This window comes from Medicago truncatula, chromosome 6 (assembly GCF_003473485.1).
Source record: "Medicago truncatula cultivar Jemalong A17 chromosome 6, MtrunA17r5.0-ANR, whole genome shotgun sequence".
Classification (NCBI taxonomy): domain Eukaryota; kingdom Viridiplantae; phylum Streptophyta; class Magnoliopsida; order Fabales; family Fabaceae; genus Medicago; species Medicago truncatula.
In genome coordinates this window covers 17,849,258-17,962,138 of record NC_053047.1, presented here as the reverse complement: position 1 = coordinate 17,962,138, position 112,881 = coordinate 17,849,258, and the positions used below count along the sequence as shown (strand labels likewise).

General features: G+C 32.6%; 8 protein-coding genes and 1 long non-coding RNA gene across 10 annotated transcripts; 5 read left to right on the top strand and 4 right to left on the bottom strand.

Annotated features, from left to right (window-relative positions):
• Positions 1–4,003: 4,003 nt before the first annotated feature.
• On the bottom strand, positions 4,004–5,125 carry LOC25496425 (F-box/kelch-repeat protein At3g23880). The gene has a single exon (XM_013596748.2). It carries the CDS (start codon positions 5,123–5,125, stop codon positions 4,004–4,006), a length of 1,122 nt encoding a protein of 373 aa, XP_013452202.2.
• Positions 5,126–15,810: 10,685 nt separating this feature from the next.
• Positions 15,811–18,706, bottom strand: LOC25496423 (probable receptor-like protein kinase At5g24010). Its single transcript, XM_013596746.3, has one exon. The coding sequence runs from the start codon at positions 18,465–18,467 to the stop codon at positions 16,083–16,085; it is 2,385 nt and encodes a 794-aa protein (XP_013452200.1). The 5' UTR covers positions 18,468–18,706; the 3' UTR covers positions 15,811–16,082.
• A 7,492-nt stretch (positions 18,707–26,198) lies between these two features.
• LOC25496422 (uncharacterized) lies at positions 26,199–27,631 on the bottom strand. Its single transcript, XR_003012853.2, has 2 exons — positions 27,499–27,631; positions 26,199–27,023 (listed from the first exon to the last, which is right to left on the bottom strand). It is a non-coding gene; the product is annotated as an uncharacterized lncRNA (long non-coding RNA).
• Positions 27,632–31,914: 4,283 nt separating this feature from the next.
• LOC25496421 (probable RNA-binding protein 18) lies at positions 31,915–34,874 on the top strand. 2 transcript variants are annotated; one of them, XM_013596743.3, is made up of 5 exons: positions 31,915–32,071; positions 32,661–32,724; positions 33,574–33,647; positions 34,231–34,357; positions 34,485–34,874. In XM_013596743.3, exons 2-5 carry the CDS (start codon positions 32,722–32,724, stop codon positions 34,752–34,754), a joined length of 474 nt encoding a protein of 157 aa, XP_013452197.1. In that variant the 5' UTR covers positions 31,915–32,071; positions 32,661–32,721; the 3' UTR covers positions 34,755–34,874. The 2 variants fall into 2 exon arrangements, with proteins under 2 accessions (XP_013452197.1, XP_039683077.1); XM_039827143.1 differs by lacking the exons at positions 31,915–32,071; positions 32,661–32,724; positions 33,574–33,647 and having other exon boundaries at positions 34,225–34,357; positions 34,474–34,874.
• A 2,116-nt stretch (positions 34,875–36,990) lies between these two features.
• LOC25496420 (uncharacterized membrane protein YjcL) lies at positions 36,991–42,615 on the top strand. Its single transcript, XM_013596742.3, has 6 exons — positions 36,991–37,351; positions 38,288–38,514; positions 38,951–39,061; positions 40,047–40,202; positions 40,847–41,085; positions 42,110–42,615. Exons 1-6 carry the CDS (start codon positions 37,050–37,052, stop codon positions 42,431–42,433), a joined length of 1,359 nt encoding a protein of 452 aa, XP_013452196.1. The 5' UTR covers positions 36,991–37,049; the 3' UTR covers positions 42,434–42,615.
• Positions 42,616–63,972: 21,357 nt separating this feature from the next.
• On the bottom strand, positions 63,973–65,120 carry LOC25496415 (pentatricopeptide repeat-containing protein At1g61870, mitochondrial). Its single transcript, XM_013596737.3, has one exon. The coding sequence runs from the start codon at positions 65,118–65,120 to the stop codon at positions 64,026–64,028; it is 1,095 nt and encodes a 364-aa protein (XP_013452191.1). The 3' UTR covers positions 63,973–64,025.
• A 21,781-nt stretch (positions 65,121–86,901) lies between these two features.
• Positions 86,902–88,071, top strand: LOC25496414 (albumin-1). Its single transcript, XM_013596736.3, has 2 exons — positions 86,902–87,048; positions 87,325–88,071. The coding sequence occupies exons 1-2, from the start codon at positions 86,997–86,999 to the stop codon at positions 87,675–87,677; spliced, it is 405 nt and encodes a 134-aa protein (XP_013452190.1). The 5' UTR covers positions 86,902–86,996; the 3' UTR covers positions 87,678–88,071.
• Positions 88,072–98,548: 10,477 nt separating this feature from the next.
• Positions 98,549–99,972, top strand: LOC25496412 (albumin-1). Its single transcript, XM_013596734.3, has 2 exons — positions 98,549–98,684; positions 99,410–99,972. The coding sequence occupies exons 1-2, from the start codon at positions 98,633–98,635 to the stop codon at positions 99,769–99,771; spliced, it is 414 nt and encodes a 137-aa protein (XP_013452188.1). The 5' UTR covers positions 98,549–98,632; the 3' UTR covers positions 99,772–99,972.
• An 11,979-nt stretch (positions 99,973–111,951) lies between these two features.
• Positions 111,952–112,248, top strand: LOC25496411 (serine, glycine, tyrosine and glutamine-rich protein). Its single transcript, XM_013596733.1, has one exon. It carries the CDS (start codon positions 111,952–111,954, stop codon positions 112,246–112,248), a length of 297 nt encoding a protein of 98 aa, XP_013452187.1.
• Positions 112,249–112,881: the final 633 nt, after the last annotated feature.

Sequence of the window (112,881 nt, the reverse complement as noted above, 5' to 3'; positions counted from 1 at the left end):
CTTTGTAAACTCTTCCTGCCAGGGACGGATCCAGGATTTTTAAGTAGTGTAGACAAACATTTCATTTTTAAAAACATAATATACATTATAATTTTTATGAGAGGAATATACATTATAATTGTTCTTTATGGTTTTTTAGATTTTAAAAATATTGAATGATTTTCTCACTTTTAATTCTTCTCTGGTACGATTTCACATAAAATTCTTGATGAGACTCATAACTAAGAAAATTATTTTAACAGTTACCATTGCGACAGTTAATATGAAAGACAACTCTAAAAACAAATATAGCAATTAAAAAAATAAACACTTCCAAAGTACTTATGAAAACTCAAACAATAATCCTAAATAATAACTACCCTTCAATAACAAAAAAAAATAAATAATAACGACCCCTCTTGCTTCTCTCTTTGTGGTGCCTTTTGTATATATATAATATATACTCTTATATTGTTGGTAAGTTCTAGTCATGAAACTACACATGCACACAAAAGTTAGTTAATACAGAATAATCATATATTACCATACCAGTACAATAGATGAGTATTATTTTATTTTATTTTGAAAATGCAGGCCCACATGGAGCTATAGGTGGGTCCGTCCCTGGTTCTGGCACAGGTGTACTAGTCTGAGTTGTTTGTCGAGGCATAACTGCGAAGTCAATGAAAGAAGTGTGTCAAAATAAGGAAATATATATGTAAAAAGGAGAATGAAAGCAACATTGTTATATATATGTCACCTGCTAACACATCAATGTCTAGTCGTTCGACACGAACATGGCGTAAGTTTTTGGGTAATTGTGTAAACCAAACTTGGTCCAAGTTATCCTCGGTTTCACCGGTTTCAAAGCATTTTGAATGGCTTTATAGCCAAAATGGAACCAAGGAGGGTAGTTGGGTTCGAAAGACAAAGTGAAGTCTGCACTAGGTAATGCTGGGAATCTTACGTAGTAAAATGCTAAAGCCATTTTGTATCTGGCTAGTGCGTTGTTCATAGAAAAAGAAAATTTTATCTATGGGTGTGTTTATCAAGCATTTTCTGTTTTAGAACTAGTGCAGCCTCTTTCAAAGTTTTTTCGATATTTAATGGATTATACACAACTTCAAAATTTTTATGGAAAGCCTGATTTTCTTTGACGTGCTTACCTTTGTTTTTCTTCTCCTTGTTCTGCAAAGAAGGAAACGCATTGATCAATTTTGTCCGAAATACTGGCTCATCAATAAGGTTGTTGAAGTAGTATTTATTCCACCACAAAGAAAAGCTTTCGGTGCATTTGTGGGAAGCTTGAAAAGAGATAGGCACAAAGTCTGGGACGTGACCAACAAGAGACTGCATGCATTGTTGATATTGAGCCTCTGTTATCTTGTCCAAATATACGTGTGAAGATAGTATATACCTCAAGCTGCACCGAGGAATATCTCGAGACGCTTTTTCCAAGACAAAGTTTGAAGTCCTTCTGAACCATATATATGATCTTTGAGTGGATCTTTTTCGACATACTCAGAAAAATATCATTTCTGAAATTTCTTCGCAAAATATAATTAGTGAAACAAGATTCCGATATCGAATATTGGATAAAAACGACATTTCGCTTCTGAAGTTTGGTACACCTTGTCTTGATACATGAATGCCTCGCTTTATATATCAGATCTTATTACTGGACAGACTTTCATCAAAATTGTTACTTGCTAATTGTATATCAGAAAAAGCAATTTTCAAGACGAAATATCTACATGAACCGGAAGACAGATAAGTTGTCCCTTCTGACATTCTACTAAGCGAACTCCCTCTAAACACGCGTAAAGGCGTCCATCCTACACTTCCTACTGTCCTTTGTTAAGGTATCTTCTTCCTGCATTCACAACAAACTAGGAAAACATCATAAGTGAAAGTAAATCAACATTTCCTCCATCAGTTGGACCAACCAACACTAAAAACTTTTTCTTCATAGGAAGAAGGGAGAAAAAGAATAGCAAACTAAGTATCAAACACCAAGGGCGTTCCTATGAAATTAGAGGCTCAGTTCTCTTAGTAAAAATAGGCCCTTTTTAAAAGAGCAATCTTCTATTTAAATTGAAAAGAACAGCCGTATAATGATTATTAGCCACCGAATCAAAATTAGCAATTATTTTTATTAAGGGACACGTTTTTTTTTACTTAGAAATAGAAACATGGAACATTTTTTTCTTTCTTTCTTTGAATGGCGGGTGGATATTGGGCAGTAATACTCTTTTTTCTTGAGGCCCATCACTTTAGGAGGCCCAGTTCAATTGAACTGTTTGCTCTCCCCAAAAACAAAGCCACCGAAAAATTCCATGTTATGTTGAATTGCGAAGCAAAAATGGAATTATGATCCCTAATCCCTATTCATCTCTTGACTTGAGCAGTGAAATAAACGTTATCTGGTGCGATTTGTCGATTCACACCTTCTTTCTGCATCATTAAAGGGAGTTATTTTCAAACCATCAACGTTAATCCTATGAATAGTTTCTAAAACCAAAAGTACCAACAAATCTTGCTCCATAATCTACTACAAAATCTTCAGGAGCAGAAATCAAAAGTACCATTGATAGAACAAACAAAGAAAGTAGCTTTTGGTGAAAAATGAAAACCTTGTGATCTTGCAGTATGATACCAAGTAGATAATTTTGGAGATGGGTCTTGGTTGGTTAAGGAAATTGATTTGTCTGAAGATAGAAAAGTTGAACCTTGGTTAGTAGAAAGCAAATAGATTTGATTATCTATCATATCTTATCATGGTCAACTCATACCAAATCTTTAGCGAACTCTATCTCGCTAATTGCACGCTCTCTCTTTCAACTTCTCCATGAGGCATTATTACCACGTCATTACGCCTCTGATTGATCAGTTCGAACTCCCTTGGTTGCACATGCTTTAGATTCGACAGTAGGTTATTTCTGCTCCATAATTCCGCAATCTGCATCAGTACATGACCTGCTGCACCGTCGTCTTCCCGGGCTAAGACGTCAATAATCACAACAGATGTTGAAGAAAAAATCTGCGCTTGGTCTCGAATAATACCATCTTCTTTCTCCTTGAATCATCAAATTATTCACGGCCATATTATGAACCTCTAAGGGTTGAGGCGAATGAACCCATGCTGAACCTTCTCCAAGAATCCATAGATCTTTCATTACCTGAATCAGAGACCCATCACCTATACTCTCAATGTTTTGATGGAATTTTGTCAATTTGAATTTAAACATTAATTTCTCGAATAAGCTAACATTATGTAAACTGACAAAATTGTGAAAGTTATTGCAACAATTTTTAAGTAAAATCTTGTTATCCAGAAAGTTGTTCCAACTTATAAAAAACATATTTTCACACATGGACATGGTGGTGTCAGGATCAGTGGCGGTCGCACCGCCACTGGCGGTGGTGCAATCTTAACATTCATTTATCATTGTTGTAATTATGTAATGTTGTCCTCCGAAGGCCTAAATATTGATTTGCTACATAAAATAATTGAAATCCAAGAAAGAAAATAATCAAAATCATTTTCTTATACCGTGCAAGTTTAAGAATTTAAAACATCAACCAAGAATATAAAGCTTACCATAAAATTAATAATCACATCCACTTCTTAATGTGTTACTTCTTAATGCCTTGTTATATAAATCAGTTCGCAAAGGGATTTTATTATATAATCAAGCAAGAATCCAAAGAATATTTAATGAACACAATTGATATGAACATAACAGGCATAAACACTTCTGATCAACATCTCAAATCAACTGTTGAGAGTAAAGAAAATGCAAGAGATAGTCTTCACCGCAAAAGGGTCAAGAAGAAATTTCTCAAAGGGGTCATGATCAAGGAACTGTATCACTTTATAACTACCTAGTGTTCATCCTATCAAAATAATAAGAATAGAAGAGCAGTATAAGAAAAAATAATAGTTTTCTTGTAGCATAAGTTGGATGAGAAATCCAATATAATGCATTCATAAAGTTCAAGCCACCCACAACACCATCTCACATTAGAAACATGGCGATATCAAACTCTCAACGTAAACTTCAGCGTTATCGTCCTTTCCCAAATTGAATATTGCATTAGGACCATCGATGTTTTGAATCTTTGGAAACTTAAAAGTACCATTTTTGAAATCACAAACGGCCAAACATCCTCCGTATGTATATTCCATTAGAACTTGGTCTTCCTCGGAAATCCATAATGGGTAGGTGGTTTTTGCATTAGTGAAAGGATCGACTTCCATGTAAGGAACACGAAATAATTTAGTCCAAGACCCTTCGTTTCCGTACTCCTTCATCAGCCAAGCATCAAAAAATGTTTTTTTACATGCAAAGATACACAAACAATTTCTTGAGACACCCAAGATCACTTTATACACATCTTCCACTCCATAGTTAGGCTGCAAAAGTCTTTTATACGACTCGGTCACCAAATCAAAAGAATCAACACTATGAGTATAATCCTTCCTATATGGAATCCAATGAAGCGCCCCACTCGCGAATTGCAGCGATCTGTAATGAGCATTTGGAAGAGGGAACTCCACGTTAATCAATCTCCATGAGCTAGTACCCAATGTATGAACCATTACTGCTTTGGAAATTCCATCAACAGAATCAAAAATAACAACCACCTTGTAAAGGTTAAATATATGATCATATCCAAAGCCAAATATAGGATTATACTCGTAGTTGTCTCTTATAGGAGGGTATTTGAAAGAAGGCGATAATTGGAATTTTTTAATGGCAGGGTTCCACAAGATTACATCTTTTACTTTAGCCCTAGAGTCTTGTTTCCTAGCTAAACAAAGGATTCCATGGCAAGAGCCACCGTAAACAATTTTTTCTTTGTCGAAAGGATATTCTAATTCGGTGGGTTTAACTATGGAGTTAAAAATGGAGTAACGTGGGTAGAAAATGGAGTGAAGTGGGTAAGAGAATACCCTTGATTTTGAGTATGATTCATGTGAGTAGGTTATGATGAGGTGGTGGTGGTGCATGTTTGACATGGAAAGGTGTTTTCTAGCAAATTCCAAACTAGAAATGAGAGTATTAAAGGACTTACTTTGGCATCGAAGTTGAAAGAGGAGCTTGACTGGAAGCCTACACAGAATTTCTTCCACGAGATCCATCGGGAGCGATGGTGGTGGTTCGGAGGAGACAAAGAGTGATTTTAGGGTTATGATGAAGGTGAAAAATAGTGACTTGAGGATTCTGATGAAGGTGGCCAATGTTTGTTTCATCATTGAAAGAATCAGATGAAGCAGCCTTGATACCTAATAACAAAAATCAACGAAAGAATCACATGAAGCAGCCACGTTTGGATTCTTCTGTTTTTGTGTTGTTTGAGTTTATGCAATTATGTTAGTAACTATGTTGTAATTATGTTAGTAATTTGTAATTAATTTGTAATTACTCTCCTTCGTTTCCGCACCCGTTGTTAAATTAGTATAATCATATCAATGTCGTATTACTTAAATAAAAACATTTTTGTCATCAAATAAAATACTCCCTCCGTCCCAAATTGTATGACATTTTTAGCATTTCACACATATTAAGAAATGTAATTAATATTGTGTGAGAAAGAGATATTATGAGTTATTTTACAAAATTATCCTTAATAAATGATATGAGAAAGATAAATGAAAGAATTGAAAAAAGAAAGAGTAATAGATAGTTAAGGATATAATATGAAAAGTAACATTAATGTTTCATTGGTATTCTAAAGTGACATACAATTTGGGACAAATATTTTTTCTAAAGTGACATACAATTTAGGACGGATGGAGTATGTAACATACAATTTGGGATGGAGGGAGTATAATTGAATTTCCTAATTAATGATTTTAGTTTGATTAATAATTTGTTGTCAAAGTGAAAATGTGTTATATAATATTTTTGTCTCAAAAAAAAATTAATGCATAAGTCAGATAGGTGTTAGCTCAGCACAATGGCAGGCATGCCTTTGTATCTTCAAGAGACATTGTCAAAATTTCGCACAGAAAGGTTGTAAAATGACCATTAATACCACAATTATTAATAATAAAATTTAAGGAATACATTCTACATAATTTTAGTTATTTTATAATATGCATTTTTTTAATAAAAAAAATCTTTTTACATGTTGATATTTGCAAATATCTGAAATACTTTATTATTCATTAATACTTGTCTAGCGGATAATCATATGAACACTCGGTCCCTTAACTTAATTCTTTTTTCAAAATGATCATATAACTATAAAACGTCTAAATTTAGTCCATTATCTCCGTTTTCGTCAATTAAGTTAGTCCTTTCCGTTAGTTTTCTTTTTGCAACAACCGTTAACTTGTCCACGTGTCATTTAAAATAAGTGATCGATGGTTAGATTTGAAAAGCACAGGAGCATACAATGGATTCACAACATATGATAGTTCATATTTTTTTTTCCTTATTTCTCTTGAATTTTCCAAAAATAAAAATATAAAAATCACCAACAATCTTCATATCCAAACTTCATACCTAAAACAAACAAACAAAAAAATACAACAGCACATAACCCAGATATAATAATAAAAACACAACATAAAAATTATATGATTTAAATAAAATATATCTCTCTCTCTTCAGATCTCTTTTCTTCTCTTCTCGATGGCTTTCTCTTTTCCTCAATGCCCATATCTGCCAAAACCACTCTCAAATTATCGATTTCACGCTATTCCCTAGTTTTTTTAATAATTTATGGATTTTGATTTTGGTAAGGAGAATAGAGAGATTGCTGGAGAGGGCCGGGTTTTTTTTTATTTTGATATTTTTTTGGGTTTTTTATTTATGAGATTGATGAATATGGAAGTGATTAGGGAGTGAGTGATACTGCTAGGAATTATTGATTCTGCTGTAAAGATTGTTGTTGTTGTTGTTACTGTCGTTGATAGAGTTGTTGAAATTGATGAGGAAATATGACAATCGATTTGGATGAATGGGGCAAATTGAACAATCAGGTTGAGTAGCCATCAAGGTGTAGTATGTATAACCCCCTTGTGTTACTTTCAAAAGAAAAATTGTGCGTTGAAGCCATGTTGTTCATGTAAAAAATATTAGAATTAGACCTAAAACTAGTTGTTGTTGATGATGAAGAAATTGTTGTTGTTTGTTGGTGACGGTGATGATAAAAAAAAGAGAATTTACTTAAAGATTTTGATTATGTTGTTAGATGATGAATTTTAGTTGTTTCAGTTTGAGTTTTGAGTATAAATTTTTTCGTGTTGCTGGATTTGGTTTTGGTATGATATTGAAAGATGAAGAGGAAGGAAGATGAAGATTGTTAGTGATATTTAAATTTTATTTTTAGGAAATTCAAGTGAAATAGGGAAAGGCAATAGAACTTATCATATGTTGTGAGTCAATTGTATAATTGTGTGCTTTTTAAATTTGAACACAAGTTCAGGATAATTACAAGACGATGCCAACACAACTATGGGGAGGAGAAAATTGCAGGCCAAAACTCAAACATACTAAAGGACTAAGACACCAATTATGGATGCAAAGTTATTTTCCTAAACAAACTAAAGGATTAAGCCACCAACTAGAGGCGAAAACGTACAAGGGATTTTGAAATTGATACCCTTCGTCAACATACTTTTGCAGAGGAATTTTGAGACAAAAAGGTCATCTTTCACTTCATCACAAAATTCTTTAATAAAACCAAAATCAATGTCGTTCAGTCAAGGGCTTTTGAAACTATCACAAATGCCAAACTGCTTGTTTCACCTCATTCATACTAAAAGATTTTATCAAATACACGAGCTCAACATGGTTCAACAAACGAAAATGTAAATTCTTTGACCTAGGTTGATCAACTATACGATCTTTAATGTGATTTACAAACATGAGGTGTCTTGCTTTGCCGAATCACATGATTTTTCAACGAATTACATCAAAAACACATGAGAATTGCTTGGGTTAGGGAAAACTAGAATTACATGACTCAATATGAAAACATTACAGAATGTTCATTAAACCAACAATTATTTTAAAACTCCCCTAATTTGGATCAAATCATAACTAAAATGACTGAAAAATATGTTTAAAATAATGTATATGTGTTAGCCTGTATTTTATCTTGCGTATGTTCGACAGGTAAAAGAAGGTTCAAATCTGCAAAAATCTCTAAGTCCATGATTGGAGTGTCACGACCCAAGCACAAAATCGTGACCGGCGCACAAACTTATACATTTTAGTCCGGCAAGCCTAACGACCAAACTCGACAATTGACATAAATAATTTACAGATAACCATTTTTTTCATCAAAATAATATTTACAGAAGTTTGGACAGAGTATCCCTTGTATTTTTAACGTTTTCAAGATATGAATCCTGTCCATAAACCTGTCCCATCATCCAGAAGCTCAAAAGACAATTTTTATATAACTGTACAACTCAAAATGAGGCACTCTAACTCCATATAGCTGCAGATACATTGACTGAATATTTACATAAATAAAAGAGCCATCCATCAAGGAGGCCTACCAAAAAAAATGGAAATGATGGACTTCGGATCTACTTGCAGCTTCCTACTCAGCTGCTCGGGAATCTGGAAAAAAAAAATAGAAAAGAAAGAGTAAGCCACAAGGACTTAGTGAGGAGACAACAACCACCACCGACTAGAAGGAAAACACACAAGGGCACGATTATTTATTTTTCTCAAATCTAATTTTTAACTTACAAAGCTAGTACCTGTATAAAAATATGATAAACTCACAATCGAGTATACCATGTGTAACACCCCGTTACCCAAAAGTAAATAAATAACAATAATCATCAGAGTATTTCACCAAACGGGTATGCTACATTGCAATTTCAAAATTCTTAAATAGAAAATAAAACTATTTAATCAAACCACTTGATAAAATATGAAAACATAGCAGCGGAATAGTTTTCAAAATCCATAACCTCATGAACATCCAACAACAGTCTATGGCATTAAAGGCCTTAACATAATTCAACATCATAGTTCAAAGACAACAAAAGGCTCCACACCACAAGTTCCAAAATTTGATACATGGAAAGGAAAAGCAACAACATTAAAAATGATAAATCCCATCCCACGTATCAGAGCCCTAGACACGACTTTGAGCCACCACCTACTACTCAGGATCACCTGCAAGTTACCCATAGGAAGGGCAACATTTTCAAGCAGAAGGGGTGAGATTCACAACAATAAATATAGATATTAAAATCATCAAATGAATCTAACACCCTAAAACTTCAAATATAATAATCTTGCAAATATCAATATTTAATTCACAAGTCACAACAACATCACCATAATAATCCATTTAGCAAGTATGTATACAATGTACATATTACCAATAACATCAACAACACATCAAGATCACAATGAATATATATAAATAAATGTATATTCAACATCGACATCAACATCAGATAAACCTGAAACAACAACCAAGACTCATGCAAATGACATGACCACTGCTAAGACACCATCTTAGACTTCTTAATGAAATGCATTATGCATGTGGTACCAATCAGGACCGAAGCCCTCACCGCTTTTGAATGGTTAAAGCATTCATCAGGACCGAAGCCCTCACCGCTGTTGAGCAACTAGTACTCCAGGACCGAAGCCCTCACCGCTGTTTTATGCATATGCAATGGACCTACTTGTGTATATCTACATACAACTGACCATGCAATGCAACTCCAAGTGACTCCAATTAATACAACATGTATGGTTTAATAAATAATCATACATCATAGCCATCAGCAATAACAACAACCAGCAATTCATCAATCCATAATAATGCACAATTAAATAAAACTATGCTCAAATCCAACAATCTCAACCACTACAAATCATACAGGCAAGTTAGCATTCAGGAACTGTGCAACTCGCCTCGCGAGCACATCTGCTCGCCATGGCGAGTTCACGAAAACAGTAGCTCGCCGTGGCGAGTTCAAGGCGAACTCAAGGCGAGTGAAAATCAGGTACTCTCGGGAAAAGTGACATTTTCTCACTCAAACTCCAATTCTAAGCTCCCTATTCATCTTTTTAACCTAAAACTTTCACCATTCACCTTTATTATCATCTAGGTACCTTAAACCATCCCCAAAACATCTTATAACAACTTTTCAAAATTTAAGTTTTGTCTGGGCTTACTCGCCATGGCGAGTTGGACTTCTCGCGAGGCGAGCTATGAAGTTGCTCACTCGCCATGGCGAGCACAGCTACTCGCGAGGCGAGCGATGAACTTCTGTACGGGCAGAAATCTGGTTTTTCCCCAAAATCCCATTTTTCTTCCAATCACTCCCCAAATCAGTTTACAGATGCAAATTAACTTTCTGTATACACTTAGAACCTATTTCTAACATCAAATTCATGCTTACAACATCAAAACTCACAATTTCAACATAAAACCCAAAATCCCCAATTTTTACCAAAACCTGTTAAACTCAAAATCAGACTTTAAATTCTACACTATTGAAGTAAACCCCACCCTTACCTTAGTTCAGAATGAAAATGCACAGCAAAAATGGATTCACTTGGTTCTTCTCTCTTGTTCCTGGTTTCCTCTCCCTTGGCTTGGTTTCACGTAAAACAGTTTCTGATTCTTTCTTTTCCTAACTTCCCATTACTTAACTCCCTATATTTTCACTTAACTCCCCATTAACTTTAATAAATATTAAATAACTCCCCAAACTCCAAAATAATTATTATTTCATACTTATTCTAATTATTATTAAATAAACTATATAATAAAATAATACACCACATAAACACTCAAAATCACATATATATATATATATATATATATATATATATATATATATATATATATATATATATATATATATATATATACTCCGCATAAATCACCAAACATCATATATAAAAATATATATATTCCACATAATTCAAATTAATTAAATAAACAACTAGGGCGTTACACCATGAAAATTCGGAAAACATCGTAACTTTATCAAACCAAATAAAAGTATATTAAAATTCCAATGTCGTAAGGAAGTGAACCCAAATCCACAACTTTAAAGAAAATATAGAATCGCGTATAATGAAAAAGGAATCGAAATAATCAAATCCAAATAGAATATAAAATCAAATTCCATTTAAATTAAAGAAAGTATAAAATCCAATTTTTTGAAAATAATCAAGTGGGTGAATCGAGAACTAGCTCCATCTCGTTGATAGCCCGCTCCTCCTAATGGTGGCCTTTCCATAGGGGCGGCTCCATCTAACGGATAGCTCTTTTCTCTCGACTCAAAACAAAGTATAAAACATTTTCAATTAGGGAGTGAACCTCTCATTGATAGCCCTCTCCTCCTAATGGTGGCCTTTCCATTGGGGCGGCTCCATCTAACGGAGTAACTCTGCCTAATTGAAAACACATACTAGGTGCACCTAGGTCGTCATAATGATAATCGTTTTTCTCGAACACATAGGTTTAAAAACCATGATTCTGTAAAATATCAAACTTGTGTCAAACGTACACAATCAAATCCCAATTTGCAATCCTTTGCTTATAAGTCACAGATAACATCCAAATAGAGACCACAATAATATCAATGACTTTTAAAAAATGTGTCAAGAACGAGAAAAATATTCGAAGGGTGTGTTCCCCATTTTTGTAAATACTTTTAACATATAAAATCATAAAAATATCAATAATAACGATATTGAAAATAAGCGATAATGATCGTCATCCACTCACTGTTACGACGAATCAACTGAGCGTGCTCTCCAACCATCCCGGGAGAAGCATGTGAAGCATCCGGCATCGTATCTGAGCATTAATAATGTTTTCACATATATTAGAAACTCATTCCAGAACTTTAGTAGCACTAGATGACCATGAAATGCAAGTTGAATATGTATTATCGCATTATTGATAACATATAGGCTTCCAGAACTTATTAATTTATTCCCAACTTTTATTTTAGACAGAATATGACACAAATGCTTATTCTACAAGGAACGAATAGCAGAAGCAATATGCCTACATTGCTTAAATTATATATAACACCATTCAAAGTAAATGAAGGTCCATGTCATATTTATATGTTGAAATCTTATATACTTTACTCTCAAAAATTAATTCTAATTCACTAATCATGTCTAAATATGCACTAATTGAAATATAAGTTGATAAATATACCTTAAAGAGTCTCAATGAGCAACCTTCACAAAATGGGTATTTTTTCTTCTCAAAACCCTAACCCCAATCTCCAAAATCAAACCCAAATTAACTTGTAATATGAAATTGTTTTGCTTTGGTGAATAATTTTTCTCTTATGGGTGTTTGATTAGTGTGTGGAATTGGTTGATTATGGACAGGGCCGTCCCTAAGAATTCGGAGGCTCGACTCTTGGAATGAAAAGAGGTCAGTGATAAAATCAAAACGTATTTTTTTTAAAAAAAGCAATGTTCTATTTATATTTTTTAAAAGATAAATATAAGGTGTCGTATATATGCGGTACACCCAAATGTGAAAATGACTATCGTATACATGATGAACCCCCACCTAACACCAAAAGCAAGAGGACCTAATTCTAATAGACCTAAAAGGCTAAAACAAGGGGACAGAAAATGGCTGGGGGTATTAAAAAAAAAATTAGAGGGCAGTAGTACTAGTGGGTATTAAAAAAAAATTGAGGCCCATGACTGAGGGAGGCCCAGCTCTGTTGAGCTGTTTGCACCCCCTCAGGGCCGGGCCTGATTATGGAAAGGGAAGAAGCAAAATGGAAAGAAAAGTGAGAACAGAGGGAGCTACGGGAGGAAAAGAAAGAAATAAGGGAAGTGTTATGCTTTTCTTTTTTCCCACGTGTGTCTAGTAACTTCTATATTATTATTATTATTATTATTATTATTATTATTATTATTATTATTATTATATTAATATATGGGTTTTAATGAAACGGTGTTTCATGGAGTTGCTGAGTTCGACAGAAACTGAGAATTTTTTAAAGAAGCCACGGTTCGACAGGCCGTTAATTTAGTAAAGAAGTTGGTTTCAAAGTGTCCAGACACGTGGAAGGCATGCAATTTTCCTCGAAGACATGCAGTTTATAACAATTTAGGTCTTTGCAGTTATTTTCTCTATGTATACTAGCGAAAAGACAGACACTTCTTTCCGCTCTTTTATTGTGCTAACGTTTTAAAATTATGAACAATGTTTTTTTTTTTATGAAAATTTGATTTTGATTAAAACTAAAATTATAAATGTTTGTTGCTTTCAAGTTATAACAAACAAAACTAATAATGATTATCTATTTCAATGACACCAACAATATAACAAAAATATATAATCTAATTTTTTTTTAATGACACCAACAACAATCTTTATTATAGAAAAAGTTGTTAAATGTATAATTGGGATAATAAAAAAGTAAGTATAAATATACTCATATTGTTTGTTACACTTTTTAAATGATAAAAAAAAAATAGACATATATATTTACATATCGTGTTTGTTACATCCTTCTAATATATAAATATATTTTTATCTATTTGTTACAAGTGTTATTTGAATTGAAAATTGAGGGCATTTTTGGAAAGAGAAAAAGTCAGCCCAAAAGAGGTGAAAGGGGTTGTTTTCTTTATATATAGTATATATATAGTAGTTTTCCCTAAGGAAAAAGGGTCGCAAATCACTTATAGAATTCTAGCACTCAAAGTACCAGCGTCTAGAGAAAAGAGTCATACATAATGCTTGTAATCTGATTTGTCGAACCACATTTACATTAATGCAATGCAATTTACCTTTTCTTTAAATTTCTGCGTTTAAACTTCTAAGTCTTTTTACTTTCATTTTCTTTATTGATCTTTATCGAAAGACAGTTTCTCTTTAGATGACCTAGGATTTCTAGTTTGATCATGTTTGTAATAATTAAAACTAGTCCTATTGTTTACCAAAAATACAGGTAAACAATATGATCTATCATTGATGCTCCCTCTGTTTGCCTTCCTCCTGAACTGTTGAGTTCTGAATGAGAATTTGTGAATGAAAGCTCTTGTATTTATAGGCACGTTCTCAACTAGGTTTAAGTTGAAAAAAGTAGGCTTTTCCACAAACCCTCGTAGAAAAAAATATATATTTAGTTGTTTTTTCTCAGAACCGCACGCGCCCGGCACATCAGAAGATGCAAACTGCGCGTGACAGCTAAACAAAAAGCTTTTGCTCTATGTTTCATGCGCCTGTGGCACGGGCCTTGCACGTAGCTTTAGCCCTCAGTGTCATTTTGCCTTTTTCTTCGTCTTTTTGAGTGTTTTCTTCTTCTTAATTGGTCTTGGGATAAAATTCCCCCAACTTGTAATGTCTTCAAAGGCCTCTTGAATCTTCATTTCACGTCTTCTGTTTTCCATGAGGTGTCTTGATTTGCTGAATTACATGATTTTCACTAAAATACTTCAAAAACACCTATGAATTGTTTCATTTAGGGAAGAACTGGAATTAGATGATTCGATATAAAAATATTACAAAATATCCCCTAAACCATGAGCAACTTCTCTAAAATTCCTCTTTATTGACTCAAATTGTTATTAAAATGACTAAAAACTATGTTGAAAATATCGTAAGATGCATGGCATGTCAACACTTTCCCTCAGCAAATCTCACTCAATCACAATCCCATATTTGCACATTCAAATAATCCAACATTCTAAACTTATATTTTTAAAATATCTCACATGTGATTAAATCATCATTGTAACTTTTTAGGAAAAATACATGATCCTACCACTAAATATATGATCCTACAATTAAATATATGATCAAGAAGAAAAATCTTGTTTAAGAACAATCTTGCGCTAATCCAAACATTTTTAACAAACTAACAATCTCCTGTTAACAAAATTGTTAACAGGAAGAATGCTAAACTTCCTGTTAACAAAATTGTTGTTGCAAATGATATAGAACAAGCTCATATTATCAATGTAGCAGTTGGTAATAAGCCTGCTACAACCTTGATTCACAATGAAATTCATGAGGATACTTTTGATTCAGCTAATGATTTTGAGGAATGGGAATTTTCAGTTCAAGCTATCAATGAATCTGAAGTATACAACAATGCACAACTTGCAGCTGATCAGCATAAGAATAATGAAGATAGCATGAATTAATCTCACACTCCACAACTCATTTGAGTTACTTGAAAATGATTTTGAGCCTGTTATAGGGGAGGCTAAGTCGAGTGACAAGGACTCTACTCCCATTATATTGTGGATATGCAAATGGCTAAAAATCCAAATGTGGAGGAAAAGTCCCTAGGGAAGGAAAACTTGGTTCATAGCACTAACATAGAGGATCCTAGTAAATCGGTAAAAAGGGCCTCCAAACCTGTTGCTTTGAGCTCAAGCACTTCTCTCGATCAGAGTAGCATCATTGGGAGGATGTCATTCCCCGATGTTACTTCTGTGTCATTTGGGAATACTATGGACTCCATTTTTTATAAGAACATCATACTGCAGCCTATCATTTCACCCATCACCACTTATGATGAGATTTTGGAGCAGGTTCTGGGGAGATGAAGACTTTGATGCTAATGACAGCACAATTGACCCAAAAACTGACTCTGAAGTGAATAAAGCCAAGTTTCCAGATGCTGCTAAGTACCTGATCTCACCTTATGATGTGGTAAAGCAAACAAAAAGAGACAGACCCAAGAAGCAAAAGAGTCCAACAGACAAAAAAGGAGGATCAGAAAATGAGTGCATTCAAACCCGTGCTAAGAGTGACATATCTAAAGCTTATAAATCATGATGTGTATGCCTTGGTTTAGGCTTTATTGCATTTTTCTAGCTTTATCCAAAAAAAAAAAATCTAATAAAAGCACATTTACTGCCTGATGCAATTATTTTACCATGTGAAACACTACATCATTAAGAATGGAATGAGAACTTTGTTCAGTTTTGTTATAAAATACTCAAACAATAGAATGGAAGCTTTAATTTATTCCATTTTGCTTGTTTTAAAATATCCAAACATAGCCTAAGAGAGTTCCTATCTCTAGTTTCTTTCACTAGTCATTAGTTGAGAAAAAACTTTGCGCCTAGCCAAACAATAGAATGGATTTCAAGGAATTATGTTGTAGATGTTACATTCACTTCTGCATTAGTAATGGCATTCACTTCTTGACCACTTTCTTGAAGCTGAAGTGAATATTCCAAATTCCACAATACATCACCCATTGACGGCCTATCAACTCCGTATTCGGCCAAACATTTCTCTGCTGTTTCGCCAAATTTCTTCAATGACCTGTCTTTGATCTTTCCAACAAGATAAGGATCAATAATATTCTCCAACATACCCTTCTTCTGCCATTTAAGAGCCCATTCTGCTAAATTCACCTGTTCCCTATCAAGTTGTGGATCGACAGCAGGTCTAACACAAAGAACCTCGAAAAGTACAACTCCAAATGAATAAACATCCGATTTATCCGTTAGTTGTTGCATTCGAAAATACTCTGGATCAAGATAACCAAAACTACCTTTCACATTAGTACTCACATGAGTTTCATCAATACAAGGTCCGGATCTTGAAAGACCGAAATCAGCCACCTTAGCAACATGATCTTCGTCGAGCAAAATGTTGGTGGATTTAATGTCGCGGTGGATGACTCCTCGTGTAAAACCGGTGTGAAGATAGTGTAGACCTCGAGCTGCACCTATGCATATCTCGAGACGCTGCTTCCAAGACAAAGGTTGAAGTCCTTCTGAACCATATAGATGATCTTTGAGTGGACCTTTTTCAACATACTCATAGACAAGTATCATTTCGGAATTTTCTTCACAAAATCCAACTAACGAAACAAGATGGCGATGTCGAATATTGGATAAAATTGATATTTCTCTTTGGAATTCTGGTAGTCCTTGTCTTGATCCAGGCATGCCTCTCTTGACCGCAACTTTTACATTGTCTCTTAATACTCCTTTGTAAACCTTACCAAATCCACCAGAACCTATAACAAGACTTTCATCAAAATTGTTAGTTGCTAATTGTATATCAGAAAAAGATATTTTCAAGCCTAAATATCCACATGAACCGGGAGACGGATAAGCTGTCCCTTCCGACATTCTACTAAGAGAACTCCCTCCAAACATGCGTAAAGGCGTCCATCCAATACTTCCCACCGTCCTTATTTTCGGTTTCATCTTCCTGCGTCTGCAACAAACTAGAAAAACAGCTATAACTAAAAGTAAAACAACAATTCCTCCTACAATTGAACCAACCAATACCAACAACTTTTTCTTCCTAGGAGCAACATGTGAATCCGTAACATTCAACAACTTCATTATCTCTGCACCATTAAGTATCGCATTCATCCTCATTGAACTACTAAGATCAGAAGGGCCAACACTTATTTGAATAACACCCGAATCATCAGAATCAACAACAAAATCCACATAAACCGGAGATGCAAGCATATGGAATGTAAGGGATGACAAATCAACATCCTTATATGCAGAATATCCATTGATATACACATCAAAGTATAACAAATTAAGAGAAGGACTAACAATATCGCAGAAATGCAACCGAACAAGATGTCGAACACCAATAGAATCCACTGAAAAATTCCATGTTATGTTGAATTGTGAAGCTAAAATGGAATTATGATCCCTATTCATCTCCTGAGCAGTCATATAAACACTATCCGGCGCGATCTCTCTAGCCGCGCCCCCTTTCTGATAATCTGGTGTGTGAGTGCTCACTACAGCCTTAGCTGCATCCTTAAAAACCAGAAAATCCTTATCAGGAATCCATGTTCTCCAAAGGGTATCATTAAAAGGAGTTAATTTTTCACCTCCAACATTAATCCTATGAATAGTTTCTAAAACATTAGAAAGATTCTTGTATTCCCTAACACCAAAAGGACCAACAAACCTAGCTCCATAATCTACAACATAATCTTCAGGAGCAGAAAACACTTCAATACCATTGATAAAACCAAAACCAGAATCACTAACAGGTCTAAACACAATTTCAAGCAAATTTGACTCAAATTTCAAAATGAACTCTTTTATAACTGTATCATTACTAGGCTTGAGATTGAGCTTGAAATTACTCAGAACCAATTTCTCACCAACCAAGACATTAAACTTTGCATCTTTTAGATCAAAACCTTGAGCCTTAAAACACGAAAAATGAAAACGAACAAAGAAGGTACCATTTTGTTTCAAGGTGAATCTGTAGCTTCCCTTACTAGTGAAAATTCTTGCAGTGTGATACAAAGTAGCCAAATTTGGAGATGGGTTTTGGTTGGTTAAGGAAATTGATTTCTCTGCAGAGAGAAAATTTGAGCCTAGGTTGGTAGAATCATCACCTATGAAAAGCCTATTGAAAATGGTAGCATTGTTATTTGATCCACAGTTGAGAAGGTAGTTATCTGTAGGAGTGAAAGAAGATGATGAAAATGGAATGAAAATGAGAAAAATGAAATGTATAATCAGATTATGAGTGTCCATGGAAGAAGAAAAAAGCTATGGTTTTTGAAACTCACATCAAGAATAAGTAGAAACTAGAAACTGAAGTGTTTTTTTTTTGTTTGGTTGGTAAGTTAGAAACTGAAGATATTTTGCAGTGAAGAGTAATAAAAAGAGAAGAAAAGAAACAGTATTTGAACATGAATTTGGTTTGGTATACAAGTCAAAGGGATTGTTGACATTAACTTCATTATTATTAGTGGTAATGTTTACATGAGGTGTGTCTTCTCTTTTGATGCATCTAGAATTAGTTGTACTAGATTCAGGTCGGTATTATTGTTGCTGTTTGTTTGGTAGAGACATTTAGTGGATCTTTTTGGGAAGGATTAAAATATGTGAAAATGAAATAAATGTTTAATTATTATTTTTTTAGCAAAGAGGGCCAAAGCCCAAAAGAAAATAGCACACTACAAAGTCACTCTAACACTCCAAGACATGTAAGCTTCAGAAAAGTCGTTAAAGAGGAGATTCTAGAGCTATCTAGGTGGAACCTCAAAAATGTTCACATCATACAAACTTTGGTTAAGACTATAACTAGCTAGCCAATCAGCACATCAGATTAATTTTTATAATGTGAAATTTCATCTGTTAGATGTTGAGATTTATTAGTTTTTTTTTGTCAGGTAGTCTAATGGTTAGAATTTACCTTTTTTAAGGTGAATAAGTGGGGTGTCCAAGGTTCGAACCCGACCCATGCATATAACAATGCATATCCCTGCCAACTGAGTTATGAGACTGTTAGTTTTAGTTAAGGTAGTTATCGGTTAGTTATAATTACTTGGTTTGTTGTCTTTGCTAGAAGACACATTTTATGAAGGTGTCTTTTAGCAAGTTATTATATTAGCATTTGTTAAAAGACACCAACTAATTTTTATGAAGATGTCTTTTAGCAAAGTTATAACTAAAAAGTGGAAATCACACCTTAAAGTATGGATTGCTAAAAAACACCTTCATGGATGGCTTCTAGCATAACCGTTCTTTTATAATCTTCATGTATTAGTTACATTCCATTTTTCTTTTTTATTGTATTGTTTTTCTCAAGTTGAAAATACTTCCAACTTGTGGGAGTCGTCAGATGCTTTCTCATTCTCAATTATAAGAAAAGTTTACATTTTAGATCTTTCAATAACTAATTTATTTAGTTTTAATTAAAAATCAAATACATTAATTATTGAATGTTTACTTTTTTATAAGGAAAAGTTTACTTTTTCTCTATGTTTTATTTTCCATTTTCTTTCTTAAGGGAGGTTTTGTGTCAATTTTTAAACTATTCATCTTCATCTTTTTCTTTCTAATTTAATATAAATAAATGATTTTCACATGGATCTAATTTTTTTATATTTTTGTTCTCTCAATACAGTGTTGTTCGTCGTCTTGTGTGATGTTGTTTGATTTCTTATTTTGGTGCAATGTTCATTTGGTTCCTAATGAAAGATCGACATCACTCAATTAGTGATTCAATCAATGATTGGTCATCAACATTGCATAGGAGGCATGAGTATTCTGTTCACTTTGATTTTATTATATTATTTGTTGCACTTATTTTTGTCTACTACCAACTTGGATGTTGTGAATTTGTTCACATATTCATCTTTTACGTTTTTAGCGATGTAGAATATGTGGTTGTATTTGATGTACTCTATCAATTTAAATGAATATTTTTTTTTTCAAAAGTAAACATTATGTTGTCAATATTGAGGATTCATCTAAAAGTGAATAATGTCAATAATACTTTTTTTAAGCGAAAGTGAAATTATATATTAAAATAAAATGATGAATACAAAAATTGAGGGCAGATCTATGAAGAATAAACTTTATTAACATTTTACAACTTTACTAATCATTTTAGAATATTAATAATTTTTATTTTTATTTTTGTTACAAGAATATTAATAATATGAGACTAGATTAATAACATCACTACAATTTTAGAAGCAAAATTGACCATTTATTCAAAATAGTAATTATCTCATTACTCATATTGAAGTGATGTTGAGTAAAAAAAACATTTTGAGTAGCCAGTGTCTCAAGGATATTGGTTAAGCATTCAAAACAAATAAATTTTAGTGAAAAAGTTATGTAATCGCTACTTGATCAAAAGTAACATTTTATATTTTTAAAACAAAATTTTTATTTGTTGATTCCTTAATCAATATTCACCTGTTAGCAAGACAAAAAAGATTAATATATGTTTTTTTTTTCAATAGAAAAAATAAAGGAGGTTGGTGAGTCAAAATGACAGTCTTGTTATGTTTGCTCAAGACTTTTTTCTTTTTTGAGGAAATGTTTGCTAAAGACTATTGAAAAATCAAATGTTACAGCTAATTTTGTTCAATTTTCAGGAGTGGAAGTGGAAATGGTACTGATTTGCATCTAGTCTAATTAGCAATCATTAATGTCTTCCTAGATCAATAGTTTGGTTGGCCTCTTTCCTTTAAGTGGTTGAAAAATGAATATTACCAGAATTTTTTCTTATTAGCTGGCGGCTTTCCATCATGTCTAGCTTATCACAAATTCCCAATTTCTCAATATTGACAAAGTTCCACTCATCTTCCATTACCTAAAGTCAGAATGGACGGCTTTATCAATTAGTTTGATCTGAAGTTAGAAGAATTAAAGAACTTAATGTTGGAATATTTGTAAATGAGAAATTATTAATACCCCCTCCATTTCAAAATGAGTGTCATTTTAGTCAAAAAAATTGTTTTAAAATGAATATCACTTTACATTTCTAATACAACTTTAATATTTTTCTTCCAACTTTACCCTCAATAAATACTCCAACTTTTCTCTCTCACACAATTTTCAATGCAACTTGAAGTTTGTCTTGTTCTTATAAAGTAAGGTTATTTTAGTAAAATTGCTATGACATTCGACTACTTTATTCCATTCCTTAGTGTGCAATTGGCTAAAGCGACACTCATTTTAAAATGGAGGGAGTATAAGAATTAATTAGTATGGTGCCCGTGGGTAAATAAATCTGTCGAGATTTTTTTTTTTTTTTTGGTGTTATACAGCTAGTTTGTCTTTTAGAATGAGAGACTCTAAATTATCTCGAGGACGATACCAGTGAGTTTAATAAGTGGTATGGGCATCCTTCCTTGCCATAAAATCAGCACATTTAATCTGCTCCCTTGGAATGTGAACTAAATCGATAGTATCATGTTGCAAGGCATCTGAGATTTCTAGTAACATAGATGCATACATTTGCAAACTTACATTTGTCATATTGAGAATAAGGTCTATCGCTTCTAAACAATTACTCTCGCAAATGAAGTTTGTACAACCGATGTCATAACAAGTTGCAACCCAAGTTGAATAGCATGAAGTTCCGTCAAAAGTGCATCACCATCATTTGCAAAGTGAGTGAACCCCGCTATCCAGTTCCCATCATGGCCACGATGAACTCCACCAGTGTAACGCCCTAACTCTATTAAAGCAATTAAACATGCGAATAATTCATATATTCAAGAGATAGTCGCTACTTTCACCAAATCAAAGAAAATCAAAAACAAATCAACGGCTAATATGCATGTATATAAAACCTTATCAGTCGCAGCGGATATGAATCTCATACATCAACATACATGTCATGTGATCTCAAAACACATAAATATAAAGTCTCCAAGTCCGACACATGGACAAATCTCAAAGTATCAAAATAATCCAACAAAATCTAGAGCTACGACAAAACCCTAGATCAGAGCCACCCTACTCTAAGACCCGATAGTGGAGAAAGCTCCCACTATCCATCAAAATCAGGAACTCACTAAGCTACTCGTCCTGCACAACGTCTACTCACCCATACAGGCAAGTAGGCGGTTAAAACCACTGGGGGTGAGTATTACATCATTATAATTCAAATAACAATTATCTTGAATAATTCAATTAACATCATGCATTTGAATAATATTCACACATTGATACATACATCATATTCCAATATCTCACATCAATAACCATCAATCATATGAATAACTATCAATTCACAAATATTCATTCACATTCACCAATCACAATCATTATTAATAATCATCAACCACATTTCATCACCAATCACTTATATCACATAAGACTCATGTTATGATATGCACTTATTGACTCGTAAATGCATGTGGTACCGAATCTCCAAAAAGGTCGTCACCCAAATCCAGATCTCAAAAGATCTCTGCCAGGCCGAAGCCCTAAAATGAATAAAACATCATTTCATCTCAACTGTGATGCATGGACATGTATAAGGACTCGATAATGCGACAACAATCCACAATTTCAACCTCAATATATAGGACAACACCCAATTATATTGATTATCTCCACAACATTGCATTATCAAGCAAAACATGCCCACATACAAATAGATCATAGTATTCATCATCACATAATAACTTGATTATCAACAATCAACAATATCATTCACACAATTTCACTCCAGACAGGTTCCTGTCTCACTCCAGATCAGTGAGAACATCAGAGCTATAGTGGATAGTGCAATGGGGCATCTTGATGTGTTCTCAAATCCTCTCGTTGCCAACATTATGGAGGGCATCGGGTCGGAGTATTGCATGCTGCAAGAGGAGCCGCTTCCACAGAGGAGGACTAGGGGTCATAGTCCACATGAGTAGTTTTTTTTTAGTGTTTTCGTCACATTTGTATATATTTAGATGTTTTTATGACACTTTGGCGGATATGGATGTAATATATTTACATTTGCGTGATTTTATGACATTTTGGTTAATTTTTGATTTATTTTGCGTATTTAAGTTTTGAATGAATGTATGTATGCTTTAAAAGTTTCAAGTTGGTCCAAAATGTTACTCACCTTAGAATAAGTTAGTCTCTTCCATCACTTGACCGTTTAGAGATTCAGGTTAAGAATATGAGTGATGGAATTTAACTTTATTTAGAAAATCAATTTTAAAACCTTTTTTTTTTTGTTTTATTAAACTCAATATCATATCGCTAAAGAAGCTAACTTATTTTAAGGTGAGTAACGTTTTGGACCAATTTGAAACTTTTAAAACGTAAAAGACCAACTTGAAATTTTTAAAACATAAGGGACCAACTTGAAACCTAAAATAAACATACGGGATTAAACATGCAATTAAGCCATAAAAAAAATTAAAAAGTTTACATACTAGTTTACTTGTGATCGGTTAATTTGTATCCAGAGGCGAACACTAGTTTTACAAGTAATTTAGGTTAAATTACAAAATGGGTCTTTAAGTTTGAGGTTTGTAACATGTTGGTCCTTTAAGTTATTTTGGTAATACATAAGTCTTTTAAGTTTGAGGTTTGTAACATGTTGGTCCTTTAAGTTATTTCGGTCACACATAAGTCCTTTAAGTTTGTAAACGTTTTCAATTTAGTCATTCTGACACATCATCATTTTGGTTAACGGAAGGACTAAATTGAAAACACTTACAAACTTAAAGGACTTATGTGTGACCGAAATAACTTAAATGAATAGGACATTTTCGGTTTTCGTCCCTGTAAAATTTTCGGTTTGATTTGCATACTTGTAAAACTTTTTTTTTCCAGAAAACACCCCTCCCCCATATTTGCTTCCCATTATTTTATTAAAATTTTCGAATAAAAAATCTGAATTTTTTCTATATTTGTATACAGATTTTTTTTTTTTTTTTAATAAAAATCTGACCTCTTTTGTAATTTTGAAAATTAAATTCCAGAATTTTTAAAAATATTTTTAATTTTTAAAAAAATCTGATTATTTTTTTGAAAAAAAAATCTAATTTTTTTTCTATTTTAAATTTTTTTGGAAACAAATATGACTATTTTTTTGTTTTTTTATATTTCGGAAAAAATCTTAATATTTTTTGAATTTTTTAAAAATTAATTTTTGATTTTTTAAATTTTTGGAAAAAAAACTGAATATTTTTATGATTTTTTTTATTTTTTAAAATTTATTTTTAAATATTTTAAAAATAAAATCTGATGTGGATATATTTTTTACACGTGGCCAATTAAAAAAAATGTCAAATCAGCACCACGTAAGCAAATTTGCTGAGTTGGATGGGGGAGGAGTGTTTTCTGGAGAAAAAAAAAATTTACAACGATGCAATTCAAATCGAAAATTTTATAGGGGCGAAAATCGAAAATGACCTATATTACAGGGGTGAAAAGCACTATTAACCCAAACATTAATGCTTCACTAAATATTGCACCAAACCATTGAGAAAGCTATAACTTTGACAACAAGTGACTTGAAGCACGGACACAGACACCTGCACGACACGGGCACTGACACGCCGACACCGTTAATAATTTGATAAAATCACATAATTCAGTGTAATTATAAGTGTCAGACATAATACCAGGACACGCCTAATCCGAGGAGTGTTTGTGCTTCATAATTACCTATAGATCCAGTACTATTACAATAGCATAAAAGGGGGCAAGTTATTTTCATAAACAAAAAATTATAAATGATGTAGCAAAGTCCAATTGAACTCAACATATAAGAGTTTTTCCTTAAAACGTTTTAACCCACAACAAAAATTTGTTTTTTCGCATCTGGGTCGATAAAAAAAATCCGAGAAATCAATTTTCTAATTCAGATTCTGACCTCTGTATGGTTTGAAACATTAACAATGAAACGTCACATAAATGGCATTCATATTTCATCAACCTCACAAACACACAACTAGAACAATCGTAAAAGACATCAAAATCAAAAAGAAAATTTCAGAAAGATTTTCTTATAGGACTTGGCAATAAGACATTTCCATATAAAACCTATCATACATCTTGATTCTCAGCAGAATTTGTATTTACTATATCTAGCACCCTATGCCATAAGGAATAGGAATACAATATTTCAAAATCCTGAAGATAGCCTTGAGAACAATAAAACATAATTGCAAATAGATCTTATAGCACCAAACTGAAAGAAGACTATGACATCCTCCAATAACAATCATTGAAATTCCATCATATTCGCATGACATTCCTACCTAACCTACCTACTTTTATATCTGAAGTTAATACACAACCGAATTGGTTGAGGAAAAGGAAACCCCAGCGACCAAGCACTCCCACCTCCAAAAAAAAGCGGAGACCAAACAAACGCTAGGTTGTCGAAGACACGTCTGAAGAGGAGGCGCCCTCTAAGTTGACCATCCTACCCACTAATGGACTATGAGGAGGGGCAGGCGAACAGGAACCGACCGAGAACCCGAACCGCTTGACTGACCCCTTCATACATACTCGATTCATTAGGGTCGGGGATGGATTAAATAAAAAAGAGTAAAAAAAAGTGCAAAAAATCGCATAAGCGAAGCCAACAGACTGCAGTGCTGTGCAACGACTACGACTCGTGTCGGAGGAGTTTTTTCAAATCATAAGCATGTGCATAAGAGTAACCAAGAACTACATCAGATGACAGACAATAAAAAGCATGAAGATCACAAAACACAGCATAAAACACAAGTTTACTCGAAGCTTAGGCAAATAAAATCTCAAGTAATATTTGGTGCAAAAGGCAAGTTAATTCCTATGTTGTCAATCATATCTACACACTAAACAGCAAAAATACTATAGCTATATTGTGGATAGCGGAATGCGCGGAACCACAAAATTACCATAGTGGTATGGCAGATTGCAGGATGACCATTATTGTGAAGAATAAAACACAATAGAAGAACACACGCAAACCAACCCAAGTGGGTTAAATGCACGCTATTAAAGAGATGATCATACGGAATAATTATAATCAACTTTCAACTTTGCCATTTCCCATCAAAATAAGTTCTAAATGTAATCAAAAGGACATCCTAGCAAAATGACAAAATAAAGATCTAAAAGTAATCAAAATCATACTTCTACATATGTGGGTGCTCATCTTCACTTCTAAGTTCCACCATATCAAATATCATCTTGTTCATCACAATGAAGTACGAAAGGGCGCTGACCTGAGAGGACTCTCCTTGATCCCAACGTTTTTAGAACCTTAAAATGCTTTGAAAATTTATGATCTAAAAAATACTCAAAATCGGCATCTTTTAGATCGGTTGGCACACCATCATAAAACTTACCCATCACCACCAAAGGATTTGAAATTGTCTTCCTTAAGTTCACCAAATCACTCCGTAAATTATCTCTCTCTTTACGACAACTTGGTTCAGAAACCAAAAGAAAAGACACATCAATACGTTCTTTTATCAGATTACCTTCAACCAAGAGCCATCTCTTATTTGGTAAAGTTTTTGATATCGTAAAATTTCATTCCACGCAAACATGATTCCCCCACTTTTCTTGTCTTTGAAAAATGATTTTGGAACATCTACCCAGCTTAAATTGTCTTCCTTCTTCAAACATCCTTTGACCTTTTCCTCGGTGAGCCTTGAACGTCTTGAATCCACCAATCCCATCACAACTGGATTACACCTAAGAACAAACGGGCGTATGCACTCTGATGGTTCTAACTGACTTTCCCCTGGTCCTAACCCAATCAACCTCAACCTGTTTCCAAACCGAGTAATCCGAGTGACATTCAAACCTAAAATATTCATAATAATTCCTCTGCACATTAAGAAACACCAAGAGTTAAAATGATAATTTGTAATCAAAGGAACACTAAACATGAAATCAACTCAATTCAAGCAAACGTGAACAAAAACTCTAAACAAAATTGAGTAAAAAGGTTTAAAAATAAAAACACTTATTCAAACTCAAAACACAGAAACAACACAGTTTTCATGAACAAAGCATAGCATATATCGATAAAAATCAAAACTTTGGAAACACCCAAATGAAAGAAATCAAATAAAACAGAAAAATAAATCAAGGGTGATTCTAAAAACCCATTAAAAAAAAATTAAAAACAAAAAAACAAAATTTTCAACAAACCCGTATGAATTAAGGTAAAGGTAACAACAACCCAGATGATGATTTTGGTTGAAAATGATGAAAAGATGAAAGAAAAAGTAACACCCTAGATTAAATAGAAAGTAAAATCCTAAATCACAGTACAAAGATGGTGATGAACAAAACTTACTTGAACTGAAGCTAGGGCACACAGCAACGAGAGAATCGATTTTGCCAGATAAAGAGTGATTGTGTGAATACAAGACGAAGAGGGAGAGAATTGCTGTTCTCACATTTGCTTTTGCTGATAAACACGAGTAAATTACTCAAACGTCTATACAATCAAAATTTTGAAAAATTGGCTGCAGTTAACTGCCGAGGAAAACTTCGGCAATTAACTGCCGAGAAATTTTAAATCTGAAATTAAATAAGAAAATACACCTAAATTTTCCTTAATTAAATTTAATTCTTGAATTAAACATAATTATTTTTATGATTTCATTCATATGATTTTGTTGCCATAAATGTGGAAATATGAGAGATGAATAATATCTGCAATAGGTAGTTAATGGACCTATAATGATCATTCAATAAAAAAAAATGCAACAAAAACCTTTCAAATGATAGAATAATTATATTTGTAATTATTAGTAATTAATATCATTGATGTCTGTCATTATTCATAGGTTTGACTAACCTATTATTACTTTATACTAATATTTCAGATATTATTACTTTAATTAACATGAAAAATGCAACAACAAAAAATAAAAATGTTCGCCATCGATAATTAATTGACCTAAAATGGTGATTCAATAAAAAAAAATGCAACAACAAAAAACATTATAAATAAAAATAGCATTTAAGTCCTCAAAAAACATTTCAATAAGTGTAAAAATTAAGCATTTGAATATTGTTTTGCAAATTACTTAAATAAAAAAAAATCTTTGTGCACAATTATTTTAATGTAGAAAATATAACAACATATTATACCTTAAAAAAAATGTTGTGCACAATTATTTTAACGATTTTTTTTATTATTTTTATTTAAGTAATGTGCAAAACAATATTCAAATGATTAATTTTTACATTGATTTATATGATATTCTTATTAAGATATATACGCATAAATATAATACTGCAATTGTTTGAAACATACCAAAATAATGATTGAAACATTCAAAATCAATAAATATTATTAATGACAATTTATGGTTTTTGTTAAAAAAAAAAAAAAACAGGTTTGAGGTTTCCTCGGCAGTTAACTGCCGAAGTTTTCAGTAGTATTCCTCGGGAGTTTACTGCCGAAGTTTTCCTCGGTAGTTAACTGCAGCCAGTTCCTTAATTCGGCAGTTAACTGTCGAGGGGCATTTGGGTAAATTAATAGTGTTTCTCAGCAAATGGCAATGTGTAAACAGCAATACTCGAAGAGTGAAAAGGTTAAAGGATATTTGAGGCTCATGGGTTGGGCTGGGAACAACCAATGGATGTTTAAAAATGGACTATTACTTTTCCCACCTTAAAATGTAAAATTTATACTCTCCTCTTTTTACAAGATGTTTGAATTACAACCGTGTCTCTTAATAATTAAATATGCACTACATTTCAATCTATTTTATCATAAATAAATATTTTTATCATATATACCAATTTTGAACCATCAATTAAGAAAAATAAATTCATTTCTTTATAATTTAAATGTCAATGATAATTAAGTTTAAATATTTTGCTATTAATTTTAAAATTTAGAGTATAAAATTAAATTTTAAATAACCATACTTTATTGTCTTTAGTAATTTTCACATATATTTTTTTTTTTTTTAGGTTTTCTTATGTTTTATGATAGGTTTTTAAAACTATATGTTAATGAAATATGAATAAAAAATAATATAAAATGTGTCTTCAAATTTTGATTATATTAAAACACACAAGCAATACTACTTCTTTCCGAAGTGTGTTTGATTATTATTGTTTTGCTAGATTATTAGAAATAAAAAAAATTATTGAGGGAGTAAAGTGTAGATTTTAACATAAGAGGAGAGAAGAATGTAATTCAAGTTTTTCCTAGAGGAGGGAGGTAAAATATTTTATAATATATTTTGAATAAGAGGGAAGTATATATTTTAACATAAGAGGAAAAATGAGTGTAGTTCAAACATATTTGAGAGAACGGGAGTGTAATTTACTCAATAAACAATCATCTAAAATTTCATTTAAAAATCTAAAGATTACACTTATGATGTAAGTTGACTTAAAAATAGATATAAAAAATGGTGGTGAATTTTTTTTAGAGATTTTTAATCCTTAATTTTTATGAAAACTCCCTAAAAGTAGGTATCAAATAACAAATGAGTAAATAGACAATTACTTCTTCGAAATTGTAAGTTTTGTCAATTACCCCTTGACATTAACAAAACTTCAATTACCCTTCTGAAATTGGACAACGTTAATCAATTTACCCCCTCCGTCAAATTCTTCTGTTAATCAATATGGCATTTTGCAAATATCTCGTTGAAATTTTTACACTTACGTGCAAAATGACCACTAAACTTAAAAATGTATATATATATATATATATATATATATTTTCTTATCCTTAACTTAAAACTATTCATGAAATGCACAAGGTATATCACTGATTTAATTTGAAGTACTTTTTGATCCTGGCATAGTAAAATTTAAACATGGATACACCTTTACTTATGCATTTTACAAACAAAGTAGAGAAGTTTTTTGCACATATATATAATCAGACCAGGAACATAATTTTGGGATATTGATCATATGGGCATTCTAAGCAGAAAGGGGAGTTGAAAAACTTATACTCCTGAGTTGCACCGACACTCGTGATGGAAATAGTGTTGATAACAAACATTTGTTTGGTGTCTGACATCAACATAACACATGGAGTTACATTCAACTACTTCAATTTTTATTGAATTATTACCAGTGTCTATGAGTCAATGTCGTGAAAGTTGTATGTGTCAGTGCTTGATTCCTATACAACTATCACATAGACAACAAATGATCATCATTCAATTTTCAATTACAAGATCACAAGCTGCAAGAAAAAAAATAATTTCAATCGAAACCACACATTCACCAAAAATAAATATAAAATAAATTACTTGAATTTTACTCATTGATAATAAAAATAAAAATAAGGCTTAAATACAATTTTACCCCCCTATTTTGATTGAATCTGAATTTTATCCCCCCTATTTTAAAACTCAGAATTTTACCTCCTCTATTTTTATTGATTCTGGATTTTGCCTCCCCTATTTTAGAACTTGGAATTTTACACCCCCCCCCCCCCCCCCCCCCCCCCCCCTATTTTATTTTTTTTAGGATTTTGCCCCCTCCCCCTATTTTATCCACATAATTAATTATTTGTATTAAATGTTTTTTAATGAAAAAATAAAAATAAAACCAAAAAAATACTAAAAAAAATGAATAAAAAATACAAGAAAAAAATGCATAAAACTGGTATGATCTCTAAAAATAAAATAAAATACTAGTATGAAAATACATGAAAATAGCAAATATTTAGAGGTGCAAACTAGTTTTTTCATGTATTCTTAATTGATTTTTTTCTTGTAATTTCATTGTTTTTCTATTTTTTAATTTTTTTTTTGTGTTTTCTTGTTTTCCTTATATTTTTTTACCAAATTAATATTTTTTAATCGTTTCTTTATTTTTCTAGTATTTTTTGGTTCTTTATTTTAAAATAGGGGTAAAATTCTGAAAAACGTAAAATAGAGGGGGTAAAATTCTGAGTTTTAAAATAAGGGGGGCAAAATCCCGATTCAATCAAAATAGAGGGGGTAAAATTCCGAGTTTTAAAATAGGAGGGGTAAAATTCAGATTCAATTAAAATAGGGGGGTAAAATTGCATTTAAGCCTAAAAATAAAAATTGGAGAATAATTCAGAAACTTATGCAATTTCAGAAGGTAATTGAAGTTTTGTTAATTTTTTTTTTGAAAAAAAAATCATATTCATTCATTCAAATCGAGAGATTACATCATTCAACACCGCTAAAAACGTAAATGATGAATCTGCGAACAAACTCACAACATCCAAGTTAATAGCATATAACGGCATAATGCCTACAAAAATATATGATGAAATTAAAGTGACTGGAATATCCATTGCCTCCGGATCTGCAACGTTGACACCCAAATCTTTGAATCAAATGATCATCGCACGAAGACGGAAAATCAAACAACGCCGCACAAGACGACGTACAACAAATCACCACACTTAGATTATGAAATTACAAAGAAAAAAAAAACTTAGATCTATGTGAAAATCACTTATTTAGATTGAAATAAACAGAAAAAGATGAAGATTGGTGATTTCAGATCAAGAATCGATCCAAAACCACCCTCAATGAAGAAATTGTAAGAGAAAATCTAGAGAGAGAAAATAGGGTCGGTTTATTGGAGAGGGAGGATTTAACACTAGTGTTAGTGATTTTTTTGAAGTTTGTTAACTAAGAGGTATGTAATTGACAAAACTTATAATTTCGAGTGTGATTGTATATTTATTCAATGACAAATCTCAACCGTTGAAATATCAAAGACAAAAAAGTTGAACTTATCCTTGTTTTGTTTTCTCTTGTTTCTTTGCATCTGTTTCCTACAATACAACCGACGCGAGACAAACACAGACACACAGAACAGAACAGAACAGAGTAAAACCCTAATTCCTTTTTTTGCATCTGTTTCCTACAATACAACCGACGCTTCAATTCTTCAATACGGTAATTGTTTCTGAATTATTCGTGTAGTTTCCGATCCTGTTTAATTGTATCGGGTTTAAATGAAATTGGATTTTTTTTTTAAAATTTTATTTTGGGTGTGATAGTGTTCTTGAAATTAAAAACCCATTTTGCAAAATTGAAAATTTGATCACTTTCAATTTTTTTTTTTTTTTTTTATCAATAAGTAAAAGTCAAGTAGTTTGTTTTATTTTTATTTTTGGTGAATGTGGTTTCGATTGAAATTATTATTTTTATTTTGCAGCTTGTGATCTTGTTATTGAAATTTGAATGATGATCTTCTGTTGTCAATGTGATAGTTGTATAGAAATCAAGCACCGACACATACACATATATATAATTCAAAAAATTTAAGTGGTTGAATGTAACTACTTGTGTCATGTCGGTGTCAGACACCAACACGTGTTAGGTATCACACACTTTCAATCATAAGTGTCAGTGCAACTTAGGATTGCACACACTACAGAGTGATACTTCATTTATTGGCTCTATCTATGTAACCTTTTTGTGAACATGCTGTTTTGAATAAGATGTAAAGACTTGATTTTTATGGTTGATCTTTCATTTGCAGGGTGATGCTTATTTGATGCTTCAGAGTTTGACTTGAAGTTTCACTAGCCTGGTTTTCTGTCATGGTATGTTCAATCTCTTTAGCTTGGTGCTGTCAAATAGCAGCTTGAGCAGTGCTATAGTGTAGCGTAATTTGAACAAATCGTTATTGTTCCACAATGCACTATGTTAGGATAAAGATTAAAGAGTTAACCATCAAATTGGTCCCTGTCTTTGTAACCAATTCTCAAATTAGTCTATGTCTTTGTCAAAAGTTTCTCAATTAGATCTCTGTCTTTATGTTTTGTGCCATGACGAGGGACCTAATTGAGATACTTTTGACAAAGACGAGGCTAGTTTGAAATATTAATAGAGTCAGGGACTAATTTGAGTATTCTTACAAAGATAGGGACCAATATGAAAATTTCTTACAAAGACAGGAACCAATTTGGTGGTTCACTCGTAGGGGAAACTACAAAGTGTTGGCGGCTATTTTCACACTATGGCGTTGAGCGAAGCAAAATTTGAACAAACTGTTTCTTTCCGAAATCCGCAATTGACAGCATTGCTTTAACTATGTATTTGTTTTCTACGGTGTTTTAAATTTTTAGTCTTAGGAATTTTGTCATCCTTCTCTTTACGACTGGTAAAGAGATCCCGTTTAATACTATGAATAGTATACTTGTCTGAGTGTGCATATCTTTGTATTGCTGTGAAAAACATCTATTGGCTGGAAAATGTTTGCAAAAAGAATGACGATATACCATCATTAACCATTACAAAAACATCACAAGAGTAAATTTCATCCCATAGATAAATTCATATTTTGAAATTGATAGCATTAACTTAACATGTTATCTAAATTGATCCCGTGGATATTGATATTTCTCATCTCAATGTCTTGTGAACTTATTTTTATGTATTACTGAATGCAGGATCTTAATGGTTCTGTTGATGATAAGTGTGAAAATAGACTCTACGTTGGCAATCTTGATCTCAGAATTACAGAGTAAGACTCGCTAACTCCTCAACATGGCTTAATTTTTTTTTTTTTTTTTGGCAAAAGCTAACATTTCTTCTGAAGGCTTGTTAAGGACTTAAAGATGGAAAGTGTGCATTGAAAAGTATAGGCTTTTTAAGTTACTTATGTATTAAGTAATGTTTTTTAAATTAACACTTTCTGTTTCTCGATTTCTTAAAGCATGTTTGGATTTCAATTGAAACAGCTCGAATACTCAAACTTATGTTTGAGTTGATCAGCCAAGAGAGATTCAAACATAGGTTTGAGTTCCTCATAATAGATATCCAAACATGCGGTAACCATTGCCATGACAAATGGTAGCAGGAATCAAGTTTTTGAAGCGCGGTAACAATTGCAGTTGATCAGCTTGTTAAAAAAAAAAAAACAATTGCAGTTGATCGTGATCCTTGCTATTGTGAGAATGACAATCAAATGCAACTGGTTTGACCTCAATCATGGTCACGAACAAATACATAAAAAAACCTAGATTTTGTGGCACACCTGTTAGGTCTCTTTTCCTTGTATCATATGCATATTCTTATCGTTTTTCGCTGTTTCCATCATCTTCCAGAGCTACTCTGCTCAAAATGTTTTCTCCTTATGGAAAGATCATGTCCGAGGACTTCTTGTGGCACACCCGTGGCCCAAAACGTGGGGAGCCACGCGGTTTTGCTTTTATCCAGTATAGCACAAAAGAGGTACGTTTTTTTTTTTTCCGTTGATAGAAACAAATGAGGTATGTTTACAGTTGATACTTGATAGCATACTTTTGTTGATTTCACATTCAAGCAATTTCTGATTTCCATTCTTAAAGTGAGAATGCAGGAAGCAATATTGGCCAAGGAGAAAATGCACGGGAGGTTAGCTTGCAGCCGGCCATTGGTTGTTCGTCTTGCGGGTGAGAGGTACGCCCTGGAAAAGGCAGATAGCTCTACAAAAGCAGTAAGTGAAGGGCACAAGTTACATCTCACTGGTGGTGGCATAGGACAGACGAGTCGAAGTGCAAAAATAGCTGCAATAAAGAACAAGTTGAAGTCTTTAGAGGAGGATAACTCTAAGACTAAGAAACAGAAGCTGAGTGACAATGTATCTTGAATCAATAATGTTATAGTAAAATCTGTATAATCAGAGGAATATTCTGTGGCTTATAAATTGAATGTGATTCAGTTGTTTGTAACACTGTTAAATTAAATTGCAGTTTATATATTTCATTGAGCTATAGTTTTTTTTTTCTTTCTTTCTCCAATTTAGATCTAAAGCCAAAATTGTAACTGATATGTTTGAGGTGGAAACTGGAAGATTCTGAGGTGGAAACTGGAAGTATTTGAGTTTCACTTTGCCTATGTTTTTGGATTATGCAATCTATACTATATTGTAAATAAACTAATCTTAAGCTAGAACTGTAATGATGTGACACTCTTAGAAGAACTTACTCTCTTATTCTACCTAAGCTAGAATGGTGATGATATGACACTGATTTTTTTTTCTTAACTCAGTTGACAACTATTAAAATTATCTGGTGGAATGTTGCGACCCATGTTTGAATTCATAATTATCTACGTGTGAGTTTTTAAATGGTTAATGACAATTCGAATATTTTCAAAAAAATATGTTTGATTAGTTAGTAGTGGGACATTGAAACAGGTGCTCTTTCATTGAATTGAACTTGGTCTGTTGAGGGACCCGTTACCTACAAAGAAAAATTTGGCTAACTGTGAGATTATCTCTATGGAGGCGTGGTTGTGTATAGCTGGGTGTGGGCATGTTAATGACTTGAATCATTTGTTTTTGTCTTGTCAGTATTTTGGTGCGCTGTGGCCTTTGATGCGGGCATGGCTCGGTGTTGCAGACACCGAGAGTCAGGTTATTTCAGACCATTTTTTGCAATTTATTCATTATGTAGGTGTTCTGACCTCTCGGCGTTCGTTTTTTCATCTTATTTAGCTCCTGTGTGTTTGGGTTTTGTGGAAGGATCGGAATGACAGGAATAAACATAGCTCTCTATCGCATATGTTAGATAAAGTAAAATCATATTCTTTGTGGTGGTTGAAAGTTAGTAAATAGTAATGTTGTATTTAGTTTCGGAACTTATAATTGGTGGTCAAACCCACTCATATGTCTGGGTATTGGCTAATATTATATAACATAATGGTACACAAGTGCTATTTTAACTTGACTGTGTTCTTTATTGTGATTTATTTTGGCACACCTTAACAAAACCATTTTTAGTTTAACAAAATAACGTCAACGTTTCATAAACTTCAAGAGCCTTGTTTTCCTTAATTATAATAGACTCCGGTCCTGCGTTAGTTTGACAATCATAAATTCATAATAACGTACTACTATGTTGCTTCATTTACCCCTTTAAAAAAATGTTACTTTATTTATTTATTTATCCGTTTTATCTTTTTCTAGCTGAATAAAGCATTAATCTATGTTTGTTTTTGTGTTTTATTTTATTTATTTATATGTTTGTTTAGGGGATTTATTTATACGTTATACTACATCTATTTTATTCTTATTTTAATTTTATTATACTTATATTATCTAAATGATGTATTTTAAATTTTTAACTTGAAAAAATTTGTATTTTTAAGAGTAAATTTGTAAAGAACGTATCAAACTAAAATTGATTGTTCTCGTGAGTCTAACTTAGTTGGTCGGGACAATACATAATATATGCAAGGTCTGAGGTTTAAACCTGGCCGTCCAAAACAAATTAATGGTAGGGACAATGCTTTTAAGTTTTTTTTAGTACTAGTGTAGATCAATATTTAATTTTAGTCCATTATTTTTTTCTTACAAATTATGGAACTTATTGATCCTGATTTCTTATGAGACAAAGTTGGATAAAAATAAATGTACATCATTATTTTGATTAATTACCAAAAAAATTATCAATATTTTAATTAAATTTATTTATGTCACCTAAATTTTCCAATTTATTTATGTCACTTTAATATTCTTTGACCTAAATTTTCCAATTTATCCATGTTGACTTAGATTCTCACATCCTTTTTCTGAAATTTTTTGTTTCACATATATTCCACCTCTCCTTAAGTAAAATAAAAAATTATTTTCACCGAATCAAGTAACTGTATTCAAATGATGGATAAACTTTTTTTAGTATGATTTCGTTCGTTAAAAATCAAATTCGTTTCTTAGGCAAAACACTTCTTGATTCAACTTTATTTACCTTCTTAGTCGAACTTCTGATTACCAAAGTCTGAGAACGAGACCGAAAACCCAAATATTTTTTCCATTGTCACGTGCAATGCACATGTTAATATACATGATCCTTTTGTTTCTCTTTGAAAATGCAGTCATCATCATCATATAAATACATGATTCAGATTTCGTTCAACTTCCATCATCATTTCATAATCACCAATGTATCTCCTCAAACACCCACCTGTCACTGTTCTCTCTCCACCACAACCAATCCCATCACGCCACGTATCACTCCGACATTCTCTCCCTACTAGATTCTCCAACATCCTCAATTCATGTCCAAACCTCGTACTTCAACCTCAACACACGACCATGACAATTACCTCGTATCTGTCAAAGGAACCTCGTATAACTCGAAGTGTTGTTGCAGTGAAGTCACAGCTGAGATATCCTATCATATCATCTGATGATCATTGGGGTGTTTGGTCTGCTATCTTCAGCATTGGTGCTTTTGGGATTTGGTAATTTTATTCATTCATTTCTCTCTTTTATCTATTCATTTTGTGTAATTTGGTCTCATTGATTTTCCTAATTCCATTTCTTTATTGTTTGTTGAGAAATAGGATAATAATGTTTCATACATATTCTGTTTTTTTAGCTTATTACTTATAACTTATGTTTGTAATAAGTTCATTTGACTAAAAAAATACCTGTTTGGTAAGGGTCACTTTCTCATGAGCTTATAGGGGTTTGTGATAAACTAATTCAAGTAGCTTATGCCTCACTGTTTTTTATCTCAATTTTACCCCTGCAATCTCAATTGGAAAAAATAAATATTAATTAAATGCACATTTTTTGATATCATTTTATATTTATAAGCAACTACAACCTCTGTTAAACAAAAGCTACTTCAACTATTAATTTTATCAAACAGTGCAACTTCAATAAGATAGCTTGTTTGCTATCACCTATAAGCCAGCTTATAAGTCATTCGCTATAAGATAGTTTATCAGCTATCCACTATTTTTTCCCAAACAAAACATAAGGGTATGATTCAATTAGTTTTAAACTGCGCATTGGGGCGTCAAGTAACTTTTAAATTTGTTCAACTTTTAAATTTGTTTTCTAGTTTGATTAATATAATTCCAAGATTATATGTTTGAATGGTTTAACCCGCTTGGATTAGCCCGGTGGTATTAACTGGGACCTGAGAGTATGCTCCTCTTCAAGGTTTCAGGTTCGATTCTCTCTGATGTTAATTTGGGTGGGCTAAAGACTTATATTTGAAACAAGTGAATCAAAAATTATTGAAGAACAAAAGCTAACACACAATAAACTAATTTAAGGACCAAATGTGCAGTTATTCTTATTTTTATAAGTAAAAATTATGATATGTTATCATTGATATGCATGTATATATAGTAGATGAACTTTTATACATTGTTGTGAAATACAAGGTCGGAGAAGACTAAAATTGGGAGCATGGTGAGTGCTGCTTTAGTGAGCACATTAGTCGGACTAGCTGCAAGTAATCTTGGAATTCTTCCACATGATGCACCGGCATATTCAATTGTCTTGGAGTTTCTGTTACCTCTTACTATTCCATTGCTATTGTTTGGAGCAAATTTGCAACAAGTAGTTCGTTCAACTGGAATGCTTCTGGTAGCTTTCTTACTTGGGTCAGGTGATTCTATTTATCTAAACAAAAATGGCAGAATTACGATTGAAAGCGTGTCTGGCTATGAACCACGGATACGACCACGGATACCGGACACGACATAGACAGTGATACGCCGACACAACTAAGATTTTGAGAAAATCACATAATTTAGTGTAACTATATGTGTCAGTGTCGTGTCGGACACGACACGTGTCTGACACAGGGACACGCCTAATCCGAGGAGTGTCCGTGCTTCATAGGTGGCTGGTGTCCAACATGCGTTGATGTCCGACATCGACACATGCAGATACATTTAATTATTTCATTATCGTAACTTATGAGTGATGTTGTGTCAGCGTTCAGTTTTTTTGTGTTCGTTAGTGCTTCATAGCTTATGAATGCACTCTACGAGAATATTCAATTTGTCTTGTGAAACTGAATCTGATGTTATGGATTGTAGTTGCTACTGTAATTGGCACTCTAGTGGCATTTCTTTTAGTGCCTATGAGATCTCTTGGTCCTGACAACTGGAAAATAGCAGCAGCTCTCATGGGAAGCTATATTGGTGGATGTAAGTGCCTAAACAAATTCTTCATGCTTGATTGTGGCATGTTTGCTTCTACACATAATGCATGTTTGGATGAATTGTAGTTGTTATGATGACCATAAATAATCAACTTCAATCAAACAGTCCTTCTGATTGTTTGATTTTATCTTCCGCATATTTATAGAACTAATGAACTATTGTATATCTATAACCGTAGTTCTAAACTACAGTTGAGGTCGTAGCAGCGGTTACACTGTGAACGTTGACATTGTGGCAAAATTCAGCAAATGAGGTCGATGCAGCAGCAATTACAGTTGCGATGATCTCTAAAATCTTTATACTGCAGTTGCAGAACACAATTTATAACGATATCTGTAGGACTGTAACTTTAAATCAGATTTAAACTCCAGATACTTATAGGGGTTTCTCCATAGATTACAAGCCCATAATAACCGATATGTTTTTGACAAAACACTAGCAAGGTTAATCAAAAGACAATATATGACGTGAACTTCCTTCAATAAAGTATTTGCTTCAAAATCAGGGTATCTAAACTCTCTACAGTCGAGAAAACATGCAGCCATGGCAACTTGACTGTTGCATGATATGACGATTCGTTCTTGAATGATTTCACCAAATTGAATTTTAAATACATCTCAAAATATAAGTAGTTTGATCTTCATCTGACAGCAGAGATCCACAACCGATTGACCAAAGAGAATTCAATTCTGTAATTAGGTTAGTATATTGGAGTCGACTACGCACATGCTTGCTTCTTAGTCCCAAAATAAGTTAACCAAACTCATACTAAGATAGGGATGAAGCATTTATATACCACTTGAATACTCGATGCCATTAAAAACTTGACTTTGTACATATTTTCTTGCAACTATATGGGTGGCTAGGTAGGGTTTCTTGGTATATTATTTAAAAAATGTTCATTGATTTTTATAATGGTAGATTAAACTTTAACGAGTTTCCTTTGACCCTTTCATGTCGATTGTTGTAGCTGTTAATTATGTTGCCATTTCAGAGGCGCTTGGTTTGTCAGCATCAGTTTTAGCCGCAGGAGTGGCAGCAGACAATGTTATCACTGCTCTTTATTTTATGGTGTTGTTTGCATTGGCTTCTAAAATACCTGCAGAGACTGCACCACCAACCACTGGTACAGTTTTCTTCTAATATAACTGTTTTTTGTTGCCTTTTCTGTGCTTGAACCAGAATTTGTGGAATGAATGTTTTCTTTCATTTGAAAGAATTAATAGTTTTTTTTACTGGATAGATAAAATGAATAGTTTTGATTTAATATTTGGTCATATTATATTGGTTGTGGTCGTATCGCGATCTTTGATATTGGGGAGAATCATGATTAGATGCAATCTCAACTGCAGATCAAAAACTGTTAGTTGTGGCCTAGATTTCGTTCACAGATATTTTAATTTGGGCGTGTGTGGGTTCCATAAGTTGTTATACTTATAGTGAATGCACTAACATCAATATGTGTTGATTGAAAATTTATTTATTTGTGTATACAGAAAGTAAGATATTTATCATGATTATGGTTCTAAAATGCAGTCGTAGTTGCGGTTACGATGCAAATTTCGATTTTGAGGTAAAATGTGAGCAATTGCAGTTGCAGAGATCTCTAAAACCTTTGTACCACGGCGACAAATACAGTTTTAAACTGAAACTTAGAACTATGATCATGATGAAGTTATTCATCTTTCTTCACTATGTAAATTTTATAAAAATTATGTTTTCATCTTGAATGGAAATTTTTTTGCTTGATTTTCTGAATAATCTTTGCAGATAAAGAAATGCATATGAAGTTCGAAAATCAGGAGATGCCAGTGTTGCAGACAGCTACTGCAGTTGCTACATCATTTTTAATATGTAGAGCTGCAACATACTTCACAAAATTATACGGTATACAAGGAGGAACTCTTCCAGGAGTGACTGCAATCATCGTCGTTTTAGCCACTCTTGCACCAAAGCTGATTAGTCCCCTTATACCTGCTGGTCATACTGTTGCCTTGGTCTTGATGCAGGTAACAACAAACTATTTTGGTTCTATATGTGTGAAGCGTTGTCACTATAATATTTGTAAGCATTGAAAATTACAAAATCATCCCTATGTGTGTGTTTTATGAACCAAATTAACTAATCAAAAGACACAATTAGGACCAAATTATCTAATGAAAGTAATATCTGAGGACCAAATTGACAAACGAAAGTCATATTGAAGGGCCAAAGTTGTAAAATATGTAAATTCTTTAGGTTGACAATAATAACTGTCGATGCTTTGGCGAATATGTTTTACTTTGTTGTTTGTTTTACTTTTTGTAATTTTTTAGTGTAGTACGGGAGTACTGAACTTTTAAGTACATTTAACAGACTCGTTTAAGCTTCGCGAGGTCTGTGTAAATTTAACAGACTCTTGAAAAGACTATGTTGTTAGCATTTATGTTAACATTTTCACCAAATTGGACTTGGATTATGTAAAGGCCTCCGGGCGAATTGAAATTTGATTAGGTTATTATGTAACCAATTTTCAATATGGAAATAAAAGAAAAATAGAACAAACAGAAAGTGAGATACAATTCGGTACTTTATAATTTATTTTAGCAGAAACTGTACAAACCTCTCTTGATTATGCACCCCTCTAACTTATAACTGCGTGTCAAAGTTACAAATTTACAAGACATTTGCAATAGTTAACATGTTGAACCCTTGATTGCTGCAGTATCAAGATTCACAACAGTAACCACAATTTAGAATTATGATCAAATCTATATAGCAGCTAATGACTATACTTGAGACAAATGTTTGGTTTACTTTTTGTGCAAAATGCTTTCCTACTTTTCTTGCTTTTCACATCATATTGCTTGAGAATTTCTTTCTACGAAGTTACACCTACTAATTGATATGATACAACAACAACTAGGCCTTATCACACTAGATAGATTACGTTGATCAAACGACACCATATGTACTGATTGATATGATACTCTTGTAAAAATTTAAGAATCATGTGACCTAAGATGTTTAATATACGATCTATTTCGTACGCAGGTATTTTTTGTGGTGGTTGGAGCTAGTGGAAGTATACTGAATGTTATCCAAACTGCCCCAAGTATATTCATGTTTGCACTGGTTCAAGTAACTATCCATATTCTTATTGTTCTTGGATTAGGCAAGTTATTTAAGCTTGATTTGAAGCTATTACTTTTAGCATCAAACGCGAATATTGGCGGCCCTACAACAGCTTGTGGAATGGCTAAGGCTAAAGGCTGGGAATCTTTAGTTGTTCCTGGAATTCTTACTGGCATTTTTGGTGTTTCAATTGCAACCTTTTTAGGTATTGGTTTTGGATTAATGGTTCTAAAACACTTGTAGAAATTATCATTTTTGATGTTTAGATATATACACAATACACCTTATTGGAAGTTATGTTTTTAACACAGTTTTATGGTGCCTTTTGACAAAATTTCTCATGAACTCGATGTAACTTTTTTTGTACTCCATCTACTACCTCAACAATTGCATGATTACGAGCTCATGAACACTCGTTTGTAGAACATTCAAATGATATGTGGTTCTTTTAAAATGAAATATTGTGCGTGTTAATTTTCCTGTTCTCCAAGAATTCATAGAACGTGTGTACAATAGAATGCGCATAAATTGAAAGAGTGAATTGATGATTTTAACCTCTCGAAAATTCCAAAAGCAACGCGCAACAACCATCGTTGCTCTAGCCGTCACATTGCGAACCTTATTACTGCGGTAAAAGATGGGAAGATACAGCTTATGGGGCTACAATTGTGGTTGTGATGTCATTGCAAAGATCTCTAAAACCTTTATGTGTGCCTAATGTGTGATTTGAGATAATAATGATGAGTGTTTTATGCCTGGAAATAGTTGTTAGATGTATTGTGATGTTTAAATAACAATTTTCATGACACTGCAAATGCCAAATAACCATGTAATCTCTAACTTTACCACATGATCTAGCCATAACATAAGAATTAAGAAAGAAACAGAAAAAAAAAATTATTCTCAGCAAATAAATTGCAAAAGGTGAAACACACGTCATGCAATTAATTCATTCACTTCTAAATATCAACAACATTAAATCATTAGGTTAAAACCCTACACTCATAAATGGAGTTATGAGGAGAATGTTACTGATAGAATATACGCCAAATTTGCTCAAAAAAAAAAAACAAAAATATTCTTAATCCGGTCGAAAATTCTTAGCTACATACGAGTTTGGTTGGGTACCGTACCAAATTTGATTTTAAAATAAATTAGTAACCAAAATTAGATAAACGGTACATACCCAATCAAACTCCATATGTATCAAAGTGTTCACCACTTAGGATTTATTCTAAGTATGACACCAGGAACGATATCTTCCGAATCATGGACATCTGGACTTGAGAACAAGAAACTCCATATGTATTAAAGTGTTCACCACTTAGGGTTTATTCTAAGTATGACACCAGGAACGATATCTTCCGAATCATGGACATCTGGACTTGAGAACAAGAAACTCCATATGTATTAAAGTGTTCACCACTTAGGGTTTATTCTAAGTATGACACCAGGAACGATATCTTCCGAATCATGGACATTTGGATTGGAGAACAAGATAGATTGATCATCACACTTCTCCGCTATACTATAATAGGTTTCCCCTTCTTTAACCATCTAAAATTCATCACATGGTGGTTCATCTGATAAAAATTTACTCTCTTTTGCATCATTAACTCCTATAAGCAGTGTCGCTGCCATTACCACTATGGTAAAACACCGTAAAACTGATGCTCCCCCACACGCCATCGTTTTCATTGTTATTGCCATATAACTTTGCTGAAGAAGGACAGAAAAGAAGAGAAGATAAAATAGTAATTGTATGTGAAAGTATATCTATGGAGCTTGTTTTTTTAATTCACGTAACAAAATAGATAGCAAAAGAGGAGAAAGACAAGAATATAGGGTTAGGGTTTCAAGAAAGTTTGATTGAAAATAAGGGTTACAAAGATAATAATACAGCAGCGAGTTAGACAACTACTAAAAAAAAATTCAGCACAACAAAATAAACCTAATAATAAACTATTATTATCTATCACTTTCAACATGATCTCCTCGTACAATAAAAATATTATCTAAAAGAGGGGCACTCACAAGTCATTCTTTTCATTTTATTTATTAAGGTAACGCGGGTTAATTATGAACGGTGTTTATATGAAATTTTGAATCTGATTAGAATTATAAAATAAAAATATTTGTCATTTTTAAATTGTAACAAACCCAAAAAATTATGATTATCTTTTATAATGACAACAATTATTTAACAAATATAATATAAATACTTATCTTTTTTAATACCACCAGCATTATAACATTAATATAGTAAAATTTTATCAAGGGTAAAATTCTGTCCAAAATCCTTATCCCCTTTATATATTGTATAGATAATATTGTTCATTTTGTAGTGGGATGTTTCTTATTTTAATGGGACTTAATTATATTAATTAAAATTCAAAATAATATTATTAAAGGATAAAACAATACTTAAAATAGTTTAAATGAAGGGTAGAATATGTAATGAGAAACCAACCCAAACCCATGATTTTATTTATAGGCTAAAATATAGTTTTAGTTCCTGTGAAAAAAAAAATTGTTTTTGGTCCCTGCAAAATTTTTTGTTTTTGAAAATAGTCCCTGACCCCACTTTTGTGATGATTTGCATACGTGGCACATTATAACTGAACCAATTTTATAGTATTTGGTCCCTGCAAAATATTTTGTTTTTAAAAAAGGTCCCTGCAAAATTTTTTGTTTTTGAAAATAGTCCCTCCAGGGACTATTTAAAAAAAAAAAATTTGCAGGGACCAAAAACAATTTTTTTTACAGGGACTAAAACCATATTTTAGCCTTATTTATATATAGCACATATTTAAGAGTTTAATTTGTATGTATCGTTTATGTAAAACTAATCAAAACATGAGAGAGAGGGAGAGGTAGAAAGAGGCGACAATCATAGGGTTTCACTAGGGCAGTCTCACCGGAGTTCATTATCGCCGATAGAGATTTCATCTAGGAGGGGAATAGGTCCACTAGGGTGATATATACAGGAGGGATATGGGTGGATGGTCAACGGTGAGATCACGATGCCGAAAAGTGATCACACCAGGAAACTTTGGGCAAGCCAGATTTTGGAAGGTTCAAGTAGCATGGAGGTGGTTTTTATGTACGTCTTGGTGGGGCTACCATGGTCTCGGAAGGCCCGTGATAGGTTTGGAGCTGAAGAAAGGGATGAGTGATGGACAAATTGGCAAGTGCACCAAATCGTAATAAGTAATAAAGTAGTTAGTTATTGTCTCCACAAGGATCTGTGAATATATGCCTTGACATGAATATATTTGGTTATAATGGTTGACAACATAAGTCCTAGGAGAACAAAGATGCAAAACGAGATTATACATATCATACATATATAAGATCAATCAACATGTTTCAGTCTATATGGATAAGCGATACATTGACGCTCCACCAATATCGATTCTTAAGCTTCAAACAAATCGAACATCAAAAACACAAAAATGATGCGATGCGAATTTTAATTTCTCTTCATTATTTAAATTCAATATGTCTAATCAAATTAAAACATAAAGTAGTAAAAAAAAAAACAATTTGATTCCTAGTTTTGTAATTGAGAAATCATGATCATAAAGGCAACGAAAATTAAATTTTTTTGATTTCCTTTCCTTTGATTATTACGAAATTAACATGAATCAGTGATAGAATTTTTATCTCTTGAAGTGGAAAAAAATCGTAGAAAAGTAACGTAGAACAACTATCCTCTAGTTCCTGGTGGTAGCCAAGCAATCCAAGTTTCAGAGAGAACTACAATTTAGTTTGTGGTTTTAGGGTTTTGGTAAAGTGGTTTGTCATTGCTTTAGCACAATGGTTCTATTTATAGAACTTCTTGTGTGCTTTGTGTAAAACCCCGTTTTTCTAACATAAAAATTTCATATAAATAATCAAAGTAATTCACATAAACAGAATGTCACACTTCTTTTCTTAAAATCATAAACGGAATAATTAACTAATTATCCTTCAAAATTCAATAACATAATATTTAATACTTCGCGGCGGAATTTATTCAAACATCTAAAAAATAGTCTTTGGCACGAAGGCCTCATCTAAAACATCTCATAAAATTTCAATCTAAAAACATAGTCATAATCTTCATAAAGTAATACGTAAGGAATAGAAAAGCAATAACAAAGTTCCCAATCCCGTTATGTATTAGAGCACCTAAAGACACACGTGAGAGATAGACCACTCATGACAGCAACCTAACAAAAACTTATTCTCTATCACCTGCAAGTTACCCATACGAAGAGCAACATTTCCAAGCAGAAGGGGTGAGATTTCACATTCAATAATAATAAGCATATAATTCATCAAAAACATTTAACAACTTATACTTCATCAATTAATAACATTACTCTTCTTATAATACTTCATTAATAACTCAATCAACTTCTATTCATCATTAACTTCATATTCATCACATTATACACAACGTCGTATAGCAACATAAACACCACATCATAAACATCATTTTATAACATCATAAACATCATCATATAACAAGATAATCACATCATAAACAACATTTTATAACATCATATACTTCACATCATAAACATCATCATATAACAACATAATCACATCATAAACAACATCATAAACAACATAACAACATCATAATCAACATCATAATCACTTCATTAACGACACATGGGTAAATAACAATTTAACAACAACGACACGACTTCAACTCGACAATGCAACTTAGACATCTTACACATCTTGATCCATCTAGACAAAATGCAACTACGACCTCTTAATCATGCATGTGGTACCAACCAGGGCATCAAACTCCCAACGTATTGAGCGTAACTAGGCTCACAGGGTATCAAACCCTCAACTTACAGGGCATCAAGCCCTCAACATAATATATATAAATATACATTACATTGCATCAAGCCCTCAACTTAAATGAGTATACATGGACTCAACGTCTTACAACTTAAACAACTTAGACATCTCATATGGCTCCAATAATTTGGATCAACATCTTACAACTTAAACAACTTAGACCAACATATGCTACTTAATGATATAATAATCAATACAGCAGAGACAACAACATACAACAACTTCACAACATAGCATCATTAATAATAACAACTTGAATGGTATAACAACATTATTTTCTATATCATACATTTTCCACATAAATATATATAACTCAAATAATTCAAGAACAATATTCACATAATATATGTATTTCAAATTATCCAACAAAGATATTCACGTCAAACCAAATTAGATCCATCACAACATAGGTTAAATACTCTTAAACACCCTAATTGAACTCATAGTACTTCTAGTTTTGAGGTTTGAAATTATTCCTTAAGTTTTGGATTACCTTAGAAACGGTTATGCTGAATTTTCATAAGATTTCACTAAGACCTCCTTGAAGTATTTTCATCATATCTCAAGAACCAAAACTCATTTTCACGTCAAACCAAAGCCACTGGAAAGCTAACTCAATTATCTACAACTTTCATGTTTACACCAAAGGCCAATTCAAAACAGAAACGTGTGAACAAGATGCAAGAACATGAAACAGGATGTGCTGTCAGAGAGTAACTCGGGAAAAACCCACTTTTCACCCCAAAATCCCAATTTTAACTTCCCTATGCCCAAATTTGATCCCAAAGTTTGTCAAAACATTTATATACATCAAAAGAGTCTGAAAACCATATAAAACTTGATCCAAAACATTATTTTAGAAAATCACCAATTATCAATCTAATTCATCAGATTATCTATTCTTAAATCAACTAATCACAACTTCTAAACCTAATTCCCAAAACATCAAAACTAATAATAGCTACAAGCTAGTCCCACCCTTACCTTAAATTAGATGATCGGACTCTACAAGATTGCTCCTCTTCTCACAAGATTCTTCTCTTCTCTGACTTCTCTCTTCTCTTGGTTTTCTCCAAAAATAGGTTTCACGTAATCTTTCTTTTCTAATTCCAATTCTCTCCCCTTTTATATAAATCATTAACCTACTTATTTTCTCTTATTTCCAAATCTGGCCTCAAAGTCTCAATATTCTATTCTAATATATATATATATATATATATATATATATATATATATATATATATTTTCACCAAATAACAAATAATTTATACACGAGATAACATATATATTTCTACACCAAATAACAAATATATTTCTACACCACATAACATATATATTTCCACACCAAATAACAAATATATTTCTACACTACATAACATATATATAGATTCGACACGTGTTTGATCTCGACTCTTATATTTTTTGGTTTACATCAAGAACATTTATACTTTCTGTCAAACACAAATATAATATGCCCCGAGATTTACTGGTTGATCTCTCAAATTAACTGTTTTCTCGAAAACCAGCGTTTGTTTACCAAAAATTAGGGTAAACACGCACACACACAAAAATATACATCATTCAAATATTTTATTAAAAAGAAAAAATTGATTAATCTCATGCTATTTTTTTTTCTCGTCGAGTAATCTATTGGCTGAAACTCACACATTTTAAATATGGAGAAGTGGGGTTTAGGTTCAAAATCCAGCCCCTGAAGGTGAGAAAAACACAGGGGGGTTGAATTGTGTTAGCTTTTTCTTTTATTTCTCCTATCTGAAACAAACATGTCAGAAGCAGATAGAATTCTACTTTTGAAGAGATGTTCAAAACTAAATGCAGTCGATAAGAACATAGAGAAAGAGAGAAGAAAGACACAGGCAATTTATACAGGTTCCTTCCATAAACCGGAAGTCAGTCCTGTCCCCCTAGCACTTCCAAGGGGAGTTCACTATGTAATATCTGATTACAATTACTCACTGCTAAAACTAGCAAGAGACTTCAACTTGCTCAAGCACAACTGCAAGAGACTTCTAAATTCAAACATAATTACAATGAAAAATGGTTGAGGTTGAACACTTGATATACAATCAGTGGTGTTCACAATACAAATCAGATACAGACTCTAAAGACTCTAGAATTCCTAAGATATGAGCTTTGTTAAGAAATTCTAAGTGAACTTTGAAGTGAAGAGCAATTTCAACAGAGTTTTTGCTTAGCTGATGCGTATATTGTTCTTTTGAAACTCTGTGTCTTTAGTCCCTTATATAGAGGTTTAAGAGAGACGTTGAATTGCCAGCACATCCAAAATAGAGTCGTTTGAAGCTTTGATAATTCACCATTGATCCTTTGCCTGATATGGTTATTGTCCTATGAAGGATCAATTTCAAATGCGTTCCCAATGTGTATAAACATTGTTTGCAGGCAGAGCTGTTATTCTTGTCTTGTAGCAGAGACAAAAACATAGTAGTGCAGATAGTGGTTGTACACTTCGTACAAACGCACTATGTCAACGCTCCTTGAGGAATAAGCATCCGATGCTTTTCAAAATAGCCGCTGTTAACTTTCCAAGTCTTCTGCAATTTTTTGGCGAGCTTGAATCCTTGAAACAACTTTTGAAGCTTTAGGTTGATCTTCTGATGATCTGCAGCTTCTGGTGAACTTGCTTCTGATGAACTTACTTCAGAAGCACTTTGTCTTCAGGAGCACTTCAAACTTCAGACGCAGTTTTCTTCAGACGATTTAAGCTTCCCTTTTTGTTGATGTATATGCTCTTTATTTGTTCTTCCAAGACCAAAAAATAGATATCAAATTTTTGTCTATAGTCCTGTACACTTAAACAAATATTAGCGTGTCCAATTGACAATCTTAAATACTTTGTTATCATCAAAACTCTTAAGGATTATTATGGCTAAATACATTTTGTTCCAACAGCCCCGACATATACTATACAATGTCCCTACCGATTGATTAGTCTCTTACTACTTTTTTTTGGTCAAGTAGCCTATTGACTTAAGCTCGCACATTTTAAATATGGAGAAATGAGGTATCTAGAATTCGAACCCCTACCCTTACATATATACAATTTATTTTTTATGCAATTTGATCTCAACCATTTATTTCTGATTGGATCGTCATCAACACATCAAGAAATAGATGATCATATCCGCACACATCACCCTTCATCAGTATTAGAAGCAATATTTATTTGGTCAATGCAACTAATAAATTGGTGTAAAACATGATAACAACGAAGTTAACATACAAGGGCACCGACAATGTGAAGAATTAAAGCAATTGACTAAACAACAATCATGTCATTTATTGATAGTCAAACAACTTAATTTTCTCACCTTCAGCCAATTTATTCAATTATATATATATAGCTTGCAAACTTAAAAAAAAAAAAAAAAAACATGAAGGTTCAAGTGAATTTTTTTTTTATTTTTTGTACCCAAAAAAAAAAAAGTTCATTTTTCATTTTGACAAAAATACCATTCATCTTTATTATTTAAAAGTTAAAATTAATAGCTCGAGAGTTACTTTAATAATTTTCATTAAAATATTTGTTGACTTGTACTAATTTAGACCCACTTTTATTTTATTACAAATAGCTTCAGGGATAATGTAGTAACTTTTCCAAAAAAAATTAGGAAATGGTTGTTGAATGTTTTTTATTAAAAAATAAAATTACATAAAATTTACTAAACTATCCCTTAATTTAAATTAGTTTACACTAGTGGATGTATTGTTTTTTTTGTCCAAATAAAAATGTGCATTTTTGCTAATTTAGACATTCGTGTTTTGTGTTAGTCTAAGTTAGCAAACCTCCTCTAAAAAAAATTATCAAATAGCCTAATGACCATAAGTTCACCCCATCTAAGGAATAAGTGGAAAACTCTATCTTATTAAAAAAAGATAAGTTTTTCTATTCACACCTTATGTATTTTTGGTTATACCCAATTTTACTTTTCTTTGAAGGGACCCAAATTTACTTAAAAGTTTATAATAATATTAAAATTGCCCTTTTATATAAAAAAAAAATCTTTCCTTCAAAAAAATAAAAAAATAAAAAAATCTTAAAATCTTAATTTCATTTATTGTTACTCTAAAATTTCACTCTCTTTCAGCCACAAACAATCATGAATGTTCAATCAATCTTTATAAAGGATTAAAGAGTGAATCAAAACATATTTCATCCATACTCTATTGCATATAAGTAACTGAATTTCTTCTTCTTTTTCAATGATGCAAGAGTTTCATTTCTTTTTTCTTGTTGTTTAACATTGATATGTTATGCACTGCACAACGGCGATTATTTGATGGTGGCGTTACGTTGATCTACAATGTTGATGCTAACTTATATTCAGTTTAAGTAGGATCATGTAAACCTAGTTTCAATATCCTACTTACACTGAGTTTACATGTACATATTTAAAATACGATTACGTTGAATCATTAAACAAGGTTGAAGAGGTTAAAGCAAAATTTAACTTTTACTATGTACACTTAAACTCAGTTTACATTACATACTTAAACTAAGTTTACATGACTTACTTAAATTGAGTTTAAGTATGTACACTCAAAAAAGTATATTGTTACAAGTGGGGGTGAGAATAGGATAGGCCAGACCGTCTGTCAGGGGTCTATGGCCCGACCTACTTAAAGCGCAGTTCGGCCTAGCTCGTTTATTAAATATGTTAGACTCAAGCTTTTTAAAAAAACTTATTTATTTAAATAGGTCATGCTAAGACTTATAGAAAATCCTACTAAGTCTATTAGACCAACCCATATATGTGTAATAGTATATACTACATTATATAATACATATGTATCAACCTTTACAAAATACATTATATAATACACGAGTATTAACCTCTACAAAATGGATGTGCTAGCCTTACAAAATTTAATTGGATATACATACAACATATATGTTAATAAAGTGGGGGAAAATGGGTGTACATGCTTTACGAAATTTTATTTATCAATTAGTCTTTTGAAAAAATACATGTTTATTAGACTTTTTATTAATAGGTCAATTGTTATATTTAAAATTATTAGCACATTATTTCAAAAAAAAAATTGTTAGTACAAATTAGGCTTTGATATAGGCTAATATGTCAGGTCGGACTTTTAAAATGGCCAAGCCAGACTTAAAATAAAACCTTTGACAAGCTAATAGGTCAGACTTACGCTTTAGTTTTTTCAACTAGGCCTAACCTATTTAAGCAAAATCCGACTTGACTCGGCCTATTCCCACCCCTAGTTACAAGTGTCTATAATTACATGATGTCGGTAATCACAAACCAAGCATGGTGCAACCAGAATATGTTGTAAATCATTTACAGCAGTTCGAAAGTCTACGTGGTTTTCACAAAAGCATCCACTTAGTTTTTAATCTCATTTGGCTATCTTGCGTTTGGGACATTTGAAACAACTTCTAGATAAAATCAACATTCAATACTTTTGGTGGCTAAAAGCAAATCGTCACAATCTTGCTTTTACCTATCACTTATGGTGGCTAAACCCCTTTACATTGTTTGAGAATCTTTTTGTTACGAGGTTGTTTTTTACTATTTTGGTTATTTATTACTACTATACTCTTGATGTAACTTAATTTTTTCAGGATTTCCGGCAACTCCTTATGCTTAAAATTTCAAATCAATGATTTATAATATTTCATTTTAGCTTTTTCAAAAACAAAAATTATAATTACGTATGTCTCTATTATAAATACAAACAAGGTATGCTCTTTCTAGACACACACCATTCAGACATATCTACAATTTTACTGTGATCATGTCACTTAATTCAGTCTCAACAACTTTCATAGAGTTTACAATTGATGAGCTTGAGGGTCTTGTGGCGGCCTCCAAAACGCCGTTATACAAGTTTGTTTCGTGGAAGAACTTTGTCGAAAACTTACCGGAGGTTGTGGATTTCACTAAGGATGATGTTTGCTCTATTTGCATGGAAGACTTTGAAGAATCACACAATTCAGAAGTAGGAGGAAACAGTTTGTTTAGGGTTTCAAACAGACGAGTTCCTTGTGGTCATGTGTACCACTCAAACTGCATCGCTGAATGGCTCGATCGCTGCAACTCTTGCCCTCTTTGCCGCCACCATATCTCCCGTTAGAATGCTCATGCATTTATATGTTTGACATGTACTTTTATAAGCTTTAATAAGTTGTGCAATTTGTCAAAGGAATAAAATATTAACAATTATGTATTGAATGAAAATCATGGTATTGTGGTGCTGAAAATCAACGTATCATATAGTGCCGTGCATATCATTTTTAGTTTGTACCAACGAGGATTATCCTTGTATAAAATAGCACGGTTGTCAAGACCGTGCTACAACTCTCCCTAAAAAAAAAAGACCGTGCTACAACCCGTGAGATCGTATGATTGCACGCTTCATCGTTTGTTCACCAAGGCGGCGTAGTGGAAACCTCCCTAAAAATGATGTTTTCCGACCCTCTGAGTATCTGACGATGAAATCGATTGATTCCTTTTGTTCTAGGGTTGCGGGTTTCCGGGTCGAGTATGTGACCCAATTTCTTGAAACGACGACTTTCAATGGAATAATTAATAATGTCATTTATTCAAAACTTTGCTTACGTGTAAATTATGTCATTTAGGAGAAATTACTCTCGCCGACACTTAACATAATTTCGTGTAACAATTTCCTCCTTTATATTTTTTTCTTTATTTTTGTCCTTCTTTGATCATTTTTAAGATTCAAATCTTTGGTTTTATTTCAATTTGAGCTCTTAATGTTCAAATCTATGGTTCTTCACTCATGTTTTCATATGAGTTTTATATTCAATGCTTGAAAATCCATATAAAAATTAATCCAAAAAAAAAAAAACAAAAATGACGAAATTGTTATTTGAGAATAAATCAACGGACAACGAGTGTGAATTTTCTTTCTGTTTTATGAAATTTTGTTTTTTATTACACTCTCCTCCATGCTTGAATTACACTCCCCTCCACTCTTATGTTAAAATATAAACTCTTATCCCCTCTTATTCAAAACATATTAGAAAACATTTTACTCCTCTCCCCTAAGAGAAGCTTTAATTACATCCCCCTCCCCTCTTATGTAAAAATCTACACTTTACTCCCTCAACAAATATTTATATTTCTTATAATTTGGCAACAAAAAAAAATCTAAAACACTTTTAAAAAAATTGTATTGCGGATCTATTTTAATATAATCGATTATAATTTGAATACATATTTTTTGCTATTTTTTATTCACAATTTTATTAATATATAGTTTTAAACCCAATTGTAAAATATAAAACAACCCAAAATAAAATTAAAATATATGAAAATTTACTAAAGACAATAAAGTATGATTATTTAAAAGTTAATTTTATAGTCTATATTATAAACTTAATAGAAAAATATTTAAATATAGTTATCATTGAAATTTAAATTATAAAGAAATGAATTTATTTTTTTAAAACGGCGATTCAAACCTAGTATATATCATAAAAATATTTATTTATGTTAAAATATATTAAAGTGTAGTGCATATTTTAATTATTAATGGAGGGGGTTGTAATTCAAGCATCTTATAGGGGAGGGAAGTGTCACTACAAGAAATATGACATTTTGCCAGGGATTTTGACAGGGGTTTGGAACCCCTGGGAAATTTGCCAGGGAAAATGCCAAGGACAACACCTGGCATATAACACAAGGGTTTGCCCTCACAAAAACCCTCACTTATTGCAAAGTGGGAAATTAAAATTCAAGAATATGGTGCATGCAGGCTTGAAGTGACTAAAGTAGGTGGCTGTCAGGCAAAAATCGAGGGAATATGCTAGGGAAAACCCCTGGGATAGGAAAAAAGGTGATGAATCTCTGCTTTGTTTCCTGTTGATTTGACAAGGCTCTGAAAAGCCTGTCCGGTCCAGTTGAGACAGGGGCAATACCCCTTGTTTATTGCGTGAATCCCTGGCTTTTTTCCTGCTGTTCTGCTGCTATTTGATACCTAGCTATATGCTAGGATTTGACCAAGCATGCGAGGGGCATTCCCTCGGATAGTGTAACGCCCTAATTATTTATTTAATTAATTTTAAACTATGTGGAGTATATATATATTTATATATGATGGTTTAGTGATTTATGTGGAGTATATGCATATGCTTATATTTATATGTGTGATTTTGGGTGATTTATATGGTATATTATTTTATTATATGGTTTATTTAATAATAATTAAAATAAGTATGAAATATTAATTATTTTGGTGTTTGGGGAATTAATTGGAGTTATTAGGAATTTGGGGGAGTTAAGTGTAATTAGGAGGGAGTTACTCTTAAGTGGGAAGTTAAGAAAATAGAAAGTGGGAGTCAGAAACAGTTTTACGTGAAACCAAGCCAAGGAAGAGAAAACCAGGAGCAAGAGAGAAGAACCAGAGGAACCCTTTTTGCTGTGCATTTTTCATTCTGAATTAAGGTAAGGGTGGGGTTTACTTCAATGGTGTAGAATTTAAAGTCTGATTTTGAGTTTAACAGGTTTTGGTAAAAATTGGGGATTTTGGGTTTTATGATGAAATTGTAGTTTTGAAGTTGTAGGCATGAATTTGATGTTAGAAATAGGTTCTAAGTGCATACAGAAAGTTAATTTGCATCTGTAAACTGATTTGGGGAGTGATTGGAAGAAAAATGGGATTTTTGGGTAAAACCAGTTTTCTGCCCGTACAGAAGTTCATCGCTCGCCTCGCGAGTAGCTGTGCTCGCCATGGCGAGTGAGCAACTTCATAGCTCGCCTCGCGAGCAATCCAACTCGCCATGGCGAGTAGCCCAGATTAAAACCTGATTTTTGAAAAGTTGTTATAAGATGTTTTGGGGATGGTTTAAGGTACCTAGATGATTTTAATGATGAATGGTGGAAGTTTTAGGTTAGAAAGATGAATAGGGAGCTTAGAATTGGAGTTTGAGTGAGAAAATGTCACTTTTTCCCGAGAGCACCTGATTTTCACTCGCCTCGAGTTCGCCTTGAACTCGCCATGGCGAGCTAGCGTTTTTGTGAACTCGCCATGGCGAGCAGATGTGCTCGCGAGGCGAGCTAGTGCAGTTTTGCTTGCTTGATTGATAAGGTTTAAGTGTTGTTGTTTAAGCATAATTTTATTTAATTATGCATCATTCTGAATGGTTGAATCTCTGTTGGATGTTGATTGATGATGAGGAATGCATTGTATGTTTTAATTATTAATCATACATGTTGTATTAATTGGAGTCACATGGAGTTGCATTGCATGGTCAGTTGTATGTAGATATACACAAGTAGGTCCATTGCATATGCATAAAACAGCGGTGAGGGCTTCGGTCCTGGAGTACTAGTTGCTCAACAGCGGTGAGGGCTTCGGTCCTGATGAATGCTTTAACCATTCAAAAGCGGTGAGGGCTCCGGTCCTGATTGGTACCACATGCATAATTGCATTTCATTAAGAAGTCTAAGATGGTGTCTTAGCAGTGGTCATGTCATTTGCATGAGTCTTGGTTGTTGGTTTCAGTTGTTATCTGATAGATGATGTTGGTGTTGAATATGTGTTATATATATTTATATTCACTGTAACTATGGTGTATTGTTGATGTTGTTGTTGCTTGTGACTTATACATATATATGTTTACAAGATAATGTGTTGTTGATTAGGGTGTTAGATTCAATTGATGATTTTTAATATCTATATTTATTGTTGTGAATCTCACCCCTTCTGCTTGAAAACGTTGCCCTTCCTATGGGTAACTTGCAGGTGATCCTGAGTAGTTGGTGGTGGCTCATTGTCGTGTCTAGGGCTCTGATACGTGGGATGGGAACATTTATATTATTTTATTGTTGTTTTCCTCCTATGTATCAATTTTTGGAACTTAACGATGTGGCCCTTTGTTGGTTGACTTTTGTTGTTTAGGCTTAATGCCAGGATATTGTTGGAGATTTAAATTGTCGTGGTTGTTATTGAAATGCAAAACTTTCCGCTGCATAATTATTGAAGTTATGAATGATGTTGAATTAAATAGTTTTATTTTCTATTTAAGAATTTTGAATTTGCAATGTAGCATGCCCGTTTGTGGAATTACTCTGATGTTTATATGTTATTTTATTGCTTTTGGGTAACGGGGTGTTACAGATAGGCCGTGGCTTTTTTTGCTCCCTATATAAATCCATGCACCGATCATGTAATAGACTTCACAACACTTATAAAATTTTCTCCACATAAAACACAACACATTCACTCAACACATTCAACAAACTTCATTTATTTGGTAAAAAAATATTTCATTAATTATATGTTTTATCATGATATTAATTTTACTACTTATTAATGTTATTTATTTTATATGTTATTTGCAGCTGTGTTACTTATCTGCCTCCTATGGTTAGCTATTGGTCCAACTCTTGCTGTTTTTGGATTGCATTGCAGATCTGCTATTGTAAAGCTTCAACAAGTTAGTATTTTTTTTTCCCTCATAACACCATAACTGATATACATGCTGATGATATGCTCTAAAATATGCTAGCTGTCCAATAAATTGATTTTTTTTTCTTTTGAAAATCTGAAGAAAACAAATTTAATTATGATTTTTTTTTTCGTTTTTTCATATTATGCATGAATTTTGGTTTATTTTATTTGAATTTTTCAATGTTAATTGTTTAGAAATTGATGCTCAATATATGCATGTTGTTATGGGATATATGCATGTTTTATTATGATAAAATGAAATATATATGCATGCTGTTTTTTTTGTGATAAAAATAAATATATGGATGTTGCTAAATATATTGTTATTAGGTGGATTTTTATATATTATAGAATAGGGTTTATTTAGTAAAATAGTTTCTTTTATTTTTTTTCTAATTTAGGGAAACTCTATTTTAAATTTGTGTAGTAAAGCATAAATTACTACATAATCTGTTTTTTCTAATTTAGGGCAACTCTTTTTTTGATATTTAAAAAAAAAAAACTGTTTGTTAAACATAATCTGTTTTTAAAAGTTTATTATTTATTCAATTTTAAAAAGAGATTATAAATAAAAATATATATAAAAAAAGAATGGACTAAAAAGGTTTATTGTTGGAAAACTGTTTTATGATAAAAGAATAAAACAATGTAACAATGTTATGTAATAAAAATTAAAATATGTTTTAAGAATATAATAAAAATAAAGCTGTTTTTTTAACAAGTTAAAATATGTGTGGTTTTGCTTTATTTATTATGTGTGGTGTTGCTTTATTTATATGCATTTAATTGTGTTTTAAAAAATAATTTTAATTTGCTTAAAAAATATATATTTTATTAATTAAAATGATTTTTGAATCATTTATTTTATTTCAAAAATAAATTTTTAAAAATAAATTCGATTTTTTTAATTAATTTAAATACAATTTATTAATTAAAATTATTTTTAAAATATTTAATTAATTAATAAACAATTCGTTTTATAAATAAAACATTTAAAAATATATAAATACCGTTTGCCAGGGGTTAAACCCCTCGCATGTCCCTAATATTTTTCTGGATTGATTTGACCTTTCGTCAGAGCAATCAGAGCAGACTGCACATTGCAGGAAAAAGTGAGTGAATATGACAGGGATTATGACACGGACAAAGTCAGGCCATATGCCAGGGGTTCAGCCCCTCGTTTTATTCCCAGGGGTGTAACCCCTGGCAAAATGTTAGCGACGAGCGCTTTTGCCACTGCTTTCGCCCCCGGGAAATTCCCTCACAAACGTCCCTTTTCCCAGGGATTTTGTCCTTTTGACAAGGGGTTTGCCCCTGGCAAAAGGTAATGTTTCTTGTAGTGTGTAGATTTTACTTTTTAAGGAAAAGGAGTGTATATTTTAACATAAGAGGGAAGAGGAGTGTAATTTAAACATCTTTGAGGGGAGGGGAGCGTAATTTACTCTAAAAATAAAGATATAGATATTTGTGGCTTTAAAAATGTAACAAACCCTATGTATATTTTTCAATGACAACAACAATATAATATATATAATAAAATTCCTAACATTTTCAATGATATCAACAGGGGCGGATCGACCTGGATAGGTCCTGTTGTGGCAAGTGCCACACCACCCCAAGTTGAATTTTCATTTTCTTGTTCCACAAACCCAACTTAGTCTATAAGAGTAGAGTGTTCAAAACCGAATCAATTCTATAGAAAAATCACAAAAAAACGCATTTGATTTGGATGTATTCGAATCACTTTTTCACTTAGCTGCATGGTTTGCTTCGTTTTACGGTTTTTATTTTAGCAACCGAACCAAACCAAATCAAACCTCAACATAAGAGAAAACACTAACTAAATATATGTCTTCTACACTAATACTCATAGAAACTTAATGAAAACTTTTATAAATGACATATTTTCTTTTGTTAAGTTTCTTAAATTTTTATTTAAAAAATGTATTATGTCCAATTTGACCTTTTAAAGAATGATGAAATCTTAGTCTTTTACATTTCTTACATAATAGAATTACTTTTTGTCCATATTTTTAATTTGGCCTATGTTGTTTAGTGAAAATGAAATTTTAATGTTTGATGAAATTAAAAACATTGTCAGAAACATTGCTAGAAGTATGTCGTGTTTTAACTTTTTAACTTGATTTTAATAATGAAACAAAAAATTGTATTGTATGGTAAAAAACCGCACCAACTGAACCAAACCAAACCACATGTTTTTTTTTTATCTTGCATTTTATAGGAGGATCCTACTAATGAATTATCAGTAAGACAAACCAACATGAAGAATAAACATACGGTGATTAAGAAAATAGGGTGTTTTATTGATATGAATAGAAATAGTCAAATAGTAGAAGAGAGTTTCTCTAACTACTCCCATAGCAAAGCTCCCATAATTCAGAGAGGAATCATACTCTAACCCTAAATAGAAAACTTATTTCGTCATACTCTAAACTCCTAAGAATTCCCTTTTATATCCTAATGGGCCTCTTATTATTAAATCCTAATCATAACCAGCCACTTACTAATAATCTACTTAATCATAACTAACTACCTACTAATTAAGTAAAACACCCTCCCATACTAGGTCCTAACATTGCCACTGTCTTGAAAAATATACTTGTCCTCAAGTCCGAGCTTGGGAATTTGCCTCTATCATATACAAAGTTGATCAATCCATGAAAAATAAGTAAACAACTCCAGCAGTAGTCATACTTTGTAGCTGTCATAGGAGTATTGAGTTCTCCCGTACTTGTCCATGGTGCCTTTGTCATTGGCAACTCATGTTATGGTGCAAATGGACGGATGTCCGGTGGTACTGGTTTGAGGAATTATGGAAAGTTGATGCTGAAATTATGGAAAGTCCGTTTGAGGAATTTAAAGGAACTGTTTGTTTTAGAAATCAAGGAAATTGTTTGTTTTAGAAAACAAGGATATGGTAGGAATATTAAGGAAAACGTTGGAGGTATCAACTTGATTTTGAGGCGAGTCGATTTTTTTTTTTTTTGGTCAAGTAGCTTAGTGATTAGAATTCACTTTTTCAAGGTGAATAAGTGGGGTGTCCAGGATTCGAACCCCTGCCCCCTGCATATAATAATGCATGTCCCTACCAACTGAGTTATGTTCACGGGGACTTGGCGAGTCGATCTTGATTGGTTGTTTATTGAGGAAAATAGGGGTTCAGTTATTGTCTGATAAAATATAGGGGTTCGCTTATTTTATAAACAAAACAAGAACAAAAATTTTGGAGATTGATTTTGGAAGAACTATTGCGAGTGACGGGTTAAGGTATGGTTGTAGATGGTACTTTTTTGATTCAAGGTTTCTAAAAGGATATAGTTGTACGCTTTTGGTTTATGGAATAAAGGGAGGTGGTGACACTCAAATTCGGTAGGTCAGACCAATTTGATAGGAACCCATTGATCCTACCAATGAATTAATAGTAAGGCAAACCAACAAGAAGAATAAACATATGGTGATTAAAGAGAATATGGTGCTTTACTGGTACTAATGAAAATAGTAGAAGAGATAGTTTCTCAAACTACTCCCAGAGCAAAGCTCCAATATAACTTTGAGAGGAATCCTACTCTGATCCTAAACAGAAAACTTATTCTATCATACTTTAAACTTCTAAGAATTCCCCTTTATATACAAATAAAGAGAACATTCTAATATTTAACCCTAATGGGCCTCTTATTATTAAATCCTAATCCTAACGAGCCACTTACTAATAATCTACTTAAACCTAACTAACTAATTACGTAAAACTCCTTCCCATACTATCTCCTAACATTGGCAACAAAAAGAATAAACATATGGTGATTAAACAAAATAGGGTGATTTATTGATACGAATGAAAATAGTAAAATAGTAGAATAGAAAGTTTCTGTAACTACTCTGGCCCTAAAAAAAAAACTTATTTCGTCATACTCTAAACTCCTAAGAATTCCCCTTTATATACGAAAAACGATAACATTCTAGTATTTATCCTTAATGAGCCTCTTATTATTAAATCCTAATATAATCCTAATGAGCCACTTAATAATAATCTACTTAAACCTAACTAACTACCTACTAAGTACGTAAAACACCCTCCCATACTAGGTCCTAACACGGTTCATATAACTTTTAGCCTCAAAACTAAACCAAACTGCACCGCGAACACTCCAAAACAGAAGTACCCTCAAACACTTTCCCCTCACTTCACACTTAAGCAAACCCTTTTCATTGTTCTTTCTCTTAGTAAGCGCACAACACAAACAGAAGCAAGTACTTTTCATTCTTATTAAATTAAGTTTTATTTAATTATTTGACAAAAACATTGTGCCTCACCGATATTTTGAGTCCAATCTGCCCATGTATCAATATATATCATTCTTATAAAGGACTAGGTGTAAGTCAAGCGACTTACATCAAATCTCTGAAGGTGAGAAAAACACAAGAAGGGTGGGGGGGGGGGGGGGGGGGGGGGATTAATTGTGATTTCTTTTTCTTCTCCTAAACTGAAGTCACTATTCAGAACGTGATAGAGTTCAGCTTCTGAAGTGATGTTCAGAATCTAAATGCAGCAGATAAGTAAAGAGAGAGAGAAGAAAGACACATAGCAATTATATAGATTTCTTCCACAAACCGGAAGTAGTCATGTCTCCCTTGCACTTCCAAGGAGAGTTCACTACAATCAATATCTGATTACAATTGCTCACTGCTCAAAATAGCAAGAGACTTCAAACTACTAAAGCACAACTGCAAGAGATTTCATATGCTCAAGAACACAATCAAGAGACTTCCTATGCTCAAGCACAACTGCAAGAGACTTCTATTCAAACAGAATTACAAAGAAAAATGTTTGAGGTTTGAAGAAGAATATATTGAAAGAAAGGATAGAATGAATAAAAGAGAGAGTTCTTAAGCCTGCCTTACAAAGGGTGGAAATAAAATTTATAATCCAACTTTCGAAAAACCTTTAAGACTTTTGCATATAAAAATAAAATAGATCTTAAAACTTGTATGAATAACAGACTTAAATTAAATAGATTGAACGAAAAAATAGATATTCATCTTAAAATCCTTCGCAATTAGGGTTGACTTACCCATAGTAAGTAAAAACAAATTACAAAGGAAATAACACATATACTCTAGAGACTAAGGTTGACGAGAGACTCCTCTTTGATTCTCCTAACGTCTTCCTTCCTCTTGAACCTCTTCGTTTTGAATGAGAATTTTAAAATGAGAGGAGTTGGTAGTTAGTCCATAATACACTTAAAAGTTTTATTGCATACGATACTTTGGGATAAACGTCGATCTAGAACGTTTTCGCCGCAAATACTCATCAAAAATCTCTAAATTTTAAAGGAACGGTCTATTCATCCCCTATAGATCGAGGCCATTACGTCTAACAAACTATAAATTGCAAATAACCATGACATGTATCTCCTACGTCAACATTGATATTATTTGCTCAATAATTCAAAATAATACAGTAAAATGATTGACGCCTATATTTTTTTTTATGTCATTTCATATTTATAAGATAGTTTAACTGCTAATAACAAACAATATCCATTATTTTATTTTTTTACCAAACAAAGTCTGAATATGCTTAAACATAACCACTCTCAAAGAAAAATCATATTATCAACTTTTAAAAAAAAATCTTATTATAAAATAATGACTAAAATTGAGCAACCAAAACCAAAGTTATTCGATGCTACAAATTTATTAATTCGTGGCACTTTGCCAAATATGAGGATATTGTCTGAGTAGTTATTCAAAGAATCATATGCATAACTTGAATAGAGTGGAACACGCAAATGAGTCAATTGCTAGAATAAATTTACAATTAGGAATTGAAAGAACTATTGAAAAGTGGAAATTGGAAAAAGAAACAATGACATGGCACACATTAACAACGAATATCAAAATTATGGAGGAAAAACAACAGAAGAAGAAACAAACAATTAATTAATAGCTATGAAACACGGACATTCTTTGGATTAGGTGTGTTCCGATGTCGGACACGTGTTGTGTCTAATACTGACACGACAATGACACTTGTAATTACATTGAATTATGTGATTTTTTTCAAATTATTAGTTGTGTCAGCGTGTCAGTGTTCGTGTCCGTATCTGCGCTTCATAGAATAATAGTAATGATATAAAGCTGCAAAAGATATGAGGCACGTCATCTGTTTCCTCCTATGAAGCATTGCCGCTCCACAGATTAAATGTGTCACATTGTCAGACACCGACCCAACAATGACACATATAATTACACAAAATTATGTGATTTTCTTAAATTATTAGTTGTGTCCATATGTCAGTGTCGTGTCGGGTGTCCCTATCCGTATTCTTGCTTCCTAGGTTTCCTAAAAAAAAGACGATTGAGATAATGCATTTGAAAGAGGCAAATAAAATAAGCTTCATGATTCATCAATTCCTTAGAAAAGTTACCAAAATGACAAATAAAGCACACAACGACAGTATACAACAATCTTTTAAGATTCCTGAGGCAAACTCTCTTCAAGTTCACCCCACTTGTCCCCGTTTTCAGAAAACTTGTCCTTGATTTTCTCAACAAGCTTTTTAGCATCATCAACCTTCGAAACACAAACAAGCCCATTCACAAGTTTTTTCATTGTAGTAAGAGTAGGGACGCAACCTACACGAATCATATCCATAGCATCGTCGAAAGCATGTTCAAACTCCCCAATCTTGCACAGAGAATCAACTAGAAAATAAAAAGAATCACAGCGGGGAATCCCCACATCTGTTTTCATGTGATGAAAATATAATCTAGCAAGCCCAACGTCCCCTGCCTCACAGACCCCAGAAATTAAAGGATAAAAATCTTCGACAGACGGTTTTAACCCTGTCTGTGCCTTCAGCCCAATTACCCTCCTAGCCTCATCAAACATCTTCAACTTACATAAACCCTTTATCCTAACACTATAACTCATAGGATATGGAGTTAACCCATACCTATTTTCCATCAAATAAACCAACTTTTCAATCTCCTCAAATTTGTTCTCCTCAAGAAAACCAAGGAAAGCTTTATTAAAAGTCGTAGCATTAGGTTTGACACGATAGACACTCATATCAACAAAAATAGAGAAAATAGAAGTGGTTGAGCCAGTATCAACAAAATAACCCATAACCAAGTTATAAGTATCAGCATTAGGTTTAATAGAGTACATTTTCGGGAAATCTTTGTAAATTCGTGTTACCTCATGAGGATTATATGTAATGATTGCAGCTGTGAGCAACCCATTGAGCGACTTAACTGAGGGAGTGACGTTGAGTTTTTCATGGCTGAAGTTGAAAGCATTGAGAGCTTGGTCGAACATGCCGGCTTGACCATAGAAAGCGATAGCGCGAGAGATGAAACGTTCAGCTTTTCTATTTGTTTCAGCTTTGGTCTGGGGGAGAGGGAGAGGGGATTTCAGTGCCGAGGAGTTCTTCTGACTCCTCATAGGACAGTTGCGGTCGCGGTGGTAGACGAGACGGGGAGGGTCATCCAGTACTGAGGAGTAGTTTCGAGAGAGGAATGTTGAGTAGTGACGCAGTGAGCGGCGAAGAAGACGAGAAGCCATTGACGAAGAAAGTCGAACTTGACAGATTAGGGTTTTCGTTTGAAAACAAAAGCAATGATGGACGATGGAGTGTTGGAGTATGGTAGGAAGGAAGAAAAAGAATTAAAAGAAACTGGCGTGGCTATTTCTAATTAATGGCTCTCTTGATTTATTTATTTATATTTTTTGAGAGAAAAAGGAACAAAAACTATATCAATGTTTCCACATAGTCAAATTTGCCGTATATTTTCGAGCTTATTTGAAACAACTTATGCAAATAAATAAGTTTTTATGTATTATTTATCATTTTTTAAGGTTGTTTATGAATATACAACTTTCGTTAGTGACAACTTATAAATTAAAATAAAAAGTTATTTATTTACATAAACTATTTTTCATAAGCCCAAACCAAACCGGAATATCAATTTTTTTTTTTTTTGAGGATAAGGTTTTTTTTTTTTTTTGAGCAATTTGAGGATAAGGTTAGAAGATCAATTTTTTGTCACAACAATTAAATAAATAAAATATTAAAAAAATAACAATTAATATCCTTACCATTTTTTTAAATTTTTTTTCATTGAAATCTGAGTTTTTAGGTTTCAATGAAATCTGAGTTTTTAGGTTTGTATGAGTTTTAGATGACTTTTTTTTGGAGTTTTGAATATTTTTGATAAAAAAAAATGATAATTATGTTGACATTCTATAACATAAATAATTATATTGAAACCAAAAATATATATAAAGGACAAGAGTGTTACCTGACATTAGGTTAAGGGACACAAATTGTATAATTTTTTCAATAAAATATTAAAAACAATAACAATTTATGAAAACACTTGGAACATCTCAAGATTAAAAGTTAAAACTAGTGTGGTTTAGAACAATCATTTCAGTCGTAGGGAAAAAGCTAGCATTAAACAAACAATTTCATTCACATCTCCTTTCAGTCTCATGGAATTTGACAATAAACGTATAAGTGATCAATTTTTACTTTCAAAGATCAGCAGTATAATAGTTATTTAAACAGAAGCTTGAAGTCGTAACTCTCAAATCTTATGCAAAGATAGCCATAACATCATCATGTCAAAACCACTACAGGAGCTAGTTCATGATGAGCTTTACCTAACAAAAAGAAAGTATAGAAGAAATGTGATGGTCGGATTGTAGCAAATCGTTTACCAAGTAATAAAGTGATAAGTAGAGTATCGTATTCATCGGGATTGTCGTTTAGTCCAAACAATTTGCGTTACTTATTTGAGAACAAATAATTAAATAAAAGAGTTGGGGATTAAGAGATTTTCAATTTTTATTTCTTTGCAATAGAACAAGTTACCTGTTTGGTTGCAAAAATGTTAAGAGTGGAACTGTCAAAACGGGCTACCCGACCCAGCATCGGGCTAGCCCATGACGGGCTTGGGCTTGGGAAGGGCGGGCCAAAAAGGCCTGGGAGATAAACGGGCTCAAAAACATTTGTTCAAACCTAACCCTTTGCGGGCTTTCGGGCCAGCCCGGTTACTTAAAGTTTTTAATTAAAAAATTACATTAAAAAATATCAATCGACAAACTCAACATTTGACACAACTTTAGCTACTCTTAAAATATAAATCCAAATGAGAGTGAATCCTTCTTCTTCACCCTCTAAAATTAACCGTTGTTATAATTATTACTGAAAATATGAGTTATTGATTCCTATGTGTTCCATCATCTTTGTATTTTCCTGGTATTCATATATAAGGTTTATTTTCTCTTGATCTCATTGTCAGGGGCGGATCTGAGATTGAACTATTAGTGGGGCTATTTTTTTCTTTTTAAAGGAAGTAAGACTAAATTTTTTGGCACATAACAACATATGTATTAATCGTGATAAATCATCAATCATGTATTTTTCCATGTGTAGTGATGTTGTTCATATTTTAGTCAAATTTAAATTTTTAATTATAATTTAAATAACATTATAAAAATGATAAAATAGTTTATTTGAATGTTAAATTCAGAGTAAAAAATCTCAATCCAAAAATGGGTCTCCCCTTTATATATTTTTTTATAGATAAAAAAAATGGGTCTCACACGTTCGATTTCCATTGTGTTGGTTTATATTATTCTTCAAAAAAAATTATGAAAAAAAAGAAGATAAAGGTGTACATTTATTAAATAGCAACAACATGTATGACCTAGCAACGCAATCAAGCATCCCAATTTGAGTATACCTATCAAACACAGTGTACAAGCACTCCTCAATCTTAATCTTAATCCTCTTTGTCTCTGCCCCAACTTCACAAAAACTTATCCCAAATAGCTCCTCAACAAGTGAAATTGCTCCTTCTTCATTTACACCCAAAGGTTGATAATAGAAATATTCATCAAATGATATATGAAATGGTGACATCTTAAGGTGTCACCTCTTCGTAAATGCAGATAAAAGGTTGGCGTCAAACATCTTCATATTAGTCCACTGAAGTGCGCTCAGTCTATAACCTTCCAGCCAATCCTCTAAAAAAAAGGGGGAAGTTATTGAGAAAATCCAACCTCCAACTTTTCCGTGTGTGATTCTACCTTTAATTCCTTTTTGATATTGTGCATCAATACCACATTTCTGCATACACTTTGGCATTGGGTCTCTCTATGGAGGTGTATTTAACACTCTTTTCTGCTACTAGTTCTCTTTTAAGTTTTGCATTCGAGGCATTTTGCAGTTTCTTTTCATGTCTCTTAGTGCTTTGTTTTTTTTATGTGTGCATTTATTTCTCTAAATTTGTTTGTTATCAAGTGTTATTGTCAGTTTAGAGTTGTTCGTTTTTGTAATTTGTCCAAGTCACTCTTGTCACAACGTGTCTTCTAGTGTGTTTTCTAGTAACACGTATTTTGTTTAGATTGAATTTGTGCCACCATAATCCATTCAAATTACAGTTTCAGTCACTAGAGTGAACACTAACTCTGATATTTATTTATTTTAAGTTGTGACACCTTCAAGTTTAAGCTTCGACTATCGGAATGAGCGCTGATCCAATATTGTTGTGTTGGTTTAATGTGGTGACACCTTTCAATCAAGGCTTCAATGCTGGAGTGAGCACCAATCTAAAACTATTGTAGTTTAGGTTTTCTTATGATTGAGTTTGTTTGCTTCTTTTGTGTCGATGCAAGAAGATTATTGAAGTTGAAGTTGTATTTTAACCATGTTTCTCATATCGTTGCCTCCATTATTATGAAAATATGATAATATTAATATTTTAAAACACCTTGGGATAAAACTTTGATTCTTATATTAAAAAAAAGTCATTCCTATGAATAAATCTAATAAATTTGAAACAAACATCTTTTAGTACAAGTCATTTCATGTGTAAGGCAAGAGATGATTCATATTTTTTTTTGGAAAACCGTTGTTTAGGTGGTTTTCCGCTTCTGATAATCTTGCAATTTTTTTTTTCAAATCAGTTAACGAAGGCGCCACTTTCCTCCTTTTCAAATTGCGGCTTTTATGAACTCTGCCACTACTCTTCAAAACTCCTTCCCCTTTTTAAGACGGAACTCTGCCACAACCGTCTTAGAACTAACACTTGCTTTCTTTTTCTCATCCTCCAGAGTCACCTTAATCACAACTTGCTTTCAAATGTCAAAGTATATATATCCTTCACTTTATCCTCTTCTAAAAACCCCAAACTTACTGGTAAGCATGCACCACTTTCATGAGCTTGCTCAAAATGTCATAGTTGGTTTTTGCAGATAGGTGTCCAACTTCACGAGCTTCCGACCTTTTTGTTATAGTTTCTTGTTGTATACTGAGAAGTTTATTACTATCAAGTAAAGCATCCTGAGTGTTTAGATCTATCATACCTTTCTTCCTTGGGGTCGCATAAACAACATCATATATTCGATTGTTAAGGTTGGTAGAGCACTTCAGCTAAAAACACTAGAACTTGAAGGACTATGTGTATTGAATGGCATGAATGGATTTACGTGGTTTGCGGATGCAGACGCATTATTATGCAAATTTTCCATCATCAAAGTTGGCATACCATAAGGTTGTTCCCTAGACAGATTTTGCATATTTATGTACCTATTATCAAGTCTAGGTCTAACTTGAGGATGAGGAAATATAGGAACACTGGTAGACACGAGTACACCAGCGGTAAATAGCGGCACAAAGGTTCCCATTTCTGGTCGTGTCATTGTAGCGGTTGTTGTCGGAGCGGTTACTCCCATCTCCATCAAAACCGGCATAGCCATGGTTGCCCCCACGACTGTTGATACACTAGCACCCACTGTAGGGGCAGATGCATGTATAAATTGTGCTTGTGAAGAGGACTGCGATGATTGTGATGATGTAGAAACACCACTGCTAGTGGGTTATTCATTGTTTTCAAAGCTTTACCGCTTCTTAAATGCATGCACAAACAAGAGTTTTTTCTCAGAAAAAGTTCACCAAAAACAGTTCTTAATTTTCAGAAAATGGTTTTTACAAGAAAAGTTAAAAAAAAATATTTGCAAAAACGAAAGTTCTTTTCAAAATTTGCACAAATAGGGTTCCATTGGGCATGCCAATTTATTTATCGGTGTTTTTGGTAAACAAGAAGGTCTAGTTTTGGTTATTACAATCAGGATCAAACAAGAAATCCTACAACATGTTGTGCAAATTTTTTCCAGAATATGAGTGAGCGTTCATCAAATTCAGAGGTTGCTTTATGAACAAGACGAATCCGTGTGGCGTTTTTCGACAGAAAAGAGTATAAAACAAAAGGAAACGCAATAAATGCAAGTAAAAGACGAAAAGTTTAAAACGCAAAATCATATTACATACAGTCTGTATAATATTTTTCTCTCGCGCCGGTACTTCAAGTGTTTTAGAATTTCTATAAGTGATTTGTGACCCATTTTCCCTATGGAAACTACTATTTATACATGGTACAATAACTAGAAAAAGCCCACGATCACCACTTCTTCCATTAAGGAGCCACTTGTCTCCCACGTCTTTGTTGAGGAAACCACTGCACTTTAGATTCAAAATCTTCCTGCCTCGTTAGTAAATGCTTGGCTTCGACGAAATTGCATTCTTGGCATACATATTGTCGAACTCCGGAGCCTTTAGACCCTTTCACATGATAATTTCTCCCACTTTAAAGTCTTATGAGGCCTCTTGAATCTTCATTCTTAATCTTCCCGAAGTCTACAACGATCTTTAGATGTCTAATTTGCCAATTTGCATGATTTCTTCGTGACCTACAACAAAACCACCCTAGAATTTCTATGTTTCGGGAAGAATAGAATTACAGGCTCTAATATAAAAAACATTATTGTTTCCCGAGATAATAAGAAATTGTTTTGTTGGTAAAACCTATTGAAAATTATTGAAAAACATATTTTGAATAACGTAAGATGTCCTGTCATCAGTGGTGATGTTGAAAAGCTTAATTTTTGGTATCCTCTTGTTAATCAGGTTAAAAGTAGGGCATCTTGTTGGAAGAGTCACAATCTATCTTTGGGGGGGGGGGTCTAGAAATGTGTTATGTCCTTCATGCCGGTCTATTTTCTTTCCTTCTTCAAGGCTTCCGCATGTATCGTATCTTCCATTAAATATATTTTTAATGCAGTTTTTTGGGGGAGAGGTGAGAATATTAGGAAACTTTCTTGCATTAAATGGGATACTATTTACATGAAAAAAGAGAATCATGGTCTGGGGTTATGAGTTGAAGGAGTTTAATTTAGCTTTGCTTGAAAGATGATGTTGGAAGAAATGGTGAGTTTTTGGTATAGAGTGCTTTGCTCTCTATATGGGAAGGAAGGGGAGGTTTAGTTTTGGGGTAGGTTGAGGATCAGTTTGGTGGCAACACTTGAATAAGATTAGAGATGGTGTAGGATACGTGGATGGGCGTTAGTTGATTAAAAATATTGGCCGTGACGTGGGGGATGGGTCTTCCACTCTTTTGGTGGGATCCATTGTTGGATGGCTATTGTAGCTGAGCTTAATGTTATAGGGTGGAGAGTGAATGGAGAGGTATCAAATTGGCGGCGGAGGCTCTTTGTTTGGGTGGATGAGTTGGTGGAGGAGTATGTTAAGTTGCTAACTTCATTTGTTTTGGAGGTGGATGTACATGATAGGTGGGTTTGAAAGCTTCATTATTCCCATCATTATACGGTGCGTATAGCTTATCAAAATTTATTGGGTATCATGGTAACAACATTCATCATAATAATAATAATAATAATAATAATAATAATAATAATAATAATGATGATGATGATAACAATCAAATATTGTGGTTTAAAGTGGTGCCTTTTAAAATATCTTTGTTTACTTGGTGAATGTTTTTGACCTGTATCCCTACTAAGGATAACTTAGTGCAGCGGGGAGTCCTCTCTCAAAAAGGTCAAATTTGCACGGGAGGATGCAGTAGGAATGAGGACACCGATCATTTATTTGTTACCTGTGAATTTTATGGTAATCTGTGGTCAATGCTATCCGGGGTGCTACGTTTTTCAACCGTAGCTCACAGAAATTTGATTGATTAGATTAGTTTGGTGACCTAGGAAGCTTTTCGTATCAAATGTGTTTGGCATTTAACATTATTTATCTTTTAGTGGTGTGGACTATATGGAATGAGACAAATAGACGTATATTTCAACATAAGGAGGAATATTTAGAATTTTTAGGCAAAAAAATTAAGCCTCATTCTTTTTGGTGGTTGGAATCAAAATATTCTATTTTTGATTTCGACTATAATTTTTGGAGGCATAATCCTATTATTTATCTATCTGTTGTACCTTGGTTTTTATTTAGCTTGTTCTCTTAATTTTCAAACTATTATGTTACCTTTCTATCACTTTTAAAGTCTTCTAGTTTTCAAAACCATTATATTAACTATGTATCACTTTTAAAGTCTTCTCAAACACTTCTTATGCTGGAACACAATTTTGGTCTGTTAATATATTTCATTTTAGCACGTAAAAAAAAAATTGAATCTATACTATATATAAAGAAAATAGACTATTTTGGACTGACTTGTTCTTCTTTCAATAATACCCTTAAATAAATTAGACTATAAGAATGCTATTTTGTTGGTATCATTCGAAAAGATAAGAATTTGTTTGGTTTATTTTAAAGATCTTATATTTGTTATTTTGTTGGTATCATTGAAAATATATGTATAGTTTTTTACAATATAAAAGTGCAAAAAACTATTATCTATATCTATAATTTTAATCAAAACCAAACTAATTTTATTAATCAAAATTTCATAAAAGATAATGTGCATAATTTTTACGCATTAACACAATAAGAAGATTAGATAGACGGACACGAAATGTCTGTTTAAATGCTAGTAGATTATAGAATAAATGAAAGCTTTATTGCTATAAACATGTGTGTGTGTCTATATATATATATATATATATATATATATATATATATATATATATATATATATATATATATATATATATATCTTCCTTGCGTCGGAAGGAGTGGTTTAGCGATCATGTTAGTCACTCTGCTAGAGACGGCATATATACGCTCTTTTGGTCGGATGTGTGGGTTGGTGGAGTGTCATTTAGAGACAGATTTAGTAGTTTATTTGAGTTATCAGTGTTTGATATGTGTCTATTAGGGTGGGGGAATGAGGGTGTAACTTAGAGATGGAGGTGGAGGTTGTTTGCGTGGGAAGAAGAGTTGGTGGGGGAACTTAGGTTATTACTTCAAAATGTGACTTTGCAGGTCATCTTCCGCTTATACTGTTCGTAGTGCTTATAATCTCTTGCATTTTCAGCCTGATATTGATTCTGCGGTGGCAGTGTCTTCTCTTTGGCATAAAGATGTCCCTCTGAAGGTTGTGTTGTTTGCTTGGCGTGTGTTTCACAATAGGCTACCTATTAAGGACAACCTTCTTCGTCGTCAAGTTATTGACAATGATGCTCAGATGTGTGTTGAAGGGTGTGGTGCGATGGAAACTTCTTCTCACTTATTATTACATTGTAATTGTTTTGGGTCCGTTTGGCATTTTATCTTTCGGTAGCTTGGCATTTCTACGGTTATGCCTTTAGATGGAACAAATCATTTGAATCAATTTAGTTTTGTCGGCGGTGCCGCTAAGGCACGGCGTTCAATCTTTCAGGTTATTTGGTTTGCAACCGTATGGGAAATTTGGAAAGAAAGAAATAACATGTATTTAATGGCAAAGAATGATCGATTATGCAGGTGGTCATTAAGATTAAGTCTCTAGCATTCATGTGGTTGAACGCCAAATTTGCTTCTCTTCCCTTCAATTATCATGGTTGATGGCTTAGTCCGTTTATCATGCTGGGCATAGTTATTTCTTTTTTGTTTTGTTTTGTTTATGTTTAGCTTCTAGCTTATAAATATTGTTTGGACACTATTTGGACTCGTTTGTTTCTTCCTTGATACACTTTGTGTTAGGAAGAACTTTTTGATATAGTAATATATTACATTTTAGCTTTTTAAAAAAATATCCAAACGAATAATAATGCGGTAAGAAAACAAAATCCAAACGGATAATTATATAATATAATTATGATAATGTCGTGGTTGGTAAAATATGTCTATCTACAATGAATTGTTGTCGCTTTTATTTAAAAATAAAATAAAATAAATGAATTGTTGTCGTTGGTACGATGATGACTCTATAAATTGATGTAAGGAAGAAACATGCCATGATTTAATGACAACTTAATTCCAACTATAAAGTTTGATGCTCTAAAAAAACTATATAGTTTGATTTTTTTTTTTGGACAAATTTATCTTTTGCAAAAAGATTCTACTTCAATTTGAATATACACCTATATTATAGAAAATTAAAATCAACTTCTTACTTGAGCATTTTTCTGTTCAAATTCACTTTTAATATTTTTTTGGAAAATTCAAATTAAATTAAATTTATATGAATTATAAAACACCAAAAAATGAATTAATTTAAAACAAAATTATACTCCATCTAAAATTAAATATGAGCAAAAAAAGTAAGTAAATATTTGATAGACGTAGACTAAATTTTTAACCACATAGATTAGTATATGGCAAGTACAATAGAAACTTGCACATGTTAGTGTTGGAACAAAATTGAATTTAGACAATATCTTTAAAATTTTGATGATAACAAAATCTTAAAGAATAATTGAATATGCTAATATATGTTTAAGTGTGTAAGATCATAGATTAAAATTTAACAAAGTCTGAACATATATGATAGCAACAAAAGCATAAGAGAAGCTAAAAAGACTTGGTAGAAGATTTGAAGAAAGGTCAACTAGAAGTCAACATGTTGAATCAAAAGAGAAGAAGTCACCCTAAAGCTAGTGAAGACCAAACTCTGTGGCATCCAAACACTTAGGGACTCAGAAGACAAGTCATCTTTGTCTTCTTTTAAGAAGGGTCGCTTTCAGATAGTACAGTTTGTCTACTTCTGAACCACGTACTTAGTCAAATTCAAGGACATGAAACAGATATTTCTATTTGCAGAATTGAATTTCAAATGTATTTTCAAACAAAATTAATCATATCAGGCAACATTCCAATGTCTTTGATTTGATGCTTCTCAACGACTCTTAATGCATTGGAACCTCTCCAACGTCTCTCAAATTCTTTCCTATATAAGGAGTTGAAGACTTGAATAATGATAACAAGACTCTGCACGTTTAACTATGTCATTACTCTTGTCAAATTCAAAAGCGCATAGAACACTTAAGAATTTCTTACTAAGTTCATATCTTAGAAATTCTACGTCTTTATAGTCTATTCTTTCATGTAATTGGTTACACCTATGATTGCATATAAAGTACAAAAACACTCTTTTATTTGTAAACCCTTAGAAGTCTCTTTCAGTTGTGATTGATCATTTGGAAGTCTCTAGCTTGTGTGCTTGATCATTGGAAGACTTTTGGTTGTGTCATTGAGCAATTGTAATTAGTTGTTATTATAGTGAAAAATGTCTTGGAAATGCAAGGGGACTAGACTACTCCTGGATCAAAGGAGGGACCAATAATATAATTGAATTGTGTCTGCTTCTTTGTCTCTTTCTTTTATATTTGTGTTTGATTTACATCGTTGCACTCAGACTCTGAGTCAGACTCTAAACAACTTCATACTCTGACCAGTATTAACACTTAGAAAAGTTTGAAAAAACTAACACATTTCAGCCTCCCGATAATCTAAAGTTTTCTCACATTTGGTTAAAAAAAACCTTAATGTAATTATATAAAGATGAACAAGTTAAGAAACTAAAAGGAAATTAAAAATTACTCCCTCCGTATTTTAATCGAGTTAAATAGGTTTTTAGTCCTTATAAATATATTAACTATTTATTTTAGTCACCCTAAAATTTTTGTTAGACTTCTAGTTCTTCAAAAGTTTTCCATCACGGCTTTCGATTCTTACTTTTTAGTCAACTTATGTCTAACCTTCATATTTTTTAATGAAATTTTCCATAAATATGTAAATATTATGACTATCACTCCCAAAAAAAATTAACTAAACATAAATTAAATATTAATTTTTAAGCACCAAAAACATAAATATTAAATATTAATATTTAAGTCATGTTTTATTATAAAATCTTTTTTTTTCTTGAAATTTTTTATACAAAAATATGATTTCTACATATGATTTTAATTAAAAGGATGGACAAAATTAAGTGAAGATGAAAAACTTTTTGAGAACTAAAAGTCGAAGAAATTTTTTAGAGGAACTAAAACTTTAATATTGATCGATTATATTTCAAACTTTTAAAGTATTAAATGCATCATTTTCAAGAAAAAGCTTTTATATTTAGTTTATTAACTTGTGTGCCAAAAATACAATTTAACAATGCCCAATATTATATGTAGTAATAAGAAATTGTTGTTTTCTTGTTTTAAAAATCGGAACTACTACCAAAGGAATTACCGGGTTAAGTCACGACTTGGTCGCTTTCTTTAAGAATGAGTGGGGCGAGATCTCCTTTTACAGGGAGAGTTCGTAACAAAAAAAACGAGTGACTTGGGGATTAAGTCGGCTTAATTCTGAAGTAAACGCGTTTTGTTTCTTAATTGGATATATCCGGAAGCTTTTGAAAACGCGTTTTAGATCGGGTCGGATCGTAACAATTTATTTGTTACGCGTAGTGCTTTCAGATATAATGACTAAATTAATTAATTAATTAATTTAACATTTTCAAGTGATAAAATAATATACATCATTTTGACCCAAGCCCAACCCTAGCCCCGACCCGGCCGAACAGACGGCGGCGTCGCACGTGATATATATGTTTTTGTAAGCGCTCACCTGTTCGCAAAAGTGGGTAGTCCAAGGGCACATCCTTGGATGTCACTCTACCCTTATATAAACACTTGCTTGTTGGTGTGGCTCACCAATGTGGGACATTTTTAAGTCACACACACACTAGTTCTTACATTGTGTTTTTCTATCCAATTTTCTCACTAGATTCAACTAGTGTTCCAACAATCCCCAACTTTACTTTAAAATGGTTTCAAGAAATAACGTAAACGTTTTCATAAGATTTGCTAGTAAACAAAGGTGTCGCCAACAACTTGAACCTTTGGGTAGTGGAAGGTATTCTGATTTATCAAGAGTTGCTTACAATATTGAACTCTATCTCAGACATAGAATCCAGACACAATCCCTTTCTTAGGTGTATTCTAAAAGCCCGTGCATTTAAAGGACAGGCACATTTATGTTGGTTTTAACGAATGCTCTAGGAATTCTGCCTCGAAATTCCATAGGACCGACCTATGTTCCACAATCGGATAGGTGAGTCTATCAAGGGTATTCATGTAGCTATGTACCCCACTCAACATAGAGTATATATCTCATTAAGAGTTGTTATTAACTCATCATTCTTTCACTGCAAGATCATGCTTTCTATATCCTTTTTCTCATAGCATGTTCTATCACTTCATGACTTGTTATTACCCATTGAACCTAAATCTTGGGATCTCCAATCATGTAGATCGGGTTACCTTCACTCAGTGAGCTATAGGCATTAGTCCTATCCTACTGGATGTTTCTCAGACTTTCTCTCTATTCAGTCCTTTCGTCAAGGGAACAACTAAGTTTTCATTAGTACATACAAAATCAACTCTAACCGCTCCATTAGAGATACACTCTCTAATTGTGCTGTGTTTTCGCCTTATATGCCGTCTCTTATCATTGTAATAACGATTATTAATCTTTGCAATAGTTGCGGTACTATCGCAATGAATTAACACAGCAGGTAACAGTTTCTCCCATAAAGGGATCTCATCTATCAAGGATCTTAGCCAACTTGCTTCTTCGCTAGCCGTAGCTAGTGCTATCATCTCAGATTCCATTGTGGACTGTGTAACACCCTATTTTCCCAACTTAAAATTTTCAAACATATAATCAGAGTAAATCATCACATAAACGGGATATCACACTTCTTAAAACATAAAAGAGATAATTAACTAATTATCCTCATGAACATAATAGCAGCGGAATTAATTTAACATCATAAAAAGTCTTGGCACGCAGGCCTCATCAAAACACCTTATAAAATCAGTTCAAACAACTTAATCATAATTCAATAAGTCAATACGTAAAGGAATAGAAGCATGCAATCAAAGACCCCATCCCGTTAGGTATCAGAGCAACCTAAGACTCAGTGAGGAAAGGCCACTCACGACAGCAAACACAGCAACCTACTCTGGATCACCTGCAAGTTACTCATACGAAGAGCAACATTTCCAAGCAGAAGGGGTGAGATTTCACAAAACAATAATATTAAGCATATAATTCAACAATTATATTTAACAACATAAAAACATCTTATTATTCATCATAGATAATAATATATCATAAATCACTTCGTTAACAAATCATATAAGTAATCACAACTTCACAACTTATCATCATCGACTCAACAAATGTAACTAAGCAACTTAGACCTCTTATATACATGTGGTACCAATACAGGGCATCAAGCCCCCATCGCTATTTGAGTATTAATATACTTCCAGGGCATCAAGCCCCCATCGCTAATTGAGCTAAAACTCCAACGTGTTGAGTACAAAGCTTCAGGGCATCAAGCCCACAACAATGAAATGCTAATGCATGGACTCGACCTCTTAAGCATCTTAATTCGGCAACCTCTTATATAATCCAATAATTTGGAACATCATCATCTTCATCAACTTAGACCGACTCATGCAGCTTAGTTAAATAACAACAGCAACATAGGTAGTATACAAACACAGCATGACATAATAATATCAATTGCAAGTCAACATCATCTTAAATATTCAATTATACTTCAAGTAATGCACATAACATTATGTCATAACATAATCAACCTCAACACATCTTAAACAGCTTCACAGGTTATAATTAACATCCTCATTAAGTCTCAATGCTACCCCAAGGTTCAACTCTCAACAACTCGTGCAACAAAGATAGCAAACCCTAACAAGACACTCTGTTTCTGGGTCACTCACGAGACAAGAGCCTCTAATCGCCGTGGCGAGTTTAGGTCAGAATCCCACAAGTTTCATTCTACAATCTTTCCAGGTTCAATCGCATCCTACATTCTTTCCTAATCATTATTAGACATGTTCAGGCACTCAAAAGCATCTAAGGGTCAACTCAAAAGTCAAAATCACGAAATCTTGCATGCTCTCTGGTCAAGCTCGCTAGGCGAGTTCATCTGCTCGCTATGGCGAGCTACGACGTGCAACTCGTGAGGCGGGGAAAGGTTGCTCGCGAGGCGAGCGATGAAGTTCATCGCTCGCCGTGGCGAGGATCATGGCTCGGGAGGCGAGCGATGAATGTCGTTACAGGCAGAAGTGCAATTTTTCATAAAATTCATCAATTCTCATGGTTTTAAGCCTAACTTCGATTCCAGAATTCATCATAATCATTACCTAAGGTCTAGGAACAGTTTCTACATCAATCTAACAATTTTTCACCGTTTAATCATCAATTCTACCAATTTGACCTAATTTCCAATTCCTCTTAAATTCATCCTTATTCATGTTAAATGTAACCGTTGATTCACAGACTTAATAGAATTGCAAAGTTAGTCTCACCCTTACCTTATAGATGAAAATCGCAGCCCTAGGTCTCTCTTGCTCTTCTCTTGGCTTTTTCTCCCTTTTCTCCAAAATTGATCGTACGTACAACTGTTCTTCTAAACTAGGTTTCCCTATTTATACCTCCTCCAACTATCTTATCTTATTTCTCTTTCTCCCCCAAAACTCTCTAAAATCTCAAAACAACTCTTAAACTCAATATTTATTTTATTTTCAAATCTTATTTTATTAAACAATAAAATAAGTCACAACTCCTCATAAAATCACATGTCATCACCTCAATCATATAAATCATATAAATCACACATATATTATATAAATATAATATAAACTCATCTTAATAACTTCTAGACTCAATTAAATAATTAAATAATTCGAAACAGACATTACAAACTGAGCCAGAATGGTTTGCTTATTAGATTTTCAAGAAACAGCTCCTCCAGCTATGCTAAATATATATCCGATGGTTACTTTCGCATCATCCGACAAGGTGTTCCAATCTGCATCAATGTACCCTTCAAGTACAACAGGATATTTTCGATAATGCAATCCCAAAGTCATAGTCCCTTTCAGGTACCTCATGACTCTCTCAATTGCATGCCAGTGCTCCTTGCTTGGCCTACTTGTAAATTTGCATAAGAGTCCCACGACATAGGCAATGTCGGTCTAGTACAATCAGTGGCATATCTGAGACTGCCAATGATGCTCGCATACTCAGTTTGTCTATTACCATCTCCAGTTTTCTTAAAAAGTTTTACACTTGGATCATAAGGTGTGCTTGCAGGTTTACAATCAAAATAATTATATTTCTTTAAAATCTTTTCAACATAGTGAGACTGATCCAAGGATATTCCCTTATCTGATCTAGTAATCTTGATATCAAGAATTACATCAGCTTCTCCTAGGTCTTTCATATCAAAGTTGTTACTCAACAGTGATTTCACAGAGTTTATGGCAGGAATGTTTGACCCAAATATGAGCAAGTCTTCTAGATAGAGACATATGATTGTGCAAATGTTTTTATCATACTTGTAATAAATACACTTGTTTTAGACCATACAAAGATTTGTCTAACTTACACAACTTTCTTTCCTGTCCATTAACTACAAAGCCTTCAGGTTGTTTCATATATATTTCTTCTTCCAGCTCACCATTCAAAAAAGCAGTTTTCACATCCATTTGGTGTACAATTAAATTATAAACAGCAGCTAAGGAAATTGGTACCCTTATGGATGTGATTCGAGTAACCGGTGAGTAGATATCGAAAAAATCTATATTTTCTCTTTGTTTGAAACCTTTGGCTACAAGGCGAGCCTTGTATTTATCAACAGTTCCATCAGGTTTCAGTTTCTTTTTCAAAATCCTTTTACAACCTATTGGTTTGCATCCTGGAGGAAATTCAGTCAAATGCCATGTTTCGTTAGACTGTAGAGAATCCATTTCATCATCTATGGCTTCTTCCCATAAGTCAGCATCCAAGGAAGACAATGCTTCCTTAAGATTTGATGGATCCTCTTCTAATGTATTGACCACATATTCAGGTCCATACTCTTTAGCAGTTCTTGCTCTTTTACTTCTTCGAAGTTATGTAACATTTGTTATGATGTTTTCATCACTATCTCTGATTACTGGAGTGTGATCAGGTGTAGTGTTCATATTTGTGCCCCCACTATTGCCCCGACTATCTCTTGATAGAAAGGGAAATTTCGTTTCATAGAAATTAGCGTCATTTCATTCTATGATCATTTTAGCTTTAAGGTCATAAAAGCTATATGCTTTACTGTTTAAGGCATACCCAATGAATACACATTCATAGGCTCTACTTGTTAGTTTGACTCTTTTAGGGTTAGGAATCCTAACATTGGCTAAACCACCCGATGTTCAAATATAAGACAAGTTTGGTTGTCTTTTCTTAAAAATTTCATAGGGAGAAAATTTGTTCTTAGTTTTGGGCAGTCTGTTTAGCACATAGCTAACAGTCAATAAAATTTCCCCCACCAATGAGGCGCTGCACCAGAATTAAGCATGATAGCACCTACTAATTCGGTAAAGGTTCGATTTTTTCTTTCCGCTTTACCGTTCATCTAAGGAGAGTAAGGTGCAGTTGTTTCATGAATTATTTTGTGCTGTTTATAATACTCATTGTATGTGTGTGATAAATATTCAGTGCCTCTGTCACTATGAAAACGCTTGATTCTTTTATTGAATTGATTTTCAATTTCATTAACAAATATTTTAAACATATCAAGCGCTTCACTTTTATTTTTCATTAAATACACATAAGTGTAATCAGAGCAGTCATCAATAAATGTTATAAAATATCTTTGTGTGTTTCTAGTCAAGTTACCATCAAGTTCGCATATGTCAGAATGTATTAAGTCAAATGGTTCAGTTTCTCTTGTTACTGATTTATGTGATTCTTTTGTTATTTTTGCTTGACTACAAAATTGATATTTTTGAAAATTATTAGATGGTAACTTTGGAATTAAACTAATGAGTCAATAATTAGTAGTTTTAATATAATATTTAGTTACCATCAAGTTCACATACTACAATTGCAAGTTATTATATTTCAGGAACAAAATATTCTAAAGATTGAGTCTTAGAGCAAAAGAAATGAGAATTGGAGCTGATTCGTGCAAAAAATATAAAAGATCTTATACAAAAATATCTGGTGCAAAGAATTTGAAGATCTTGTACATTAATATCAAAGTGGCGCGCCCCATTATACCCTTTTGCTGCTTTTGCTTCATAGACAAGCTGCCTATTTTGACCTAAAAGCCGGTGGTTTCTTCTGGAACATTCTAGTGAATAGTTGCTTAGGTTTTAAGTCGACATAAGACTATAAATAGAGTAGCTAGCTATCACAACAATTTATCTTTTGTTCTTGGAATAAAAGTTCACCTTTATTTTATTGTTATTTACTTTCTTCTTCTTCTTCTTCTTCTTCTTCTTCTTCTTCTTCTTCTTCTCTTCTATGTCTACAATGAACGTTAGTGAGTAGACTCTTCTTGTCTTGAGATTGTTGGATAAGTCTAATGCCATAATCCTAATCAAACCAAGCTTTAAATCCTAATTTTATGTAACCCTAATTTCTAATCTAAATTCACCATTTTAACATGAATTAACCATTATTAAACTGTAGAAGCGAAAGTGGAGGGTTTGATAATTGTTAATCCATCATCTCAAATATCAATTCATAAAACGAAAGTGGAGTTTTCATATTCGAACAAGTGAATTTAGACAAGGATTGCAAAGGCAGTGAAATAGTCTTTGCAATCTTTGAGACATATAAGTTTCAAACTTCAAGAATTCTAATAGTAATCAAGTCAGTGAAATAGGCTTGGTTGCTAGAGGAACCAAAATCTAATAGTAATCAAGTTAACCAAATAGGCTTGATTGCTAGAGGAACATAACAGAAACTTGTCTTTAGAAGTTAGGTCTAACATAAGGTTCTAGGTTTAATAGTTTGGTTTGTGAAGGGTTTGTCATTATGACGAACCAATAATCCCAATGCACCTTTTTATTATTATTGTTATTTACATTCGGTTAAAAATCCAAACTTTAATGTCAAACTTTTATCTAATCATTATTTAAAGTTAATTGAATTCATAACTCTCTGTCGGAACGATACTCATCTTTTTACTACTTCGGTAAGACCGTGCACTTGCGGTTTTATCCCATCATAATCCTAGACCGCTCATATTAGAAATGATTTGTTTGTTAACATGACAAAGTCGTGCATGCCAAATATTAAAATCACACAACATATAAGCAGAAGAAGAAATTTTATTCATAATATTCAGTTTAAACATGCCATTAGTGGCGTACCCTTTCCTGACAAAAACCCCATCCTTAGTAATAGAGCACATATCATATGCTATAATCTATACAAAATTAGCCTTATTTAAAAGAAATCCAGAAACTAAATTCTTCCTAATCTTTGGAGTGTGCATCACATCCTTCAAAATTAGAGTCTTCCCGGAGGTGAACTTCAGCTCCACTTCTCCAATTCCAGCAACTTCAGTGGTGTGAGAATCTCCCAGCAACTTCTTCTGATCATCAACAGTAGTGTATGTCTTGAACATAGCACGGTTAAAGCAAACATGGCGAGAGGCGCCAGTGTCTATCTACCAACCATGTTGATTTGAGTTATCATAGCTGTGTACGGATGCTCCTCATTTGTTGTCAAGTGAGCTTGAGCTTGAGCCGGTCTAGTGGATTTGTTCCTACATTTTTGAGCCATATGACCTGGTTGACCGCAATTGAAGCAATGGAACGGTGCAGCAGGGTCATTCTTATTTGCAGGGCGGTTCTGATTCTTAAATTGTTTGTCGTTAGGCTTCCGAACAGGACCTACATATTTCTTTTTAGTGTTGTTGTTCGAGACAACAAACACCTCTTCATTCAATTCATGTTTCCTTGGCTCTTCTTCAATTCGAAGTTGAGTAATCAGACTTTCAAGAGAAAACTCTTTAGTTTTATACCTAAGGGTATTCTTGAAGGGGGTAGTTTATCAATTATCACAGCAATTTGAAATCATTCGGGTAATTGAATCTCTCCAACAAAGATCTGTTGAGCTATATTTTGAAGCTCCTGAGATTGTTCTTCGACAGACTTGTCGTCGTTCATCTTATAGTTCAGATACCGGCTCACAAAAAACAAAAAAAAAATCGAGCCAACCTCTTCAATGTTTTATTTATTTTGAAGAGCATCCCAAACATCCTTAATTGTCCTGTGGATAAGGTGCAGATCATACAGATGATCCGCAAGACAGTTCAAAATGAAATTTTTGCATAAATAATCATTTTCTTTCCAAAGGAGTATATATATATTTGCCTGTTTCACATTTTCAGCATTTCAGAAGTAAGCCTTTCCAACTCAGCATTTTTAGTAGGAAACCACTCACGACGACAAGTTCAAAATGAAATTTTTGCATAAATAATCATTTTATTTCCAGAGGAGTATATCTATCTTTGCCTGTTTCACCTTTTCAGCATTTCAGCAGTAAGCCTTTCCAACTCATCATTTTTAGTAGGATCAGAAGCATATGTATCCATAGTTGTCTTACCGTTACTATTTGATCCCATAGGAATCGAAAGATCTGGTATCATGGGTATGTCCTCCTTAAAGACGTGGACAACTTTTTTCGTAGTTAGAAAAAACAGCATCTTAGTTTGCCAACGCTTAAAGTGACTGCCGTGAAACTTAAACGGTTTGTTGAAATCGATAGTTGTTCCAGACGCGGTAATTTCGTTGGTAGTCATGTTGTTTTTCAGAAACGTCTTAAAATTGTTGTTTTCGTGTTTAAAAAATTGGAACCACTACGAAAGGAATTACCGGGTTGAGTCACGAGCATGTCGCTTTCTTTAAGACGTTTCGCGGCACTACCCGTATTTGTGTAAGGTAGACTAACAACCGCATCGCCTTTAGGATAAAACAGCCCAAATCACTGTTACAACTATGTACTGCACAATATGTAATCGCTCGAGAATATACACCTCAAAATATGGATTAATCGTTTGATTAAAACCACTCAATATGGTACGTAACCACTCGAATCGAAACCGGAGAGACAGAAAGGAGTAGAAGCAGAAGAAACTCGTTAACACAAGTCGAAGGGAGAAGGGAGGAAAAGCACAGGAAGCATCAACTATGAATTTCGGTGTTAAGAATGAGTGGGGTGAGCTCTCCTTTTATAGGGAGAGTTTGTAACAAAAAAAAAACGAGTGACTTGGGGATTAAGTCGGCTTAATCCTGAAGTAAACGCGTTTTGTTTCTTAATCGGATATATCCGGAAGCTTCTGGATACGCGTAGCGCTTTCAGATAATAACTAAATTAATTAATTAATTAATTCAACATTTTAAAGTGATAAAAAAAATATACATCATTTTGACCCAAGCCCGGCCCGGACGGACAGTGGCGTCGTCGCGCGCGTGATATATTTGTTTTTGTAAGCGCTCACCCGTTTGCAAAAGTGGGTACGCGAAGGGCACACCCTTGGAGGTCACTCTACCCTTATATAAACACTTGCTAGTTGATATGGCTCACCAATGTGAAACATTTTTAAGTCACACACACTAGTTCTTACATTCTATTTTTCTATCCAATTTTCTCACTAGATTCAACTAATGTTCCATTTGAAATGATAGGAATACTTTCTTTCTAGCATTTTATCTAACACTCCACATAATGTATATCTTACCACTTTATGTTTGATCTATTTAAAAAGGGGATTTGCTACAATTGACCCACTCATTTTCATTAAGGTCTATTTTAGCAACCAACACCTTTTCACTTGGACACAAATGCCCATATTTTTGTTTTTTGAGAAAACTAATACTAAAGGATACATATGTAATTTCCATTTAAATGTTATATTTTCTTTTTATTTTTAAAAGATATACACAGGTCCCACCATTCTCTTTCTTCCTTCTCTTTTGTTATTCTTCTTCTCTCACCACGGTTCGATGAATTGATGATGTATTTCTACTATGCTTTGCTTCCCTTCACTTGAAATCATATACAAGAATTCTTTAATTGAAGAAAAGGTATTACATTGTGTATCATTGAATTAGATTTTAGCCTTATAAAAAAAACAAAAAAAGGACGCGATGGATAAAAAAATCATCAACTCTGGAAGTTTGTTTTAAGATTCAAGTTCGATACAATTCAATTGAATCAAAATTCAATAAAAACACAACTATACAACCTCTTTTTTCAACACTATATTGGTAGAGGATTGCAAGTGCCACGTGAATAAAAATCTAAGTGATTTGTGATAATGAATCATAATCATTACCTATGTTTGGTGAAAAGAAATTGATCCAGATAACAACTATGTAAATTCAAGAGATTGCAGTCTGCAGATGAATCGTAAACTCAGGTAAAATGGTGAGAGAAGAAGAATAGCAAAAGAGAAGGAAAGAAAGAGAATGGTGGGACCTGTGTATATCTCGTAGAAATAAAAAGAAAATATAACATTTAAATGGAAATTACATCTGTATCCTTTAGTATTAGTTTTCTCAAAAAACAAAAATATGGGTATTTGTGTCCAAGTAAAAAGGTGCTGGTTGCTAAAATAGACCTTCATAAAAATGAATAGGTCTATTGTAGCAAACCCCTTTAAAAAAAATATGATATCTATGTAGATTTCACTTAATAAACAATTAGGTGTTGAGTATGTCTATAACACTCTTATATCAGTAGAAAGAAAACGTTTTTTTTTTTTGAGGTATTATAGAGGAAACATTAATGGTGGTGGTTGCCACCCAAGCCAATACTAATATATACAAGGATGTTAATATAGGAGAAAACTTAGGTACAATTTCTTAGGTGTTCGTATAGTTCTTAACTAAATTCATCATGATTTCTTCAAATTCATAATTTTATCAAAGTTTGTTGTTATATTCAAAAAATATGTATTTTTAATTAAGAACCATACGAAAAATACCTAAGAAATTGTAGATAAGTTTTCTTCATTAATATATACAGGGACAGGGACAGTGGTTGCCACACTAGCCCTCCTTAAATATATGATAATTTTAAGTAAATCATGAGAATTATATTAGTGAGTGGTTGCACACTAATGTAATTATATTAGTTATAAAACCTCCCTATTACTATATAGTAGAAAAAATTGAAATATAATACATAGTAATTTTTTTGTTTTGTTTTGAAATATACTACATAGTAGTTATACAGTAATGTATTACAATATTATATTGCAATATGTTAGCGCTACTACGAGAATGACACTATAAATTTCTGCACCCAAGAATGAACTAATGCAACAAGAATCTAAGCTCTCATAACAAACATTGTAGCTGTTGGTTCTTTCTTTCCATCAAGCAATGACTTATGCTAAGCTGGCTACTTTGGCTGTGTTCTTCCTTGCAACATTGAGTATGTATTTTAACCATCTTTATCACCATTACCGTACATTAATTTTCAGAACTAAGAAATTAATTAGAATATACTCCCAACGAATAGACTAATAGAATGCATTGTCCATACCAACTGAGTTAAGCTCACGAGGACAAATATGAAATCTCTCTAATCCAATTACTAAATTTAGTAACGAGAGTGATAAATATCAATTATCTTCTCTAGAATTGATCTCTAATTTTTTTTCTTCTGATAATTGCATGTTGCAACATTAATTTGCTTCTCTATTCGCAGTAATATTCCCGATGAAGAAGGTAGAAGCCGACCGTTGTGCTATGGCTGTTTGTTCAGATTCACTTAAAACATGTGGTAGCGTATATTGTGTTTGTATCCCCAATGAATATAGATGCTTACCTGCATCATACAAAGATCTTGTGAAAATACCTGGAAAAAATCCAAACTATTGTCAGTCTCATGTGGAATGCAAGGAGAAGGGACGTGGTAGCTTTTGCGCTCGTTATCCTAGTCCTAATGTCGATTATGGTTGGTGTGTTGCCTCTATATCAGAGGCAGAAGACTTCTTCTTCAAGCTTGCCTCTAAATCTACCGTCACAAAAGACTTCTTGAAGATGTTTGAGATAGCTTAATATTGATAAGTCCATAAAATCTACATCCACGATATGATGCATCTTCTACCTTAAATAAATATTAATCTTTGTTTCCAATCGATGAGTTGGATTTCTTAGATATAATTGATGCATGTAAATTGGTGTGGAATTTTAATATATTGTTTTCAGTGTTCGTTTCGTGAAGGAGTCTGATTTAGGTGGTAATGTTTATTTTGGTGGGTGTTGTCCGCATGGGTGTTGAAGGTAGGGTTTGGCTAGATCTTGTGTTCAATGGTGTCTTTTATGATGTTTATTTTCGGGTGTTCCGCCTATATACGACGCCTTTAGATTGTATTCTCTGAATCACCGGTCTCTGTTCATCTTAAGCAGCGATCTGGTTTTTAAATAAAATTTGCCGTTAAATAAAAAAAAATCAATTACACGCTCTCTAATTCTTTCCATATATAATTTTTGGTTTTGATTCTTCAATTTTTATAATTCTTTATGATATGTTGTAAGACATTGAAACAGTTATATGCAAATAAGGCAATTTATTTGTACGATTACAAAGCATGATAGACGTCATGGAAATTAGAATGATTGAAATGAAAATTAAATGGGCGCAAGAGTAGTTATATAGAGCTAGATAACGATTCCTAACAACTTGAATTTCCTAGTCATCTCAATTAGCTTTAACAGGGTGGAAGGAGTTTTAAACTCTGTTAGATATCATAAATACATCAGCTAAATATGACATGAACAAAGTTTAACAACCATGCATGGTAGAAGCCATCAAAGTCTTGAATCAAAAGATTAACCATTTAAGTAGAAGCTAAAATAATCGAAGTCATTTGTTTCTTATAAATTACTGCATTACTAATATTTCCACACTACCAAATCAACAAAAACTTTAAAAACATTTTTTTTCTTTCTATTTTGTAAGAAGTAATTCTTTGTTAGGGTTTAGTGTGTGAAACCTCGGCGGCATCTTTATAGTACATAAACGGAGGCAACCTTTCTCTTCCTTTTGCTCCGGGCAAGCCTCCCGGTCATGAGGCCACTGTAACTACCACCAGAAGTACGGCCAAACCTCCCATTTAGAGGCCACACCTTCCAAAATCTTTCTTCCTTTGTTTCTTCTCATCTCTATTACGCGCTGTTATTATGTTTGGTGTCGCCAGAAAGTGTGAACTTGGCTCTGTTTTGGCTTCGGTTTGGGAACTGTTCAAAGTCTACTTTCCTCTCCCATTATCCCGTTCAAACGCCACTAACTTTCGGAGTATTGGAATTTTGGTGTCCGTTTATTTATTCTCCAGAAATCGTGAGTTTTTCCCCGGTTTAGTTTCCGCGATGTCGGATTCTATGGAAACGGGTAGTGTTCTAACTAATAAGGAGAACACTGTCCGATGCAGTGAGGTTGTTATCCTTTCAGTGCTTGGATGATGGGGATAGTGTACCTAAAAGCACTTTGACGCTCGTGTTTTATCAAGAAATGGGAGTTAAGGGTTAAAAAATATTGTCACTCGGCGGCTATGGATGTGAGATTCTTACCGTTGAGCATTACAATTTGCAATGATTTGAGGCAATTATAATTTCAGGGTTTGAATTGTTGATTTGTATTTCTGCGAGCACCCCCACTGCAGGGAGGGGGTGTGAATTGACCAATTGGTCTAATGTTGATTTAGATGTGTATTGGGCCTTGGACTGCTGTGAGCATCGGCTTTTGAGCAGTCCATAACAATAGCCCCCCAAGTCGTCATTCTTGGAATAAGAGTGATGACTTCAAGATACTTGATGTTCTAGCTAGGGCAGTTATCATGCTTGTGGGAGTTTTATGTTGTATGTGACTCAGAGGAATCTTTAATTCGAGTGGAACTGATTTTTGGGAGAGCATGGTGCTCGTATGGTACTTGTGGTTTGTATGAAATATTCAAGGTGGATGTGTTTGGATCCTTGACAGTTACAGTTCAATCTATAGCATGCTGAACATTCATATTCTTCCTTTGTAGTATGTTACAATTGGCAATTGATCCTTTAATTACTACACCTTAGTTGTATCTAAACCTTATCACCCCATGTTCCTTCATTCAAATTCCTTTCACCATAAGTAAAACAGGAAAGAAATAAAAGTCAGAAAATTTTCCCTCATTAGGAAATGTTCAAAATTAGAATAGCTTTTCAATCATCAAAATCATCCTTAAAAACTAGAAAATTCCTTCATTTTGTTTCTCCTAGATGAAATTAATTAATTGGTTTCATGACACGTTGGAAGCTAGTAAAAAGTAGGGGTGGCAAATGAATGGTTTGGATGGATATGGATTTTAAATAGAATCCCTTTTCTTCTAGCTAGACGGTTCTTGAATTGCTTTTTAAATCATCCTTGTAAACAAAATCAATCATCATAATCACCCATAAAAACGAGCAACGATCTTTACCGTTTATGAAAATAAATGAAGCATGTCATTTAAAACAAGATACACACAAAAACTAGGGTGTGGGTCCCACCACTATATGAGCCCCACTATAGTTAATTATTTTTTATTTTTTTTAAGATTTTATGCATCTTTATCTCTCCAAATAGAATAAATATAGAAGGTCATGGAGAGGATCTTAACTTGTTTTGAGTTCAATTTTAATTAAATGTGTTAGGAAGGGTAATATATAAAAGAGGAATTCTAACCGGTGCCCTCGGAACATTGGTTAAATACTAAAAACGTAAATTATATAGTAGTTATTGCATTGAAAGTTGTGTGATCAATCATTAAAAAGTCAAAAAAGTTTTTTTTAGTAATAACTTCCTATTTTTGTATTTTTAACTAGTGACTCGGGGCACCATGACCCTATATAAAAATAATGTGTAAATGATTAACAAAATTTATGACACTTCTTAGTATGTGTTATAATGCTAAAATTGTTATGAATAATATTAATATGGATGTGTATATCCATTGTCTCTAGACCTTCTATATCACTTAAGCGTTACACCCTCCGTCCCAAATTGTATGTTGTTTCAGGGAGAAAAAAATTATCCTAAATTATATGTCGCTTTACAATATCAGTGCAACATTAATGTTATTTTTCCTATTATAACTTTAACTATTTATTACTCTCTCTTCTTTTAATTCTTTCATTTATGTTTCCCATATAATTTATTAAGGACAAGTTTGTAAAACAACTAATAATATCTATTTTCCACACAATATTAATTGTATTTCTTAATATGTGTGAAATGTCCAAAATGTCATATAATTTGGGACGGAGAGAGCACGACTAAATGACTTTATTAATTCTTATTGATATTTAGTCTCATGACTCTTCATGTAATTGTAAGTTACAACTTTTGTATCATATAAATAGGACCTACATTGCCATGTAAAGAACACACTTGAGAAGCAATACAATATGCTCTCTTGTTCTCCCTTTATATTTTTCTCTCTACTTTTCTATGTTGTAATATATTATAATTGTTATACTTTAGATTAATTTCATAACATGTTATCAGCAAGAAACTTTAACCAATTGAGTTTCGAAAACTTGGAGCATATCCTATTGTGCACACGAAAAACTTTCAGGTAAGTTTTATGATTATGTGAGCATTAGTATTAATCTTTTTGACAATTGCCACAGTAAACTATAAATACATACTATTGTTTCTTTTTCTTTTTTAGGGTTCGAAAATCATCATATATTAGATTCCTCTTCAAAACATGTGCATATTTAAACATGAGTTCCTCCATAAAAGAGACTTTTTTTTTTATTTGTTGATCTTGATTGCTTGGGATTCAGAAAAATAAAAGAGAACTTTCAAAAAGAGAACCTTCAAGGATTATATTTGAATTCTAACACTAACATGAGTTCCTCCTGATCTTGATTGCTTGAAGGATTACATTTAAATCATATCCGTTCCATTGCCATGCTGGCTCTAAAAAGGAATAGATTTATTTTTCTGAAATTTCAAAAAGAATTCATCAAAATGGCATAGGTATGAAGAAAAGATTTATTTTATTTTTTTATTCATTTTAAACTCCGGAAGAATTTAACTTTGAACTATCCCTGAAGAATTGTACAAACAATGAAGATTTTATGACATAGTTCTTGAAGAACCATGTTTTCTCTTAATATTAAAGCATCCTGAACGGATTGCTCAAAGAATGAATATTTCTTTTATCATTATTTACAGAGATTTGAGATACAGTTCCAGAAGAACTAATAATTTAACATCAAGAATTTGCGAAAGATTGGAAAATGAGAATATTGTGATTTTTCTTTGTTGTTCTCGATAGATGTTTGCGATGGGTTCTTGAAGAACTAGATCTTTGTTAATATCTATTGAATATACATTTTTATCATGCTAATATTTATATTTTTAATATAATATTTTATTTAGTTAATACATTAACATGTTTGATATTCTTAATAAATTTTGAATAATTTAACATCGATTATCCCTGAAGGATTGCACAAATTAATTGTTCTTAATCATTATGAAGATCATGTGTATTATAATTCTTGAAGAAGAACTAAATATTGCAAGAAATCAAATTTTTATCATTGTTTATGAAGGTTTATGATATATATACTTGTTTAAGAACTAAATATTTAATATCAAACATCCTCGAAAGATAGTAAAAATCATGATCTTCCTTGTTATTGATAGATTTATGGTTGAAAATAAGATATATTTTACCTTTCTATAAATTTTAAAGTGAAAGTATTATAGAGTGAAACGTTGAGAATGTAATCTAATTCTCGAAGAATTAATTTGTTTTCTTTTTAAGTTCCCTGAAGAATTGCTCTAATAATGAATTTTCTTGACCATTGTTTATAAAGATTTTGAATATAGCTCCTAAAGAACTAAAATTTAATATTAAATTGTACATGTGATTTTACTTGATTATTGTTCATAGAGGTTTGTTGAGTTCTTGACCACAATTCAAATATATAAGATCTATTTGATCTTAGTATAAATTCTATCAAAAGAATTAAAGGAAAAGGGAAAAAAAATTATTTATACCTCTTGAACGTGCTCCTGAAGTAGCGAAACTGAGAAAATTTTGAATGATAAATCACATTTGCGATTGAACGTAAGAGTACACTCATTGATTGAAATGATGAAGTCTCACATGATAAATTGAACTTTATTTTTAGATTGTATCATCCCTACTATTTGTTTCGCATAATTTGTGTTCCTCCTGTGTTTTATTTTTTTGAGTAGAATGCTCCACATAATATCTTTTCTAATGAAATAGTAGGTATTGTGATTATGAATTTGATATTATTGCTACTTTTGAAACAATTAAGATTTACGAACTATATTGTTTTGAAACGGGATTCTTGTTAGTTGACATAATAACAATAAATTAGATTTATATTATTGATTCATTCTAAATAGTATGCATAAACTATTTGAGGTTTCGACACCAAGTATTGCTCCTAGAACTTGGATTCACTAAGGAGCACAATAATTTTATGTATATTTTGTTAGATATTGTTTGTAAATGAAAGATTTATTTTGTAAAAGACTATAAAAATGTTTAGATGAGTGATACAAAGAAACTAATTTTATTATTATGAAATTTATCCAAAGTATTGCAAGATATTGAAGGCTCCATAAGAGCAAATATATTGTTATATGGAGTAATAGAATTATGTACTGAGAATGCATTATATGATACCTAGAAGAGCATTATATGAAACTAATTTCTTAGAAATTTATTACGTTTCAAGGATATCATTCTAAATTGATATCATATTGAAGAAAAACAAATGTTAAATATCTCCATATTACGAGATATACTCTGGAGAAAATAAGTGTAGTAAAAAAAATTCTTTGATTTATAATACACTTATATTAGTGCGATGGAAGCACATATTATTGTAAACCAGAAGTTTACAAATTGTTGGCAAGACCGGTGAGTTATCCCGGATCTATTATGATGCAAAAACTAGTTAAAACATGGAGATTATTATGCCAACAAATTTATCTAAGATTTTATTTTGTGAACTTTTTCAGAGAGCATTTGATAAGTATCATTTGTCAATTGATATTGAACAACTAGTAGCATATGCTCGTAAAAATGGACTTGAAGATCCATTCTTTAGACGTCTAAAGTTAATTGTATAATTGATACTTATGAGACCACACCTTATAAACTCTAGTTTGGTTACGAGACCATGTCTTATAAACTCTATTTTGGGAATAAATAATCTTGCATGTTGAGATATTGATTTGCATCAAGCCAACACATTACTATATATAAGTCTTCCTCTTAATCTATCATTGGTTTTAGGTTAACAACCTAATTTTTTTCATCTAAGTTGATTTTGAATGTGTTGTGTATATCACAATTGCTCCAATATAATGCACTAAGATAAATCTTGAAAGAATATTGGAAAAATATATTTGATATGAATCTCCATCTATCATTAATTATGCTGAGCAAACTTATTTACAGCTCAGTAGGCTGATTATCAATTGATTGATTGATTTTCTCAATATTAAGGGGAGATAATAAGCAGCTGAAAATGTAAATCTGAAGTTCAAATAAATTATTTGAAAGGAAATATTATTGTCTCATCTTGATCCTCAAGATATAACTCATTTGCAAAGTTAAACAAATCAAATACCGGTTGCTAATGCTCCAAATGAAATAGATGTCCTTGTCGGATAATCTAATATGCAAATGAGTCTCAACCTGCCTGAAGCATGGTAGATCAATCAATTCCAAATATAAAAAGCCTAAAATAAGAAAATGAGCTTAAAGGAATGATAACGCAAACGAGGATATAGAAACTCTAAAAGAGTTTGACTTTTCAGTTCCAGAAGAACTAATCAGATACCTAAAAGTAATGAAATATTAATAAATTATGTCATGAATGTAAAATCTCAATGGAATGAGATGAAACCAAAATGAAGTCAATGTTGACGTGTTTTTGTATATAATATAACGCTATATGTGGTAAGTAATAATGATGATAAGGGTTTAAAGTCTATTAAAATTATAGATAATGAAAATATTTACAAATAAAAATAGACAATTCTATTGAAATCAAACTCACTTCACAAAGTAGACCTTGTTTGGACTCGTAGTCTGAACACGTGAAGGTGTAAAGTTAAATGGATATATATGATTTTTCGCGCGAAAAGGGAATTAGAATGGATATATAGAGAGTTTGATATGTTCACTTGAAGTGAATAGGTATATGTCTACCATTTATTTTTAAGAGACATATATTCTTTAAAGAAATATTCACTTGAAGTGAATTCAAGAACTTTTTCATACTTGATTAAGTTCAGTAGCACATGAAAGGCTCAAATTATATGAAAGATGTGTTACAATTTATTTGTATGGTTCACTTGATAGTGATGGTTATATGAAACTCCCCGAAGGATTTCATTTGCGTAAGCCATACCATCAAAACTATTGAAGAGATGACATCATTTGTCCATTTTAAGAATATGGAAATGAATTTCTTATAATTGATTTTATGATAATCATATAAATATTATTAAAACTCCTGAAGAGATTCTAAAATTTGTTACATAAACGTTAATATGAACAAATCTAGTTGATTATGTAATATAATGATTGTGATGTCACTTGATGTGAGTAAAGATCACGTCCTCAAGAAAATAATGAACAATTTGAATTGGTCAGAAACAACAATATCATCCGATCAATTGAAAATGTTAGCACTACATCAAGGAAGTAGAGAATGCTCTTTATTAAGGATTATGATTTCACATATACGAGAAACTTGTGGTTTTCTACTTTTATAAGGAGACTCTTTCTACAACTCAATATGAAGACAATATCTCAAGAATTGCTAATTTGGAGAAGAGCATGGAGATATACCATATCTTTCTACATAGTCACCGTCAAGTAAAGGTTTTGGATAACCAACATAAAAGATTATTTGACTTTCATCCTCTCATATATAATTGTCTTACTGAGGGGGAGACACAAACGTGTTCTGTACTCTTTATCCCTTAATCATGGTTTTATCCCATAAGGTTTTCCTGGTAAGGTTTTTAACGAAGCAGATTATGACACAAAAGGATGTTTTACTCTTTTTCCTTCATTAGATTTTTTTTCCCATCGCGTTTTTCTCTAGTAAGGTTTTAATGAGGCATATCCTTCATGGACATCCAAGGGGGAGTGTTATGAATAATATTAATATATCCCTTAAGCACTATGACCAAATGGCTTTATTAATTCTTATTGAAATTTAGTCTTATGACTCTTCATGTAATTGTAAGTTACAACTTTTGTATCCTATAAATAGATATAGGACCTACATTGCCATGTAAAGAACACACTTGAGAAGCAATACAATATACTCTCTTTTTCTCCTTTTATATTTTTCTCTCTACTTTTCTATATTGTAATATATTGTAATTCGAATACTTTAGATTAATTTCATAACAAAAATGATAAAATATAAAATAGGGAGGATGTCTTAAAATGGAGTTCAGGTATGTTCCATTTAACCAAAACTCAATTTAAGCCATGGATGCATGGCATGTGGCAAAATAACAATCAAGGTTGAGATTAAATTGAGTCTTTTTTAATTAAAAAAAATCTCACAGCAGTAACTCTCTGCAAACACATTCACGGTCTCTCTTCCTTCTGCTGGTCCCCAATCGCCACCCTGCACCACCCTTCTATTTTTTGCATGTAATTTTTCTAATAGTAATAAACAAAGAAGACAAAAGATCTAGGTTTTCAGCTTTTGGCATGCCAACAAATCTTGTCTATTTGAATTAGAAGAAATAGGAAAGAGGGCAAATGGCAAATCATTGGATTCCCGTGAATTTCATCAAGATGGATCTTGTTGGAGTGTTTAATCTTCATTTGATTTATTTGGTAGAGTTCATATCTGCTTGGGAGAAGATAAGAGAGAAACGTGATTTGCAGAGCAGCGATTGGCAGCGGCAGAAGGAGGGTGGGAAGAGAGAAGGAAAAGGGATCGTGTATGGTAACTGTCGACCACTGGACATATTTTTTGGAAGTTAAATATCAGTCTTTGGATGTTGTTTTACCACATTTCATGCATTCATACCTTAAATGGACTAAATGAAGCATTGACTAAATGAGGCCTCAAATTGCTTTTTAAATCAGCCTTGTAAACTTTGTCAAAAAAAATCAGCCTTGTAAACAAAATAAATCATCGTAATCACTCATAAAAACGAGGTAGAATCTTCTTCATTTAAGTTTTACTCCATTTTTTCCATTTATAGAGATAAAGATAGAATACAACTTAAAATAATTAATGATAGTGAGACTCATTTAATGACATGACTCCCTACTGATATTGTGTTTATCTCTTCCATAATGATAATTCCCATTTATATTTAAGGAAATGCTAACATGTGGTTGTTAATGGCCCATGTTAATGAACTTAATATGAAAATTTCATCTTGGAACTAGTATAATTTATAGCTCAAACAATTGAAAATTAATTCTTTACGATAAATGTTTGCTATTTGTAAAGGAAAATGTTAATTTGCGGGTACATGTTAAAGAATTTAAAGTGAAAATTTTGTCTAAGAAATTGCGATCATTTATTCTTTTAGAGATTGAAAATTAATATTTTATAATAAATGTTTATCGTTTAGGAATCCTTATCATATGTTCTAAAAGAACAAGTTAGCATAACCCATTTGTAGAAACCTTGCATGTATCCTTAGAACACATGTGAGGATGACCCTTATTTTTATAAATGGAGAGAATTCTTACTCCATAAAAACGAGCTAAACGAGTTAGCTAGTAATTATATAGGCACATTAATTTTTTTTTAACAAGATATAGGCATATTAATTAATGGTGGTAGTTGCCACCTCAGCCATTATTAATGTAATTATATTATGAAAATGTTTACTAGTGTTTTCGGGGACTAATTAAGGAGATTAATATAAAAATTTTGCATTAAAAAATTGTGAAAAGTGAAATGTTGTACTTTATGAAAATAAAATGGTTGTTTTTAACGAATTTTTTTTTATTTTTAATCTTCTTAACTAATGTCTGGGCATTGGTTAACACAACCCAATATATTATATAGTCATTTTATTTTTAAAGAAAGATTATATTATATAGTGATAGTAGTTGCCACGCTATAAGACGAAATAACATACCTCTATATTACTCGTGACAGTGGTTACCATAACAATTATTTATCATTTATTCTCGTCAGCTTGACTTAATTAATATGATTAATGCATAATATAAGTGAAGTCTAGGGTTCGAATCTCAAACATCACAAAAAAGAGATATTTATCATTTATAAAAACTTTAATATATGTCTTAAGAACATAAATTAACATGATCTATTCATAAAATCCTTAACATATACATCATCCGGTCACTAATATAAGTAAAAGTTCACTTTCTAGATACATTCAATTAATAATGTATGTGACATATAATAAAGACCACATACATCATTAATTAAATGTATTTAAAAAATAGATTTTTACTTATATTAGTGACACGTGTTAACATATCGCTAATTTTTATATAACGAGCTAGTAATTATAGAGGCAAGTTAATGGTGGTAGTTGCCACCCAAGCCATTATTAATGTAATTATATTATATAGTAATTTTTTTTAAAAAGATAATATTATATAGTAATAATAGTTGCCACGCTATAAGACGAAATAGCAGACCTCCCTATGGTTGCCATAGCAATAGAGTAATATATTACTTCCTCCTTTTTAAAATAAGTGTCGTTTTATCTAATAAAAATTATATTAAAATGTATTTAATATTTAATCTTCAATGCAATAATAATTTTTTCTTTTCAACTGTACCCTTTAATTAATATTATATACACTATTTTTAAAGTATTATTTTTTTCTTTGATAAAAAACAAACTAATATTTGATTAGAATAATTTGGTGCTAGAAAGAGGATGACTCTATAAATTCCTGCTCGCAATAATGACCTGATGCAACAAACAATTGTAGCTGCTGGTTCTTTCTTTACATCAAGCAATGACTTATCTTAAGCTCACTCCTTTAGCAGTGTTCTTTCTCGCTACATTGAGTATGTATTTTAACCATCTTTATCACCATTTTCAATCATATTTTAGAACTAAGAAATTAATCAATCACGAGAAATAATATTTTTTTTAGATAACTTTTAGACAACGGTCTCTTTAACATACTTTCATTGCACACTTACTCTTTCTTTCTATCCCCCGGCCTCTCTCCTATCTCCTCTCTCCCGCTCTCTCTCTCTTCTCTATTGTTTTGTTCAATAAGAATAGAGAAGAAGAAAGTTATCCCAAAAATTTTTCCAAAATAATTGGACGAATATCATTAGTTATAAATAATTAAGGATCCACTGTCCTAAATCTATTATAAAAAGGAATATTAAGTTTTGGTGTACCTTACTTTCTTCTTCCAATTTTTCTTTTCATGGAAACTCTTTATTTACAATTTTATGTTTATTCACCAAATTTAACGATTTAATAATCTAATTTTGTTTAATTTCAAATGAATTTTGATATAATTTAAATTTAGAAAATGCTAATTAGCACTCTTGAGACACTGGTTAAGCTAATTAGCACCCCTCAAACATTAGTTAAGAAAACAAATATAATTGCTGGTTTAAGCATTTTCCATTTCCAGAAAGAATATCCATTACTATATTTTGCAACGAGAGTGAGAAATATCAATCATCCTCTCTAAAACTGATCTCTAAACTTATTTTTTGTAATAATTGCATGTGTATGGTGTTCCAACTTTAATTTCCTTTTACATTTGCAGTCATTCTCCCGATGAAAAAAGTAGAAGCAAGCCGTTGTCTTATGGCTCTTTGTTCAGCGACGTCCCAAACATGCGGTGAAGGTTGTTTTTGTTTCCCCACTGATCCATGGCAGGGTATATATGATTGCCAACCTGCATCATATAAAGATCTAGTGAAGATATCTGGGAAAAACCCTAACTTTTGTCAGTCTCATGTCGAATGTAAAGAGAAGGGAAGTGGGAGCTTCTGCGCTCGTTATCCTAGCCCTAATGTTGATTATGGTTTGTGTGTTGCCTCTTTATCTGAGGGAGAAGATTTCTTCAAGATTGCCTCTAAATTAACAGTCGCAAAAGACTTCTTGACGATGCTTGAGATAGCTTGATATTGTTATGTCCATAAAATCTACATCGATGCATCATCTACTTTAAATAAATATCTTCATTTCCAATCGATGAGTTGGATTTCTTAGATATAATAACTGATGCATGTAAATGGGTGTGGAACTTCAATATATGTTTATGTTGTTACATTCCTAGTAATATTATGAATCATCCATTACTCGATCCCTAATTCTTTCGATATATATTTTTTTGCATTAATACTTTCGTTTTTAAAAGTCATTATGATATGTTGTAAGACATTGAAATAGTTATATGCAAATATGGCAATCTGTACCATTACAAAGCATAATAGACGTCATGAAAATTAGAATCATTCGAATGAAAATTAAATGAACACAAGAGTGGTTATGTAAAGCTAGATAACTTAGCTCATTTGTGAAGGACAATACATAATATATGCAAGGTTCTTCGGGGTTTAAATTCCGACCACCACAAACAAAAAAAAAATAATGATTCCTACCTATAAGAAATATATCCGATGATTTTTACTCTCTTCGGTCATATTTATAAGAAAAATTTGATTTTTTAAATTCATCGAGTAATTGATGTATCTTGTCTAGAATATAGACTAAATACGTCATTTATGCAATGAATCAAAAAAGTCAAATGTTTCTTATAAATAGGATCGGAAGGAGTATTTGATATGATCAAGTGATTATATACAAGTATTGGTAAGTTAAGAAATAGTAACTAAGGTGGCATTTAGCGAGGGAATGGATATTTCTTTCCCACCATGGGAATGGTCCATATCCCAAGACAGGTGGTTGTGTACTACCGGTTCCAGAATTAAAAAAATAAAAATTAAATTATTTTTTGAATTCTTTTTTGTTTTTTCCATTATACCTCCCCCACTTGCTAATGCATAACTGAAATTTCAGAACACAAATTACCTGACACAATTAATAATGTTTAAACTCATCTCTTTCCAACGACCTCATAGCAATTCGGATCTGAAGTATATCATCTTTTATACTGAACCAACGACCTCACCTCATCTTCTCCGTTGACAACGGTTAAATAAATTGTGAAGTGGAGTGTCCGAGGTTCGAACCCCAACCTCTGCATATAACATGTCATATTCCTACCAACTAAGTTAAGCTCATGTGAATATTTGCGTTTTGTTTTTATTATTAGCAAACTGTTTTCAATGAAAAACATAAATAAGTGGACTGTAAAGGTTAATTCAGTAAAATTTTACAAACTACAAAAAGAATAACAGTCACATAATTTAATTTTAGACTATTACTTTTTCCGCGCCATGTAAAATTTCCAAAAATGTCTTTGTGCATTCCGGATTTTAAAATCCAGATTCATGTTTAATATTTCGGATTTTATAATCCGGACAATTCTTATGTATAATCAGCCATCAGACTCTCTCACATTTCAGCAGTTTTGAGTTTTGTTTTTAAAAACAACAAAAAACTAAATAAAAAATGCTAAAAACCTGTCAAGTAAAATCATAAAAATATAAAAAATAGCACCAAAAAATTCTAAAAATCAAATAAAACTAATGCAAATTTTTTCGGATTTTTCTGAGAATATGAAAAATAAAAAAAAAAAATATGAAAAATGGATCTAAACGATGAAATTTTGGATTTTGAGGGACGAAGTCCCGTAAGAAGTCCCTTCTAGGGGAGTCATGGTCCTTGAATTTTTCTGATTTTCTGGGGAAGTTTCGGAGCAATCCCATCAAGTAGCCCAAAAACTCAATTTTTAACTAAGAACAGGTAACAATGACGCAAAACAGAAGGATGAGAGTTAGGAAGATAAATATTGTCCCTAAAATGACTAACCATGTTGCAAACATGTTTAGAATTTGTGCTGATACAGTTCAGATTATATAATCCGAACTATTTTACCTTGAAAAAGGGTGTTTAGGGGGTTTCCGGATTATGTAATCCGGAAACATCATGTAACGCGCCCTATTTTTTGAAGTTTCCAGATTACAAAATCCGGAAAAATCCGTTACTCATTTTTTCACCCTGTAACAAAAGAAAACATCATTCAGGATCATATAATCCAAAATGCTCCGAAGGTAATTTTGGAAAAAAAATAGGGCGCGCGATTACATAGGGTAGGAAAAGTAATAGTCTTAATTTTACTACTTCATTCTCTAATTCAATTTATGGTGGCAGCATTCTAATTCAATTACTACTCGCGTGCCCGTCTTTCCGCTCTTTTTATTACACTAACGTTTGAAAATTATTAACGATATTTTTTTATGAACTAATTTTGATTTTGATTACAACTAAAAATATAAACATCAAACTAACAATGATTATCTATTTCAATGACACTAACAATATAACAAAATCTCTCGTCCAGTGTGGGACTTTTAACACACACGATTATGTGTTTTAATTTGGTTTTTGTGCATTGTTAACAGACGGACGTAGCATGGACTCGAAATGACAATGAAAAATGGGTAGACCCAGATGTTGTTCCACAATGCCTTTCATTACACCTTAGAAATTGCAATCTTTTCAACTTTTTAGGCTTACAATGGGAGCTTATGGTGGGGTGGTATATTTTGAAGAATGCAATAGTCTTACAAAGCATGAAAATCTGGAATGGTGGACAACCTGAAATAGAAAGAAAATTATCCTCATTTCCAAAGGCCTCTTTTAAACTAACTAGTTGTATTCTCAAATGATTCCTTACTTAACAGCCTTTTCATGGTGTATTAATGTTTTGACTATCACATGAAAAGGATTAAGGTTTTCCTATCAAGGTTTGTTCTAATTGCTTGTATCTGTGTATCAACCTATCTTGACCAGAAATAATTTCTTAAATGAAATAGTATTGTATTTAAAGTTAACAAGGGATTGTAGACAATCTAAAATCTTAAATATTATAATTACAAAGAACGAGCCTCATTGCATGGCTAATTGGAGCTGGAATGGTGTTGCTGGATGAGTATATTCTATGTGAGACCGACGAGCATATATGGTTTTAAAAGGGGAAACCGCACATCGAATACCCTTTTAGAATAAGTTTGTTTTGAACAAAGTTGTTCGTCCAAAAATATCTGTGATGGTGGGGAATTTGTTTTAAAACAGGTTAGCAACAAAAAACAGTCTATGAAAGTACCGGACCTGGGAACTGAGTCTGGACAGTCGTCAAATGATAAAACAATTTGCAGGATTGGTAAATGGCACAAAGATAGTGGAGCAACAGGTGATGACTTTGAGGTTTGCAAGTTCATGGAAAAGGAAATAAATAAAACAAAGTGCACATGAACATGCTTCAAATTGTGTTTTTTGCTGCAGGGGAGATGAAACGGAGGTGCACTTGTTTTTACATTGTGATGAGGTTCGAAGGGTTTGGAAAAAGGTTATGTGTTGGTTGCAATTGGATTGTTGGTCTAAAGAGGTGGCATGGCTTTTGGTTGATTTGGTATGCTTCCCCTATGGGTGATTTGGACGGTGAGAAACGAAATTGTGTTTAATAATGGCACGCTTGAGGTCGATGATGTGGTGGAAAGGATTAAGGTCCTTTCTTGGATTTGGAGCTTAAATAGACTAAAAATTGGCGAGTTTGTATTATGAATGGTGTTGAAACCCTCGCAAATGTTTAGCAAGATAGGGTATTGGGGGAGTTTTTTTTCCTATTTTGCTGGGCGTGTTTTGTTGTTGGATCGGCTGTCTAGTTATGCAAAGAATATGTGATGTCTGTGTTTTTGGCTTCTGTGTTTCTTGTTAATAATCAAACTTAATGATAGGTGAGCATAACAGTTGAGGTCATGATTAGGTTCTTCAAGAGAAGAAGGGTAGGACATTAGTTTTTCCTCCATGCTCTAACTGATTTTTCTGCATTGTGATGGTTTGAGTTTACCTATTGTCTTGATGACCGATAAAATCACGCCTTTTTGATGGATGAAATGTATATTAGTAGTTTTAACTTTTTTTCTTTCTTTTTCTATTGACTTCACACTTCAGATAATAGAGTGACAAATGAAGATGCGATGCTGAAAATCTCACGATGAAAGTTGATTTCACTTGACCCATCAGTTTAGAGGAGGCAATGACTTCCCTTTTAAGCAAGTGATTGACATTATCCGGAGAAAATTCACTCTTAATTTCAATTTTTCTACTATTTGAATTTTGTTTAAAACTTCGCTTAGCTCTACAAGAAACTCAGAGTTAAGTTTTATTCAGAGACAAACAAATAATGTTGCTCGTTTGTTATAGAAGTGGTATTGTCGTATGCTTATTTCCAAGATCATGAACACATGTCATAGTATTATGATTGCATATCTCATTGTATTATGACTCTATTTATGAATGAAATAAATTAGTAGTGTTTTTATACCAAAAGAATAATAAATAAAGCTAGTAGCTATGAAGCAGAACACCTCTATCATTAGGCGTGTCGTGGTGTCCGACACGCGTCATTGTCCAACACTCCTACGACACTCGTACGACACGTGTCCGACAAGATTCCTAAATAAGGTGTTTTCTTCTTTATTTCGACACTTCTTAGACCGGTGTCCGACACCTGCTTAACACTTATATGAAGTGTGTCGGACAATTCAAACATATGTATGAATTTTTTTCTCTGCTTCCACACACATTAGATTTAAGAGTTAAAGATGTGTGAGAAATGTTGATCAATGAGGGGTTATGTACATTAAAGTTGATTACGTTTTTAAATTTGTCAATAATATATGGATAAATAAAGGTCAACTACTTAGGGATGGCAAAATGGGTTGAACCTGTCGGGTTGACCCGTTTAATCCGCCATTTTTAGCGGGGTTGAAATTTCAAACCCGCCACAAGTAGGGTGCCCGCTTCACCTAAGCCGCTAAAAAGCGGGACGGTGACGGGGCGTGGCGTGTTGGCCCGTTAGGATGGTATGTGAAAAAGAAACTCATTTTTTCACTTCTTTTTATTTATAAGTCAAATCAATTTTCCAATTTTCACATCCATATATTGGGGTGAAAATTCAATTAATTTTATCACTTTTGTTTTATGATTTTAGCCTTATATTTTTAACAGTTAGTTAATTGATAACTCATGGAGTTTTTATTTTCAATGTATTATTGATTTATTATAGAATTTTAGAAGATGTAATTAGGTCCCGTTTGGATTGGCTTATTTTGAGCTTATGTGGGCTTATCTACTCCCATAAGCCTTTCTAAAGGTGTTTGGGTAAATAAATAAAAATAGCTTATAATATTTTCATAAGCTGCTTATGCTATATTTTAATAAGCCTAAATTTTCAGCTTACCCTCCGGCTTAACAAGGATCTTATGAATTTATGTAACCTCCTTCGATTCTCTCTGGATCCCCTTTTTTAAAACATATTTATTTTTTGTTAATTATCTTCGCATGAGTAACAAAAATTTTATACTTATCTTACTAAAGTATAACACGTAACTAAGATTTTTATTAATTTTTTTTAAGGAAGAATTTTATTATATTTTTGTTACATAACAAATTTAAACTGAATAAAAAAAACAAACTTAACTTGTATTTTTTTGGCAACAAACTGTACACTGATATCTATTTTATTTTATCTTTGTTTTTAACAATTACTGATAAAGATTTTTTCAACAATGGTGTAAGACTATATTATTATAAATTTTTTTAAAAGAAAGCTTATCATATACTATTATATTTGTGTATGATGATGTTTAGACTATTTATTTACACCTCTAATGTTAATTTTGTCTTATATGAATATTGATATTTTTTTTAAGGACGAATATATTATAATATTGTTTTTTACATCTTGATTAATTTTATCAAAAAAAATATTGTGGTTCAATTGTTTGATTTTTTTGGTAAATTAAAAATATTTAAAATTTCGATAATTACTTATGTAATGTCACATCCAAACACTTCAATTAATTTATTTAAGTACTTTTTAGTGTACATATCCAAACATAAATAACTTTTCAAGTATAAGAGCTTATGATGTAAGCTCTAATGGTATAAGCTCTAATTCTATAAGCATCTTTATAAGCTGTTTATACAAATGACACCTTAATATGTTTGAGTACATATTTTTATATTTTTAGTGGAGTCTCCAATTCGTCGATTAACTCGTATGACCATCGAGGAACTTGTTTACTAATTTCGTTTATTCCACTACATTTCTTTCTATTAAAAATGGTTTGGTTATATATTTAGATTTCTTTAAATTGGTTATAAGTTTATACATTTTTCCATTGTTTATGTGAAGATTTTAATTAATATTTTTTTAAAAAAACATTAACGGGTCAACCTGCCAACCCGTCGGTCCGCCATAAAATGGGGCGGGGTGAGATTTTCAACCCTATTTCTTGAGTTGGCCCGCCCCGCTCTGCCTCTTTTTAGACGAGTTAACGGGGCGGGGCTGGACGGGGCGGGTTGGCCCTTTTTGCCATCCCTACGCTAAAACTTGAAGAGGGAACTGTAAGAATTGATCAAAGCAATAGAGGATCATCACCTAACCTATCTCGTGGGAGATGGAAATCATGCGATTCTTTTTTATCTAAAAGTTAAAATTGGTAGTACACTGGTGAGACACTTAGTTGAGCCATCACCCTATAATCCACCAAGAATTTGTTACGATCTATTAATAATCTTCTATTTTATACTATATATAAAGAAAATATCATCTTTTAGCTCTGTTGGGCATATTTTTTCTCTTTCAAAAAATGTCCTCAATTTTGAATACAAATAATACATGTAACAAATAGTTAATAATAAATTTAAATACTAAAAAAATGTAATTAACATGATATGCATATATATTTTTTTATTTTTTTTCATTTATCATTTAAAAAGTGTAACAAACTAAATGAGTATATTTATACTTTTTTTAAAGAGGATAGAATATTTATACTTACTTGTTGATTTTCCCAATTATACACCCTTAAACAACTTTTTATATAATAAAGATTGTTGTCATTAAAAAAATTAGATTATATTTTTTTTTTGTCATATTGTTGGTGTCGTCGAAATAGATAGTTTGATTTGTTATAACAAACATTTGTACTAAAAATAGCGAAAAGCCTTTTCGCTGGTAAAAATAAGAAAATATTATGAGTTTGTTATGATCTAGTCTCGTAGTAATAATAGGGAATTCCGTTTTTTATATTGAAAAGAGATCAAGAAATCGTTAGTGAATTATATTTGGTGGATAATATTCTTTTATATTTTTGTCACAAATAATAGTATAAAAAAATTATGTGATTTTTTTTTGGTTTGTTACGTTCTCCCTTATCGTAGGTTCGTTACATTATCCCTTATCATTAGTTTAAATACTAGACCTACCTTTGTGCATCAGTAACATACAATCTTTTGTCTCATAAAATTTTACGATATGGGAAGTTGTTTTTCCAACCCTAGAGAAAAAGTAAACGATGAAGATTATAGAAACATGGTTCAAGGTGAGACCAAGAATGACGATGCTCAAGTCACAAAAAGTTATAATGATAGTTCTCGTGCTCTCAAGGATGATAACATGGTTATTTTGACTGCAATTGTGGCTGCTATATGGTAAATAATCAGATAACAACACAAGTCACAAGAAGTTAGAATGATGATGATAACATGGTTATTGCAAGTTGTAACTGATTTGTCCATAATCATATACAACCTGAGTAGTATTTAGTTTTAGCATTGATTTATAAAACTAGTGTCATATGGTAAATAATCGGTAGTATTTACCGGTTAGCAATTGATGTAATTTAATTTTTTATTGCTTGTCCTTGATTGAACAACTGTTTATTTATTTTCTCATAGGCATCAAACACTTCACACTTATGTTTGTTTCTCATCTTTACTTATAATCATGTTTGGGTAAGTTCTCTTGATATTTTAGTTAGTGGTAACTCAGTCATCTTTTCAATGAATATGATTCTAATGTATGAATTTATATCTTAATCATGAAAAAAAAACATGTTTCATATTGATATCATGGCTATTTACTTCAATGTGGTCATTTTAGTTATATTTATTTTATTTGTTTTTGTTTTGATATATATTTTATATTCAAACTTAAAAACATGAATACTAGTTAGTGGTAAATAATCAGTAGTATTTACCGGTTAGCAATTCGGGTCTCTTCTCATGTAATTTAAATTGTTATTGTTTGTCCTTGATTGAAAAATTGAGACTCAAAATCATAACGAGGATAGTTCTCAATTGAAAAATTTACATTTTTTTTTTTTGGTCGGGATCTGAACCTCAGACTTTTCTCATGCATTATACATTATTCCTATCAACTGAGTTAAATTTAAAAGAACAAAAATTTCCACGTTTATAGCAACACTAGTTTCCACGTTTTTGGTTTAATAGGGTAGCCACTTTGAATTTGGTGCCATCAAAAGTTTGAATTTGGTTAACTGAATTTTAACTTTTTCTTCATGGTTTTACTAACAAATGCTTTCGGGGAAAGGGAATTTGTTAATGATATAAAAATAAAAATAATAGATAAATTTTAGAGTTAACAATACTCCATCTGTTTCAAAATACATGTCTAATTTTTGCAATGTGCATTATTCACTTGACTTACTTTGACCATACTTTTTAACTAATGTACAAATACAAATATTAGCATGTAAGATGTTGTTTGATTTGTCTAGACAAATATTTTCAAAATATTAAATTTTTATAATTTTTTATTTTAGATAATTAAAGATATTAACAGTCAAAATTGAACATTGGCATACGTGAAGTGGTTGACTTGGACTTGTATTTTGAAACGAATGGAGTACTTTCAAAGCAGGTTGATATAGGGTCAGTGTTGATGTCGGTGGAGGATGGTGGAGGCGCGGTGGATGGGGGTGTTTAGGTGTGGCGGATTGGTGTTGGGGTTAGGGCGGGGAGGGTGTGTGAGATGAAGCTGGTTTCTTAGAATGTGTGGAGTTTAGGGGGGTTGGAGAAGAGGAGGGAAGTGAGGAAGTTGGTGGGGGAGAAAAGTCCTTTCATTCTTTGTATTCAAGAAACAAAATTAATTGTGTGTGATGATTCTATGTGTTCTTCTTTCTGAGGAGATTCGAGTCGTGATTTCTCTTATCGCCCTTCAGTGGGAGCATCGGGGGGTTGTTAACTGTGTGGGATACTTTGGAAGTGGAGGTGTGGTCATCTGTTAGTCAGGAACATGTGCTCCAAATTCATGGTAGATTTATCCGGACAAATTATGAGGAGTTTTACTTGTTCAACATCTATGTTCCCTGGGAGGAAAGAAGGTCTCAAAGGGGTAGTGGTGTAGCGTATGACAACCAACACTTCAGCCTTTTTATTGATGACAACAGGTTAATAGATTTGCCATTATGTGGTCGCAGTTATACATGGTTTAAGGGGGATGGTACCACTATGAGCAGGATAGATCGGTTTTTTTTTTGTCTGAAGAATGGTGTTTACAATGGCCTAATTGTTTTCAGGTAACCCTACTCCGAGGACTCTCTGATCATTGTCCGCTTCATTTGTCTTTTGATGAGGAAAACCGGGGTTCCCGTCCTTCAAGAATGTTGAAATGTTGGCAAGATATGTCGGGGTACAAGCGGCTTGTGAAAGATAAATGGCATTCTTTTCAGATTGAGGGATGGGGTGGCTATGTGCTTACAGAAAAGTTGAAATTGATCAAGTCTGCTTTGAAGGACTGGCATTTAATTCATGCTAAAAATATTCCTGGAAAGATTGATTCTTTAAAAGCTCGGCTATCAGTGTTTAACGACAAAGGGGAGGAAGGTGGGTTGACAGCCGAAGAAATAGAGGATATGAGGGGTATAACGCATGACATTCAGTCTCTGTCACGAGTTAATACTAGTATCAGTTGGCAACAGTCCCGGTTACTTTGGTTGAAGGATAGAGATGTTAATTCTAAGTATTTTCATTCGGTCTTTTCTAGTCGTCGGAGACAAAATTCCATTGTATCACTTTTGGTGAATGGTACTCTTATGGATGGGATTCAGGCTATTCGAAATGCAGTATTTTCCCACTTCAAAGATCATTTTGCGGCTCACTATACTACCAGGCCGGGTGACGAAAATTATCCTTTCAAAAATTTATCTTATGTCGAATGAAGTGGTTTAATAAAACCGTTTTCAGCTGGTGAAGTTAAAGCAGCAGTTTGGGATTGTGATAATTTTAAAAGTCCAGGGCCGGATGGTGTGAATTTTGGATTCATTAAAGAATTTTGGGAAGAGTTAAAAGAGGATGTAATGCGATTTATTTTAGACTTTCACCGGAATGGTAAACTGACTAGAGGTATCAACACTACTTTTATAGCTCTTATTCCTGAATTTGACAGTCCTCAAGGATTAAATGATTTTCGGCCTATTTCTTTGGTTGGTTGTCTGTACAAAATGTTGTCGAAGGTGTTAGCTAATCGGCTGAGAGCGGTTATGGGAAGTGTTATATCGGAGACACAAACTGCTTTTGTGAAAGATAGACAGATTCTTGATGGAATCCCAATTGCTAATGAGGTGGTAGATGAGGCCCGTAAGTCTAAAAAGGAATTGATGCTTTTTAAAGTTGATTTTGAAAAGCTTACGACTCGGTGAACTAGGGTATTTGGATGCGGTAATGCATAAAATGGTGTTCCCGGTTTTATGGAGAAAATAGATTAAAGAATGTGTGACTACAGCTACTACTTCAATTATAGTAAATGGAAGTCCTACAGATGAGTTTCCTTAAAAGAGGGGTCTGCTTGAAGGGGACCCTCTTTCTCCATTCCTTTTTTTGCTAGCAGCCGAGGGATTGAATGTAATGATGACTTCGATGGTTGAGAACAATTTATTTACGGATTTCGGGGTCGGTAACACAAATTCAGTTGTGGTTTCCCACCTTCAGTTTGCAGATGACACATTGTTATTAGGTGCAAAGAGTTGGGCCAATGTGTGAGCATTGCGTGCAGTTTTATCGAAGACAATTTCCTAACATCCTCAACCCCCCCCCCCCCCCCCCCCCCTAAAATAAATAAATAAATAAATAAAGTCAATGGTAGAAATGATACCTAAGGGAGCTTTCAAGATGGAAAGAAACTAAACCGGAATAGAGGACATTACAGACTGAAGGAGAATTGGTTGACCTCCCAACGAGAGGTTTTTGCTTATCCAACCAGACCGACTACTTCCAATCGGATCAACCAAAGGGTTCCAAAACTGAAGCTTTCTTGGATCACCACATAAGGCAGCTCCAAGTACACAAAAGGTAAACAACAATGCTACAATTCATAACAACTGCCGCCTCATGAAGCCAAGAACCCGCCGCATTAATACCAAACAACATGCTTTGTGAAAAGTTACTTTTAACTAATCAAAGTGCGAACATTCGCCCAACTTTTCCAACCAATCAAAAGGGTATCATCAGCAAATTGTAAATAAGTTACGGACAAAACATTTTGCGTCCCAACATTGTACCAATTAAATAATCCATTATCCACTATCACATTCATCATAACATTTAAACCTTCAACAACTAATAGAAAAGGACATGTTTTTTCTTACATGGGCACATTCTATTCATTCTAAACACATATTCTTGATTAATATTTCAATGTACACAACTGAGATTTCTTTTATTTTATATTTTAGGTAGATGTTAATGTTTCATTTAATAAATTTTGAGTTATAATATAAGTAATGATTTTTCTTTTATTATTTCTGAGATATACGAGTTCTTAATGATATTATACATTTTTTTAAAACCGACTAATCTAAGAAGTTCAATGACAATGAATATCATATATATAACCTAGACAATAATATTATATATATGTAACCCAGTAAAGCCGGAAAAATATGCTAATGTATATATATATATATATATATATATGAAATAATGAGATAAATATTTGTCACAGATAAATATATAAAAAAGTTATGTGAGAAATATTTGTCACTAGACATAAAATTTAAATATATCTCCCGTTTGTTTCGTTCTCCCTTATCTTAGGTTTGTTACATTCTCACTTTTTTTTTTGAAGGAACATTCTCACTTATCATTAGTTTAAATACTAGACTTACATCCGTGCATTAGTAGATAATACAATCTTTTTTAAAATATTTTTTACGAGCCATAAAATAAATACATCTCTCTTATATCTCCGGTTTGTTACGTTCTCCCTTATCTTAGGTTTGTTATATTCTCTCTTATAAATACAAGACCTACCTTTATGCATCAGTACATAGTACAATCTTTTTGTGTGATATAAAATTTTACGATATGGGAAGCTGTTGTTCTAGACCTACCAAAAATATAAGCGATGAAGATTATAGAAACAAGTTAAAGAATTCTAAAGTAACTAAAACTAGGCGACAAGTCACAAGAAGTTCTAGTGCTCTCAAGGATAATAACATGGTTATTATGAGTACTTCTATGGCTGGGGGAGGTTGTGGAGGTGGAGGGGGAGGTTGTGGAGGTGGAGGTGGAGGTGGTCATCATGGTGGTGGAGGTTGTGGAGGTGGAGGTGGAGGTGGTCATCATGGTGGTGGAGGTGGAGGAGGGTGTGGAGGGTCTTAAGATTATAGTTAATTGGTTTAGCAATGATTTTAAAAATCTTGTATACTTTTGTTTTAAATCTTAGATAAAGTGGCAAATCTTATTCTCTAGGGTTTTGTTAGTTATTATAACATTCAATAATATTTGTTCTCTTTGATGACTATAATGTTAATTTTTTTTATATTGCAATAGTTTTTAAATGGTTGTTCATCTTGAAAATTATTATAATCGGTCGTATTAATAATCGGGTCTCTTCTCATAATGTATGTAATTTAATTTGTTATTGCTTGAATAATGAGGCAAAAATTGAGACTCTTCATAACAGTATTTACTCTTTTATATTTGTTTAACTGTGTTACAACTTTTTCTTTGTTTTACGAAAAGTATTTACTTATTTTTGTAAAATATTTGAAGAAAAGTATTACCCATTCTTGTTATAATTTTAGTTTTAATATAAGTATGTGCTACAATACATGCTAGTAATAACAAAGAAAATTGTTTCCATTAGAAAAATTAATTTCAATTTCACTTTAAAAAATATGTAGTATAAATTGTTGAAAACATGACAACTTTGGAAAATATTTATATAAATTGTTGAAAACAATTGTAAAAGGGTGTTGAGAGAGTTGATAAAATAACTGTCGAAAGAAAAAA

Coding starts and splice junctions, on each gene's coding strand:
- LOC25496412 (XM_013596734.3), top strand. CDS start 98,633: ATGACTTATCTTAAGCTCACTCCTTTAGCAGTGTTCTTTCTCGCTACA. Junction 98,685..99,409: donor GTTCTTTCTCGCTACATTGA/GTATGTATTTTA, acceptor TTACATTTGCAG/TCATTCTCCCGATGAAAAAA.
- LOC25496420 (XM_013596742.3), top strand. CDS start 37,050: ATGTATCTCCTCAAACACCCACCTGTCACTGTTCTCTCTCCACCACAA. Junction 38,515..38,950: donor AGCTTTCTTACTTGGGTCAG/GTGATTCTATTT, acceptor TATGGATTGTAG/TTGCTACTGTAATTGGCACT. Junction 40,203..40,846: donor GACTGCACCACCAACCACTG/GTACAGTTTTCT, acceptor TAATCTTTGCAG/ATAAAGAAATGCATATGAAG.
- LOC25496421 (XM_013596743.3), top strand. Junction 33,648..34,230: donor CTTGATCTCAGAATTACAGA/GTAAGACTCGCT, acceptor ATCATCTTCCAG/AGCTACTCTGCTCAAAATGT. Junction 34,358..34,484: donor TCCAGTATAGCACAAAAGAG/GTACGTTTTTTT, acceptor GTGAGAATGCAG/GAAGCAATATTGGCCAAGGA.
- LOC25496423 (XM_013596746.3), bottom strand. CDS start 18,467: ATGGACACTCATAATCTGATTATACATTTCATTTTTCTCATTTTCATT.
- LOC25496411 (XM_013596733.1), top strand. CDS start 111,952: ATGGGAAGCTGTTGTTCTAGACCTACCAAAAATATAAGCGATGAAGAT.
- LOC25496425 (XM_013596748.2), bottom strand. CDS start 5,125: ATGGATCTCGTGGAAGAAATTCTGTGTAGGCTTCCAGTCAAGCTCCTC.
- LOC25496414 (XM_013596736.3), top strand. CDS start 86,997: ATGACTTATGCTAAGCTGGCTACTTTGGCTGTGTTCTTCCTTGCAACA. Junction 87,049..87,324: donor GTTCTTCCTTGCAACATTGA/GTATGTATTTTA, acceptor CTCTATTCGCAG/TAATATTCCCGATGAAGAAG.
- LOC25496415 (XM_013596737.3), bottom strand. CDS start 65,120: ATGGCTTCTCGTCTTCTTCGCCGCTCACTGCGTCACTACTCAACATTC.